General features: G+C 39.0%; 5 protein-coding genes and 1 long non-coding RNA gene across 20 annotated transcripts in view; 3 read left to right on the forward strand and 3 right to left on the reverse strand.

Annotated features, from left to right (window-relative positions):
- STAU2 (staufen double-stranded RNA binding protein 2) overlaps nt 1-27,403 on the reverse strand; it is a 172,185-nt gene extending 144,782 nt beyond the window's left edge. For 2 of the 4 annotated variants that reach the window (XM_054634961.2, XM_054634948.2), the window contains exons 1-4: nt 27,299-27,403; nt 7,689-7,896; nt 6,496-6,626; nt 1,718-1,877 (exon numbers count right to left, since the gene is read on the reverse strand). In XM_054634961.2, coding sequence (XP_054490936.1) covers nt 1,718-1,877; nt 6,496-6,626; nt 7,689-7,887 — 490 coding nt within the window. In that variant the 5' untranslated portion in view covers nt 7,888-7,896; nt 27,299-27,403. Of the gene's footprint in view, nt 1-1,717; nt 1,878-6,495; nt 6,627-7,688; nt 7,897-8,982; nt 9,124-27,298 lie in introns of those variants that run through there. The other 2 variants (XM_077186495.1, XM_077186502.1) reach the window with 2 other exon arrangements.
- A 234-nt stretch (nt 27,404-27,637) lies between these two features.
- On the forward strand, nt 27,638-29,813 carry LOC143695289 (uncharacterized). The gene is made up of 3 exons (XR_013184399.1): nt 27,638-27,945; nt 28,164-28,299; nt 28,444-29,813. It is a non-coding gene; the product is annotated as an uncharacterized LOC143695289 (long non-coding RNA).
- A 7,416-nt stretch (nt 29,814-37,229) lies between these two features.
- On the reverse strand, nt 37,230-73,036 carry UBE2W (ubiquitin conjugating enzyme E2 W). 8 transcript variants are annotated; one of them, XR_013184395.1, is made up of 8 exons: nt 72,941-73,036; nt 54,607-54,698; nt 51,515-51,617; nt 48,907-49,062; nt 48,747-48,809; nt 47,857-47,955; nt 47,695-47,770; nt 37,230-43,461 (listed from the first exon to the last, which is right to left on the reverse strand). XR_013184395.1 is itself a non-coding variant. In XM_054649241.2 (6 exons), exons 1-6 carry the CDS (start codon nt 72,953-72,955, stop codon nt 40,560-40,562), a joined length of 456 nt encoding a protein of 151 aa, XP_054505216.1. In that variant the 5' UTR covers nt 72,956-73,036; the 3' UTR covers nt 37,230-40,559. The 8 variants fall into 8 exon arrangements, 4 of the variants coding, with proteins under 4 accessions (XP_054505216.1, XP_054505207.1, XP_054505233.1 ...); XR_013184393.1 differs by having other exon boundaries at nt 47,857-48,809; XR_008535557.2 differs by lacking the exons at nt 47,857-47,955; nt 48,747-48,809 and having other exon boundaries at nt 47,695-47,789.
- Nucleotides 73,037-84,628: 11,592 nt separating this feature from the next.
- Nucleotides 84,629-96,782, reverse strand: ELOC (elongin C). 4 transcript variants are annotated; one of them, XM_054630244.2, is made up of 4 exons: nt 96,636-96,782; nt 89,249-89,306; nt 87,619-87,762; nt 84,629-85,061 (listed from the first exon to the last, which is right to left on the reverse strand). In XM_054630244.2, exons 1-4 carry the CDS (start codon nt 96,768-96,770, stop codon nt 84,871-84,873), a joined length of 528 nt encoding a protein of 175 aa, XP_054486219.2. In that variant the 5' UTR covers nt 96,771-96,782; the 3' UTR covers nt 84,629-84,870. The 4 variants fall into 4 exon arrangements, with proteins under 4 accessions (XP_054486219.2, XP_054486245.1, XP_054486228.1 ...); XM_054630270.2 differs by lacking the exon at nt 96,636-96,782 and adding an exon at nt 96,288-96,457; XM_054630253.2 differs by lacking the exon at nt 96,636-96,782 and adding an exon at nt 96,187-96,262.
- A 530-nt stretch (nt 96,783-97,312) lies between these two features.
- TMEM70 (transmembrane protein 70) lies at nt 97,313-100,689 on the forward strand. Its single transcript, XM_077186574.1, has 3 exons — nt 97,313-97,744; nt 98,798-98,909; nt 100,015-100,689. The coding sequence occupies exons 1-3, from the start codon at nt 97,490-97,492 to the stop codon at nt 100,470-100,472; spliced, it is 825 nt and encodes a 274-aa protein (XP_077042689.1). The 5' UTR covers nt 97,313-97,489; the 3' UTR covers nt 100,473-100,689.
- A 3,564-nt stretch (nt 100,690-104,253) lies between these two features.
- LY96 (lymphocyte antigen 96) lies at nt 104,254-114,782 on the forward strand. Of its 2 annotated transcripts, XM_077186591.1 has the most exons (6): nt 104,254-108,966; nt 110,068-110,197; nt 111,178-111,267; nt 112,163-112,291; nt 113,164-113,216; nt 114,182-114,782. In XM_077186591.1, exons 2-6 carry the CDS (start codon nt 110,104-110,106, stop codon nt 114,269-114,271), a joined length of 456 nt encoding a protein of 151 aa, XP_077042706.1. In that variant the 5' UTR covers nt 104,254-108,966; nt 110,068-110,103; the 3' UTR covers nt 114,272-114,782. The 2 variants fall into 2 exon arrangements, with proteins under 2 accessions (XP_077042706.1, XP_077042704.1); XM_077186589.1 differs by having other exon boundaries at nt 104,254-110,197.
- The last annotated feature ends 29,397 nt before the right edge of the window (nt 114,783-144,179 follow it).

Below are 144,179 nucleotides of genomic sequence, written 5' to 3' on the forward strand. Positions count from 1 at the left end.
TACAGCTCCTGGAGATCAGTGCAACTACAGCCATCTGCTGGTGACAGAATGCAAAAATAGAAGGCAGCCAGTACTTGCACGCTTGCATGGTTTCAAAAATGCCAAATAAGCTACATCCAACTTCTTTCTTTCTTTTTTCTTAGTTATAACATTCAGCTACTGTAATCCCCACTTACACTGTTGTCGGAGAATCCTAAATGAGCTAAATATGCATTCCAATAAAAAGGATTTAATATATTCTGAAAATATTTTCATGAGAGATTCAAATAAATTTACCCTTTAAAAAATTACAATTAATTTTCCAGTCTGACATTGAAGCTTTATATGCCAAATGATAAAATTGTTTATGCAACACTTAGTCAAAAATTTATACCAATAATTCTTATAATTTCCAGAGCAAGACATTCCTATGAATTAAATATTTTTATAAAAACACAAAATGTCATTTTGATGAGAAGATACCTGTGCATATACAATGGAAAAAAATTATAGTGTTAAATGATAAAATTTTTAATTAATTCTCTTAAAGCCTATTCCTCTTGTTATCAGATTTTCCCTCTAAGAATATGCTCAAAGCCAAAAAAAATCTAGAAACTCAGTAATGCTCTGCAATGTCAAGAACCAAACTCAGGATCCCTTTTCACAGAGGTCTGAGCCTCTTGCTTTCTAAGCAGCTAAAGTGACAGTGACTGTGAAGGAAGCAGAGCAAAGCCAGTGTCCTGGGTCTGGAGAGGAAACATACTGATCTCCAAAGGAGAGAGAGAACACTAGCATACCACTCTCAAACAATCCCTGATGCTCAGGATAATACTCACAAGTTCTAAAGGAAATTTACTCCTGCTTTTCTCTTTCCAACATAGAGAAAATAAACTACAAAATTACTTAATTTTAAGAAAGTGGCTAAAGAATACATTTTTTAAAGAGGGAGAGGGGCAGACAGAAATTAAAGGGGGGAAAGGGAATACAGAAAAGAGGCGAAGGGAATGGATTGTTTAAAAATAAAAGTGAGAAAATATTCTCACCACTTGATTTCCTTTACATTAGTCTGAAATGAAGTTATGATTTTTTTTCTTTATTGATCAAGACAGAACAGATCACTGAGCATGTGCATGAGAGGTACCTCAGGTTTTGCATGCAGTGAAGGCAACTTGTGGGTAACAGCTCAAAATGAAGGCTGCAAGACACCAGTATACATTCTTTCTATTATTGAATCAAGTTTCTAAAGCCACCTGAAAGCTTTTTGAAAGCACAGGTTGCTCTGAAGGAAATCTCAGCATGCAGGAAATTACCTGTCAAAGTTCTCATGTCAAATCCCAGCCTTTTGTTTATGCCAGAGATGCAATTTCACAGGATTGGACTGGATAAAATTTCCAGCTTCACTGGAAAGTTAGCTAAAATAATGCTTTGGGAAATGTGTTTTAGTTAATTCAGTCTGGTTTTCTCCTTTTCTCCAGTCTGCTTACTGTTGATCACATACCATCACTTAGCACACATCTAAGCATTACCTAAGAATATATTCCTTTACAGTTCAACCATTTTAGATATGTGCATTAAAAATTCTTCCATGAGAGCTTACTAGAGGTTCTGCATTATCCAATCATACTATAGCTATGTTGATTTTCATCCTATAAATTTAAGTATCTTGTTAAAATTACTTATCTAGTGCTATAATATGCTGAGACTTCAACAAGATCTAACACAGAGGAAAATGTCATACCTGGATTATTGTTTACATTGTTTTTGGGTGGTCTAGGCGTTGGCTTGGGAAGGGTGGTTTCATTCAATGCTTTGCTAGCAGCAGCATGTTGGGCCTTTTTAATACTGCTTCCTTCAGCTTCCCATGTCTGTTCTCCAAGAGTCAGCTGCACTGTGAACATCTTCAAAGACAAAGAACAGGTAAACACTGGCAAGATTATCACTGTGGATTAGAACAATATGTATAAAAGCTTCCAGGGCAGAAGAGAGACCGTGCTTTCTTTTCATTGTATTCAACTCCCAGATAACACATCTGATTCTTCCAGAGATCAGTGAGACCTTATCAGTGAGCAACATTTGGCCTTTCAAATCACAAAGTAAAATAGTGTAATGGTAATGTCATTATCAAAGAACAGAATAGTACTTAAACCAAGTAAGAATAACTTCAAACTGATCCTCTGCTCTTAGAAGACTATGTACAGGTCAGCTATGAACACATTTCTTCCTATATTTTAGTATGTTTAGTCACTTTACTTGTAGAAAACAAATACTAAACATGCTACTGAGAAAAAAAAATCAATTCTGTAATGATTATGAATGAACATAAATGACTACACACTTCACAAGGCAGCAGAGAATTTGGCCCAGATAGTTTTACAGAGTGAATTAATTTCTCACATATCCAGATTTCTAAAAATAATGCCTTTTGTTAGGGCAGAATCACAACTCAAGCATGTTCAAAAAGAGAAAGTAAGAAGCAAAAGAATTACTATCTTTTCTAATGAAACTGCAATTCTTAATGTAAAATCTATAGTGAGGACAGGAACTGCAAACATCCAGAGTTCAGAAATGGACTAACTGATAAAAACCATATATTTCAAATTCTGTGATAGAGGGCTATTTCAAGTATCCATGCTGTGCAAATTGTGCTGATAAAACTCAATGCATGTTTAAGATATTAGATAGACTCTATCTTCTGTACGATACATAAATGTTCTGTTTAAATTTGAGCAGCTGAGAACAAGGGGAGAAAAGCTGGGAACTCGATATATTTGCCATATAATCCCTAGATAAAAAACAGGACTTAATAGTCAGACACACACAGTAAACTAAGATTCACCTACCTCAGAAAACAGACTAACTTAGTTGAGTCAAAGAAAAAATTATCTACATATCAGTATGAGAAGTATATAAAGTAAAATTTTAATTTTGACAGCTCTCTAATTGTTTCACTTATTTAAACTTGCTAGATTCAGGACCAGGTTTTTAGAGATTAATATGGTGGTCAGCCTTTAAATCTGCCTTTACATATACATTTTTTTAGCAAGTACTTGCAAACAAGCACTTGAACACAAGAATGTATGTGACTCCCAGCTCAGCCCTCTGCACATGCACACATTGCATTCAAACTGAATGCTATAAATACATACTGATGTCTTAATTACAGCCTTGAGTTTTAGCCTACTGTAATTTTCAGAAGCACAATGCGAGTCCCTGTATCAGAGCTCCTTTGCCATGTTGGTTTTGCCACAGCAGTCACAACAATTTCCTCATGGAAGAAAAGAGAGAAATAGTCTCTTCATTTTACACTCTGTCAAACCCTACCCCCATCTGAAAGCTAAGATGGGTATTAGAGCTAAATACCCATAATTATATAAATTACCTACGAACATACATCCTTATTACTAAAAAAGTTGAAATTTGATTTCTGGATCTGAAGTTTATATATTTTATATTTTGCAAGAAAGTATCAGTACAATATTTTTATAGGAGGAGGAGAATCCTGAATTTAAATGAAAATATGATTAATAATGGCTACTTATCTACCTATAACTCTTAGTGCTTAGAGCAATAAATAGGAATTCCAGATGATAAAGGGCTTGCTCAGGAAATTTCTGCCAGTCAGAGCACCTTCTCACTTAACACATCTGCCAAAAAACTCCTGGAAAAAACCCACACATAGAAGTAGGCTTATTCCTTTATTAAAGGAATTAACCTGCCTAAATCCAAACTCTGGAGCAGACAATGGAACATTCAAGTCCTGGAATACCAGAGCTAACAGTTCTGCTATTGACTGAGGGACATTTTTCACCTGAGGAAATTTCTAATCCTTACACTGAACATAATTTACCTGATGTCCAGAGAGCAGAAATGCAAAGGCCACCACGCTTGTGCTTGTTTCCACTCTGCTGTGCTTGTAAGGTCAGTCTCTCTAAGCTCTGACAACTCTTTACTCCTCACTTCTTCTGTGTACAACCTTCTCTCCTCCTTCCCAGTTTTTGAAGTGCTACATCCCTTACCCCTTTCCCTCTTTTCTGTACCACCATCCACTTTCTTTTGCCACTGTTCCTTTTAAATTTGTGTCCTGAAATGACACTGACATGGAAGGACAGAAGACACGATCAATCTGACTATGTACTCCAAAATGTCATTTATGCTAACAAAGACTTTCGGATTTTTCTTATGATGAAGAATCCACCTGGAGGGCAGACTCCTAGAAACCCTAAGTGCACTGTTAGGAAGAGCCACTTCTCTCCCAACTGCACTGTTTCTAGTTTTCTATTTCACCCCAATTGTCTAAACTTATTTTCCAGAGACAACTAGAAAAAAGGGTATAAAAATTTACTAGCATTTGTGGTCACAACACAGACAGCTATCTTGGAGAGCATGTCTGAAAATTGTGAAAAACACCAGTGGTCAGGAACAGAGTATGTGTAGGAGCAAAGCAATATGAGAAGCTCCTTGAATGGCAAAGAGCAACAGCAGCACTACATCCTTCAGGTCATGCTCCCAGGACAGATTTAGGTCTGTTTCATGTATTCTGTCAAGTATATCATCATATTACTAGCAAGACATGATACTAAATTGCTAAGAGAGTCATAATAAATTCTATCTCTTTCTTCGCTTTTCATAGGTCAAAACCTGCATAATCTTATTAATATCACCCTCGTTCTTCATTCATTTCCCTTTTTTTATCTCACTACACAGATCAAAATTAGAGTTAATATCCTTCTGAGTCTATAGAGCACATAACTGGTTTTTTTACCACTATGAGCACAACTAAAGGAATGAGGAAAATTGAAAAACTGAAAAATTAAGGCAGTCATTGAAAATCTGAATTTCAGAAGTGCAGGTAATGCAGACTTAAGTAATTTCACTGATATCAGTTCCTTTAAAAGTAATAACAAATATATCATAGAATCAATATAGTTGATTAGACCTCTAAGATTAGCAAGTCCAAACTTGGACCAAGCACCAGCACACCACACAAACCATAGTACTAAGTGCCCTGTCCAGTCATTTCTTGAAAACTTCCAGGGATGGCTATTCCATCACCTCCCTGGGCAGTCCAGTTCAATGCTTAACCACCCTCTCAGTCAAAAAAATTTTTCATCATGTCCAAACTGAACCTCCCCTGGCACATTTTGAGGTTATGTTCCCTTATCCTTTTGCCAATTGCTTGGGAGAAGGGCGCCCCCTTCCATATGTGAACAATTTCTTATCCTACTAAAATTTTAAGCATAATATGAATGTCATATAACTCAAATCTCCTTACTGCTGAGAAATGTAAACAGCCAAAACCACACCACAGTCAAAGTGATTATTTTTTTAAAAAATGGGAAAAAAAGGTAACACAAGAAATACAATAGTGGGAAGTTACAGAAAGCCCAACAAATTTAATATGCAACCTAAAACCAACCAGTCAGTGTACTCTGTGGTGCCAAATACCTCCAGAAAGAGGAAGAGCTCTTCAATTTCCATTTGCAACGAAGGATGCTAAAAGCAGCCCCACACCTGCTGACATAATTTCCACCACTGTAACACGTTCAGCATCACCAGCCAGAGCTGAAGGTCAGCGATCTGCATCAGTTCTGCACTAGCTGGCAACACAGTGTGCAACACAGGAACAAGGGGCAAGGGCAGAGACAGCCCGTGAGGAGCTGAAACTGTTACTAACCTACACCCTGGCCCTGCTGCCTCATGTGATTTAGCCACTGCAGAAATACCACACACAAAGCAGCTACTAATTATGCCAGTGTCTCACTCAGAGGATTTTCTAGGATTTTTTACTCTCCCAGTTTGCTCCTAAGTAGGGAGGAAATACAAAATTATATCAAAAAATTACCATGAGGATATTCCTCTGTATTCCCCATCATCTGAATGCATCCTAATTTTTACTTATTAAGTTGGACATCCACCCAACAAGCAGCCAGAGTTAGCTGTCAAATCACTAGAAACTTCTATGCTATAATCACATTAGGAGTTTTAGTATAACCCTACATTGTCAAGTTGCACAGTAATAAAGTTTGTGCCCTAAAATGCAAGACTCAAAGACAGACTATCAACTTAATGGACAAAAAATTGCATCAATAAGCACTTTAAAAAATGTCACAAATTTGTCATCACCTGCATTACCATGAAACAAGTGCAGAGGTAGTTATCAGAGGCATGCTGACTGCGGAGAAAGATTCATGCAGCCTAAAAAGCAAATGCCCCAGAAAGATTAAGGAAGGGTGGTGACACCCTGAAAAGACCTTCATGAGGTCTATATAAAGACCAGCAAATGTAAATTCAAAGATGAGAGAAAAAGTAAAGTACAAAATGATCTACAGGGCTTCTGTAACAGAAATACAGGCATACTTTCTGAAAGTGTGGTCTAAAAGAGAAGCAAAATAAAGAAGAGGAAGAAAGCCCTTACACTAGAAATGTAGCTGGGTTTGACAAGCACATTTGTCCAAACCATGATATTATCTGTTCAGCATGTAAGGTATGGCTCATCACCTGGAACTGTGACCTTACCTTGGCATGAGCAGGCCCTCTTTCATTCAGAAGCTTATACTGGGGTTGAATTCTATTGAAACGGGCTAACTCATTTACCAGACACATTGGAGTTTTCTCTTTGGGGTTTGCCATGTTATCTTGGAGAGGAGCTGTAAATAAAGAGTCTGTAAAGTTTTTGTGGAGAAATGTACTCTTCACAACTTCACAAAGCTTTGCAAAAGCAGCATGCTTAAAAAAGGAAATACTTTGGCTAAAACACAACTTTTGCATATATGCTAAATACAAAGTTTAAATACCATTTAAATATTAATCACATGAAACTATGTAGTTCCCAATAACAATTCTGATTACATGCAATTAAAAAAGCCCCAAAACTATTTCTTTCCAAAATGTCTATATGAAAGATGACAGTGCAGGAGAGCATATGCATATTCTGTATTTTCTGTGTCACCAAAGTTTACTGTCAGGAGTATACTGGTTCCAGGGGTTGACTACTCTTTCAGAATGGTTTTTCCACTCTTTGAAGCAGAAGTGGGTAGCATAAGAGTTATGAGACAAATACAGTAGATGAAACCCTGAGGTCCCCATTTATTTCTGCCAGCTTCTTCCCAGAGTTTTAGACTTTTCTCACAATACCAAAGTCACTCTCAGAACACTTACATACAACACCACCCCCTTTAAGGATTTGGTTCTGCTTTCTTTAGATTGTTTCACTTTCTGTGGGGTTTTTGCAATTTATTTGTATTTATCCCTAACACACACACGTTGTCATTTCTTGCTTAAATTGTTAGGACAACACTTCTGCATTTTACACCCAGTTCAGCATAGAAACTACAGCGTTTATTAGGCCACAAAGGAAACACCAAATACTGCCAAGCATTCAGAATACATTCTGTTCTAGGGAATAGAAATAAACTTGGAGACCTTCCTGCTCCACTAAAACTTCTCTATAAAAGATACACCGAGAATTTGACAAAATAGACATGTTCTTTCCTGAGCTTTTACATCACTGATCAAAACTTCACTCCAAATCTGAGCTCAATAAAGAAACTAAAGTTTGTAAACAGCTTATTTTAAGCCAAAACATTTTTCTACGTGTGTTTTCTCCTTTATTTTAATCCTCTTTAAGACCTAATTATTATTTTTTAAATTAACAAGTCATCAGAAAGATTAATTTGAACACCAAAGATAATATATCTGGACCAACTTACCTGGTGAGTTGATCAAAGACGTGGGATCAACAAGGCTGGCAGTAGGACTGCTACAGCTGGCAGCTGATTCTGAAATGGATCCATTCATTGAGGATGGCAGACTCAGTGTATTTGTAGCTGTAACTGGCAGGGGTAGCACCACAGGGGCCATGGTGGGTCCAGACAGGTTTGCTGTAGTCTGCATTTTAACTTGTGCCATTGCCTGTCACTGCAATAAATACATTTATGATCAGCAGAGCACTCTGCAGTTTGAATGTCCAATGACTACAGTGCTATTAGCAACACTCCTTTTTTGCTCCTGGATCTGGGTCACAAAACTGTCCACAAAAGTCATGCCTCTGTAAACACTACTTCCAAATGGATGCACAGAGAAACAGAGCTCAGAGCCAAAGAACATCCCTGGAGAAGAACCCGCACACTTTGGCTCCAGGTTCTGCTTTTCAACGTTGGGGTCACCCTGCCTGAAATATAGCAGGAAGAATTACTATTCCAGAATCAAATTCTACACAATTATTCTGCAGATGAGATAAGAAATTGCCAGTATCTTTAAGAGAGGATGACTTTGCAACCAAATGCCATAGCAAACTTGTAAACTTTCGCCATTGTTTCTCCAGTAAATTACACCTTAAGTATCCAATAAGGCACAAGAGAAAATCCCTAATTTTTTTGGCCAGATACCAAACTAGAAAAGAGGGGAAAAAAAAAAAGGAAGGAAAAAATACAAACAAACAAGCCCCACCAATGATGTAAGATGCAAGTTCTTAAAAAAAAAATCACTGTTTATTCAGTCAGGTGGAGTACTTCAAAATCCTTGTATAAATTACTGGCAGAGGTACCAGGATTTCCTAAACTAGCCTTCAACCCAGGGGCTAAAGCATTTACTGGGAATATGCCAGGTACTAATTATCTCTTTTCATCTACCCAAATTAGTTTCTTTATTGCAAATACCTGTTCTCAGGCTAGGTCTACATGCATAAACAAACCAAGGTCAGGGCACCACTCCATATTACTCACTGAGACTATGTTTCTTGGCAAAATTTGGGCTACTGGCTGAAAACTCCTGCTGTTGCAAAAACTATGCAAGAGCAGTTTAGGTGCCTGCAGGCATCCCAGGTAATCCACTCAATTAAGAGAGAAACCAATCATTGTCAACCATCTGGGAAAAACATTTGGGCTTCTCCTGTCCCATAAGGAGCAGGATGATATATTTTACTCAGCAGCATGGACACAGACTGTATTATTTGGGTTTCATACACGTGAGCTGATCTGTACAGAGCAGATAGAGACACAAAACCTGTGAGAGCCAACAAGTGGCCTGGGCAACTGGGACTTGTCCCAGCAGCAGCTCTGGTCCTGCTGGCCAAGGCAGAGCAGGGGTTCAGCTCTCCTCCATCACTAAGCTCTTTGCTTCTTCTGCTGGGGTAATTCTCTCTCCCTATCAAAAAAAAAAAAAACAAAAAACAAGCAAACCCATTCAACACCTGAGAGACTTTCTAATGGAGGGCTTATTGAAATGAATAACCTATATAAAAAATACTGACTACCATCAGTATTTTTGCCCGTCTCCCCCCCAGTCCATTAAAAATATCCAAGTATCTTTACTCAGAGGGACAGTATTGTTGGATTAAGATCCCAAATCACTCATTACACCTTGGAGTACAAGTACTTTAACACAGTTGCACTAGTATAATGAAAATAATAAATCCTATTACTGTGACTCTGTCCTTTGGAGAAGAGGTTCAGACTGGAATGCCATTTTGATTACTGAGGAAAGACAGATAACTGATTTAAGTCTCTGGAAAGGTAAAAGTAGAAAAAAATTTAAAATTGAGATGCAATCACCTGCCCTTTTCATACCTTTCTCTGGTAAGATACTAGTAGTGACAGATTTAAAAAATATATATAGAGTTAGATGAGATATGTTCAAATACCTCATGTGTTCAAAAAAAATATACTAAATTCATTCTGTAAAAATCCTATCACTTCATAGCAAATGCCATACAATACAGCAGTATTGTTAGAAAGGCCTAACCTAAAGACTGAGAAGGTGTAGAACTATAGAAGTCTTTGGTAGAGAACATGTCTGCTTCTGATTTTAAATACATTAGTATAAAGAGGAATTAATTGAAAAAGATTCTTAATTGTAAACATTAAAGTCAATGATGGCAGAATCGGGCCATATGTCTTAAACATATTTAAAATGAAAGCAACAAACCATGAAATATCATCACAATAATTGAAGTTTAAAAAACTCACAGTACTTTCAGCATTTTATCCTACAAACATGAGTATGAGAAAGGCATCACTCATATGGTACTACATGAAATACTACTGAACACCTGGTCTGGAGCCCTGCCAATTGTGAATTACCACTTCAGCTTCCAGTATTTCAAAAGTTTATTCTTCATGAAAGCAGAACTTACTAATAAACAAAATATTATGTCCTACAATACTGATGTTCTAAAGGGAGAAATTGTGGGAGGGATCCCTTCCTATTAAGGATAAAACAAGAAAAATCAGTTTAAGAATAGTATTGAGGAACTGCAAAAATGAACATGATAAGGTTTAGGGAAAAAAAAGACACTAAAAGTAAAGTACATAGAAAATTCAATTCTGAAATCAGAATTTATCATAACATATTGAGTGCTGGGTTGCTTTTTTTAAAAGCTGCAGAACTCCTACAAGAAACTGTAACTATTTTGCAAATTAACCTGTAAAAGCAAAGATGTCAAGGCAGTAATATAATCGTGGAGACTAATTCTTAAGCAGATGAGATATGGAGATAATAAATTTGTAATCAGTTCTAAAAATACACTAGTAGAGAGAGATAACAGAAAGAATACAGTTCATATAGTGATGGCATGTCATTCTCACACCACCAGGCAGCCAATCTTCAATGTCATGACAAAAGATGTCAAAAACTCTACGTTCCACCTTTTCTTTACATTTTTAACATATATACACCAGTGCTGTACTGCTTTATAAACAGTGAAGCAAAAAACATTTTGGGGCCTTCCAGCCACAAGCACACACATAATAAAATACACAGCTACCTAAAATATAGGACTTAGGGGAGAGAGATTTCACTAAGCTGGTCAGAGATGAAATGCAGTTATATAATCAAAATATTTTTACATCTTCTATGCAGATATTTTTGAAAAATCTGACATATACAAAAGCAATGGTTCACTTAGGATTAAGATTACAAGAACTAAGATTACAATTAGAAAAGTCCCCACACCCCATTTCAGGTGGCTACCCAACTCATATCTAGAAAATTCCTACACCCAAGTGTCTCCAAAGATGTTTCCCTTGAAGTTCAGCAATGGTTACAGACACTTGCACCTCTCAGAGAAAGCTGGACTGCACAGCTCTGCCTCCCAGCTTTGTGCCTTTACTCAGTTGCCACGTCAAGACACAGCAGAAATGATGTTCCCCAATGTTTGACTCACACACATCTATGCAGTCAAAGTCTGCATGTCACAGCGCTGCCGTTTTTGTAAGGCTGCACTGCAGGGCCTATGGATGGCATACTGCAATGGTTTCCCCTCATTGTCTCACCCACACAGATGCAGTAGAAATGCAATAGCAAACACATAAAGGGATGCAAATATATTAGAATTGCATTTTACTTCACTTCCCCTTTTGAGCACTTACTACATAGGCAACTACACAGGTTTCATAAAACACTTGGTACTGACTTTCATATTAAACTATGTACAAGCTGTAGTAGTTCCTGACAAACTAAAAATGACCAAATAGTTCCTGACAAACTAAAAATGACCAAATCAAAACAAACTCACACCAAAACAACACTCCTCACATTTTAAAGTGAAAATATTGTCATAAAATACTCCATTCACTTTTTAATATATCAGGAAACACAATGTTGTGAGTTGACCATGTCTGTACACTAGGTGACCACAAAGCCTGCTCTGTGGCTCACCACCTCAGCTGGACAGGGGAGGGAAAATATAATGAAAGACTTGTGGGTCTAGACAAGTGCATGAAAAGATCACTCACCAATTACTGCCACATGCAGAACAAACTCAACTTGGGGAGACTGACAATAAATTCATTTAATCAAATCAGAGTAGGAAAAGAAGAAATAAAAACCAGATCTTAAGAACACCTTCCTCCCATTCATTCTTTCTTCCCAGGCTTAACTTCACTCCTGAATTCTCCATGGCCCAGAAGGATGGTGAATGGGGGTTACAGTCAGTTCATCACATGTTATCTCTGCTACTCCATCCTCCTAAGGCAAGATTCCTCATATTCTTCCCCTGCTCCAGCGTGGGGTCCCTCCCACAGGTGACAGTCCTCCACAGATTTCTTCAATGTGAGTCCTTCACACAAGCTGCAGATCTTGGTGAACTGTTCCAGTGTGGATCCCTTCCACAGGGTGGCATCCTTCAGGAACAGAATGCTCCAGCAGGAGCCTCCCACAGGGTCACAAGTCATGCCAGTAAATCTGCTCCAGCATGAACTCCTCTCCCTCTCCATGGGGCCACACATCCTGTGGCTCTCCCCTACAGGCTGCGGGTGGATCTCTGCTCCACCAAGGACCTCCATGGGCTGCAGGGACACAGGGCTGCCGTGTTTCACCATGGGAAGCACCGCAGGCTGCAGAAGAGTCTCTGCTCCGGCGCCTGGAGCACCTCCTCCTCTTCCTTCTGTACTGAACTTGGTGTCTGCAGAGCTGTTTCTATCACATATTCTTACTCCTCTCCTCTCCTCTCCTCTCCTCTCCTCTCCTCTCTTCTCCTCTCCTCTCCTCTCCTCTCCTCTCCTCACTTTTCCTGTTTCTAAATCTGTTATCCCAGAGACACTACCAACAGCACTGACGGGCTCAGCCTTGGCTGGCAGCAGATCCATCTCAGAGCCAGCTGGCACAGGCTCCATCGGACACACGTGAATCTTCTGGCAACTTCTTATGGAAGCCACCCCTGTAGCCCCTGTTACCAAAACATGGCCATGCAAACCCATTGCAAATATTAAGTTACATTTACAGATGCAGAATAGTTTTAAAAATTGTGACTATACTTGTATCATGCTAAAAGCACCAAAAATAATTAGTTAACACTTCTTCTGATTATTATTACTTTTTGTATTTTTCTGGAATCACTTTATAACCTTAGATCTTGTGACAAAAATATGAACTGAATGCTCTGGTGAAATGATTCTTGGACTATGTCACAGTAATTGAATAAATTAAGACAGATAAAGTAGATAAAACACCACAAAAGGCAGAAAGCAGGGACAATGAGTTTTCAAACCAAACAGACTTGTACAATGTGGGAAAATTGAAAAAGCAGTATTAAAAAGAGAAGTTGTATGCACAATCAACAGACAGAGAAACTAATGGCCTGAACAGTCAAAATAAGGCTGGACTTCATCTGGGCAGAAAGTGAAAATGCACATATGCAGAGTCACCCCACTTTCACAGTGCTCTGTCATACAAGCCAGAGTACTAAATTTAATCTGTGCACAAGTATGTAATGGTGGCACATACTACATATGTTTAAGGACTTTACAAATGGAACAACTGAGGGCCAGCCACTGCTGAGCAAGAAAAATTACTTGACATATCTTGTATTTTATATAACCAAGAGTTCTGCTTACACTTTCTGATCAGTGTCCATTTTTCACAACAGTATTACATTAATGATCCCACATCCTTTTCTACAGAACTCTACCCAGCAAGTTCTAGGCTGTGCTCTCTTTGTGAAGCTGTTTCCTAGCTAATGAGACTTTGTTCTTGTCTTCCTTGAATTTTCTTATTAAAAAACCCAACAAAACAGAAAAAAAAAAAGAAAAAGACAATCATTTATTTTTTTCAAGATCACATTCAATTTTAATACTAATTCAAAAATGTTTGCAAGTCTTCTCTAAGCCTGTTTTATAGCATCTCCAATTTAATAACTGCACTGTTTCATCCACATCATTAATGAAAACATTGAAAGGTACAGGAACATCAATCCAACAGACTGGGGGCAGTGTCTAAGCAAGCAGCAAGCATCTCGAGAGTTTTTTTCAGACCAACCCCATTTTGGTTAGAAGCTTGTTAATGTGATTCTTCTGTGAAAGTCCCAACTCACAGAACTCTAATAGTTAACAGCTTCCTAACTAAGAAGGGTTTGGTTTTACCCTTAGCTTTAAAATTCCATTAAATGCTCAGTTCTTCTTCTATTCTTCTGATATTAATTCATCCGTTCAGTTACACAAAAGCATACAAAACTGCTTAAGGGTGAAATACATTTCTGGTGTGCCATTTCTCACATTTATGGCTAATATTTGTACATTTCTGGACATTATTACAAAAAGTACTAAAGAAGTTCTAAGCCTTATGCAATTTTTTTCACTGTGTTATATCTAGCTACTTATTTGGGGTTGACAAAAACCACACAGCTCTGGATTACCTTCAGAGCAGCCTAATTAGAACTTCTGTCTTCTAATATCAAGTAATTAGATGGCCACACAGTAGCAGTTTAGCAAGAGTATGACTTAAAGCAACAATCAGCAGATGATTATCCAGACTTATTTGAAAAATTAATTTTATTTATCCATTTTAAATAGCAAAAAATAAAACACTAGGCATGAAATTGAACAGGGTTTCTCTGTTTTAAAAAATATATTTTTTTTTCTGTATTACTGCTGGTCCCCCCTGTTTGTTCTTCCCATTTGCTCCTCCATCAATTTCGTAGCTTTTTGCCTTATGAGGAGTGGTTTGTCAACAGCTAAACTGATCTAATGACTTGCTGCCATAGCAAGGGACAATCCCATGTCCTCTCTTCCCTGCAGCAAAAAGCCAACACTTTCTGTCCATCTCAGTGGACCAGTTTTCGTGGCAGGTAAGGACAAAGACCAGAGGAGCATCTGGTCTGTACAAGGAGGGACACAAACTCCTGACCTGGAGTGGGTGCAAGGAATTAGCCCTTTCAACTCCTGCTAATCAGCTTAGCTTTGCTGTCAAGCCATACACTGAAGTTCATCTCCTTCACACTGCTCCTCACAAAGCCCATGATCTTATCCCTGATGATTACATCTTCAGAAACCCGTGGCCTGGTTTCTTTTCCTTTACTGTGCCTTACACTAGAGAACCTCAGTTTCAGTGAATTTATGAACACAGCTACCAGCTAATTAACAGCTAAGTAATACATGGCAGCAAGTGAAGTGATGCCTTAAAAGCATTTTACTTTGCATAAGTATAAGATGGGTGGGGGAGAAATCACTAACTCTTTTATTTTCATTGTTTTGGTAAGATATTTTACAAGCAAAGGAAGTGACACAGACTATTAGGGACTAATACCCAAAATTTAAGGAGCTGCAAGGCTTACAAAAATGTTCCCTGTATTGCTCAGTGTTGAACCCAGTCTCTGAAGACTAAATAACACAGTTTCTCACAGTTTGTTTTCTCTGCTCTTGGACTGGAGCAGAAAAGAGTTGTAGATAAAGCCCCAGGAAGGCAAGGAAGGGCCAAGCAGGTGCAGTGAACAGCAGGTCACAAGATCCACACTTACAGATATTATCACCCACAGAGGACTATCCTTTGCCAACTCTCATGTACAATCAATAGGAACCTTCCTGAGGAAAGAAAGGAAGGTATTTTTAAAAGAAAAAATCAAGTAGGAAACAGACTAAAAATCTGCAGTCATATTTTTCAACCACTTCTTCAAACAGCAGTCAGTTCAACCTCCCTTTTGAATTACTACACAGAACAGCCACATTAAAACAACATAAAAGGACTTAAAAATCAGAAAACTGAGGTAGAAACCGCTTCATCTTGCACATTTTTTTCATCATGAAACCATATCTGTTCCCAAGCTTCCAATATGATGTTGATCCAATTTGGTACAGCAAGTCTCCAAATCAATGACCACATTACCATTATCACAGAATCACATTATGTGGGAGTACATATTATTTATATCTGTCACTGAGTCAATCCTTCTTTAACAACTCACTTTAAAAATGTTTCATGTAAATTTGAAAAGTAAAAAAACAAACCAGACAAACAAGGCAGCTAATTATGGAATCACAGACTAAACCTAAAGATTTTCTCAATCAACAAAATGGCCAAACATGGGGACTTTTACTGCCATTTAATTATGGTGTGTTAGCAACAGGGCAAGAACCAAAGTCTTACCCTGCAATCAAGATTGGATTTATACAACTTGAAATACATAGAATGTCCCAGAGTAAATATAATAAACAAACATTTAGGATGTAGTAAATTACTTAAACCACTACAGCAAAAGTCGAGTAACTAATAGGAAAAATCAGTGAACTAAAAAGCCATTTACATGCACAGTACCTGTCACACCAGCACAATCACCCACACTGTATGGCACAGCTGTACAGTGAGATATGAGGACTCAGATAAGGATTAAAGGCATCTATAATTCAGGTTTACAAATATAAGCAAGGTCTAAATTGTCACTGAGTAAAATGAAATACAGCATGGGATTACCATATTTACCAGAGGGTACTGGGCTTGCATGGCCAAGCTTTGGCAGCAGGGGGTTACAGGAGTGGCTCCTGTGACAACCTGCCAGAAGCTTCCTCTATCCAGCAGAGCCAATCCCTGGCAGCCTCAAAGATGGACATGCTGCTGGTCAAGGATGGGCCAATTAGAAATGGTGGTGATGCCTCCAACATATTTCAGAAGAATAAAAAAAAACCTTGCACAGTTGTAATGGTAGGCAGAGAAGAGCAAGGTGGGAATGTGTGACAGGAACAAGTGTGCAGACAGCAAGGGCAGTGCAGAATGAGGAGCAGGAGGAGCTCCAGGCACCAGAGCTGGGATTCCTCTGCAGCCCATGATGGCCATGGTGAAGCAGCTGTGCCCCTGCAGCCCATGGAGATCCAGGGGGATGCAGGGATTTGCCTGCAGCCTGAGGAGGAGCCCCACCCTGGAGCAGAAGGTGCCTGAGAGGAGGCTGTGACCCTATGGGAGACCTGTGGAGGGACGGGCCCTGTTCCTATACTGGAGCAGCCTGGCCTCGAAGGACTGCACCCCATGGAACAGTCACCCATGCTGCAGCAGCTTGGGCATGGACTGCTGCCCATGGGATGGAGTCATGGTGGAGAAGCTTATGGAGAACTATGTCCTGTGGGAGGGACCCCACGGTGCAGCAGGGGAAGGACTCCTCTCCCTGAGCAGCAGGAGACAAAGCAGGTGATGAACTGACTGTAATGCCCATTCCCTGTCTCCCTGTGCTGCTGGAGGAGAGTGTAGAGCTGGGAAGGAGGGAGGGCTAGGAAGAAGGTATTTTTAAGGTTTTATTTCACCTCTCATTATCCTGCTCTGATCTTGTTAGTACCGAATTCAATTAATATCTCTAATTTGAGCCTGTTTTGCCCATGATGGTATTTGATGAGTGATCTCTCCTGGTCCTTATCTCAACTCATAAACCTTTCATTATATTTCCTCTCCCCTGTCCAGCTGTGGAGGAGAGTGAGAGAGTGGCTTTGATGGCTGCCTGATATCCAGCCAGGGTGAACCCACTACAGTCTTTTAAAGACCCAATACACAATGCCAGCTGAGACATCCTGAGACACCACATTTGGAGACCTGTCTATTCCATCAGCTGCTGCTTCAGGAAGCAGACATTCTCTCTGAAGACTCCTGCCACATCTGACACTGCATGTGGCAGGCAGTTCAGAGAAACCCTGACATGAAGAGGCAATGAAATGGCAATAATGTGTGTGTTTAAAGGAATGTATTACACCAGTCAGTACAGCCAGCAGACCCAGGGAGTTATTCAAGGTGATCAACAAGTAGGCTTCTAATTTAGGATTAGCTAACCACACAGCTGAGTGGCAGCTGAGAAGCAGACAGGGTAACTTAGTGTCTCAATCTGCACAAGAATGCAAAATACAGGCACCTGAATCCTACCCAAAGTCTACTGCCAAACTTGTCTTCAACAAGTGATCATGGATGTTACTAAAACTAACAAACACAATTACAGACATAAATAAGCTCCTTTGAAGAGACAAGTATTTTGTAAAGAATGATGGAAAATGCAGGGGTTAGGGCACTGACTGCAATTGTGCACATTTGCATGAGCAAGAGTATAAAACCTTGTAACAAGAAACTTAACAGAAAGTGGAGCATACTGACAGGCAGGAATGCAACTCTTCCCTTGCTTCCTTGGCAACAGCAAGGCTGACATGAAAAAGCTGGGAACAGAGCAACTCAGGCCACAGTGCATCTTACTGTGTACAGCAAAACTAATGACCCTAGACTGTACATGTGGCTAATTTTCTTTTCTAACAGAGAAATCAGTCAGTTCCTGTGTCTACTAGTCTTGCCACTCAAAGACTCAAGGAAAGACTTCATAGACAGACATCCTAACAGAGATCCTAAGTAGAGAAACTATTAATATTAATCTGAAAAAATTATGGGAAAAAGGATTGCTATTTTGTATTAAAATGGTAAGGGACATCAATCAGATCATCAACTTGAAGATTTCAATGCCAGAAGAAAACTAAAAGATAAAGAAAGCCAATCTGTTGCATCAGAAACTGTTTGGCATCTCAAAACATTTCAACCTGTTTATAACCCAAAGCCCAAGGGGGAAAAATCAGTCTGGTTTATAGAAATGTTTGCTGCGTTAAGATAATCTCATCAGAAAGTCTCTCTCAATTTATTGTTCCTGTCCAGAAAACAGAGAAGATGGTATAAAAGCCATGGAAATTTCCAACAGCCAGTACAAGCTAACCCAGTTCTCACAGTGCCACAAATTTTAAGCTCAGAAAAGACTCTGAACCATCCAGACAGAATATTGGTTCAGACACAGCCATCAGTTTGACCCAGCCAAGATACCCTGAATCACTACAGGGAAGAAAATGTGAAACTCCTTCATGAAACAGCAAGGTGATCATCAGAGCATTCTTTGTGGGCAGCCTTCCTCATCCAAAACTCATTGTGGTTTGAGGTAGATCCCAAAACCTAGTTTACAGGTGGCTATAATGCCTTACAGATCAGAGGCAGGACACACACCCTACCCAACACCAGAGGTAATATCCTCTTTGTATTTGCTTACTGCACCTGAGAGCAAGCACTAACCCAAAGCACAAGAGCTGGCTGTCCACTATTGTAACTCTTCAGCTCTCTCCTTTATCATGACTATAAACCACTTATGACTTCTTGAAAACTGGAAACTTGTATCTCCCCCAGACACTCTGTGGTACACAATCGTATCTGTAACAGTTTTTAAAAGATGAAGTGGTCATCATACCATCTTACTCCAGATACAGGTAACTTGCATTCACCTTATGTTGATCAAAAATGAGTTAGTCAGCTTTCCTGAAGAAAAATAGCTGAATAGAAGGGAATAGAATAGAACTAAACCGCTAGTTTAACAATCAATCATCAGCTTAAAAGTGGAGAAGAGGATTAAGTAAATGAAAAAACATGACTCAAACTTGAGTCTCTAAGTCTACCGACTTGTTTGTATCAAAGCTCTAATTGGTTCCTTATTTGTGATGTTGGAGTCTATTCTGAGGTGCTTCCAAGAATCTAGTTTCTGATTTAATTAGCATTTTGAAATTTCTCTCCTATATATTTCTAAAAGCTGCACTTTTTTCCCAATTTGTGCTAACAAGTAGTGGTTACATTCCTAAAATCTCCAGTAAGCTTTGACTGATTTTAAATTACAACATATTCTTACTTTTAGTAAAACATCCCTCCAACTGTTACTTTGTTCTGAAGCAGGAAAAAATTACTTCTTGACTTCAATCCCTAAGTAGAAATTGCATTTTATTAATGGAATTCAGAAAATCTCCGTTTTCCTTCACTGCCTGTGACAGACTACTTCTTATATAATTCGAAGTAGCAAATTTGGTGAAGTAGCAGAACCATGCCTTTTTCTTTGAAATGAAGTTACAGCTCCTGACACCAACCCTCCTCATACTGTAGTCAGCTGTCTATAATTAACAGCTACAAGTTCCTCAGAGAAGGTGGTTTCAGTGGACTAAGCAACAGGTGTTGCACTCTATTGTTAGAAGCAGATAAAATTCTGCTTTGTGTGCCTCTTTTTTTTGTTCTCCATGAGTGTATTTAAGCAAAACCACTGTATTTGACAGCTAAAGTGATGAATGCCCACACTGAAGTCTCATCCAGTTTCCAAGAAGTTGCAGCTCCCAGAAACAGCTGGGGTCAAATTGCCACCTTCTGTTCCTGAAACATTCCTGGAGTTCCCCCTTCTCTCAACTCTTCCATAGACAGTTTTTTAATTGCTTGGCTATAAGATAATGTGGACATAGAGTTCATACAGAGACTGGCTCCCCTGCTCACTAGGGGACAGGACTGGGACTCTGCTCCCAGGCACAGAGTACCTGTGAGATCAGGGGTCCTGCACTGATTTGACAGAGCTTCCTTCCAATTTCAAGTGCAGCTCTCCTCAGTCAGTGAATTAAGGTAAAATAATTCCTGAGTATTGGATTGGGCCTACCAAGTCTCCAACTGAAGATAAGCACAAAATCTAAGTTTTCAACCGGAGAAAATTAAGTTTAAAGATGCTGTGTTTGGGGACACAATCAATGCTAAACATTAGCTGAACACCAAAAACCTGCCACAAATTCAGCTGCAGCACAGAGGCAACACTCAACTGGCAGGATAGCAAAATGTTATTTCTGGAGTTGAAATCAGCAAGGATGGTACTAAAGTAACAACAAACAACAGAAAGGAAGAATGCTGGTAAAAAGATATTTTTTTCAAATTGAGCAAACTGTGAGGGCACAGAACCAGCACAACAAAACCAGGCTTTTTCCTCCAACTTATGTACTAGAGTTTAGGAACACTAAGTAGGATACACCATCAAATAGCAAATAAGAGACCTTCATCTATAGAGCTGATGATTCAGAATAACTCGTTTCCTCAGACCAAAGGAAGTTATAAATGTAACTACTACAGGGAAAAAATGTAAACAAACTGAATTAAAATTTGGAATTGTCTCAAGTATTTTTACCCAGATAAAGTCAGAAATAAAACAAAGGATAACGCTGGCTTAAAGTGCAAGCTGACGCACTGGTAACACGAAATGATTCAAAATAATAAGAAAGAGGACTTGGAATTGAGCAAAAGCAAAAAAAAAAAAGATTGCATTTATTAGGAATGGGAATGCTGTAACTTCACAGACTCGCGACCACCTAGAGGATGGATGGGTGGGTCATGCTCTGAGCTGCCCTTCAAAGGAATGTCCTTTCTTACCACTTACTGTACTTTGAGGACTCCAGGGTCATTAGACTCAGCAGGGTAAAGTTAGCTTTTGTGACTCTGGAACCACCCTAAACTAGCTTGAACAGACTTGAAAAGAACAAACTTGCTTTTGAACTTGCAGGGAGCTAGCACTTCCTGTTCACTACTAAGACTCCTACTCTTTCCCCTCCAAATAAAAATCAAATATAAAAAGAATACTTCAAAAGGGAAACAGGACCCTATTTTCTAGGATGTCCAAAAGAACATGTGTTATGAGGCTACAAACACATGCCTAATACAGTCTAACCCCCTGCAAAAATGGATGTTCCTAGTTAATGAAGGGTTGTGCTCCTAGTCCAAGGGTCAACCAAAGTCTGTCGAGGTTGCAATGACACACAGCAGAAGCTTAGGTAAAGGTGCTGACCCCAGAGGTGTGGAGCAGATCTGCAATCCAGCACAACAGCAAAGACATCACATTCAAAAACAGAGCAGGCCCTGGGAATAGAACTGCCTCAGCTAACCCTGCAGTGCTCTGTCCTGTCCTGTCCCATCCTGGGGATATATCAGGTATATTTATCTGATAGTACCTATGTCTCCCATGCTCCTGTCAGCTATGACATACCTGAGCAGAGGTAAACAGTACCAGTATTTGCAACGACAGCAAATAAAACCACTTCTTTTTGGTGTTAATGTCAAAATTCCTAGTGAGTACAGGGTTGGCTTAAAAACCTTGAAAAGATTCCAGTTACTACTGTGTCCAAGAAAAGAAACAATTTCAAATCCAGGATGGGCAAGTTGATGTTTACATTTCTTTTAAAATACTTTTAATAACTATTAAAAAATAATAACTATTCTATTAAAATACATTTAATAACTTTAGTTTCACCAGCTACAGTAGCTGCTTGCCCTCATGCCTACTGTAACCTGTGAATGTTACAAAGTATCAAGAGGCTCAAACGGCAGTAAGATTTGAGTAGAACCAGAGAAGGAGATAAAAGTTTTCCAGGTACCTTAACGGTACCCTGGGAAGAGAAAAGGCCTCCAAAGCCACCTCCTCTGGTGAACTACCACTGACAGAAATTTGTGGAATGGTCTGTTTCAGAAGAACCTTGTAATGTAACAGCTGAAGAATTTAATTAAATATTAAATTATTCTCATGGGACTTGGCAAATACTTAGGGTTGCCTGGAAGTCCAGATCCAGAACATCCTCATGAATGGCAACTTCACCAAGTCCATGGAAAATTGATCCAGTCCTGGCATCTTCAGCCAGTTTTCACTTGCTGAAGGCTCTAAGTAATAAAAACTGGCCAGTTGAAAAAGGGTGAAGAAAAGATGATGTGGGATACTCTCCCTTCTGAAGATTTCAAGCCCCATACCTAACCCAGTGGATTCAGCTAAGAGAGAATATTGAGAGATGGCTCTGAAAAAACAGGGAGCTTTAACTGAATCCTGATCCAGGACAAGCTTCTCATTCCTTTTCACAAAGATGAGACAGCTCTAGCTGCCATGCACAAGCTGGACACACATTTAATACAAGACTAGCAAGTGTCTTGCACTGAATTCTCAGAGGGTCAGAAGGGTTTTCAGGAAAATCCCTCTGGAGTCATTCATTACAATTCCCAGGCCCTACACAGGTACAAAAGGAATGTCTCTTGGGTATATACTCTTGAGCAAAATGCCTTCTTGAATGGACATTGCCTTCACAGATGAAACACTACTCAAAGTAGGCAGGTTTAAGTACTATTATACACAAGCCTGAAACAAAAAGCAGAGAAAATATTTTCCACAGTCTGGAAAGAAAAAAGCAACATCGTATTCAAGACTGAAGAAGGACCAGCAGAAGGGTAAAAAAGGAAAACAAACATACAAACTAACAGTTAACAGGAAATTTTAGATTGCTTCTTGATCTTACCTTGTCTAACAAAGCCAAAGCTACTACAGAGTGTTAATTCATTACTATTTTGTTTGTATCAGAACAACTGGGTATGCTTCTAAGTGACCAAACATTGCCCTCTACCAGGCCTACATTTCCACCTTGGGAACAACATTATCTTGATTTCATCCTTCAAAATGTATCAATTGCATGGATGTGTTGTCTGGGTGACATGGAAAAAGTTCTCTACCACTTGCAGACAGTTACTTATCCAGACAATTCCAGTTACTGATATCAATCTGCACATTTAGTATACTGATATTTCCTTATATTAGTTTAACATTGCTTTTTTAAACTGGGGTCATTGTAGGAGAAACTGGGAACCACAAATACCTAACAGGTGCAAAAAATAAGCAGTAGCAATAAAAATTAGCTTACTCATGTCTTTTCTTGATCCAACAGGTGACTGTTTTCATTGCAAGAAACTTTTCAAGAAAATCTTGTCTCCTACACTCAAAAACATTTCCTTTAGCCTGGAGGCAAAACAGCCTCCTCAAAGCTGACAAGCAGTGAAACTGCAAGTGGAACCTTTGTGATCCTTTGGAAGTTTTCAGAAGATGAGACTGTAAACATACCCTTCAAATGAGCACGTGCTACTATGGTAAAAATCTTAGTAAGCTAACTTCTCCCAGAATCTAAGGATAGGAGGTTAACCCATACTTGATATAATAATTGGCTGCTGGTTATAACCAGGTTTGGGACACCAAGAAGGATCTGAGCTCAAAGCTTGTGTCCTAACCAGTCTAAAAAGTGTCCCCTCCCATCATTTTAAATGTGACTAAATCAGAAGATTATGGGGATACAGAAGCATAGTGGAGTCACAATATTAGTAATTAAAAATGAAAAAAGTGCTATTTACTAGGAAAAATTTGAATTTCATAATTTGATTTTATTTGGTTAAATAGAAACAAATTTGTAACATTCTAGTGATGTACTGTATAGATGTATAGTTGACTAAAGCAAATGCAAAGATGGAGTATGACACAGTATGATATATTTCATTAATCGGAAACACTCCAAAAACTACCAGTTTAACAAAAAAGACCCACAAAAGAAAACCAAAACCACAAAACACTTGCTCTTGAGATGAAGTATGAACAATCTTTAGCAGTTACATAGATGTGACTTTAGTGTTACACTACCTCAGATGGCTTTTCAAAATTCATTTTAACATTAGGAGCTGTGACAAGCAATTTTTTCATTCTAAATATTTTTCCAGAACAATGCCTGAGAAGACATCTCTCAAATTCTTGCTGAACTCTTGATCCTTTAATGGAAACTCACTTTGGATAATGGCAATTGTGACTTAGTGCTGACAATGAGCAGACCCCTAAAATACAGGGCCCTTGACTTTATATATATATATATATATATATATATATATGTATGTATGTATATATAAAAATTATGTATGTGTGTTAACTACACTACACACAGATTCCATTTCCTCTCTTCCCAGAGTTTGTCATGCACTCCCACCAATTCCATTCCCCCTCATTTACTATCCTTTCCCTCCTGAGCAAAACTGCCAGCCCAGTTCGCTGATCTGCCTCCACAGGACCCCTGCCTTGTGCTCTTTATGCCCCTCAACCAGATGGAACCCCATGTCTTTTTTTCTCTTCTTCTTTTCAGAGGAGAGAGAATTCAAGAACTATTGTGAAAAATACAGGCTATGTGTGATCGAAAGATTAGAAATACAAAACAATAAGTTCTGGCAAAAGACAGGCCTCTTTTCCTATAGATTTTGTTGCTGGTGATAGGAAATAAATGTAAGCAGTGGAAGGAAAAGTGAACTTCTGTTAATGAGCAATCAGAGCTTATGTTGTTTCAGTTATCCTGAAAAATGCAGTGTTAGGTCCTTCCCCAGCATATCAGTGATACATGCATGAGGAAACAGATACTTTGCAACCCATCAGAAAAAACCTGTGCCCATATCTATCAAATATATGCCAAAAAAAGGGCACTTAAACCCACACACTTCCTTTATAAGACCAGCTCTCCAGTGGAATTATACCATCAGAATATGTATTTTGGGGTGAAGGGGTGGACATAATTGATGGGAGTTTTTCAGTGTTTTCAAAGACTTACAAATCAATAGCCACGTATTTTGGGCAGGTCAAAACAAACTGTCTAGACAGAGCATGACAGGTGCACCTTTCCTAATGGCTAGGGACCCAGTCTTGCAATAGGAGGATCTGCTTCACTATGGCTTGTTGGCTAACCTTCCCAAGGTCATTTGTCATGACACTTTACAAATAAAACACATAGTATTCGATTCACTTCCCACATTCACACCAGTGTAAACCAGAGTTAGAATGACGTTTACAAAGCTATGGAGGAAAATCAAACCTTTGCCCCCAAAGAAGGGGCTGATGGTGTTAAATGCTTATTTAAACTTAGTCCAGTCATTAAAACACCTCTGACCAGGTTTTTCTGCAAGTAAAATTACAAAGTTTCTTTACAATTTATTATCTTAAATCAGAATTTAAGATTAGTCAAATTTATTATTATTTTGATGTAATTCTTGGGGAACAAGGTAGGTTGAGCTGGCAAAAAGATACATAAAGACTTTGGCCTCCAAGCTGAGCAGCCTGAGCAGAACCCAAGCTGAGTAACATGGCTGAAAAGTTGTCTGCAAAGAAAAGAAAATCTGAACTGTCCTTTCTACTCAAAAACTACAAACGAGCAGGCAGCCTCAATCCTGTTCCTAGCTGGCAGCAATAGGAATCCTCGCAAAGACTGGCAGGAGTAGAAATCTCTCTCTCTGAGGTTTTTTATGGTCAAAGCTAAGGTTCAGCAGCTGGAAATCAGTACTGGAAATCTTACACTGCTACTGACTTTCTAGAAAAAAAAGAGATTTCATTCAGAAATCTGACAGTCTGGCACCGTTTATATAAGAGCAATGTCACAACAAAGCCTATACAGAACCTCCTTATAGTTGGAAAATGGCTTAAATGCATTAGTATTACTTCACTGGTGTAGACTGCTAACCTGGAATTACCACATAATGCAGGAAGACCTTACTTCTGTGCAGCTTGATACCACTGGTCAGCACAGGTGAGATACACCAATGTATGCTCTCAGACAGAAGCACAGCTCAACCAGCCCGAGCTATGGCAGAGCAAACAGCCTTCCTTGTGCCTTGCAACACTGCAGTTACTCATACACATCCCTCAGTACTGTTCAAGCCAGTATTGCATGCAAGGAGAGGGGCTACATCAGCAGCAGCACTTATCTACTCTTTTGTCCAGCATAAACTTTTTTTTAGTACCATGGTAGTTGCACAGGGAGCATTCCAAACATGGCTTGAGAAGCTTACGTCTTGGTATTCACAGAAACAGCTTGCTGGCCGTAAGGCAACACCAGCCAGATACACTGCAGGGCAATTTTTCTTGGGTATCACTGACTTGTCAGGAGGGACCCTGAGCACTACAAGGCAAACAGTTTGGCTGCAGGATTCATCCTCACAGATAAGCCCAAGCAGCCCACACTTCTCCAGGAGGGCATGGCTGTGACTCCCAGGCCTGGCTGTAATCAAGACGAACTTTTTTCCCACCAGACACCTGAACACTGGGAACATGCCACCCAGCCCATGAGAAGCCTGGACCAGGCAACTTCACAGCAGTGTGTCTCTGGGTCCCACCTCAACGACGGCCCCCAAACCCTCGTGCTGGGCGAGGGCCGGTAAACGGCTCTGCCCATCGCTGGAAGAGATGCCGACATCCATTTTGGGAGTGGGAGAGCCCAGCACCGATGGCAAAGTTTGGGGCCCTGTCCGAAGTTTGGGGGCAGCGCAGGACGTGCACAGAGAGGGCTGACTAGCACACACGTACAAACACACGGCGGCTGAGCTGCGAGGTCCGCGCCGCTGACCGGGCGAGCAGCGCCGGGCGCCCCTCGCCCCGCTGGCGGCGGAGCGGCCACCGTGCGCCCCCGAGGCCGCGCACCGCGACAGGCCCGGGCGGGACACAGGACGAGGAGCAAGTTCGGTCGCACAGAACTCCTTCCCGGGGATTGGGGCAGGGCAGGCCCGGAATGGTCTCCACCGAGCTCGGCCACGCCGCACGGCCCGGCCGCGGCCCGGCCTTGGCGCAGCGACCGCCGCCGGCAGCCGGATCCGTGTGCGGGGAGCTGCGGAGGGGATCCAGAGGGGGCTTCCCCGGCCCCCGAGGGTGGCAGCGCTGCCCACCTGTGCCCCCGCCCGCCTCCTGCGCCCCTCGTCGGGCGGGCGGCTGGCGGCGGACGGGGGCCCCGGGGTGGATGGCGGGGTCGGCGCCGCCGCCCCCCGCCGGAGCGGAGCCGAGCGGGCCGGCAGCGCCGTGGCGCAGGAGCGCCCGCACGGCCCCGGGGAGGCGGGGGGCGCCGGGGGAGCCCTCGCCCGGGAGCCGCCGCGGCGGCGGGAGGAGCGGGAAGCCAGGACGGAGACTAGGACATCGCGGCTGAAGCCGCCCCCTTCCCTCCCTCCCGGTTACCTGCTTCCCGGGGACACTTTGGAGACGCCTCCAACATCGGCAAACACTAAAGAGAACTGACCCCGCCGCCGCGGCGGCCGCCGCCGGCCCCAACCACTGCGCCCCCCCCCCGCCCTCCCGCCGGCGCCGCCGCCCCGCCCCGCGGCCCCCGCGCCGGGCGTCGCCCCTCGCAGCTCCCCTCGGCCCCCCCTCGCCGCCGCCCCCGCCGCGCCCGCCGCCCCCGGGGCGCTCCCTGAGCGCTCCCGGCGCCGCGCTCCCCCCGCGCCCGCCGCGCGAATGGCCCCGTCCGCGGCCCGGCCCCGGCCCGGCGGCGCGCAGCGCCCCCAGCGGCGGCGCGGGGCCCTGCGCCCTGCGCCCGCCCCCAGCCCCGGCGAGCCCCGGCGGGCCCCGGCGGCCCGCGCTCACCTGCCCTCGCCGGACCGGACCGGGGCCGGGGCCGGGCTTCCACACGGCGAGGCCTCGGCACCGCGGAGGAGGAAGCCCCAAGCCGGGGAGCGCGGAGAGCAGCGGCGCGGGGGATGTGCCGGTCCGTGAGTGGGGCTGAGATCGGCCTGGCGACTGTGCTCTGCCCACTCTCAGCTGCTCCCGAGAGCCGCTGTCTGCACCGCTCCTTGCGCGCCTGGAGAGAGCGGGCTGCGGGACTTCAGGCAAGGAAAAAGGCTGGCAGAAATACAGGGAGAAGGGGGCAGCCGCCGCAGCACACCACAGAAGAGGCTTTATTTTATTTCCCCCATCTGCTGTTACTCATCTCACTCTAGCTTGGACCACTAACTCTCCAACGTATTTCCCCTCTCACCTTTCTCCTCCCTCAGAGAAAGGTAAAAACTCATAAAGAAGGTTTCTGTTAATATTTTCTTCTGTCTAGAATTAGGGCAGATCACTGATGCAGTTGCTGGGAGCTGCCTGGAGGGAGACCGCCGAACGAGGGCCAGGGAGTGCAGCTGTGGAGGTTCAGCCATGGAGGTTCCACGGTGCATCACTGAAACCTCCTCCTTCCCCAGGTGGGCATAAACCCTCCCCTCCTTACACAGGGCTCAGCCACATAAAACCCTGGGATAAATTGCTGTTTCTGTGCCTTTCCAACCAAAACCAACTGTCTTTGGTTTTGCCACCATAAAATGATTTATCTTGCTGCCATGTTTCAGGTTTGCACATCCCTTACAGAAGGCAGAACTGGACAGAAAAATGTAAAAAAAAAAAGGCAGAAATAAAAAAAAAAGCTTATGCAAATTGAGATTAAATTCTAAAGTGTTTCTTACTTTAAATTAGAAATTAATAAACAAATAAAAGGGGACAAATCAAAGAAATCAATTTCTGACCAATCAATTTCTATAGCATTAAAAAGATAACATTCAAATCTTTATCACAAAGTCATCAGAAGTTTATTGTTCATTAGTAAAAGATTTCTGAGTTTAATCCACCATCTAATTTATTTTGTAAAAATCCGTTTTCTTGATTGGCTCAAGTAAAACAAACCAAGCATTTTTAAATCTGTGCAAAAGCCAGGTAGAAGCATCAGCACGTGTACCAATCATGTTCCTACCTGATTTGCAAGACTGCAGTAAAAAAATTTATCAGGCTCAGAAACAAAACTAGATTTTTGAGGGGCAAAGATCTATACCTTTTTGCCACACAACTAAGTTTTAATGAATCTTTTCATATGAGAGTTATAACATTAGTCATAGCAAATGTAATTTAAAAAAACAACAGATAAGTCAGGAACAGAATGAGTCTAGAGTTCATATTGCCTGAAGTATCTGCTATTATATGATAATTTTTATTTTTAATTATTACTTGATACCAAGAGGTGGATCAGTTCTGAGCAAAAACAAAAGATGTAGCCTGACAAAATTCCCAAGCATAGTGGAGGAACACTCTAAAAGCACACACCAGGTGAATTTTGGTAGTAAGCCTGCATATTGTAGATAATTTACACACCAAATACACATCGTGACACCTAGTGGCAGAGCTGCATTGTGAGTATCTAAGTGATAGCAGAATTTTATTCATACTAGCAGAACACTAATATGACATTTACAACTTGTTGAAACTCATGTTGGGAACTCAGCATTTGCTATGAGAGTTTTATACATACCCTTGTATTCAGCAGTGGTAGCTCGTTAATCCTCCCCTTCTCATTCCTCCATTGTTTTGTTTTCTGATTCCTTACCCCTTAATTTAAGAACTGAGGACAGAAATACACCGTATAATACAATTTCTTTTGTAGTCTTCTGATATAATGTAGCAATGGATAATAATGCAAGTACTTTTCATTAGGCTACTAGGAATTTTTGCATGAGTAAAGTTCATCCAGATGCTGAATTGTGATGGTGCTGTCCATAGAAGTTGCTGGGGGCTTTTTTCATTTGTTTGTTCTTGTTTTTTTTCTTCATAATTTTATGTCATGTCATTTTTACTTTACTTACTGTGAGTAGTTTGAAGAACAACCCTACAGTATAGCACATACTTAGCATCGGCACACCCAGAGAAAAACACATCTAATGAATATCAGCATCAGATTTATTTATTATGAGGGAGGTTTTGTGAACTTTCTGCAGTAGACAGGTGTAATTCCAACAAGCCTGTAAAATCTCCTGCTATTATTTCAATAGCTAACATTTTTATAGAATTGCTATTACTAAACAGCTAAAACTTTAAAAACATATCTTGAGATATATGTATCAACTCAGAAGTATCTTGATATACATCTGGTGGTGCAAACAGAATGTAGCTGGAAGAAAACTGAATAGAGAAGATTTTATCCCAAAACTTACCATGTATATGTACATATTTTATAAAAAAAAAAGTTACTATATTTTATAATAATTTTAAGTCCATGGGTGTATTTTGCTTTTTTAATGTCTCCTATATGATTGCAGCTTTACTTTTATGAACAACTACACTGCATTACTAGTCACTTCTTTAAGATTTACAGCACCCTTACTTTTGAGGGTCTTTTTCCTGCTACTGCTGAGGTACAGGATAAAGACTAGTCAGTATCTCCAGTAAAAGCAGCTTAACACATCATAAAAACTTCTCAGGTTTTGAAAACAAGATGTATAGTTTGCATGTACTCTTTCACACTGCTCCATTATTAAATAACAAGAGTGTCATAACTTGCATAACAATCTGTTTCAGTATGCAAATTGTTAATAGAAGTGATTAATTCAGTATGCAGTTTGAAAATAACAAAAAGCCACATTAATGCCTAAATGCCTGCATAAATACCTAAGTGAAGGAAAGGATAGAGTTATTCTATTTGGTCTGTATACATGAGTGCAGGACACTTGAAGATACTTGGTCTTTTCATTTTGAATCTCAGATTCAGAAAAAAATAAATCAGCACTTTCACACTGACTTGCAAAAAATCATAATATTCTAATTTTTACTAATATATTTTATTATTAGAATTATAGTTTCAACAGAAACCATCAAGAAATGTGTTTCCACCCCTCAATACACTTTGGTGTAACAAACCAAACCAAACGAAAAATAAATCCCCAAAGAAAATACCCAACTGTGTATTTAAGAAGGAGATTTGCAGAAGTGATTGGAAAGGCATTCTGAAGGTCTGCTCCACCACCCTCCCTGCCTCCTCGAAGTAGGACCAACTTTAAAGCTGGATCTGACCTTCAAGTTAGCAGGTTGCTTGGTTTCGTTTAGAAAACTTCCAAGACTGGATATTTTACAGCCTCTTCCAGAATTCTGTTTCAGAGTATTAGAAAGTTTCTTTGTAGCTGTACTATTTGTTTATTTATTTCAGAACTTGGATGATATTTGATAATAAAGTTGAAACCCTAATGAAGCTAATAGAGTGCTCATAAAATACCAATAAGAAGTGAATAAGGCATTATTTACATTAGTCAATCATTCAACTGAATAAAAGCCTCTAATAGCTTAGTACCAGAAGAATGAGTCACTTAATTTAATAATATTTTTTCAATCATTAAAAGCAAAATGCAGGCAAAACTAAAGAAAACTGACCCCGCTGTTTTGGATTATATTTGATTAAAACCCAGTATTAATGAACCTACATCTCGTCAGACCACTGCTCTCCCCAATTACACGTGCAGAACTGTGACTATAAAAGTAGAGCTTTAACTACAATGCATGACAAATTACTAAACCAATTTATCACTAGGTAGTACATGGAATGAGAGGCATGAACAAACCAAGACAAAACAAACTATAAGTAAATACTCTGAAGAGTTTTCTTGGGTAATGGAAACCATTTACTCTTCGTGCTCCAACGAGGACTCACAAGCAATGAATTTTAACAACTCACATTAACACACTGTCTGACAATTCATGTCTAAAATGTGAGTTCCCTAAAACAGATGAATCACACAATCACTTCAAGAATCTAAATTAAGTGAACTAGAACTTGCACGTATCAGCATATATTGAATTCCATCACTGTTGGTACAAGGACATTGAGAAACCTCTAAGTCCTTATCCCTTTAACAAGTATCATTTTTTTAGAACACAAAGTGAACCCAACCAAAAAGATGTGCTGATTTTGCAATTATCAGCCTTCATCTAGGTATCCTATCATTAAGGTGTCAATACTTTTTCATTATTAATTGACCCACTGCCCCAAATTTAGATTGTTTTGCAGGTAGCATTGTATTTCCCAGCCATCACTTGCTGCCATCGCTTTCATATGTCCATGCTGGGAATAGTAAAGCCATGTGTAAATAAATGCTTTACCCTTCTAATAATGCTAGTGAAACTTTAAAATTATACTAGTAAATTACTTTAAGTATTAGAAGTTTTACTGTACATTCAGAAAACTTCATTAATTATCATAGTTCCTGTATCCAAAACTGCATAAAAGCCCCAAGTCCCTAGTTTTAATCTGTACATTTAAGTTGTGACAGATATTTCCACAAATATTTTTGACACAAAGTACTGTAAAAGCTTTCTTTTGTAAGGTACAGACATCTCACCGTACAACTACAGAAAATATGATGTTGCATATTTATGCCTATTTAGTTAATATGTGTAATTACTGCATAAACTTTATGTATGTGCACAGATGCTTCATACAAGTTCATGACCCATTGGAACATTGGAAGCTTCTCAAATATCCTATGTGATTTCCAGATTTAAAAAACCCAAACAAACAAAACAAAAAAAACCCCAAACCAACAAGATTTGGATTACTTCTTTAAAGCACAGAGCATATAATAGTAGAAGAAAACCAGGAAAATTCAGGTCAGCCAGGGCTTCACATCTCATGACTACAGCAATGGTAACTACAGCAAAGGTAACTACAGTTTGCTAAATCAGCAAGAATAATAACAGAACTAGCAACCTGAAGATCAATTACAAAGCACACAGGCATTTAGAAATGGCCCATTTCTGCATTAGTAGGCATTGCTACCTGATGAGACTACACTGGCTTTGCTCAGGAGAGAAATATGTGAAAGCCAAAGTGTAATTACAGGTCAAGGAAGAAATAGATTCTATAAGATGAAATTCCTGTTTACAAGCCTGGGGTTTCTGGGGGTTTTGCTTTGCTGATAGCATTGTGACTACATAAAAGGCCTTCAGACAAGTCCAAACACAATGCTATTTCCTCATAATATTGTATGAGAGGATCACACACATCTTGAAATGCTTTGGATTCTCATTAATGCCTCTCAGTGCAGGCAAAGATTACAGCAACACTTCAAACATAACCAAAGTGACACCAGTAATGTGACCAGTTTGCACATCTGTGTCCATACTAGTCACATTTATCCGTAGTCATGCTCATGAGAGAATGTACCTTATCATACCTATTGGCACCCTTACAAGCAGCAGATTAGATCCCAGAGAGAGCAGGGATTAGGTCTTTTACATCTTGAAGCTAAGGCCAGTTCTGGACGTGAAAATTGAGTGTTTTGTTTTTCTTTTATCAAATGTGTATATAAATCAGTAATACACTGGATTCCATAGTGAACTTAAAGTGTAGCAAAGAATCAGATAAAACTGTTGTAAAATTTTCAGATCAGTCTGTAAAGATGTAGTGCCCTGTAATTTGTTTATGCTTTGTCTTAATATGGCTTTGAAGAATCCACACACTGTCAGACATGGGGATGTTTCCCTAACTTCTATGAAGGCATGTGAGCACTGTTAGTGTTTAAACTTTCAGAGAAATTCAGAGATCTACAGATCTGCCATAGACCTTGCCTTTTTAAACATTTTTATTTATTGTTCCAGGTAATAGATTGGTCCTATTCTCTCATTAAATGAACACTGAACTTCTCAAATTATGTGGGGGTTTACTCTTGCTTAGATTGTCAAATCCAGCTACATTCAACTATCACAAAACTAGTGCTTTTGGTAAATTATTGAATGGCTGGGAAAGGTCTGGCTCAATGATGTTATACAGCAATATTTTAGCAAAAATATCCAGTTAGTGCATTTGTGTCGATTATCAAAATATCCTAGAGCTCCTGTAACTCCCCAACTATGCCCCTGTTGTCCTGGCGTAGTTAGGACATAATGGTAACTGACGATTTGGTGACAGTGCAGGATAAGGTGGGAGAGTTTTATCATAAATGGGAGAATGTTGCACTGACTGTTCATTAAAAAAAAATTACAAAGTTAGAACTGCTGCAAATCTTACTGTCTACTGTGTTGCACCTTCATATAGCAATAAAATTTAGTCCAGCTATTTTTGTCAGTTTATAGACATGACAATGTTTGTGCTTCATTACAGCCAGTAATTTAGAATTGTCATCAGACTCAAAAAATTTCACTAAGAGGTGGGGTCCTCATTTTGGCAGGACTGTAAAACAATGTAAAGCCAAACAACTTTAACCAACTTCATCTAATACTGATATGATTTGTCTCACTCAAAGACGTTGTTTTACTATTTTTTCATTGCTGTCCTTTGAGAAAGTCAACAGTGCTATGTTGCTATAACATGCATAATATACAGCAAACTTCTTGCACAGTAAACCTCTTGGAAATGGGTGAAACTGAGGACTTCAATTACACTCCACCTGTTTTGAGGCTGTCTTTTGTTATGGTCCCTAGAAGTAGCAGGAGTCTTGTTGCTCTAAGAGCTGTCACTTAAATTGAGCAAACTGAGAATGAAGCTTGTGTGTGCTGGCAAGAGATAGTACTAACAGCAGATTAGAAGCATTGGTAATCCTCTAAAAATAAACATCATTTGAGTGACAATGCTGCCAGTTGCCCTTGCTTTTAGTGTTTCCATTCATGAGATTCTATACTTAGAAGCATATGTGGGCAATGCTTTATTACCATTCCTATTACCACAATAAACCCTTTATGTCATGTACTGAGTCATGTTTGCAGTACTGGTAACTTCTGAACCTTTCTTTTTCTGGGGCTGAGAGATGGGGAACCCATTTTTCTGTATGAATGCTGGCTACAGACAACTTCTCTTTTCTGCTCTTGCTGTTTGGTTTCATGTAAGTCTAAGGCAGTTCTTGTTCCAAGAGAATAATAATTTAAGAGATTACTGGTTTAATACAGGTTTAATTTACTGTATAAATCCTTAAGTAATTTTTTTTACTTCTCCAAAATGGTAGAAATACAGCTTCTTTTCAACTTGTTGCAGAATTGTTCCACTGTCCTGCAATAAAAGGTTATTTTAGCAGTGTACCTTAATAGGGATGGATGGGAAGCAAACAAACTATTCAGAATGGGAAGCATCTTTCTACTGGTTGAATTCTTTGGACTAGTTGTGTCCTTTGATCTCTGTATCTGTATCAGGTAAATCTAATGTCAGTACAAGAATGTGTTTAGAAAAAAGACAAAGTCAACCAAAACAATAAAAACTTAGATTAAAAAATTGAAATTTGAAAGGAACATTTGTAAGAATTTTAAAGTTCCAGACAAAAAATAGCAAGTTCTCACTTCCTTTTATTCACATTATTTTTAATGCAGTATCTTTGATTTTAAAAAGCCCACAAAGAATGAAAATGTAAATGTTGATGGAATCTTGCTCTCTTAAATGAAAAGCTGCAATTAATAAAGTGTTTGATACTATATAAAGCAATGTAAAACATATAAAGATTGATATACACTAAAATAAACTCAAATAAATGCAAGGCCTAAGCAAGATTAGTACCCACCTTTGTATGTACCTACACATAAAACTACTGTTGAGACCAAATACAAGAAATTAACTCTATGACAGAGAGAAACAGTATCCTGGTGCAGACTATGCAGGAAGATTCCTTTCCAGAGGCCAAATTCTGCCATTATACTTTGCAAATATAAGAAAGAAAGAATTAAGCAAATGCTTTACCATGTGACAAACTCTCAATAATGACAGGATCCATTTCTCAAAATCGAGCACTGGTACATTAATAACTGCCTTGAAATACACAAAAAACCATCTCACCACAAAACAGTATGGAATCAGCTTATGCAGAGATCACCACAAATTTTCTAATCAGATCTTTGGTTTACTACGAAGAAAATCCTGAGACATTAAACTTGGTGTGCAGAGATGCTCCAGACTGAGCTGGCTGGCACAAGACAATTGTTGTTGTACTTACCCAGGTACATCCAATACTGAATAAAAAGTTCAGATGGATTTACATGTTAGAAATCATTCAAAAAGACCTAAGCCTTACTATATTACATGCTACAGTACTAATGTAAGGAAACTTGCTTTCTGGATATTTATACCAATATCCAAGTGGTAAGCCTTAATAATGTTGACTTCCAAAAAGTGTTGCACAGAAATGAGTTTAAAAACTCTTAACATTACAAGGTAGCTGATGGGAAACACAAGAAGTAGATGATGTATTTAATTGAGTGTAACAACAACCCAGAACTTTCGGGGAAATAATTACAGGCTTTTCTGTACAGCATTCCCCAACAGTACCTAAGATACCAGGAAGACATAAGTAGTGCCTAGGTATTATTTAGTCTATTCTTACAGACTAAAGAAACTAAACTAACAGAAGAAATTTTCAGAATTACAAAACACATAACAAACTACTGTATTCAATCTATTTTCCACCTGCAAGACTTCAAAATCTCTTGTCAGGCACAGTATGACACCTACTTTGCTGTTTATTAAGGTTTCTGGTAAAACTATTGCAATGGAAAAAAGAAACCTATTACCTCAGTTCATAGAGAGAGCTACCCATTTTCTTTTCCTTAATATAGCACATCTCAACAAACTGCTAGATTGTCATAGAGGACCTTGATCCTTCAGCTGCATCGTGACCATAGTTGCATTGCATTTGCCCTTTTGCAGCTTTGGAGAACTTCGTATCATAAGAATTATAGATTGGTGCAATTACTCTTAAAAGCAAGCAAACAAACAAAAAAAAACAACAACAAACAAAACAAAACACAAAAAACACCACCAAAAAATAAACCCAAACCCAAAATCTCAAAAACACAGAAACCCAAAACACCATGCCACCAGCCACTGATTTTTTAGAGAATCTTCAGGATGATAACAAACTTAAAACTTCAAGGACTGATTGCTCTCCATCCTGCCCTACTTAGTGAGCATAGCCCATCTCCATATGGTATCCTCGTTGTTGGTCAACAGTTTGAAGGAGAATTTGAAAAATCATTCCCAATACAGGACTGTCTGGGTTATTATTATTTAAGGAACACTAAGTCACGTTTTACTCCAGCATAACACTTAAAATAGTTGCTACTGCCTGGGGCAGATGACAACACACAGATGCCTAAGAGATTAAAAGAGTTATAGTCCAAAGTGTGATACAGAAGACATCAGTGCAAGATGACGTCCCCAAAGTCTCCCCTAACCTCAAGCCCCACAAATGTAAAACCTTATGCAAGTCAAGACTTTAGGCTTGATATACTGTAAATCATCTGGAAATTTGACAAGTTATCTTTGTCACTTGTTTACTTAAGTTATGTATACATTCTATACTGTATCTTCCAAAGTTCTGATCTTCAATAAATTGTCTACACAACATAAGCAAAATTTACTTTATTCTGTGCATGTGAAACATAGCTAACAATGTTTAGTGCAGACATATGGACAGTTTAGAGAATGAGAGACTCAAGAGCTATTCACACTTCTTCACCAGAGTAGCAGCTGTCACACATTGTTCACTGACCCAGCACAAATAAATACAGATAAAAACCACAGGTTTCATCCATTCCTTGAACAAGACCTTCAGAGAAAGGGATGAAGTGGCAACCAGTGTGGTTTTGTCTTGAAAACCTTCTACCAGAGTGGAAGAGTCCCATTCTTGAAGTATACAATAGACAAATGAGACCTCTGAGACTTGGGACACAAGTGTTTTCTGTGTTAGATGAGTGTAAATACACCTAGCTTTTTATCTAAGCTCAAGAATATTTTATTTGTAACATTATTGCCTTTTTTTCTGGAGAATAACTGGCATTTTCTAAACAGTTTCACCACATCCATAACTATACTTGTTATGGATACAACTATATTTGATACTGTATACAACTGTATTTGATTAAGGTTTGACAACAGTGATCTGATAAAAAGTTAACTAAAAATATCCTCACAGAACAATAACTACAGACTTGCTACATTTAGAAAAAAAACCCAAAAAAACCCAAAACAAACAAACAAAACAACAACAAACCACCCACCAAAACACAAAAAGCCACCCTGTTCCTGAGCACTAAAACTCAAGGCATCTAAATGGAGATGTAACAGATGGTTTGAACATTTTGGAACAACTTCAGATTTTTTTACTGGAAAACAGAATTAAAAAATATAGGAGAGTCCTCTCCCTTAGACTGTTATAGGCAGTTCAGAGCTCCAGCTCTCAGGCTTCTCATACCACATTACTCAGCTTCTGCATAACACAAGGTTGCCAATATTTTACATAATATTTTATTATGCAGAAAATTCTAAAGATACACATCCTGTTTTAGCCCCCACCTTCCAAACCCCAGCTACACAAAGCTTTCGGTTATTTGCACTAGCTCTGAAACTACTGCTTATGCAGCAAGCTGATCTAATTTGCTAATTGAGAAGATAGATTTTCACTTTTTCAAGTCTGTTTCCTACTGGTTTAGCATGTTAAATCATCTCAGTGCAGACTCGAGAATAAAGTTAGATGCAAGGTAGGAATGTAAACCATTAGACTGGAAAGGAAGGAGTACAAATTCCTCTTTCTCTGGTAATAGCAGAAACCATGCTTGATTTTATCTTTAAGGATTAAATGCCCTGGAGAACTGCATTACCAGCATCCAGATAATATTGTAGTCCTGGGAAGAAAAAGGGCCCAGAATGTTCATCTGAACAGACTTAACCCTGACCTACTTGGCACAAAGCACTTCAAAGGGCTTGAAGAAAACAGGTTCCCCAATTGCTGAAGTCAGGACAAAAGTTTTAAGGTCTTACCATGGAGATTTTAAATAACAAAAAACAGGCCAGCATGAGGGAAGAACTGTGGTCAGTGTTACAGGAATTCAGATTGTAATATCTTTCTTTGAGGCCAACATTAGGGTTTTCAACTCTTCACTGGACTCCTATTCAGAAGAGTCTCTTGTAAGCCGCTCCTTCACCAGCAGAGGTCAAGAGAAAAATGTCACTTCAAAAGACAAAGTTACACTGCATACAGCATGTATGCAAAGTAGAGGGAATTAAATACAATCTAACCTACTACCACTGACTCACATATTAAAGCTCCTATGAAGTATTATATTAGAGACAATGGGCACAGGCTTTTTAATCCAATCTCTAGACTTATATACACTGCACGGTCAATTGATTTTGCATTTAATTTTTGGTTTTTAAATACAAACTAATTATCTGAATGAAACCTATATGGTTTTGCCTACATACTTCAGGACAGAAATTACTTTCAAACTTCAATGTTACTGAAATACTTTGTTTTGTAATTTGTTTTAAAAATCACTTTAAGTAGCTGCAGAGAGAATTTGCTACATTGAATTAGATGATCAAAATTTCTTTAACACTATTTTTAAAAGTACATAAAATTTGCAAGAAAAAGAAATGAAGAGTGAATAGATTTTCCTGCACTGCTATATCAGTAAAATGAAATAAAAACAGAGACTAAGTATGTTCAAATTTGTATTTCTGGATTACATTTTCTAGTAAAAGGTGGCTCATGATATTTCTACTCTTCCAAGTTTATAAAGGTACTTTAAAGCCAGGAGGTTTGGAAATTTATTATTAGTCTTAGAAACAACAGCCAACAAGTACCTGGCACACGAACCAAATCCAAAGTCTCTCTTCCCATGCTGCTGTGTGACTGCAGCTGAAGATGGAATATCACTAAGACAACTTAATTCCCCTTATTCAGTTCAACACCCAACTATTCAGGTACCACTGTGTAAATCCAAACTGGACTGGGTGATATGGATTAAAAGTAATTGGTTTTAAAAGAAAATTCATTCAAACCTGTTCTTTAGAATGATCAGGATTTGTGGGCATACAAACACAACATAATGCTCAATTGCTCTACCAGAGGAGGCAAAAACTGTATTGACCTCCTCCAAACCTTCAAACTCTATAGCTGCATTTTTGCAGATCTTTTCATTTAATTAGGGTTTAATTAGGGGTGTTTTCCTCTCTTTTGGTTTTCCTCTCTCTTTTTAAAACATCATTAATTACCTGGAAATGGTATGGTCTCCTTAAATCATACCTTTAAATACAGTTCACACCTTAGGTTTTTGTCAGACTTTAAAAAAAAGGTATTAAATAAAAAAATCAAACATTTAGAATAATATTGATAGAAAACATATGAATTTTAGAAACTTAATTTTTCATAAAAATACATGTTTTAGGTATGCAGTGCCTTGCCTTTTACAAAGCAGAAGACATCATCTTTTGAAAAAAAAAGTACAAAACTGAAAGCAGTTATTGGTATGAGGCAGAGATTTGATTAAACAGTTCTGATAGATGCTGACAAAATAATAGAAACTCTCTTCCTACCACTGCAGGCAAACAATAATCCTGCATCTGAAACTTCCCATCAAATATTTTAAGTGCTTGTCAAATGGCAAAAGAAAACAAACAAACAAACAAAAAAAAATAACAATTTGTTCATCTGAGAGAAATGAAAGCATTTCAAATGAAAGCATCTAAGTGATTTTTTTTTAAATTAACTATTTCTTCCAGCTGAACAACAGATACCCTTTGGAGGATGAGGAAACACCTTGCTGTTATACAAATTCCTCCTCTGAGATGCATCACAACATTTCAGAATCACTGGCAGCTTTGTCTTAAGAGTGGCTGACTGTTAGGAACTGTGCTCCTGCACTGCACCATGAAAAGGTCCACACGTATTTCCATTCAAGGGTAGTAATCTATTTCAAAACAAGAATTTATTGTGTTATAGTATAAAGACACTAAACACAAAACAAAGTGTTTAACAACATGAATATCGACACAAAATAAAAGCAAGATAGTTTCAAGCCAATTCTGTAACTATTCCATGTGAGAAATTCCAAGTGAAAGAAAGTTACATACACAGGGTCACCCTTGGGAAAGGATGGCACCACCTCCATCTAATTCAAGCCCTTTTTCAGGACATCATAGCATTGTCAGAATAGTTGCATTATCTTGAGTGCTTGAGTGGTATATAAGCTTTGTCTTGGCCCTCTCTATATAGGTAAACTTACCCACAGATCTACAAGAGAACCAATGAGGCATTTCTACTGTAAACTATAAGACCTGAGGTACATTCTCTTCTAATCTACCTTGCATTTTCTTGATCTAAATAAAGATATATTATAGGGGGTGGGGGTTTATTAAAGAGCAGCATAAATTTGGTTATTTAACTTCACTATAGTCCATGTGACAGCACAGGTCAATAAAATGCATAATGCTTTGTACTACAACACCCATCTTCAACAAAATACATATGGTATGTCATGAAGCTTCTCTGAAACCATGTATTGTTGTTTCCCAAGCCACTATATGAAAAGGGAACTGAATTTGAGATGTACTTAAGCCATTTCTTCAGACATTACCTGGTCACATTAAGGTCCCTTTCTGTGGAGTATTTTGATAGGATCTACTATATGAACCAGTCATACATTAATTTCTCAACTGTTTCAATTCATACAGAGCAGTGAACAAGACTATACAGATTAAGTATCAGATTACTGCTCGTTCATATGAACCATTTCCAAAACTAACCAGTATGATGATCTCACAACAATAAAATTTTGCTAAACAAAAAGTTTAGAGCATAAGTATTTCTTTTGTTTAAAACTACCTTTTTTGGCTCTTAAGAGAAAATTAATTCAATGTTTCCAAGGCTCATTGTGAAAATATATACACACATCAAATTTATATCCAAAGCTAGATTTTTACCATTGAGTTTTAAAGGCCAAGAGATATTTTCAGTACAGTAGGAAAAAAAAAAGCAGTTCCTGAAGTATATTGTAGCCTCACTTCACTGCCAGTATCTACAGTTCTGATGCTGTACAAAATACTTCTCTGAAGCAAATCCAGCTAAACTCTATCCACCCTGAGTTAAGCATCTATACTTTTTTTAAAGTGTTTTAAACAATAATTAACAGAGAAGTATGTACAAGGCTATAAAACATCAGTTATCATACAGCAGATTTAAAAAAAAAAAAATCAGTCTTTTCAGCCAATTTTCTGGTTTTTATTGTAGTTAGTCATTGTGGATTTGGTTTAGGGATTTTTTTTTGCTTTTGTTTGTTTTTACATCAAGCTATTACTTGATTTAGACATTCATGCATTAATTGCTTGAATTTCTTTTTGAGTGCAACAATAAGGCAACAGTAAAAAAAATTATAGAAATTTTGCATATGTGTAAAGGTATTTAGTTTATAAAAGTGCTCCCTAAAAAGACAACCTAATTGCAGTATCAAAATATTACAGAGTGCTGAGAACAACTGTCATTTCAGTAAATGTTGCTCCAGAGAAAAATGTCTGATTTTAGGCTTTTCCCCCTTTTTTGGTGAAGAAAAGCCTGGAAAAAATTGGCATGGCTACGTGGGACAAACAAGTTAAGAAAATATACTTTAGTCTAAACTTAAATAAGAAGGTCCACACTTTTTTGTGAAAACTTTAAGCCTCTGTCAAAAATGTATTTTTTTTTCTTTTTATAATACAGGATTAAAAGACAAGATGATGCTTACAAGATAAAGAAATAATTTACATGAAAATATCTTCTGACAAAGCTTTTCAATCAAAATATTGTTTTGTAACATTCAAACATGACATACAACACAAAAGAAACAGTGAATGCAAACAAAAAATGTTATATGGATTGCTTTCGAACACATAAATAAATGAAATATTGGTGTAGGCAGTAGGGCTCATGCTGATGGCTAGCAGGAAATAACAGTGTGCAATCTATTTGGAAAAAGCTCTAAAGTACAAATTACAAGCCCAATTACGGACTGCAGCAAGTTCAGTTATATCACTGCCATCCTCTATCTCCAAAATAAATTCTTGTTTAAATCACTCATACCCTAAATTACTCATACCTTTGCTTCAGAGATATGAATAACTATATACAAAAAGTAGTTTTATTTCACCATAGGGATAACATTGTACCTCTCTGCCAATGTCACTTGAAAAACCGCCCATGTCAAAACAATTTGACAGCAGATAAACAATTTAATAAATACGTAATGATCTTATTACAGTCCTTCAGGTAGGCATGTTAACTCATGCTGCTAGTTTTGTGGTCACAGTGCATAGAATCCAAATATAAAAGAATGGGCTGGATTTCAGGTAATTGTCAATCCCTTGCTTATATTCCAAATATATCCAAAACTTTCATAAACTCAGTCATGTGTCAATCTTTTTTGTGGCAGGAGCAAAACCTTTCCCTGGTACAATGTCCATTGCCGGCAATGGATGCACCAAAACCGCCAAGGAGCTCAGTGTTATTGCACAATATATGAAGACCTGGAATTCTTCCAAAAGCTTAAAATAAAAATAATGGAATTATTCTGACATTTCTGGACACCTGCATTAATACTGTATGACTAATAAAAGCATGTCAGTTGCATGGACTGAACCAGCGATCAACATGCGCCCAGAATGCACACTAGTAAAAATGCAGTCAAAGGAAGTAGTCTTCATTGCCTATAGGTCACTTCCAGTCAAAGGTTAAAGTTCAAAGACTGAATGATCAAAGTGCTCATTTTCTCAGTAGGACTATCTTCTGCTACGAGGATCACAAAATGGTGGCATCAACATGTGTCATCTTTAAAATAAAAGAAGAGCATTTATGGAAAACATATAAACATTCTAATTCCAAATTAGCAAGGTGCTATAGGCAGAAACAATTCCTAGCACAGACAGTAACATGCAGAGGAAATACCCTGATTGAATAATTCTGTGATTTTGTTCAATAACAACTCTGGGAGAAAAGAGAGTATCAAAAATTAAACTTCCAAAATATACATACACCCCCAAAGACATCAGTATTACCAAATACTCCATAAAAATGACAGTCATTTCCATGCTTGATATTTAGAAAACCACTTGCCAGGAAAATGAAAAATCAAATGCTTAACATTTTGCACCCTTGAAGTACAGCAGATGCACAACAGTTATCTAATTAAGACATCCTTTTAGAAGGAATATATAGGGATAAGACTCAGAAGAGTGAGCTGCTTTGATGCATTCTCAATCCTTTATATGTGTTTATGTGTGTGTGTGTATATATATATGTATGTATGTATGTATATTAGTTTATTTATCAAGACTCAAAACAATAGCTGACAGATTTATGCAAAAAGAATAGGTTACTATTATATGCCTAAAATCTTAAACCTGGAAGTAAATTACATACACTAAATTTTAGATACTGTGATTAGACAGAACATACTACAGAAATGCACATTCTATACCTATCTTTTCTGCATTATGCTCCCTACTAATGCTCTCCCCTTTAAACATTTTCCTTCACACATCAACCTGCAGTATATTTGCACCTGCTAGCAGTAAATATTGAGTTGTTAACAGAAAGCAAGGTTACTGTCTGCTTATTTTTAAAGCACTTACTTGTAACCTCCCACACCTAAAAAATGTAGCCTCATAAACATTCTACATTCTCATGGGAAAATATTATATCAAAGCTATTACTTATAAAAAAACTCTTTAATTTTTCAGTAGGCTACTGCGCATGTAAAAAAATGGACAAGGATGCAAAAGAGAGAGAGAGAAGGGACATTTAAATGTTATACTAAAATTTTAGACCAAATATCAGAGAAAACACTTTCTACTTAAGAAAAAAACAAAACCAAACCAACCTCAAAACCCAAAAGTAGCAAGGAAGTGCTGGTTGAAAACAAACACCATTACCTTTCCCTTCTTCCACACCACACCCTTCCCCCAGGAAAAAAAAAATCTACCTCCTGAGAACAACAAAGGAAGTCAACAGCTTAATGAAACAGATTTCAGTCTGGATGCCCAAGTAAATTGTATCTGGAAGATCCTCCTCTGTCTTTAAGACAACATGAGCAACCCTCAGATGGAAATTCAGCAGGAAAGTCAATGTACAGTTGAAACAGACATTGGGTAGGGTAGACAATCTAGAAATATTTTCAGTTATCAAAGATCAGGAGCTTTAAAACAGGGCTTGTGAGGACATCATTTTGTAGCAAATAAAGCTCCATAACTCTGCTTGAGGAATAAGTTGCTGTGTTGGGGGGGGGGGGGGGCATGTGATATGACAGATTAAAAACTCTGTATTAAGATGAATGCAGACACATATTTACATGTCAGAATATGTCTCTAAGTGCCACTTTATCACTCTGTGCTCATCTGGGTTTTCTTTACATCAGCTCCCAGCCAGGGACTATTTTTACTCCCAGATAAATAAATTCCAGGCACATACTGGAAAAAAAATTTCCTTCAAATGAATGTATTAATACCTATGACAGACTTCTTCCTAACTCTTCAAAACACAGAGCTACTATGTCATATAAAGCTAAACCAGTCCAATGGGCAGCAGACAGCAGAAGTGACAGAACCACTCTGCATCTCCCTGCACAGGTTGTTGTATTAGCACTGGCATTTAATTTCTCACAACAGTTAACCCTGGACAGCTGGTTTTCTTTCCTGGGTGGGATTGTTTTTTCTTCCCTCACTTATCCAGCCAAATGTGGTTCAACCACAAGATTAAATATATGACACTTCAGCTGAAGCATGAGCAGAAAATAAACATCTTTTCACACTTCCCATTTTACTGTAACAAACAGTATTTCTTTACACCTGTTTAGAAAACACTGACAATTTAAAGATCATGCCTTGACAGTCTTGTTCTATGTCCACATAGGAGAAACAAAATTAAATGAGAAAAGAAGCAAATGACACACACAAAAATGGAAGGGAAAACACTCTAATAATTTATGAATTTTTTCTCTTGTGGACATCAGGAATATTTTGTTTTTTCATGTAAGAATTCAAGGTGGTGGCGAGCCCAATGAATTTTTAATCAAGACAGTATGAGTTATTTAAATGAACTGACTTTCTTTTTCTTGCTCAGGTTGGTTTTTAGGTTGCTCTGAATTTGAGGAGGGGCAAGGTTTTCTGACTTCCAGAAAAAACACTGCATAGTTACTTCATAGTAACTAAAATACCCATTCAATTAACTGTAAGCTGTGGTTTTGAGCCATAACAATACAGCAACCTTCAGAATCAGTAACTCAGATTTCTTTTCATACTAAGTTTCTCTTTTGCTTGTTTAACACAAATCGAATATCATTATTAAAAAATAAAAGTAATATCTGCAGACTGTTCTGCTTTTAAAGATTTCTACTCTAAATCAAAATGAGACTAGTACAAATTAAAAGCAAACAGAACATTTTAATCACAAGATAAAGCAAATAAGTGGAACTTTACCTGTTTGTCTTTAAAAATAATTAGCAAGTAAAAACAGCAAGTTAACAAAAACTCTCCCAAAACTGCCATTTAAGAGAAACAAAAACAAGAAATGGAGAAGTACCAAACACATTATGAAAGCATGAAAACAGAGAGAGAAAAGAACGTGACTGCTGAATAATCTGGTGAGGATGAAAAATCTATCCTTGTGTACAAAATGATTATTATTCTTGGAGTCAACTGTAAAAACAACCAGATGATGGTCCCAAGTTTCTTAGATATACCTTAATCTCATGGCATACAGCAATTCTCTTAGTGTACCTGAAACCACCTTGTTTTGGGGTTACAATTACTGTATTATGAGAAACAAAGTTTCATTCTGTTACATTACCATATGTCAAAATCCCATGGGTCTCAGCAAATATTATGAAACTATCAAGTTTTTCTTGTTAGGCCATCCATGGGCTTTTAGGAATCTTAAGAATTTTCAGGGTGAAGACTCTGGAATTTGCCTGTCCAGTTAAGAACTCTCACTGCCTCAAAATACTTGCTCTAGTTTTCACATCAGGGACAGAACCTATGCTGGAGTAAGGAGGCCATGAAAAACAGAGGATGTCTTATGGTGGAACCTTCACCCGCCTCTGCAGTGATGGAATCAACTGTTCTGCACTACACTAGCATGGAGCGTTACCTTCTCTGACATATCCCTTCCCAAAGTACTCGTGCTTCGAAGGACTACCATTTGTACAGAATTTTCCTAGGGAAAGCAAGGAAAGCATTGCTAACAAGAGGAGAGAAACAAAGAATGGCCCATCTCTATCCCCTTCTTCTCTCTTTCCTCACCAACGGAGTGGATAAGACAAGCACATACAGCCAACTGCAGCTCTGGGTGGAGGATGACAAATGCTGAGGCAGAAGAAAGAAACCACAAAGTATAAAGCAAGACACAGAACACATGGAAACAAAAGAAAAAAGCACAAAAGCAAAAGCAAAGCAAACCCCAAACCAAAACCAAACAAAGAAAAAAAAAACCCAACACAACACTAGCACTGCAGATGCTAGAAGTTTTAATACGCTTTTTTTCTTCTTGATCGTGTCCATGGAGAATCTTATTACTATATTATTGAATATTAGTTTTTAGGAGCCTTTAAAGTCAGTCAACTGTCCCATACTGGAAATTCTGATTGAGGAAATCTATCAAAACACATAGCTGTTTACAAATACATAGGTATCTTTTCAACAACATAAAAGTTTTTAAAGTGTTAATAACAATAACAAAAAATGTTTAGAGCAAAACCTAGTTTCACCATGGACTTTCCCCTATCCCAAACTTTGTACTTGTCATGGATTGATAAACTTTACAAGAACTTTCACTAAAAGTCAATCCTACAATTTAAAACATGTCTAAATTTCCACCAGGAATTATTCAAATGTGATATAGAAAAAAAAAAATCAAAGCAGAGTATCTCAAAAACAGGATTTAAATAATGTTTACAGTTGAAAAAACATAGTTTAATGCTTTGAACACATTTATCCTACTTTGCTACAATTTAATTGTCTTCAGCCTAAAAAAGAAGTTAAAATTTTCTGGTCCTAGTTAGATACTTACCATGATACCACCATTTCGTTTTCTTTGGATTCTTGTTACATGTTCTTACATAAAATGAGTTATCTGGAGGTCGCCTCTGCAACAGAAGAAAAGACCTACAAATAATCAAACAATCCTCATATTGTAATACATGCACTATTTAATAAGATTATGGAAGATTACCATGTGAATGCAGTGAAAATGAGGTAAGAGGCAGGACTAGACCATTTTGGTGAAGAAAAATCTCTCAAAAATCCAGGTAACAAATTCTTACTTGAGATACTCCGAGAAAATAAAACAGTAAAAAATATCATACAGTTTGATGATAAATAGGGGAGGAAAAAAAAGAAAAAATGAAAAAACCAACAAACAAACAAAAGAAACTAATTCACAAGAAACGGCTGTTGTTCAAAAAACCCCCCAAAATTAAATTCCTTTGCAGCTTGGAATCTTATTCTGATGCATTACATCCAATTCCCATTCTAAGGCTCAGCTTAGAGTGGGTGAAAAAATTAATTTCAGTATCTGTAGCTGATCATTATTACATATTCTTCGGCTTTCTTCATAAGTGCCATCATTTACAAAAGACATAGGATAGAATACAATGCAAAGCCATTTTGGGGTGTTTTTTTGACTACATATATGACTAAGACTGATTGGAATGCAAAATAAAAAGGCATGCTTGGATAGCACATATGGACAAGCTCTGACCACATCTAACTTCCACAGACAGCCCTCTGCGAAAGAAACGGTCAAAAGTGAAAGGGCAATCGCTTTACTAAAAGGTCTCTAAGGTATTAGTGCCAAAAAAGCAGCTTAGCACCATTTACTTCCCTGAAATGACAATTATCAAGTTCACTGAAATAGTACAGATGCAAAGTTAGAAACATCTGCATTAAAGACGTTTCACCAGTCATTCCATACTCCTTTTAGAGGAAGATAATTTTACACAGAATTGTCCTAAAGCATGATTGAACTTCGCAGTTAGTACAACTGGAAGGGCTCCATCCACTGCTCTTTTCCAGTAATGATACATAAGCAGGTTACCATGAAAACAGTGGCAAAGTACTTACTGCACTGTTTATTTTGCAGTTCTAGTTTAGTCAGTAGTAGAAATGTAGATACAGTAGTTTTGCCTATTTCAGAATTTGAGAAATGAAAATTTTACTTTGTAAAGTACAAAATTACAAACTTTTACTTATTCTACTTCAACAGTGCTAAAAAAGCCCATACCTTTTCTTTGCAGCTGGAAAGCATGCTAATAATGCTAAGACAAACAGATTGCACTGAGAGGGCTGGAGACCAGTCTTCCGTTAGAATGGATAAACAGATATGACCATTGCTATAAACATGAGGATGAACAGGGATATTGTCTCCAGTAAACATGACCTAAAAAAAAAGAACAAAAATAACTAATTTATAGTCCCTGTTTTATATAAAACTGTATTGGTTTGGGGAAACAATATCACCTTATTTAAGAAGCAGGTCTGCCATTTTCACTTATACTAAGACACTTCACCACGTTGGGTCAATTCAATTTTGGAAACTATTAAGTGAAATGTAAAATAATCAATGGAAGTCTAAATAACTAGTGAAGATGGAGTTAAATAAATAGTTAAATATAGGGGATTTTCTATTAATATTTATACAGTATAAAAAATTGCAAAGGTAACAATGTAAAGACTGCAAAATCTTGCAGCCTCTGTCTTCCACATCCTAAGGAATACAGCTGCCTAGCCAAACCACTGGATTAAATGACTTCATAAGCCATAATGTTATACTCCAAGAAGCACAACAAGATTCATAAATGAGTATTTCTATAAACTTGGACATAACAGAAATAAAATTCTGGACAACTCATCCAGGTTCCAGCATGAAGAATAAAATTAAAATTCATCTAACTTATTAACTATAAATAAAGGACTTGTGAAACCAAAGTTTACCAAATAGGAAATATTTGTAAAACATTACTTCAAATAAAAAAAAAATTGTTTGACATGGAGAATATGGAAGAAAAGCATTTAGAACCTGAACTCCTCTCTATTAAAAGATACTACAGTCAAAAAAAAGGCTAGAAAAGCAATTTTGACAATTCCTGCTCTTACATCAAGTTTTTGTCAAAATATATCATTGGTTCAGGATGAACAGAAAGAGAGTAAAAGTAAAATCTTTATATCAGTATTATACTCCTGAACTCCTTTTCCAACTCCTTTTATGCAATAAAACCATAAATCTCTACCACTCATAACTATAATACCCAGCAGTTTTTTAAGCTATATAGGTATGCATAAAAATATATAAACATGTACACACACACCCACCTCCTCACTGATGACAAGCAACACCTTCATCATATAGGAAACTGAAATTAGAGAGCTTAATTCATCTGCAAAATGGCAGACAGGTTTCTAAGGCATAAGAGAAACTGGATGCAGAACAATCTTTCAGAGGTCTTCAAACTGGTATTTCTTAAGCATTGAAGGGCTTACCTTCATAATCCTGTAGTGTATTTCACTTGTAATTAATATCCTGTTTTTAAATGGCAACCTGAACTAGGCAGACTAGGTAAGTAAAAGAATGCACTCTATGACAGACAACATACATTTAAAGGCAGAAAACATCCAAGTGATTAAAGCAGTACAAGTGAAAACTGTCAATTCACAGTAACTAGATTTGCAGGAGAGGTAATTATGACAAAGAAATTGTAGTGCAGACCCTACTCCACAGCAATGTTTGAAAAATTGAAATTCTAGTCATTAAAAACAATCCAGTACTTAAATTTTTAATTGTTTTCTGTGATAAAACTCAGTGTAGATGTATGGATCCAATTTGCTGCTTAACAATAAATTGCACAGAGCAACACACAGAGGTTGGGTAATGAAGACAAACAACCTGGAACCAAATTAAACTGGTGATCTCTTGTGGATCACCTATAATTAGTATCTTGCAAACCTGATGAGGTGCAGAAGTACAAGTAGCCAGTTTATTCTGTAAAAGACTGAAAGTCAGCATTCTAGTGTTTATCATGGTAGCTAAAAATATGTTAGTTTTTATAGCTTAAGTGTCTCTCACAGCTCCATGTTTCAGTTTTAACACCAACAAGAGAAGTTGCAGAGATAATTTCTAGAACTCTGAGCTGAAACAGACAGTACAAGAACTAAGACACTCTTGCTTTTCTATTTCCTTTTTCAGAAAAGCAGGAGTGGTAACTGGCCACTACTCTTATCAGCCATATTTTGAAGTGTTTCCCTCAGGTAATGGAGGAATGGAGGTACACAGCACATTCTGCAGTCTCTAAGTTCTGCTGTTCCTTCAGCTCTCTAGGTTGTCTTGAAAGCAACACGGCATCACATACCTCAGTTATAACACTATTTGCAGATCTCTCAAGCACGTTATGTATCTACAAGAATCCCTATCAGAAGCACAGTATGTCTTCAGCAGCTGTATTAACAATGGCAGCACAGAAGATGCAAGAGTCTTAAAAATCAACCAGAAAAAAAATATGTTGAAAGTAAGAAGGGATGAAGCAGCAGTTTATTGTTTACTTGGCTCTTGCATCACAGTAAAGGGGATCTTCCTACTTTACCCTGTATTTCAAGACATAAATATCAAAATCAAAGAAGCCTCCAGGTTACACTAATTTCATCTGTTCAAGCAGACATCAGAGTCCTATATTTCACTGCAGAATCATGTGTAAAGAAAAGGCACCTGCACAATGTGTTTAATACAAATTAAAGTAAGCGAAGCTGTCATTAGGCTATGTGGATAATACAATACTCAGCACAAGTCACACAGCTGTAACCTGAAGGGAGCAGGAAGAGAGAGAGAAGGCAGCAGTTACCTGAGGCGAATCAAAAGGATACCGACTACTAAACTTAAATAAAAGCTGAAATTTCTCCCCTTCATAGAGTGTTCCTGGAGCACCTTCCATGTCTACAATCCACCTAAGGAATAGGGGAAAAAGCAGTTAACATTGTGGCCTGACAAATAATTACTTGTACTCCTGGAGCACTGGACTAATCAAATCAAATATCAATCACAGCCAGACCATCTAACTTCTCTTCTAACACTGCAACAATCACAAAGGTGAACAATACATCAAGCCTGTATTTAAAAGAAACAAGTTTGGTGTTTTGCATACAGGCACTGACACAGTGATGCAAATTGTAAATGTAATTATGACTTGAACTATACACAGACTTGTCAGTTCCCAAGAAATGGCTGCTAATGTGTGACAACAAAGCTGAAAAAAAATCCCTGCTTGAAAACTTAAAAGGTTTGGAAGGAAACAAACTAGTACACATTCTCTTTTGGGTTGGTTTACTTCCCTGTCAATGAAAATTCAATACAGTTTATTAAAATAAAATCTGTAACGAAGGGGAAAGGGCAAAGCTCATCTTGTACTTATATTTGTGAAAAACTCAGAAATTAAATGGTATCTTGCAGATAATGGAACCAAAAAAGGAAAAGTTAATAGTAAAAATTAAAAGGTCCCAGCAAATTAAAACAAAACCCAAAACCAGGGTAATTTGAATCTGTAATGAAGATAACAACTCAACATACCAGTATTCTTTTCCCTCTGCTTCTTCTCCTTCCACCATAATACCATTAAAGTAACTGACTGGAGTTAGTTGGAGTTGCTGGGGAAGATGCTGGTGATGTTGCATGTGGGGGTTTTATTGTTGTTGGGTTTCTATTGTGGTTTTTCTAGAACAGCTAAAACCAGATGCTTTGCACATTGTTTGACACATACAGCAACATTCTGCTATTTAACTTCCATGATTTTACAGCTCTGTTGACCACTTAATACCATCCTTTGCAACATCTATTTCCCATTTTTGGTTTTTTACCTTTGATTGAGTTTTACAGAGCCAAGCAACACAATAAGGTAAAGAGACTACAAAAATACTCAGATGTGGTTTACATCAACTCAAGGAAGGCAGCTGAGATTTTGCAGAACAGCAGTGTACTCAAAAAAGTCGACATCTCCAGCTGGCAGCTCTGATGATCCTCCTGTAAGACACTCTCCCTCTGTATTTAAGCCATGCCCATTTTTTCTTTTCCCCTCTGTCACTCTTGGGCTTTTTTTTGTTTGTTTTTTTTTTTTTTTTGCTGGTTTTATTACTGTTGTTGTGCTTTGGGTTTTGGCATTTTTTGAGAAAAACTGCTAGCTCTCACACTCTTCAAGAGGAATGCATCTTCAACAGTAGCACAGTGGCAATACAGTGAAGGCTGATGAAGTAGGTTTCATATTTTAACTTTGTGAAGATGCCTTTGATTTAATCTATCTGCACTCCAGATCACTTATCTCTTCTTATGCTTTCTGCTTTTACATTTATACACACAGTGCAGCAATACTCTTTAGATTTATTGGTTCCTGTGATCCAGAACTTCCACTTTCAAGTTTTTTAAATACTTTACTTTACTAAGTAGAAGATAACTTAGCCTGGACATTGTTCCTTTTATGGTCAAGGAATCAGGAGAACTCATATTTCCTGTGTGCTTTACAGTTTACCCGTCTCAAATTTCTAATCCTTGTATATTTAAAATAAAAGATTGCTCAATGTTTTAAGTGACCCAGTTATATCATGGGATCCAATTATTTTATTCAACATCTTTAAAACCCAAGCAAGTATTGCTACACAAATTTTTAACCCAACCAATTCAAACTGTAACTTGATTAATGAACTCAAAACTTGCTGATACCAAAAACCCTCAAAGAGAAAAAAATATCATTTTACTTTTGACAAGAAGCTTCTAAAACAGTGACAGTTTCAAAACCTAGCATGACAGTAAATAGGAAGATTTTATATGCAAGGTATTGAAAGGTATAAAAGCTGTACAGGGCAGAAATTATAATGAGGTACTACTCTGGAAACAGAGATATCCTTTGCAATCTGCTCTAAACATTGATTTAATACTCTTTTGTTGAAATAAGTGGATACCATTTACAATATTAGACTGACTCATTTTTGCAGAAAACTAAAAACTGCTATTTCAGTTTTAGTCATATTCATCTGAATTATCACAAAGGCCAGTGTAATTTAAAAAGCAGTGAGTGTTTAACTCATGCTATATGTATATAGCAGTACATATGAGTCTCAGAAAAGCCTCATGTAACATGGTCTGAATGCCACCTGCTAAAATACAGATGTGAAAACATCAAAATTCAGCTCTATGTTTAAGCTGCTCCATCAATTGATAGCACAGTCCAGAACTTACAGTCTGAGATCATGCTCTCATCGATGTTTACATAGGCTCAATTTTTAACATTTCTCTAAAATGAAACTAAGAAAGTTATGAGAAAAAAATGTTAACACAGCTTGAATCTTTTGAATTTCTGTCAATTAAAAAATAGATTAATACCAAGAGCAACCCCTGTCCATTTCAATGGACACAGAATATTTTACCATGTTTCTCTTCCCATTTCACAAATCACCAAGAAAGCCAAGGCAGGGAAAAAAGTGCAAACAATTGTACCTGGACAACTTTGCTTTTTAAGACATTTTCTCCACTTGCCTTGGAGAAAGAAGGTAATGAAAACTAACGGCTATGACGTATATTCTGTTCAAATGTCACAGAACTCTAAAACAGCTACTCCATTGTTTCAATAAATCTAGAAGAGTTTTGGAGGTTAGTAGCTATGAAAGAAAATTAAATTATTTTATTATAAAATACGCAGAAGCTTTTACTAATTGACAGTTTGTTAGACAGTAAAATGCCTAATAAAATTTAGTAAATTCACTACCATGTTCCTGAAAGTGTCCAACACGGTATGGCAATATGCTTACTAAGGAGAACAATGTTTCATTGCCTAGACTAAAAGCAAAATTCACAATGTTACTTGGAGTAAGTCGTGGAAGTGTGAAAAGAACTGCTCATTATTTAGTCTTTTCAGCAGGATAGCAGAAATAAAACAGTATATATACTTACTGTGTAATTGAATTTTGTACACTCTTTTCATCTAGAGTCATTCCTGGAGGTGGATCATTTTGAAATGCCAATAGTTCTTTTTGTAATCGTTTCTATAAAGAAATTGTATGGAATATTTGAAATACTAAATAAAGTTCAACAATAAACATGCACACGTAAGTACATTTCATCAATGTTTGAAAGGTAAAAGGAGTTTTACTTGACAATTTAAAAACAAAGTGAAATTGAAAGGTGAGAAAGAAAGATGACTTTGCTCCTAGAAATTCAACTGAAAAGACATAGGCAAAATAAGTTACAAGCTTTAAACTTACTTTTTGGGTAAAATACAGTGGCACTTACATTTGCAACACTGCAAAGGGAAGGGAAGAGCTGTTGTGTTACAAAATACATGGAGGTATAAATGAATTTGTTGTATAAAAAAATATCTGTAAGACTTCTACCCCTAGCAGCAAACACTTCATATTTACACAACATCATTAGATTTATAATTAAATCTACAAGACTTTAACAGCACAAGTCCCTCTTTTAAGTAACCTGAGACATTGCCATTTGGCATCTGTGCAAGCCTTTGCCTTGTTCTAAGTCATCCCAGAGGACAGAACAGAAAACTAAACCAAGACTATTTGGATTGCACAACACAAACTAAAAACTTCACACTAACTGCATCTAAGAACCTACAGAGTCATAGCACTTATTAAAGTGTTATGGCAGTAGCTCAGGTAATTCTTGCCTATTTTGACAGAGATAAATCAGTCACTGCAAGAAGGTGTTTCTGTAACAACTACCAGAACAGTTTCTTACAATCTACTGAGCAAGGGAAATGCAGCCTCTGTGCTGTCATTGGCACTGCTCACAGAGTCAATTTTCTCCATATAAAGTTACACAATATGTTTTGTCATTTGCAAGCCATCTAGATGATAAAATGTTCAAGGCTTTCTCATTTCTACTTGTCCTTTTTTCCTGCCAACAATTTTAAGGTTACCATCTACAAGTTCACTTCAACCTCACTGCAAGTCAAAATTATTTTATACTCCAAAGGAATAAAACTATATGGCTTGGGGATTTAGTACCTCATTTCCATTCAATATCCAAATTTTTTAAAACACAAGTTTATCACACACTTGTAGCTGCTTTCTAGTGCCTAGTAGAACTTTATTAAGTTCCCATGGTAAAATAAAGTGTTGATTTGTCAACACAGAAATGATTCAGTATCCCATCAAATATATTTGAAATCAGACTACAATAAATTCAACCACACAACTCACAAAGAAAAGGCCCTTATACATTCACAACTTACATTCTGAAAGTACTGAAATAACTTTCTGTCTCTATCAAGCAGCCCTAAAAACTTCCTTGGGATTCTATATTGAAAGTTCCTACCTGGCACTGAGATATAACATATACAAACTGAAAATCCAATGCTAACATTTTCATAAGCTGTCTACATTGCTCACACATTAAAAAAACAGGTTAGAATCCTAGTGTTGACCTTTTCCTTTCTCCTCAGATTAAGAAAACACTAACAGTGTTTCCAACACCACTATTATGAATTAAAATGCAAAGGAGCAAAGTTGCAAAACCATTTTATAAATCCTTAATTTGAATGGCAGAGATGTTTCGAAGTCAATTCTTTTTCTGGCACTTCCCCCAACCACCATCAAACAAGCCTCAAAGGCAATCAACCTGTGTACACTTTATCACCTAGAGAAATATTTTAAGAGTTCAGAGATGAGAATGTTTGACATTGGAAATTCAAACTCCCCTAAAGAGGGGATTTGGAAACATTGGTTACAAAATAGCAAAGAACATATGTATATAAGAACAGCAAATCATTCCGTAGATCCATTTACTTATACATGTAGACCAGCTATACAACTTTGTCTTATAAAAAGGAGCCTAAGACACATTTTAGACTTTAATTAAAATCAGAAACATTAAGCTATCAGTGTCTGACAGTAATTTGAAGAGACAAAATTTTGTCTGTTCTGTATCCTAAAAAAAATTTCAAATTACCAACACTTAAAATATTATCTAATTTCAAGTTTTCACCTTTGGCCCTTTCTCCAGCAACCACCTTTTCTGTCTAACACAGACTCAGTCATGCTTTTGTCCATATCACTAGCACAAAAATATCCTCTGTTTCATAGGTTTTTGGTTCTCACACACTATGTTTATAGTCCTTTCTAAACAAAAAAGCCAGTAGCAAAAAGAAAAAAAAAACATTAAAATATATACTTGAACAACAGAGTACCACAGAATTGCTCTGTTGCTCTGATCCTAAAAACATTTGCTGACACTGGCATGAGGGCCTGTCCATTCAGCATAAATAATACATACAGACAACATGCTACTTCTCATTGTTTGCAATTCAAAACAAAATTCACAAAACATATCCCAGAGAAATAGCAAGAAATACTATTTACTCTTTGGGTCAAATGTAACATATCAAACAAATCATATTTTTAAAGAGGTTACTATTTCCCAGTTAGCCAATTCAAATAAGTATCAACGTAAGCCAGAAAAAGAAAGTCAAAGAAGGTTTAACTCCTCCCATCCATAAAAAATCCTGGACAACTGGAAAAAACTGATGAGCAGAAGGCCACGGTACTCAACAACAGGACTGGGGTTTTTTTTTGCCTCAGTCTCCAATGGCAACCTCTCTTCCCACACCACTCAAGTGGATGGACAGCAAGAGGGAATGATGTCCCTCCCACTTTAAGTAAAGGTCAGGTTCATGGCTACTTGAGGAACCTGAATATAAACAAATCTCTGGGACCCAACAAGCTGCATTCCAGACTCCTGAGAGGAACTGGCAGACTCAGTTGCCAAGCCACTTTCCATATTTGAAAAGTCACGGCAGTCAGGTGAAGTCCCAGCTGACTGGAAAAAGGGTAAAAAGGAGGACACTGAGACCTGTCAGCCTCACCCTGTGCCTGGGAAGTTCATGGGACACATCCTCCAAGAAGCTGTACTATGACACATGCAGGACAGAGAGGGATTCAGGACAGCCACCACAGCTTCACTGAGGCCAAGTCCTGCCTGACCAACCTAGGGACCTTCTACAATGGAGTCACTCATCAGCGGACAAAGGAAGGGCTACAGATGCCATTTATCTGGACATCTGGCAGGACTTTGGCATGGTCCCCTACAAGATCTTTCTCTCTAGGTTGGAGAGAGATGGATTTGATGAGTGGACTGTTCTGTGGATAAGGAACTTGTCAAAGAGTCACATCCAGGGGCATTGCAATGAAATGATCTTTACAGTCCCTTCAAATCCAAACCATTCTATAATCAGTTCCATCTGACCTCTATTTGCAGCTCTCAGTGGAAATATCAATACAAGAAAAAAAATCTATACCATTCCCATATAAAGCTGAAAAGACCATGTTCAGTAGAAAATGAATGTGTTATCTATTAAGTTACAGAAACTCAATAACCCAGAAAAGCAAGACTAAGATTCTCAGTGTTACAATGAAAACAGTTTATAGCAAATAAATTTATCACATTGAAATAAGAGACTCCACAAAAAACCCTGACTATGGTTATCTATTGAGCATAGGAAACTCCAGTGCAATTCTGATAAATAGTAAATTCCTAGACACAGCTCCTCACTGGATAGGGAAGGAAGAGATTTAGAGGTGAAGAAACATAAAACTCCTCTGGAAATGTTCTTGATTCAGAGTAATATCCCAAACAAAAGCAAGTTTCAGCAAAAGGCATTATTTCCTTCTGCCTTACAGGAACCTCTCTAACCCTATGTCTGCCTAAATAACCTGTAACCTAAATAATCCATTATATTATACCTTGATGGATTTTATGTATCTTAGCACTGCTCCCTCCCAAATAAAGAGGCTCTCAACCTAGAATTATTCAAAACAGAAGAGCAACAACTGCTATTAGAAAGAGAACTTCTATGAAATATGGCAGAGAACTTCTTAATTTTTCTTATCTCCAGCTATACTGACAATCTGGATAATTTGCTTTGATATTGAAGACCAAAAGCGGTATCTTGTAATAAATTCCTGGATTTCTACAGTCCTCAATGACAGGAAGCCTGAAACTGTTAAACTGTTAAATTCAAGTGGAAAAAATGCTATTAAAGATTTCCTAAGTATTAATCTTGCCACTAGAGACAGAAGTTAGTTTATATATGAAGATAATTACTTCTATTGGACCGACAGACACATTTAAGATGTGATTAAGCCCATTATTTGTTGGGGTTTTGTTTCCCCAGCTGTAATAATAAAATATACTCTATATTTCAAAACACTCTACTATTCCACACCATAGAAGTTAATCTTTCCTAATCTGATGAACATATCTGGGTATCTTTAACAGGCCTTCACCAGACATCTTCAAAATTTGGAGTTTTTTTTAATCAAACATCAACTCAATTATTTCTGTACAGAATAACAAAGAGCTGCCTATAGACCCTTTCAGAACATAAGAGCACTCCATAGACACTGGAACAAAACTGCAGAGGGCACAAAGTGCCTACTAACCAGAATTCATTCAAACAGTAAAAAAAAAATTAAAAATTTAAGAGAGAGAATAAGTAATATTTAGAAAATAATCTTAAAATCAACTTCTGTGGTCAATGCATTCCAGTGTTTCACTACCCATGGTATAAAATGTTTCTTTTGTATCTTACCGAAATACCTCATGTTCCAGTTTGTATCTCTTGCCCTTTGGCTTCCCATAGTGACTCTGTTTTCCCTCGATATCTTCCTATTATATTGTTGCAGGCATCAGCAAGATCTCTCATTTGCCTTCTCTTCTTACAGCTGAAGAAACCCAGTCTCCTTGGAGGTCACACAGTTCTGTCCCAGCCACCCTGCCCATCATCTGCTGGATTCACCCCAGAACCCCAAAGTCTGTCCTGGACTGCAGCCCCTGAACACAGCACTCCAGATGTGCTCTCAAGCACCAGAGGGAGAAGAAGAATCACCTTCCTCGAGCTGCTGGCTCCATGCTTGCACAGACAGCCTAACCTGCAGCTAGGGATATTCAGAAAACTTGAAGATATTTTCCACAGATATTATGAAGGACTACTTTTTTCTTTCTCTCTTTCTTAAAATAATTTGTCTTTTGCTGTGTCTCATTAATACAGAAACTGAATTATCAGGAGACTAATCTAATTATAAAAAAACCTCTTAAATGAAGCCCTTAAAGACCAGATTCATACAGTTTAATTAGGAAACTGAGTTCCTCGTTACCACAGTAATTCAGAAAACATCTAAAGTTTGAATTTAAAACCTTGAAATTAATTTCTCTTCAGTGTTGAATAGTATTTGCTGGCCAAAAAGGTTACAAAGGACAATGATTTTCTTACAGCAACACAGTCTAAACACCCACTCTTAGCTTCAAGACTCAAATGTACTTTAAAAAAACATGACTCTGGTATATCAAGCCCATACACAATAGCTACAAAAGACACAGTGAGACTGCAAGATTCTGAAATCAAGCATTTGCAAAAAAAAACGTTTCAGCAGCGGGAAAGCCTTTCTTATATTTGACAGCCATGAGTGCAGAATTATTGTTTTTGTTTTCACAAACATTCTAGAAAATTAGCAGCAATATACATAGGAGGACAAAATATAACAGATTAACACTTGCAAGACAATTTTAACTCTCATTTGTAGAATCTTACAAAGTTAGGCTTTAAAGATACCTCTCCATCTTCCTAACATAAAAGGAAGTTGTGCTAAAAGCCTTCAACATTTTTTCACATCACTTTATCTCTTGCCTTTACAACTGGAAGAATTTTCTTTACAGTAAGAGATCTAGGTGGGTTGAATGAATTAGGGTCAAATAACTTCTCTTAGGCTTCATGGATGTGAAAATGTTCTTTTATTTACTTCAAGTCACATCTCACCTTTCCCAATCTCTACTCAAGCAAACACTTGAAAGCCAATGCAGACTGGCCTCAAAATACCCTTTGGCAGGTTCACTCTGTTCAACAGAACCAATCACCCCCCCCCCCAATCAGACACCCAGCCTAAACAACCAACTACAACTTTGATAACTTGTGGTCTTTATGGTTTTAGAAAAAACAGAGTCCACATGATCAACACCACATTTTTCTTATGTCCTTATTCAAATGTCACATCAACATACATGGAAAATTTTTGCACAGTCAAAATATAGCTACTGCTCCTCCTTCCAACAGTTACAGCCCAATAAAAGGAGAAAATCATGTTAATTCAATTGATTTTTTTTTCTTAAATACATTTGGCTAATAGTATTTGCTAATTGTTGACTGTTTGCTATAGGTATCAAAGACTATCTGGTCCAGTGATTTCCAGAAGTCAAACTTTCACATAGTAGTAGAAAAACAAAAGTAATATTAATCATCTGGAAACTCACTCAAAAGAATTGTCAAAAAAATCAAAGATTCAGTTGCTTAAACACTTTTTAAAAGCAAACCAACCCACATAGCTAAATTTTAATTACTGACATAATATCCAGTGTCTAAAAGACATTGAATCAGCCCTTTTTCTTTGGCATGCTTTGTCATCAATTCAAGTATTTGTCACCTATTCTTTGCTTTGCTTTCCTTTCCTATTGACAGGCTCATCCCTTTCCTCATCTTTCTAACGATTTATAAGAACATCTTTTAATGCTTTTCAAACATACCAATTCAAAACAATGAATTGTGAGTAGATTTCACCCTTATATGTTTATCCTTTTAACAGGAATTACTTCGTTTCACTTTTCTGTACAAAGCCTCCTCAATCTTCATGTCACTGAACAGGCCCTCATGGTGCCACATTGACTTTTACTATTACTCTTATTTTTTTCCATATTGAGAAAGCTTGATATCAGACATTAGTATTTTTGTTTAAAAACCTGTAGCCCTTCAACACTCCAGCTATATTAAGACATGCCTAACTAAAGTCAATACGGCAACTGCTTTCAGCTTCTTCCTTACCATGAATGAGGAATACTTTTTTAATCACACTCAAATTGCTTTCAGCCTCTCAACCAGCTCCTTCAAGTCAAAATAGAAGCTACTGCAGCTATTCATGCCTAAAACAACCCCCAAACAGATGTTTTCCATACATTAATATTCTCTTGGGAGCTGTACTGGCTTTACTGTCCTTTTCACATCACAAGACACTCTCTTCAATGTTTCTGCTAATCCATCAAAGGATTTCATACAGAAGCACCTTCCTGCTTGTCCACTTTCTATTAGGAGGGGCTGGAAGAAAGCAGGCTGCAGACTTATAGGGGAATACATTAAGGATGCACAAGCAATCTAACTTTGACATTTCCCTTATTTTTGATAGAGAATCTTATGTTTAAACATTCTTCTAATACAACTTTAAAGTAAGCCAGAACTAAAATGTATTAAATTGATAAAAACTTTCACAATCTAGAAGGAAACAGAACAGCTGAGTAAGAATATCAGAAACCCAAGACTGCTTAACAGCACAGTTCTTCTACTAAAGGAATAATCATATGCAAAATGCAAAGGAGTGACATAACCAGTAGTTTCTAGAAGTATTTTCAAGTGGAAGTCTTTGAAACCAAAATTACTTATTCCTTACTTATACCTATCTCTACAGGAAAGGATGAATCAGGGATGAAATCAAAGAACACAGCTTAACACTGATCCAAGCATCACTTCCAAAAGAAGTTTATTCAAGTGCTTGAGACATGACTGACATAGCAATGGTTTGTATCCTGTTGCTAATTCTGTCAAACAGGATTTGTGCAACTCCTTCAGTGATCCTCCACAGATTTTCTAAGGTATCAAACTTCTAAGACTTCTTACAGCATATGGAAAAAAGAACACAAAATCAGCTGGCGCCAGTGGAGTAAAATTCCTGACAGCTTCCCAGACAGCTCACATCTACCTCTATCATTTCTATCCTGATAGACAGCACACACTGTCTGCCATGGTTCAAGTTAAATGTATGTCTGAAGCCAACAGCTTCTAGCAAAAATACACACTGCTCTTTCTCCAAACTGGCACATGTCTTACTTGGTCACCTCTGGAACTGCCGAGGTAACATCTCAAATGCCACTGCTGAATTCCCACTTGAGTTGATTCTTGGTGAATCACGTAAAGAAGCAGGCAGGGCCTGCATGTAAAAAAGATGCAACACATGAAAAGAGAGAAGGGGGCAGCAATACAGGATAGGAAGAAATTCAGAGGTTTTCAATATTAGTATTTTAAAACCAGCCCTAGAAACAGGTAGTTTGTTCGCTGTGTACAACTGAGCTGAATATTATAGCACGTAAATACTTATTAACAGATACAAAATAATTTCACTGGTCTCTGTGTCCCTGTTAGTTATCTCAAGGGTCAATAACATATATTCCCAAAGCATACATGGAATCATCACCATCACAATGCCCAAAAACAGGGATTTTTTTTTTTTCTGATTCTACCATAAACAAGGGACACCCAAGGACAGACAGAACAACAGAGTTTAACCACAATCCCTCACAATGAAGTAGTGCAAAGGTTCTTTTTTTCATGGTGGGTAAATCTTCTTTACCCACCATGAAAACTTCCCTAGCTCTTGGAGGCATGTGAAAATTACCTTTCTCAACGGCTTTAAAAAGGAGTATCACAATGTCAGTTCTAAGCCCATTGCCAGAACTCTTACAACAGCTTTGCCCCTCCCTTGGAAAAGTGGAGCACAGAGAGTTAAACTTTAACAGAGCTAAGGGCAAACAAAAACATGTGTACAGTGAAGTTAGAGGGGTCACTACCAAGTACAACTTACGTACATAGAGTTGACAGCACCTAGGCCAACCAGTAAGTGTTGCCTCAGGTAATATTTTATTCTTCATAACTGGAGTGGGAAAAGTGTACATACAGAGGTATATTGGCTGTTGATTAGCAGTAAAATATTAACACATTAATCCAATCAAGTTTGAATGTATGCCCACAGTCCTGCATTATTATTTCCTATGAGTTGAAATTACAAACTTTGAAAAGATAAATAATACCAAAAAAATAAAATTGCAATTCTTGAATACTTCACTTTTTGGTGTTTCAAGAAATGCAACACAAAATGTGCAGTGTCTTAAATCAGCAATATCTTAAATGAGTAAACTAAATGATGAGCTATCTTTATCAAATACCTTACCTACAAACATCCTATTTCAGCCATCTTCTTTTTCATAGAGAAATAAAGCAAGAAGGAGCCCAAAGCAGATTCACAAAAGACATGACATATTAAGGGAAGTGGTAAGAATTTGGTAGAAAATAGCTAGGGGAAAAGCAAAACTATCAGTAGAGCAGAAACATACAAGCAGAGCAAAAAGTGGCAAATGGACAAGCAGATTCCTTTCACTTCTCCTAGAGAAAATGTTTCATTCCCACACCTTATTTCACCATTAAAACAAGATGTGATGGGCAATTTAACTGAAATGTGGTGGCCATTTCACCTGGACTGGCAGGAACTCAACTAGCTATGTCCAATAAGGTAGTATCATGATGTTATGAAGAAACAAAGATGGAATAGCAACTTCACAGACTAGGAAGCATGCAGGACCAAAACATCTGCACTTGAATTGTGTTACAAACCTTTTATTTCTATGCACTTAAATTCCCTTCTCTTTGTTGTAAGAAACTGTGAACGTAAGAAAGGAGTCATCTTCCAAGGCCAAGCCTTCCTGAACACTGTAAACTCAAATCTTAATCTGGCTCAAAGATCAAAGAGAAAGAAAATTAACTCATAAATAGTTAGAAGCTAAACAATAATCCCATAGGGGCTCCATTCTTCTATTTTGGTGTGTGTGTATGTATATATATATATATATATATATATATATATATATATATATATATATATATATACACACATAGGTAAAGCTGCTGCACCCTAGGGAGACCTAACACTATTTCTTCCATAACTACCAAAGCTCTCTTCCACATCCAAAAATTTAAATGGGCCCAAACTCTGTTAGCACCAAAACACTGACAGTAATATGATAACATCCTGGCAAAAATTTACATTTTGCTTATGAGCTACAGCCTGTCACCTCCTCCCACATTCAAGTTATGAAATGTTTCACAAAAAACATCCTTTCTGTTTTGGAGTTCTTACATGCAGGAGACAGTCAGTGTGCAGAGACAAACAGCAAGCTTGTCACAGAAGAGGAGCTGAAACCAGGCTGCAATGGCAGTGTTGTACAACACCGCCATGTTGATTCATAAGCAAAGCCTGACTGTTAGTACCAGCTACCAGCCTGAGAGCGTATGACCACTGGAACTCTATTTTCAGTATTTCAGTTTCTTGCATTCACATGTTTCTTACTGAAAAGTGCCTCAAATCCAGAATATGAAGTTCTAAACACCAGGTAGGTAATTATGCTTTTCAAACTAAACTCGTCTACAGAAGAAAAAATCCAACATATTTGAAACAGTTGAAGTATTCCAGAAACTCATTGCACATTACTCTCTAATTAAAATACCAAAAAGCCATCAAACAGAAGAGAAACAACATTAAGACTAACAATGGTGACATTTAAGAAAGTTACCTGCTACACTCCATCTTGCTACTTAAGAAATCTAGAGAATGACAGTTCCTACAAATAAAAACCCCTTTATTTCCCAGTCAACCAGGTCATTCAAGAAAGTCCTTGCAGATTATATCCCATAATTCAGGTGAGATCATTTGCTCCAGACTCTCAAACACACAAACCATCCAGATACTTGATTACCACAATCCTGCCAGAATTCTTCCTATCAAAGTTGTTCTACTAAGCTTTAGTCAAGGCACAGAGGAGGAAAGATTGATAATTGTCTGGATGTGGTCAATTAAAGCTTCAGCAAGATGCATAACAAAACAGCTCCACAAAATACTCTGTCCTTATTAAAAAGTAATACTGGGATTTTAGCTCAAAGAATTGTTTTTCAGTTTTATCTATTTTTGGCTGAATAGCAGGTTTTCAATCTATACTGAGAATGCAGAAGCAGATTAGTCTGCTCCTCATTTCTAACAAAACATGTTAACATCTGGCAACTGAGTTCTAATGTTATTTCCTCAGACCAATCCTGACTTCAAGATCTGAACCTCAAGCATTTTGCACATTTCTCTCATTTTAAAGGAACCAAATGGCAATGCATAAACCTTGTTTATTGAGGTTCCTATCATTCATCTTTTGTTCTTCTGAGCATTTAAAAATTTCAAAAATCCAGTTATGGATTGAGGGTGATGGGAGGAGGGATTGTTGATTTCTCAGTTTGATAACAGAATATTATCTTCATATGCTCCAAGATATTCTAAAATATTTGACTGAAAGGTCAAAGCAACAATCCTCTTTCAAAGAGAATAATACACATGACTAAACTCACTAAGAGACAAGATCAACCTGAAATCGTAACTACAGTATAATTAGAGATAAATCACAGTAACTATACACACACAAAGGAAACATTCTGTACTTCACAGTCTGAAAAGCTTTTTGCCAGGTAATCAAATTTTTTACAATGAACCTGTCATTTGAAAGAAAATTAAATGGAATCCACTATTACAGGATGAGATGAAACTGACAGCGAGTCATCTGCTTTGTAAATGGAGTCTTTAAATGTACCAACGCCCAGCACAAGCCTCACACAGTAATAAAAAGTCAACCGCAGATAATTTTATCTTTTAAAGAAAAGAGTCTGGCACTACTTGAATTGCTTCAGTTACAAAAATTAATTTAAGAAAATAGTGAAGGCTGGCACAATGAGGTCAACCATATGTTTACCAGGGAATTTCTCAACCTTATAAAAACATTCCAATAGTTGGTAACCAAGATAAAGTTTTCTATTCTGACAAAAAGCATTTTAGAAAGAAAAAGAGGTAAAATGTTGGAAGCAGCAAATAGCAACAAGATTTAAACACTCATTCAATCCATACCCCTAAATATGACAGGGGGAGAGTTTTTAACTTAAGAAGGGGCAAGGAAACTGAATGGATTTAGGTTTCTTATTACTGGCCACCAATTCCTAATGAAGAAGAAATAAATAAATCAATATGAACAAGTAGCATCAAATTCTATGAAGCATTTTATTACAGCAGACTTTCAGGGACAATATTTGCTATGCCCTTCTAAACTATTATCATCATTTACTGACACATATACAGATTTTCTTCTTGAAGCTGATTAAGCAGTGCTTTTAATTAAGTTGAATAAAAAAAGATTACAAACAACTTTGTATTCGTAATCACCCAAGGAGAAACAATTATTTTTTAGTACTGTGTATGAAAGGATGAATAGCTGGTATCCTCAATGAGATCATTAATTAGCAAAAATGAGGCATCTCACAATTCCTGACTTACCACCACTAACTTCTGTCCTTCCTTTACTAACACATTAATATTGCTTTTAGGAAAGTAAATTATAAGGTTCTCTCCCTTCTTTCCTTGCCATCCCTGACTGATACCTGTTTTTCATACCAGTAATTAAGGTCACCTGAGGAAAAACAAGCAAACAAAAATTAAACTGCAAAGGCTTGCACAGATTCCAGAACCTATTTTTGAACAAAGCAAAGTAAAAAACAAAACAAAACAAACAACCCAAACAACTGCAAAGGCTCGAACAGATTCCAGAATACCTTTTGAAAGCCTTCAACTATCAAAAGCAGGCAGAAGACATGTTACGTGACCTTCATTGATCACAAAAGGTTGCCTACTGGCTCTTTTTGTTTAAAGCATTTAACCTATTTATTTTCATTTGCTTTCAGTAAATGAAGTTGTAATAGGTTTCAGTGAATAGACAGTACTAGCTCTTCCTCCCTTCAAAAGACAAAACCTATATATCCAGCTGACAGTTCTGTCACAGTCCTTCACTACTTCAAAGCCATGTAAGACACACAAAATTTCTGCTCCAAGAACTTTCATCATCCTCTTCCCCTCTGCCCTAGTGGAAATTTTAGCCTGGAATCTGCTTGAACGCTCATCTCTCAGCTGTAAACCAAGGCTGTGTGAGAGACACGATCTAATGATGTGAAGGCATTTACGCTGGCTGCACAGAGCCGTAACTGGGTACATTCACTGGCAGATGTGCCTTGTCTCTTCCACAGGGGTACAGGGGTAATTTAACCTCAGTCTCTGGGCGCAGTCGCCAGTATGGCCTAGACCTGTACAATACATAGTGAAGATCCTTCAGTCTAAAACTCTTTGCTTTGTAGAACTGGAGCAAACAATTGGAGAAAGTACTTGATCACTGAGTTTCACACATTGTTTGAGCTAAGCTGCTTTAGCTTATTAATGACAAACCCACAGAGCCTTCCAAGGGAGCAGCTTAACAAGACAACATTCCCTGGCTCTTGCAAATGTATTGTGTTATATTTTTCTCTTCCCAGAACTTGAATAGCTAGGCCTAAACACAAGCATAAGATACTATAAAACTCAGAGCAAAAATAATTGTAATCAACCAGAATTACTCTTCTTTACAATAAACACCTGTCTACTTGATTCTCCTGACTGAAATCATAGACATATTCACTAGTGTTCAACATGACAGGTTGAAAGCACCCATTGTTTTTCACATTTTAGCTGTATAGTTGGTCTATTTGTAAGGAAGAGCTGCTGATAGTACTCAGGGGGCACTTGTTTCAATAAGCTTTTCCATTACTGCTTTCTTTCTCTGAAGTGAATTCTTCCAACCTAGCTCAAAAATTCTGCAGCTGCTGCACAACAAAGTATTTCCCAAAATTCTATTTACACAGGCAGATACAAAAACAAGCAAATGTGACTCCTTAGGGCCAAAAGCCATAACTTCTATTTTATTTATCTTTACTGAATGAAGACTATAAATTTTAAGCTTCAGTTGATATTCAAGACAAAATTTTATTAATAAACTCCCAAGATTAAATTAACTCATCTTGGTAAAATTACTAAGAATTTTGTATTTATCTTACTTCACTCTAGCATGGTTATACACCAAAGCTAATAGAGCACACATCAGTACAGACTGATTACCAAAAGTTATGTAAAGGACTGACAATCCTTTGTGGATAGACGAAATTATTTTTACTGTCTACTCATTCCAGTTTCAATTATGGTACTCACATTTCTCAGTTTAAATAATTACTGAAATCTTTATCTTCAACAACATTTCACCAACGGAACCACTAAATACTTTATTAACTACCAATAATTTTATTCTGTTTGTATCTCAGAATTGATTATATAGCTACAGTACCCACTAATTTTTTTTTCCTTTTTTGAAACAACACAAATAGAATCCCGTACTATGACATTTAACAGCACATAACCAATGTGCATAACCGTCCAAGTTCCAATTCACTGAAAGCTTTCCTCACTTAAGGTTGGGGCTTTGGCTTTTTTTGGAACACACCATAAAAATAGTTTTGTACTTTTTTCTGGACAAAGCTTTTAAATAAGAACAAATTATTGCCAAATCATTAAATAAAAACACTGCCAGTGTTGAGCAAAGATTGTGCAATAAGTAATTGTTCTGAGAACAGCTGGAAACACAGATCTTCCACTAACACTAGAAACACAGGTAAAGAATAGAAGGAAGTGTAACCAAGAGTGTATGTGGTTTTTCCTGGAGATTTCAGTAGCCCATAAATATTTTCCTCAACTCCCACCCCACCGACTGAAAATACTGGGGTGAAACTTGCAGGAAGTTTTCATGTTGTTACTACCTTGCATTCTGTGATACAAGTTCATTGGGATCTCAAACTGGCCATGAATTCTGCATTGCCATCTCACACAGTTATTTTATTAAACAGTTGCTTAGATACACCTTTAAAAAAAATCTATTGATGGATAAAGATTTTTCAAGTAGCACTTTATTTTGTTGTGTGCAAGCAATTTGATGGTAGCCCACCACAGCAGTTTTCGAGGCATGACAGAGAAGCACAGTGAAAGCCAACATCCTACACTCTTTACTGAAGTTGTTTGTGTCATTAATTACATTAGCTCTGCATTCAATTGGATGTAAATACCTACAAGTACAAATCTTATGTGCCTAACTTTGCAGAGTACATGAGAAGTTATTCTGGTGATAAAAAAACCCTAAAACCATCCCTCTAAATATTCTCACAGTTTCATAAATAAATCCAGGGTCTGTAGTATTTAAACTAAAAGGAAGTGAAAGGTAAATCATAGCAATTAATATGTCAGTATTATTAATAAAGTCAAATCTTTCAAGTTTATGATGCAAATAGTTCATATCTGGACACTGAGGGAAAGGCTTTAATAATTTAACACTTGGTACAGCAATGATGTATTTTCTGTACATTTTTAACTGATCTTCCTTACTGTATTTTTACCTGCTCTTCCATTCATAAGGCAAGTCCTGTGTTTCCAGCTGTTCTGAGAACAACTGTTTACTATTTCTCCAGTATTTGCCTTTAAAGGCTTCAGATTACTAAAGATGCTGTATCAAAATTTTCTAAAGCAAATCCATTCTCTCCCCTTGTTCTACATTACTTTTCAGAATATTTATGTGTTTTTATCCAGGAGAACATTGCACAAGCTTGGGCTTTTTCTGGGAAAATTCTTGAAAATAAGTGCTCTTTTCTTTAAAGGCTTGGCTGGGGTATGTTAGCTTTTTTTCAAGAAAAAATATGATTTGCAAAAAAGTTATGCAAACCAGGTTTAAACCAGTCCAGCAATGGCAAATTAGCAACAACAGTGTGGTTAGAAAACAGAACACAAGATCTCTATTTTTTCTGTGATAATAGAAGCATTGGCTTCTATTATCACAGAAAAAAAAAGGATTACAGAAAACTCCCATTAAAGACTGTCCACACAGACAAAAATCACTGTAATTTTAATGATACACACAAAGGCTCAAAGTCACAAGTTACTGTGCATCCACTGAACTGCAGTAACTGTTCAGGTCGATGTTCAGAGCCATTAACAAAAAGAAGCAATTTGTTACAAGTTTCAAAACTTCACTGTAGACTGACTAAGAACAGGCTAATCAGATAACTTTTGTAACTAAATCTGAGACTTTTCAGTGAATCTGTAAAAATAAAATGTAATTAACCTGGGGCATTATAGACTGTTGTATAAAATTACAGCAGTATAAGAAGTAACTAGAACTTACTCTGTGTACCAATGTATTATTTTTATCAATAAAATCCATAATATTGTCACAATGGTACAGTGTCAGACCACTGGTAGAGTCAGAGGTGGCAAAGAGTTACACAAACATTTCAAGTAAACACGGTGTGTGTAAAAACACTACACTTAATCAGAAAAAGGACATCTCTTTGTTGTGTCTGGCAACTTAGAAGATAGCAATAATTATAATAAATTATTCTAAACCAAAAAAAAAAAAAACCACTTAAAATTACAGATATCAGTTTCCTTTGTAAAAGACTTTTTCACACTTAACACTTAAATGTTAATTGATAGAATTCAGAGTTTTGAAATCTTGCTCACCTGGGAGCATGTCCGTGATAAACTTACTAGTTCACTTACTAAATTTTCATTTATGCTTCCTGTTTACAACTCCTTTCCAACATGCTAAACGACATTATTAAATTAGTAGTTTACTAAACATAGGAAAGAGTAATTAGAGCATCATGCAATTAGCCACATATAGACAAAAAACCTCCATAAATGTCCTTGAATCTCTTATCAACAGACAACAGAATATCAGGTAGGAAAACAAAAAGTGTCATCTTACAGCTGGTATTTCTAAAATGAAAGCAATTACAACATCAGGGTTAATATGGCTGTAATTTCAGGAAGCGAGTATTACCCTGTACACATCTGACATTTAGGCAACATTTGTCATTCATGTATCCTCAACAGTCTCATTTAATATATAACCATTTTTTCCCCTTTCCAGAAGGAGCAACAGGAATTAGGGTGAGGCACGCTGCAGAAGGTCATTTACTAGGCCAGAGACAGAGACACAGCACAGCTTTACCAAGTCCTTTTACAAAGTGCCTCTTTCCTCGTTCACAGCTGCCATTCCCCTACTTTTCACAGTTTTATAAAAGACACTTCTTAATAAACTATAGCCTCTATTTTGCAGTTAAGCTTGTAAAAGTCTGCCTATTAGAAGAAGAGCATTGCAAAAATGCATTTGCCAGATAGAGCTAATAAAACCAAGGCACATCGGACTACCTGCCTAAGCTACTGCTAGAAGAACATTCTGTACAGTATGTTCAATTTCTTGATCTCGTTTCATTTCAGTAACTCTGAAAGACACACTATGGAATGGGGGGGGAGGGGGAATTATGCTTCTAAACTTCAGGAGAATAATTTTTATCCCAGACAGTTCAATTTAACATTTTAACTCTTTTTGGCTATACTAAATGCAGGTTATTAGGAAAATTAAACAAATTTCACTCATTTTGTACACTCTTTCTGTTCTGTTCTATTACTAGTGACAAAAAATGTAAGCTATACTGTACCAAAATGAGAGAGATCTAGATGATCCAAATAAAACAAAATGGAAAACTAAAAATATCCAAGGAAAAATAGAGAAGGTGCTGGTCAAATAAGAAGAAACAGGGGCCACTGCCACAAAACCTAGAGATCTTTTCTCCTGCCCCAGTCGTAATAAAGCACCACCCACTCAGAGCAGCACACAGTGAAAGTGATCCATTCTACCAGAGCAATTTCTGCAGCCCCTATTTAAGAACCCCTTCAGAGTCGGTATGAATGAATAATTCAGCTGGAAATACCTGTCAGGCAGCAGGATGTTCCATCCTACTGTACCTACAGCAATACCATCCGACCGAGAAAGCCAGACGTAACCTGTCCACAGAGCTGACACCACAGCGCAACCTCATTTTACGGAGAGAAAGAAAACCCCACGGGGAGCACGCGGCTTGGAGCAGGACATGCCTGTCCCAGTCCCCCTTGTGCGGGGGAATTACAGCGCCGGAACCCGGAGCTGTTGGTCACGGTCCCCACGATGCCACGGGGAGGGTGCCGCTGCCCGCGCACGGTGTGGCACACATTGCCATGGCGCCCGGCGCAGCTGCGGCCCCCAGGTCCCGGGGGCAGGGATCCCTTCGCCCTTCTCTCGCCTGCCCAGGAAGCGGCGGCATCGCTGCCAGACGCCTCCCTGAGGCGCCTCTTCCCCCGCGCCCGCCCCGCCCGCCGCCGTCCGGGTCCCAGCCTCGCCCCTCACACCTCTGCGCGTCTCACCTCCATCCCGGCCCTTCCCTGCCGCCACCTGCCCTGCCCGGCCCCGCCACCCGGGACCTCAACGCCCTCGACTGCTGCCCGGGCGGTTCCTCCCTCAGAGCCGCTCTTCGCGCCGCGCCGCGCACGCACGCGCCCGGAGGAACGGCTGCTCCCGGCTGCTCCCGGCTCCCCCCGCCGCCGCCGTCGCCGCCCGGCCCCAGCGCTGCCCCCGGGCTCCGCCGCAGACGCCTCACCTGCATCGACGCCATGATGGATCCGCCTCCTCCCCCTCCCCTCTGCGCCGCCGCCGGGGCGGCCCCGCCCCGCGCGCTCCCCGGTCACGTGCCCGTGCCCGCCCGTTGAGCGACTGCGCGTGCGCGGGGCTTGGGCGAGGCGAGGGCAGTGCGGGCGGGCCCGAGGAACGCTGGCGGCGCGGGCGGGCGGTATTTGTGTGTGAGCTGCTGCCCCCGCGGCCAGGGAGGCTCCCCCGGCGCTGCCCGTACCCTGCTCGCCCTGCGGGCGGGGCGGGAGCGGCGCGGTGTCCGTTCCCGCCACCCGGGATGGGGTTGATCCCCTGCCGGCTTCAGTTTGTGAAGGTTTTTGGAGCTGTACCTGCAGAGTGTTTAAGTGACTCAGTTAATGCGGACTGCGCCCCTCCGGTTTGTGGATTTTTCCGGGCTCCCCTCACGCCTGGTGTGCCCTCGTGGGAGGGCCATACAATCATAGAACCACAGAATGTTAAGGAGTGGGAAGGGACTTTGAAGATCATCCAGATCCGACAGCTCCGCCATGGGCAAGGACACCTCCCACCAGACCAGGCGGCCCAGAGCCCCTTCCAACCTGGCTTCCAACACTGCCAGGGATGGGGCATCCACAAACCTCCTCCTCCAGTGCCTCACCACCCTCACTGTAAAGAATTTCTTCTTGATATCGAACCCAAATCCCTCTTCTTGCAGCGTGTCCCATTGCTCCATATGCTGTCACTAGATCCCGCCGCAGGTCGGCCCGGGCCGGGCGGGCCCAGGCCCGAAGGGGCGCGGGGAGCGCGGCTCTCCCGGTGAGCGGCTCTCCTGCTGTGCACCCTGTCCTTCTCTTTCTCTCACGCTGTCCCTGGGTGCTGCTCTGCCGCCGGTCATCTGATTTTCCTGCACTGGTGTCTGAGTCCAAATGAACATGGGTGTATTTTAAGTCGGAGCTGTGAAATACAAAGCTGTGTTTCGTGTCAGGTACAAACAGGCAACGTGTGTATTTGTGAATGCGAAATGTGTGGACCCAGAAAATGGGAGAGCTGTGAATTCTAATAATAACTGAGGAAAATAAAGCATGGAAAAAGGCCTTTGAACCTATCTTTTGTTTGCAATTAACCCTGGTTGATTTAGGAGCATTGGAATGAAGTTGTTAAGGATGATGCTTTTTGCTTGCATTTAATCCATAAAGAGCTCTGCAATAATAACCTTTTGAAGTATGATTTTTGAATCTTACTTGTATCCTTGAAACTATAGCTTTGGAATATATATAAAGGAAATATGCTTATCTCACGCCTTATGGAAGCAGAGAAAAACAGCTTGAGAAAGGAAGATGAACATCACCTCAAGGATTTATGGTTTCGACCAAAGGGAAGCTGGACATCACTGTTGTTAGATTTATAGTCTCTGCAATTAAAAGGTGGACCCACATCTGGGGAGCTGGACTCCACCAGATGGGATTTGTCTTTATTCTTTTGGAAACTGGACTGCCACCATCTGGGATACTCCTTTTGAGATACATCCTGAGAAACTAAGATCACTACAGTGTATAGAATTGTGATGTAATAATTTGGAATAAAAATTGCTGATGAGTAAAAAATTGGAAATAGAGACTGCTGAAAAAGCTGATGAGTACCCCTATAAATACCTGTAACCCTCAATTATCAGTGTGCAGTTGGAGGGAAAACTTCCCCACTGTACCCAGCACTGTATTGCTCATACTTTACCACATTAAATAATAAATTGATTGCTGCTTGAATATTGGCCTAGTCAAGCTTCTTATTCATAACAGAGCGTTTCTGGATTCTACATTTTCCTTTCCTGGACTGGAATAATCCCTGTCCTTTGCACCAGATGATTTTGCCATATCTGTGTAGGTGAAAATAAACAGGCAGCACTCAGTAGAGTGACTGTATGCAGTCAATAAATTAAACAACTTGCGGAAACACGCTTCATAAAGCTGGTAATTCTGCTGTTGTATTTCAGACTTAACGGATCCTCAAGACAAATCTACAAAATGTTTATCCAAAGACAACCTATAAAATTTATAATCCCAGTGGTTATGTAAAACTAAGGATTTAACAGAGAAACTGATTTTATAGGTCATTATAATCCCCATCTTCCTACAGCTTATGTTGCATATTCCAAAAACACCGAAGCTCCTTCCTCTGTCCCTTTACCCCTCTCCTTTCTGATGATGTTAAAAAATCATCGCATCACCTCTGCTCCAGTGGTAGCCCTGATTTTTTCTTCAGAGATGGCCTTATAAGCAAAAATTAAATTATTGAACAATTTTTTGCAGTTTGTATTACCTTTGAAATCTTCTTTAATTTTAGACATCTAGAAGGGTTCTGCACCCAAAATCCTGTCTACCTTGTTCAACCATATTATTGAGTGTGATGCAAGTACTACCTTTATGTACAAGTTTCACTTTCTGGTATGTTTTTAATATCCTTAACTTTGAAAACAGTTAACTGGAGGAAACACAAAACCTCAGCACAACATAGCATCAGTTTCCAACTTTTAGCCAGTATCAACACTGTCGTGGATGTTAAAGCAAGCACACAAACTTGGGGTTTGCTTAAAAGGCATAACTCTTTAAGCAGAAAAAGACAGCAGGAGTATCCTTGCCCTGTGAGATAGCTGCAGAAGTGAACACGGCCCTCGGCTTTGCTGGAATTTGCTGAAGACAGAATCAATATTTGTTGATTTTTGTGTAGGAAATGAAATTAGCCTGTGAAAAGTAAGGATGGGAAAAGTATCGTCTTGTAAGTTGCATCCTATACATTTGTCTTCTAGATTCAATTCTCATTCACAAACTCTGGGCTCCTGATGCCATGCAACCTGACATTGCTCAACTATGTTTTCCCTGGAAGTCAGTATTTATTACTATATGATTTTTGCAAGACCATTTAGGTTGCAGAGGATTTGTTGCATTAAGCAGATGCATAGAGCTGGTGAAGGTTTTTCTTTCCTGCAGTTCTTCAGAATGAACTTAGGCTGTTACAGCACTAAGTGGAACATTTCTGTTTTACTAGTTGTCGTTGTTTTGCATGAGCCAAACATATGTTTATCCTAAAATACATCTTTTAATGCCGTATGCCTCAAAGGCAGCAAGAACATCAAGTTTAAGCAATGGACATGTGTTCAGTTATAAACATGGACATATTGACATATTGTGTTGATGTAATCACAGCGAGATACAACTGATTTCAAACAATTATACTCAGTTTCTTAAGCCTCTTCCAGAAAACCCTGTTGAAGGTCAGAAGATATAAAACAGCATAAGCTTGTGAATGCCAGAACACTTCACAGACTGCAAGCTGGTTTTGCATGGAAAGATCAGCTTTATGGTCTTAGGCAAATTGTATTCAGTACAAATATGACTTCTACTCTGTAATAAAGGAAAATTATCTCTGGATGAAAAGTCACTTTTGCAAAAAAAAATCATAGCTTTTAACTCTCCTTATGCTCAAGAAGTCTTTTTTATCTATCACACAGAGCTTTTCAATATTAAAACAAGTTACCTACTATGTTTTTTACTGAAGTATTGTTTACTGAGATAACTTCATCCATGCTGCAAATCCTACTCCTGAGGATAGTAGGCATGAAAAGCAAGGGATAGTTTGCCTGCCCTGCATATAAATAGAGCATGAGTTAATTACTACCTACTCAATCTTAACTAGGTATGTAAGTAATTAAAGCATTACACTACAGCTGAAACTCGTGGCCAGAATCCCCCATCCCTCAATACACTTTGAGTTTATTCTTGCAGGACTACCAAAGGTGTCTTTTATGACTGTTGTCACATCTTGTTTTTTAAAGTGTCATGCAATACCTAATATATATGTGAAACAATTTTTTTTAGCTCCTTGTCCTCATGGGAATAGGGGAATCTGGAGAATTATCCCTGTGTTTTATTGGGTTTTTTTTCCTTTCCTCATTTCTTGGTAACCTGGCTTGCAGAGACGTTTTTGTACAGTGCATAACACTATAGGGATTATGGAATCAGTCCCATAAGCACAGTAAGAAAACAAACACTATTATCAGACTCCCAGAAAGAATATATGAATATCAGTATCTTCTTAAATTATCCAGTAATCCCACTAAGGAAAGGCCCTAATTCCCAGGAGGGTAAATTTCACTTGGAGTAAGTTATTGTAATTTGTTTTTCATTTCAGTTTTGACCTTTACCTATGCAAAACATAGAAGAAAATACTTCTGCAGTTAACCCTTCCTAATCTGTTGCAGGTATAGAGATGGATGACACAATAACTGGTTCCTTAAAATGACTGCTTTAGTATTTAGCTAATGCAGCCTGATCTTTCACCAGCCAACCTAAGTTCTGCCAGAGATTTCAAGGATCAGAGACCTGGGTCCCAAATATTCAAAGCTTATGAGGTAAGATGTAATTTAATCTGTTATTTTCATTATTTCAGAGGCTGTCTTACACTGATCTGATCAACTACATGATTATGACTCGCATATCTAAAACATATGGAGCAAATAATGAAATTGTACCTCCTACTAAAATTTTTTTTGTAAATATTCTTGAAGTTGATTCTAAAAATCCACTTTTCTTCAGAGTTTGCAAAACCTTATACTTACAGGAAAAATGCAACTAATGTTCAAACTGCATTTATTAGATAATTTTCTGATATACCAAGACAGTTTCACAAAGGTAAAATATAATTCTTGATTAGGGTCCCTATAATTTTACATTCTATTCCCATCTTGTCCATAATGTTTTCAAATGTCACCAAACATTTTTTCCTCTGTTCTCACCCTTTATTTTTTTGTATTATTTTTCTACACACTGAACTGTCACTACGTGCTTCTTTATGATTCCTGGTGAGAGCTCCATTTCTTTTGCCTGTGTCCACTGTACTTTTTAGCTTTTCATCTTGTCTTCTTGCACACAAGTCAACTGTACATTCATGTAACTCCCCTCATTACTGGAGTGGCATCACACCTGTAATCTGCAGTGCCAGGAGACTGCATCTCTGGAGCATGGAGGACTCCCTGCCCCTCAGAGGAATTGTGCCAGCTGCTTCTTCCGCTCCTACCTGCCAATTTAGGAAGGGCACTGAGTTTAAAAACTCTGTGGAATGAAGATCATCTTATAAACAAGCTTGGTGCACCTGCAGAAACCATCAACTAAAGATGCAGAATCAAAGAAATACAATATTATATCAAGAATATAAAAGTAATAAATTGCACACATAGCTAAAAATGAAAATAGCCTAATAAAACGAAATTAAAATTGCAAGATAACTTTGAGTTGTTGAGATTTTATTGTTGATTTATTCCTTAGTGATTATGTAGGTTATTCATCAATAGTATATTTAATTTTCATCTTAGTTCTTAATAGTAACAGGCAAAATGTCATTTCCATCCCAGGACTTTCAAAGGGATGAAAAGATGCTAAAGAAAAGAAAAGTCTCACCTTATTCCTAATCTGCTAAAAGGGTAGTTCCTGCAGGGGAGGGAAATCTTATTCTCAGATGACATATGCCTCCATTTCTTTTCTTGTTTGGGATTTGACCATTTAGAAGCTACTGAGTGATCTGGGGTTTTCATCTTATCCACAGGAAGACTAAACTACCAATGTAATTTCCATCAGATCAGAAAAGAATTTTCTGATATTTCTAATATATTATATGGAGATACAGTTATAATTACAGTTGTAATTACTGCAGTGCAAGAAGCAGGACATGGGGCTAGGGAAAGGGGTGGAATTGTCTGCTTTAGTAATATGCAGAATCACAGAATGGGTCAGGTTGGAAGGGACCACAGTGGGTCACCTGGTCCAACCTCCCTTCTGAAGCAGGGGCATCCCAGAGCACAATGCTCAGGGTTACATCCAGGAGGTTCTTGAATATCCTCCCCAGGGAGGGAGGCTCCACAACTTCTCCGGGCAGCCTGTTCCAATGCACAGTCACCTGCACAGTAAAAAACTTCTTCCCCATATTCAGGTGGAACTTTCTGTGCATCAGTTTCTGCACATTGCCTCTTGTCCTATTGTTTGGCACCATGTGCTGTAATTACCAATTTGTAGTAATTGTCAAGCCATGTTTTTAGGCAGCAGGAGTCCTCTAACTCTTTTAAATGTTGTAAAGATAAAAACTTATAAAGATAAAAGCTGTAAAAATTTAATGAGGACTGGGTAGGACCTATACTTAATTAAGTAGATGAATACATTTAAAAGTGTAATGTTGTGTAATTATTAAAAGTTCTTCCACATCAAAAGCATCCACAGCCTATGTGAGTAGGTTGATTACTGTGTCTGTCAAATCCAAGTGTTCAGGAACTTCTCAGTGATATTACCCCCAAGATTTGAACCTAATTATAATTTAGTAATTTTATTTTATCTCTAAAACCTGTGATCTGGAGGCTTCTCAGGTGACTCCAAGAGTTACATGAAAACCTAGTTCATGGTGTTATTAGGAATGCACACAAGTGAGTCTGACTTCATAACCAACAAAGATTTTGATAAAGAATTTTCAAAATGAAGTAGCTGTTTGGTTTTGCCAGCCTAGAAGCAAGATAAAACTACTGAAGAGGCATCTTGGGTAACCTCTACAGATACAGATGTGTGATAAACCACCACAGCTCCCAAGGGCTGAGAAGCAACTGTGTACATCAGACTGCACACTGTCCTTACTGGACCCTGCACACTACTTACAGAGCTTGAAGAATTTAATTTCACAGGCCTGTACACCAAGATGACACTGGTCCAGCCTGTCAGTTTATTTAATGTCCCTCGGGAAAGACAAGACTTCATATGGGATACAATTACCATGAACCAGAGCCATGATATAAAAACAGAATGGGTGAGCAGTTGACTATTTCAGCTGAGTATTTTCAGATGTTCTCTCCTTAAGTCACAGTTGTTTATTACAAGTCAAATATCTATGACAACTGTGAAAGCAGCTTAAATGTTAAATATTGATATATCATTTTCATGTTTCATTTGTAGCAAACTACAAATAATTCTGACTCAAATGGAGTGTCACTTCTGAAAAACATTATATGTCAGCTTAGTATGGTAATGCAAGAAGCTTTTCCCTGGATAGAAAGAGAAAATAAATCCTTTGTGCCAAATGCATTCAAATTCTAGATATTTTTTAAGCTTGTTGATACCAGCTAAAATTGACAACTTTTTAATCTGCATAACAGGCATCCCATTGTTTTGCTAGACAGAGTAATAAGAATTCAAAGCAACATAAGATAGTTTATGTATTATTTATAGTTTGTGTAGTGGTGATTTGGTAGATACATTTTTTTTTTGTGTAAATAGGATACCAGTAGTATTTTTTTCCATGGGAAGAAAAGCCTTAGCTATGAATTCTCACCTGAAAAGGCAGTTTTCAATATGAAACAATGGAATTAACAGTATTTGTTTTTTTACCTTCAAAGTAACTTCTGGTTGAAGAAAGAAATTAACTACAAATAAATACAGAATTGCATTAATCCATTCATGTATTCACAAAAAACTAATCCCACAAAACTATCCTGAAAACTAGCAACTTTAGCACTAAACTGTAAATTTTAATTTATTTAGAGGCTCTCATGTGGTTACTTTCACTGATCTAAAAGGCAGTACATATTTCAGGGGCAATTTTAATATAATTTTCCAATTCTCCCCTCAATATGTGAGAACAAAACATTACATGACTCACATCTTGAAAACTGTCTGATTACAAAAGTTCAAAAGGATAAAATGTTGAAGTACTCTATTTGTGAAAGAACAATCGTGATCTCGCAACTCTGATCTCCTCCCATTTAGCCTGAGAAGAAAACCCTGTATTCTGTAAACGTAAAACAATAACATGGTAATGACAGAGAGACAGATTTTTTTGTTGTTGTTTTGTTGTTTTTTTTTTTTAATCTCAGTGACCTTTCTCCCATAGAGGAGAAATTGCACAACCTACATTCCAGATGCAGCATATGCAAAGCTTTATTTCATTACACATAACACTTGTTAAAACTCGATAAAAACTCCCTCTTCTTTTCTCTGTGCTGCCTTAGTGATGACACTCAAGCTTCACAGGTGACTAATACTAACCACAGAATCTACTCTGTCCTCTTTCCTAGCTCATCCAAACACTGAGCCGCACCTACAGTTCACAGCATTGGTTATCTTCCCATAAAATTGCCATCTAATAAGCTACATTTAAAAAGAAATTCAGCTCCAATGAAGTTCATGATTTGTCAAAAGCCTTCAAAAGTTCAACTTGTCTCTATGGGAAAAAATCCCTAAAGCCTTTTTTTTCCTAAAGCTTTAGTCTGTCTTTAAAAACAAGCATCATAGTTTATTTTCCAAATCCACTCAATCTTTAATAAGTTTTGCCATTTTTCTCTTAGCCCTGCTCTTTTTGTCTTACTCAGGTATTGAAATTAAGTTTATACCACAGCTTCCACCCTTAGTTTTTAGGTAGGAACAGTGCTACTTCTCCTTGTGCTTTTGTTTACTCTGCAGTAACTGTTACTCCCTTAAATTACATTGCAATATTTGAGACCAGGCAAAATTAAACTAGGAATACAAAACATGGACTGAGAAGTTAACTTTCCTGCCTTATGACATTCCTTGTCCACTTCATCACATAAAAAAAAAAGATTTAGGCAAGTTTTGGGAGCACCCTTCCAATGGGCAAAGTAATAAGAAGAAAGGGGTAAAAAACCAAACAGTCACTACTGCAATTTAGGCCTGTGAAATAAAATAGATAGTAATAAAACACAGACAGAAGAAACTGATTTTCCAAACTTCCTACCATTAGTTGAGAAATGCCTTTTAGATACCATGTTCAACATCCGTTGAATATAATGGCACAGAGAATCCTGATGGTGACGCATCCTTTCTTTGAGTTCAAAACCAAAAAGGAATTTCGTATCTTGTGGGAGCAAGTTCTGATCATTCTAGATGCACAGATTATTTCATGTTGGAGACCATCAGAGACTTCTTCAGCAGCTTATACACCCTCAAATGATGACAAACCATAACTCAGCATGACTCTTCTCATTGTTTATAAACAATCTGGGAGTTATTATGACTAAATCAGCAGTTCAGCTTAAAATTTCAACCTCAAATACAGGGCTACCTTTCTAAGCAAAAGAAGTACCACAAATGTGGAAAACCAGGGCAGTTTAAGTTTTCAAAATATCCCCAGCAGGATATCCTTGAAGTATCCTTGAAAGGATCCTCTTCAAGCCTGTCTTCAATACCATGCCTTTTTAGTACTTGGTGCTGAGAATTCTGGATGCTTGTAATTCAGAGCAGCACAAAGATATCTTAACAGTTCAACTCTGTGAAACTCTTCAGAGCTATGAAAAAACCCATCACCTTTTATTTTTTACATGCAGCTTCACAACCTATTATCCAAATACTAATTACATTAGCACTTTGCTCACCATATAGTAGAGCCAGGAAAATGATGATTCTGCATATGAACACTTCCTCTAAGATGTCATAAATCAACAGAAACACAGGTTTAAAAATTTTCAACTTTGAAATTTATTTAGAACTCAGGGGTTAAGCGTGGTAAGTTTCCAATTGTCTGATAATAGCATACCCATTTAACTACCATGGAAATTGCACTAATTCTCCCTGCCCCCCTCCCCCTTAGAAATCTGGTTCATTTTAACAGACGGTGGTTTTGCAAATAGTGCACTCTAGGACACTACTGCAATTCCTGAGTGTTCAAAGCTACTGTATAATACATTAAGCTTAAAGAAAACCAACAAAATTATTATTCAGAGCTAAACCAGCTATTTTACCTTACTGCTAAAGTACAGAATCTTCAAATGCAAATGTATTTTAACAAAATCAAGGAAATTGTTCTAGAATGCTTAAAAAGGGGAAGAGAAAAAAAAAAAAGAAGAAAAAGCCCACTGTTTTAAAAAATGGCATCCTTTTTGCCTTAGTTTAAAACTAAATAATTTTTAGCCTCAAGTCATTAGCCTCAAGACTGTTAAAAATGGCTAGTGAACTTAAGACTCACTCAGACTGATATGTAGTTGTGACTAAAATATCCATGTTGGTATTCCTTGACCTTTTAGGGTATTCATAGCGGCTCTAACAAAAGCAGCATAACAGGGTATCTCTGGTTTATCATTCTAGTGCTCTTGAAAATGAGTTACTAACAGCACTGACCAGAGTGCTTACACATGGAATTTCAGACAATCACCCTACAATGCACTTCAGCTTTACCGTGCAAAGCCAATCTAGTCACAAACATCCCCACATTAAACACATTAAATTGTGCCAAAGTATGTGACGTGAATCAATGTCAGCTAATCTACCAACACACTGACAAATGTCAGCATTGTTTAAGCCCAGAATAAAATTTCATTTGTCAGAACTGACCTCCTCCACGAGCAGACTGCATAGTCTATCTAAACTATTAGTTTTCACCCAGGAAAATCTCTTCCAAGTTGTATTTATGTTGACAAACAGCTTTAGAGGAGAGTTTCAGCCCTCTAAATTAACTGTGAGTTAAAACAGAAAGAGGTTCCACCATCAGTTGATGGGATTTTTCCATGATAGACCACAATCACTTCTTGATCAAAACAAAGCTGAAGCAGTGGCAGCTGATGGAAATGCTAATTACATTGTTCTTGCATCATTTCTCATGATGCATTAGTTGTATTCTCATTTACAGATGATTTTAGCAGAAGGGTTCTTCAGGCTGCAGCTGAACAAAAAGCAAGTTTTTGTCTTAAGTTGTTTGTTTTCTTTATGGAAACTTGTTTTGAACAAAGAACTGATACTACAGGCAACTGCCAGCAGGATCTACCAAGAGATAACATATTCCACTCTAGTATTATGTCAGTGGCTTGCCAATCCTTTTCCCCTAAAACATTTTTAAAAACACTGGAAATACCTATGAAATTTATAAAACAGCTCCTAAAACATCTGCTTAATGTCCTTTCCTTCAAATATAAAAGACCTCCACATTTCAGAGTCTTTTGCTATGGGTACAAGGGAGAGGTTGAGGAAGAGGTAAAAGGTAGGACAACTTCTATCTTTTCAGTTGTTATGTTACAAAATTTAAATGACTACTAAATTACTCTACTACTCTAGAGATTAAATACAGACTTTACATGAACAATCAGAACAATGGAAATAAACCATAACTGAAGCCATATAAAATCCTTATCAGGTCAAGTGACAGTATATTAAGATAAAACATATATGTTATATAGAAGATAATATACACAGATTTTAAGAGTTATTTTGCCCCTTAAAAGTCACTGTCAGTAGGATCACAGTCTTACTGTACAGACAAGTAACTGGAATATTTGAAATTACTAATGGGGTAAATTGAGGTTATAGAAGCAAAATGTTATCAAGTACACCTTTGCACATGTCTAAACTATGACTTAAATTAAAAGCCTTAAGCATTCTCCTACATACTCCACTTTCAACCTAAATGGAATATCACTGACAGTATACAAAGAGGGCACTTCTAATCTAGTTAGTGTAACTATGCTACAGGACAGCTATCTTACAAAGGAGATTAAGTTCAGATGTTTAGAAACTTTAAAAATAAGAGAAAGCTAGAAACCCTTAAGAGCTACTCAAATGTAACTATAATTATCTTTTAGAGAGTATTAGACTAAACTCCAGTATTTGCTACAGCCATTGTATTAAAAGAAAGTTCTACCACACCTAAAGGATAAGGCATAGCCATCTACTAATTGGCATATTTGTTTATTTGTCTCAGTTTGTGAAAAGGTCCTTATTTGTGTAAGCAGCAAAACAAACTCCAACTGAATGATTGCTATATGCAAAAGAACTGAAGGCAATTGCCTCTGCAGTGAACTTTACAGTTCTCAACAGCACACACGCAACATGCTATCTGAAAAAAGTTACTAACTGAACTACATGTATTAAATACTGAAAAAAGTTTTACATTTTTTATTATAATTTATTTTATTTAACAATCTAAGAAGTTTGCAGCCATCAGAAGTTCCAGTGCAATTTCAGGTGCAATTGGGAATTCAGGAATCTCCGTAGAGCTGTTAGTATAGCGGACCTTGTAGGTGAAATACATGCATACTTTGGATAGGACATGGGATGGGATCTCTCTAAAATTGACCTCATTTGTTTCATTTTCTGCAAACTGACCTGTAGAAAGAAAAAAACAACACACAAGAACACCAGACCAGAAGTCAAAATCTCAATTCACTGCAAAATGAAACAACTTACCATATTAATACAATGCATTCTAAATAGATCTGCCTAAGTCTCACCTTCCCAGGTATTAGAGTCTCCATTGTAAAGCAGGATGTGCCACATTCAGAGCCCTCAAGAATATTAAGACACTCAGCATTATGAAATGTTTATTTAGGCTGCAGCCTATCAACATTATTCTGAACAACTACACCAGAAATTTAGATGTACTCCAATACATCTGATAGGTACTTAGCTGTGTGCTAGGCTCTAAGAGGCATCAATCCAAATTTCTGGCTGTCTTATGAAAGGGGAAAAAAAATAGGTTTCTAGATGTTTCATATCTGCACACATATATGTGTATATCAGTAGTCCCTTCTATGACCCAGAAGCTTTGAATTCCTCAGTTTCAGGTAGATTTGACAAGAGAGTTGAGACCTCAAAGACACATTAACTTGATAAACAGTGAAAACAGATAGACAGCAGGGACAGGGAAATTCTAGTTGCACTGGAGGGAAGTTTATATGCAGTGCAAGTTTATCCCTATTAGATACAAAAGAATATATTCAGAATTCAAATCTCAAAACACAAGTACATTTGAAATTTGCTTTCTATAGTGCCTATAACCATGAAACCTGGATGATACAAAAGTTAGGATCCTGTAGTTAATCCCACAGGATTTCTATTATTTTTGTCTCTCTTCCTCTCACATCCTTGGACTTTCATTAAACTGAAAGGCAATTAAAAAATACTAACATTAACTCCATGTTTATGGGAGACTAGCAATGTTTAGTTCTCACTATTTCTGTGGGCATCTCCTTCTAGCTACAAAGCAGAACTATTTACTAATGTCTACACAGATTTCTGTAGAAATATCTGCATGCATTGAAGCCAATATGGCTTGAATTTTAGTACAGGAACAATTGGAAGCAAAAGATGAAATGTTAGCATATTGGCCAAGCTACAGCACTGAAACAAAAGACTTACACATCGGTGAAACTATGACCTACTGAACTAGACAGCAACAGTACTTTTCCTTGTGACCCATTTGTCTTGTTAGTACTTATATAAAATATTCTGGACTGCTGAGTCCTATAGAGAGTCAGTTTCTAGCCCTCTAAGTAGGCAACTTCGTCTTTTATTCCTTCACACTGAATGAATTCAGAGCAAGTCTTGTAACTATTCTTCCTCTTAGATGTCTGGGAGGCTGACATGGACACAAACATTTATTACATATTTTCAAATGCAACGATTAATTGACACCAAGAATTTTAATTGCTCAGTTTGTCCAAGTATTACTAAGTAATTAAAAAATATATTAAACCAATAGATCTCTTCAGTCTCACCAGAATCTAAACGAGAACATAAGAAAGACCATATTCAGCTCCAAGCTCCATGTAGCCTACTGCCCCACCACCAAAGTGGCCAAAGGAAAACACACAGGATGAAAGTATAGAAGAGAGAAAGCACTTGTGTTAACTTCTCCCTCTTCTCTCCCCCACCCTTTTGGTCTTCAAAAATTAGTTCAGACACTTCTTAAACCAGATATAGTCTCATATATTCAGCACCACGTGAGGTCCTTCCCTCCTGTAAGTTTATCTACCCTCACCTCAAGCCAACTTTCATCATTAAGCTCAGGAACTCCTTGCCATAGGATGCTGTTAACATGGGGCCTTAACCCCAGTAGGCAGCAAAGCACCACACAGCCTCTTGCTCATTTACCCCTGCTGTGGGTGGACAAGGGAAGAGGAAAGGAACAGTAAAAGCAAGAAAACTTGTAGGCTGAGAGAAGAGAAAGGAAACAAAACAAGTGATGCAATGGTAATCACCACCTCCCATGGGCAGACTGATGACCAGACAGTTCTCAAGCAAAAGATTGCTCACTTCCCTTTTTTACACCTCTCCCTTTTTTACTCTGGAGCAGGACATATGGAATGTAATATCTCCTTCAGTAGTTTGTTCAGGTCATGTTGGTTGTGTTCCCTCCCAGCCTCTTGCACACCCTCCTGTCTGGTTATTGAGTGGGGAAAGAATGAGAAACAGAGGAGGCTTGAACAGTGTGTATCTTTCAGTAACAGCTAAAACAGGTGTGTTATTGGCTCTGTTTTAGACACAAATATAAAGCACAGAACCATGTGACCTGTTATGAAGAAAATTAACTCCACATAGAATACCAGAAGTTCTGCCATGGATGTGGAAATAAAGAACTACCAACTCTCATTCATTTTGAACTTGGCAGCTCCATGTTTCATATAATACCCTCAAGTTCTCCTAACATGGGAAACTAATAGCAATGTAGGACAGAGTAAGACCCCTAACCGTCCAGATAGCAGAGTCCAATTTTAAGTCTGGTACCACAATACCCCAACAGAAATGGGCTGTTCTGCGGGAAACTAGGCAGGATGTGGAAAAGTTAACATTTTTTCTAACTTTTACCTACTGCATGATAAAAATTCAAACTGTCCAAAAGTGAAAACAAAGAAGGTAAAGGTAGTAAGTCTTCTGTACCTACCTGGTCCACTCAACATAGCTTTTATTGTTCCTGATGTTAATGCATGCTCTCTTTTTACAATGAACTCATGGCCATCAGAGGATATTAACTTCACATACATAGCATCTGGGCCCTCACACCCACCGTATGTCTTCTCTTCTCCATCTGTAATGGAAAAAAAGACAATGGTTTCAGAACACAATATACTGATTCACATTACTAAAAATGCAAGTTGCAGTTTTTTTCTATGACTATGTTTGCAGACTGAAGAGCCCAATACAACCAGAAATGAGAAAGAAGCATTTTGCATATTTGAAGATTATTTTTCTGAAGTAACCAGCAATCTGTTTTAAAGTAATTTTGCAAAACTTGGAATTTTTTAATTAACATCTCTCCATCATCAAATTCTGACATGATTTTAAAAATCTACATAGGAATTAAATTTTCCTTTAGACATTCTCAAGTCAATTGAATGTGCTACTGCTTCCTTCCATTAAATCTACAGTCATGTTTATCATACTAATACTTGCTAAAAATTAACCAAACACATATCTGATACTGAAAAATACAGAAATACAGACAGCAAGGAAAAAATGCCTTCTGAAGCACTGGTAAGAACAAAAGCAGTCAATATTCCTGCACTGAAGAAATGACATGAAGTAAGACTCATTCTCCCTGACTGCCTAACCAGACCCAGAACCATGTAGCATCAGTGCATACCTGTGCTGTGGCCTTTGGCAGAAAGCATGGAAAGTGCCAAAGCACTAAACCTAGGGAGATTTGAAAAATTCTCCCCACAGCAGTTGGACTGTGCTTCCTGTTTCCCTTCTGTTTTGCTGAATACCTGCTCTCTACTTTGTTTCTTCTGAAGGCTTTATCCCCCTTCCCTTTTTGCGCCTTCTTTTATTGTATCCTGACAGTGTTACTTTTAAAAGCTGAATTACTGTTGCCTGTGTAGCAAATAAAACATTCCCCCAGTCAAGCTGCTTTGTGAACTTGAAGTTAAAATTGTATTATGTAAATTTTAATAAAGTTCTACCAGTGCCAAACATGCTATAATACAGTCAGAGAAAGTATAGACAAAACCAGAATCCATCCAATCCTGTTTCATTTACCAGTCATTTGTTGAGGCAGAAACAACAGTTTCAGAAATGTAGTCATATCACACACAATGTGATATGACTACATTAATTTATCAGAAATCAGTCTGTATTATGATCTCTGAGCCAGAATTCAACAGGCTGACTCTAGTTAACAAACAAAGAATTATTTAAAAATAAGTACACAGTGAAATTTTCTTGGCCACTATATAAACATTTAGTGCTATAAAAGCCTAGAGGCATTTCTATTTTAGTATGTACATTTTCAGGACTATGCATGTTAGGCAAGTGAAATTTTTTGTTAGAATAGATGCACTCTGAACAAATCTTCCAGTAAACAGTCACTTGAGAAAATTCTTGTACAAAACATCTATAGGAAGTTTGAGGCTCCTACAAAACATCTATAGGAAGTTGTTTAAAGCATCTATAGGAAGTTTGAGGCTACAAGAAGTGACAAGATCAACATTTAAAGCCTTATAATCCACCTCTCTACTGAGAAAATGCTCAAAATAATACAAAAACAAGAAACACTCTTGAAGTTGTGAACTTACCCATTCTCTTCTTATAAAAAATGTTTCTTTTCAACTGCAGATTTTGCAATAGGAGCGTCTGAAAAAACACAAGTGGCGATATTTTGAGTCAGCAGCACAATTTTTAAATTCCCCTTTACTTATTAGTCTTTATGTTAGCATAAACACTCTTCCAAAGAGAACATGATGACAGACAACATGCAGTGTTGATGAGCAGTATGTTTTGAAAACAGGAAACCTAAGAAGTTCACCCATGGGAAATGCAAACCCTGCACCTTAGCACCTCCAGTACTATGTGGAGGCCGACCTGCTGGAAAGCAGCTTTGCACAAATAGCCCTGAGGGTGCTGGTGGACAAGCTGGACATGAGCCAGCAGCGTGCCCTTGCAGCAAAGGTGGCCAACAGCACCCTGGACTTAATTTAAAAGCATTCCCAGAAGGCTGAGGCAGGTGATCCTGCCCCTCCACTTGGCACTGCTGGGACACATCTGGAGTGCTGGGTTCAGTAGGACAGACTGAAGTGAGTCCGGCAAAGGGTCACAGAGATGACTGAGGGATTGAAGCACTTGTCATACAAGGACAGGCTGAGAGAACTGGGGTTGTTTAGGCCAGAGGAGAGAAGGCTCAGGGATCAGTCTAATCAGTATGCACTAAATACCTGGGCCTTCAACCTGTCCTTCACAGAAGATTGACAGTTCCCAATATCACTACCAATATCACCTAGATAATCTACTTCAGACATATATTGTAGATATAGTTAACCAGGAGCTCCCATAGCTGGTATACTGATATCCAGCTTGCTGCATGTGTTTTTCTCTATGGAAAGGAAATTAAAGAGTTAAAGAAATGGAAGTACTTATTTGCAAAACAAATCTGGTATGTTCAGATACAACTTCTATTTCTTTACCCCAAGCTTCATCTCTTCTGTCTAAAAGAAAACTTTGGAAGAGAAATTCTACCCACCCACCTGCTGTCCTAAAATTCCTTTCATAACAACAGCCACTCTGCAAACATTAACCCAGTACAAATCAATGACACTGCTGTGTGTCCACAGATCTAGGAAAATAGCACAAGTGATTCCAGATGGTCGCCCAGCTGATATGCAGGGTTGAGGGCAGTAAAGAAATCAGAATAGAGACCATATCCCACATTTGCTCCCTCCTATGTTTCTGGTAAACACTTATTAAAAAAATGTAAGCAAGCTGAGGAAGCTGCACAATTTGGAAGAAGTACTACAGACACCTCTTTGCTATTGTTGAACACCGCACTTCTGCCCAGCACTTTGATGCTGGCTTATTCCATCTGTCTTTTTTCAAAATGTCACTTTGATGCTGGTTTATTCCATCTGTCTTTTTACAAATATGAAGTAGTGCAAATGTCTCCTCAGGTTTTCATAAGAAAGCACTTTGTTATGTCCACCTAATGAAACTACACACACATAACCAATAGTTTTTAGTTGTCTGAAGAGAAATGAGCAAAAATAATCCTCCACTTACACTGCTGCTTTCTTTGAAAGTTATCCTGACTTTACAGAACTATCTCTAAAAAATATTTTCTTTACCACTGATATAAGCAACATTTTAACCTGTACTCTTGCAGGGGAAAAGTTCCTGAATATAAGTCACACTTAAGAATATTATTTGAGAGTTAATTTGTGTATGCTATAATAGAAATTCCCTAACATGGTGTGTTAAATGCCTTCATCACTATCCCTAATTCTAGGAACTCATCTAAGGAAATTATATTTGGGTGCTGGGTCAGTTAGGGCCCAAAACTGATGGGATCTTGCACCCTATTTCAACAGTTTTTTGCAAATGGAAATCAGTCATCTTATTGGAGAGTATTTGTTGCTCAGGAACTGAAGAAATACCTCACATTACTACTTCTACTTTGCAAAAGACGATCACTTGTACTACCTCTTTTTCTAGCCACAAAACCATTTCCTACATTGCAAAGGAGTAGTGAAACCATCTATGATTTATAAATAATAATACTTGGAAAAAAAAAAAAAGAAAACATGGAAGTGAAACCACTCTTTGGAAGTGTCGGTGATGATAAAATATGCCTTGGTTTACAATACAAATAATTCCACTAAACACAGGAGTAAAGGCTAGTTAATGGGAATGCAGATATATTAGCACCTTGCAAGGTAAAAGCCCAAGTTGAGGAAACTAATACATTGAAAGATTGAAAATGGAGAACTGAAAAAGTTTACACAAAAAAAAGTAGATGTTGCAAAAATACACAAAGAGCATTTCAATAAATCAAATGTGCTATCATATGATTAGAGAGGAAAAAACGCAGTAATTAACAAAGAAGAAAAAAATTATCAGGCTCAGTGGTCTGAATTCAGTGGTACTAAACAGTAAAGCAGGATAAAAATGCAGTAAGCCTTCATAGTTTTAGGGCATGCTGAACTAATCTAGTTTTTAGAAAATTAATCAGTCATTTTCTTCAGGAAAAAGGAAACTCAAACAAGATGCAATCTTCATATATCATCTGGGTTTAAATAAATGTGATGAGAGGTAATCTTAAAATGAGAAGGAATCTTTCTACAAGACTACAAGAGTACAGTATGGTGTTGCAAACATAGGAAAGAACTACTAGTTCCTCCAAAGAAATATGTTGATTTTTTTAAAAACAATGCTGCCAGAAAAGAATAGGTAGATTTGGATGAGACAGAAGTGGAAAGCATTGCAACAAAAGTGGGACAAAATGTAACACAGACAAGTGACCAGTCCTGAAAAACAGTGTACTAGAAGCCACATGAAAATAAGTCATATGAAATCAAGACTCCTGCATGAAGGGACCAATACAGTCTACTTTGATGTAGTCAGGGCATGTTTTTTGGGACTATAGTCTTTCTGTGGTAAACTATAAACTGATGGAGGTCTGTGGGAGCAAAAGAAAAATAAAAGGGTGACACACAAAGAGGCAAATGCACATTGAGGATTCCTTTTCAATAAAGATAGGGAATATGAGCAATGTTGCACATGAGCAACAGCTTGTCTGGAATACCACACGTAATTCTGAATTCCTTTTTTCAAGAAAAAGAAGTTTGAATTAGAAGAACTACAGAGGGAACCTACTGATATGACTAAAAAGCCTGCTTATAAAACAAAGATTAATCCTCCTTATTCAGCTTAGCAAAACTGGGATGAAGATAAATATAAAAATTCATTAAAAGGATAAACATCGGTGGAAAAATGCCAACACAATATCTCAGTTTAAGTTCAACTAATGAAAATAAGCAAAAATAAGAGTACAATTTATAGCACTATTCCAGAATCCAAGTTTGCTTCTGGATACGGAGAACTCCAAACATTCAACTGCCAAAAGTAAAAGATGAAGAAAAGCCAACCTGCTTTTAAGAAAAAGACATAATATTGCCAATATATGATGCATCTGACATGTTAGCAAGGGACACACTGAGTTTCACTCAATTTCCATTCTGATGCAATGATGTGTCATTAAAAAAAAAAACCAAAAAAAACCACCATTAGCAGTATAGATTTATTCCTGATAAAACGGCCAACAGCAGAGAGCCCAGAAAAATCAGAGAGCCAATGCAACAAAGGAGGAGAAAAGAAAAACAAGAAACTCAGGAACTCTGAAAAACCTAAAAAAACCAGTAATGGTTCCTCTTCTGGATCAAGAAGTGCTCAGTCTGTCAGGATATTGTAGGAAGATCAGAACACTTTCAAAGGCAGAAAAAAGTGCACACAGAAAATAAACCAAAAGAATATAGAAATACCTCCCACAAATTCTCACTTCTGCATACAGGGAGCACAAAAAGAACATGGAAGGAAATTTTCTTTACCTTTTTTTAAATTGACAATGGCATGGCCTTAAGTTTTAAATAATAGGTCAAGGAAAGTCAAGCAACCTTGTATGTTGTCTTCCAAGAAATTATTTTCTCTCAGTGTATTTCCAGTCTACTGTTTATTACAAAACATATCACTATATTTTTCTTCTGTATAATGAAAGCAGCATAAATGACAAGACAATAGGAATAAAGAGACAGATTTCTGAACATGCTTGGTAACTACCTACATTTTAATTACTTTTCCACATTTTATAGTTGCCCTGTTTGACTTCAACAAGACTACACCAATGCAGCAGTCAGGATAAGAACAATACAAGTTTTGTAGTGTTGTTTGTGTACTTTTTATATATATTGACTTGACTTTTTCAGACTCCTGCAAAGAACCACTAATTTATGTTGAAGTACATTCACAATTCCAATTGCCCTTCAAGAAGCATATGTGGCATTACCACAATGTAGCTCAGCTCCCTGACTTAAATGTCAAAAAAACACATATATTAGATATTACTGCTCTCCTGCTTTGCCTCCTTAAAAAAAAAAAAAAGCAAAAACCTGCATTTATTAAGAGAAAGTTTACATAAAAGGGATATGCCACTTTTCAATCAGAAGGAGCATACAATACAACTAAACCCAGTGTATTTGGCACAGAAACTTTCCAACCAGTCTAAAAATGACTTCCTGCTGCAAAAAACATAGAATTGTCTGGATATTAGAGAACTGAAAATTGCCACAAGCTGCCAGAATATTTACACCTACAAGGTAAAATAGTGTGAAATATTACAAAGCTCTAAACCACAGCAATTAAGCCACACAAGGCAAGTGCTCTTGTTTCCCTACTTCAACATCTTCTTACACCTCTAAGAAGAAATCGGAAGTTTAGTCTGTTTAGTCTAATCTTCTTCCTGCTTCTCTTGACCATCAAATGCAAGAACAAAACTGAAAGTGGGATGTTCACAACCATCCCAGCTCACTCCCAAAGCTGCATGCTGATCTCCCAAGTTTGCCAGAATGTCCAGAATATCATTTCTTTGTATGCCTTGGATGCCATTGAGTGGAATAGACTTGAAGGACATAGGCTGAACACACTGGAACATAGCTGAGCACACTGGACCACTGCACAGCTTCCAGACCTTCATTGCTCTGTTCTCATTTGCACAAGAACACTGAATCTATGCAAACATTTCAAGCATTCAGATTCTTTGATCCCACAGGCAAATCCTTTAAAAACTCAGCTTCTGGTTTAAGGTAATTCAAATAGCTTCCAACTCATTAGCTGCATGACAGACACACGACTTTTGTACACTTCATCTGCTGACATTTGTATCCTACACCATCCATTTCTGGAAAACATGGCAAATTGGCCTTCACCAACTCCTGTGTTTTTTTAAAGCCAAATGTGACAATTTTTTGTGTCATTTATATATCAGTAAGAGTTTATCAATTACCAAAGGCTGCTGCATGTTACAACTGCAGCCTCCTACTGTTCAATCCTAAATTCTACCCTATCCTATATAATAACTTGTTTAAAAACACTGCTCTTCAGTTTAGCATTCACTGCTCAGCATACATCAAAAAATGATTCAGATAATAATAATTAAAGGATTGAAGCATATTTAGAAAAAACATGAGGAGAAACTGGGAGAGTAGGATTTCCAAATCAGCTGATTCACTACTCCAATACTCTCAGACTCTAAAATTCAAATTTCTTGGGACACACAGGAATGTGAGAGGAAGGCATACTGCACCTGAATGCTAGCTGAGATAAACAGGAGATGGGGTAGGACTGCATGTACAGAGTACAAAATATCTTAAGATTTCCTGTTTAAAGAAACTTTCCTTTTCAGTAATTCCCCAGAAAGCTTCAAGCAAAAAAACCCTCAAAAACATGGGCAGGGGAGTGTCACTATTTTCTTCCAAAGAAACTTCCAAGCTGTACTGTACAGCTCTTGCCACTGGGGGAAAAGAGGAAAAATTTTACAGGGCATGGATTTCTGCCCTCTTGATATAGGCATTCACCAAAAACTGCTGTTATGCAAACTACCCCACAATAGAGCTGACTAAATCCTGAGCCTTTCTAGGTGCTGAGAGACTTTATCAAAATACATTGAAGTTCCTTAAAATAATCTGACAAACCCCATACCTTCATGGCATAACTTGAAGATTTCTTGTAACATACATGAGAATTATAAAAACACAGTAAAACACCTGAGGCTGAGAATCCTTGAGTGTGACACTCATTTGTCTCTCTACAACAATATTAAAATAAATAACAATACTAAAATTCTTCACATTAAGACTATGTGAAACTATCTAAATCTATTCATTACCCATTCTGGTATAGGGAAAAAAAAAAAGAGAAAATCTCAAATGACTTTTCTCTGACACAACAAGGAAAAAATAAATGCTGTAGTGCTAAAAGTGTCTAAAAATTATCCCAACGCTCCAAGTGAAAACATTAGCAAAAACTTTACTGACGTAAACATTTTACTGATATAACTTAAGCTCATTAAAAGGCTGATCTCAAGGCATAAGGTGTGCGCCACCTGTGCAAAGATGAGGCCAATGTACTACAGGAAAACTAATAAACACTTATTGCTGTTCAAAGTAACTCTTCAGTTAATTGAACATGATCCCTCCCCAACAATTATTTTGGCCCTTATTATAGCAAAAGGAGAAAAGTGGGAGCATGTAGGGGATTACTCAGAAATAAGTGCACGAAGTGGTTCTTACCCTAAAGATCTCTGACGTGCCTGTTTATCTATGTTTTTCTGGTTTGCTTCCAAAAACCATCGAAGCCAAGTAAACAAACGGCCTGTGACTATCTAGGTCTCCTCAGAACGCAAAGCTTAACCGACCAAACGCATTTAGAAATATTTAATAAAAGTTAACTGGTGGAAGACCAAATTGGCAGTCAAAGCGAACTGCCAGCAGCACCAGCACCTTTTCAAACACAAATGTGAAGCCCTCAAGAACTTACCGACGCTCAGGTTACCTTGTATTAAAGCAGAACCTTCCTCTGAGGAACACATGGCATTCAAAAGCTCATTTCTGTCCCTACAAGTAGGGGTATCACCCTTTTCTTTGCTTACATTAGCCGACCATACAGCCGAATCACTTTAACCAGCACGTCTCACCTTGGCAAAACAAACCCTGGAGGCGCATCCTAAATTCTTTCGGCCTGAACTTTTCCCCTCTCCCTACGGCCTGGCGTAGAGAAAGGGCGAACGTCACTTACGGCAGGAATTTGGGAGCGATGCTCAAACCCAGCACTGCTCCAGAGCCCCTTTTCCGGCGGCGCCGGGATTCCAAAGAGAGCGTTCTGGGGTAGGAACGCGCCTTTCGCCACCGCCTCGGTGGGAGAACCCCGGCCTGGCACCGCGCCCTGCGCACCCCGACGGCCCCGGCGCCGCTCCGGCCCCTCCGCCCGGCCCCCACCCCCCCCTCCGCCGGGCGCGGGGCGAGGCCCGCTGCCCGCCGCGGGGCCGCCTGCCAGGGCTACCCGCTCCCCGCCCGACGGGGCGCCCCGCCCCCGCGGTGTTCCTGGCGGCCCCGGCGGGGTCTCACTCCCGCGGCCGCCCCTCACCCGTGGGCGCCGCTCCCTCCGCCCCGCTCGCAGGGCCGCGGTGTCGGCCCAGCTGCCTCCGAGCGCTTCCGCCCGGGTCACGGGCCGCTTCCGGTCCCCCGCGCCCAGCCCGTGCGGCGCCCGTGCTCCCGGCATGCTGTGCGCGCCGAGCGGTGCATGCTGGGGCGCGTAGTTCTCGGGGGCATCTGCAGGCCCGCCATGTCAGGGTTCGGGGGTGTCGGCCGACAGCAGCTGAAGATGAGCGAACGCGTGCCCGGCTGGCCAGGAAGGCCAGTGGCGTCTTGGCTTGTGTGCAGAATGGTGTGGCCAGCAGGAACAGGGCAGTGATGTACTCAACGCTGATGAGGCCGCACCTCGAGTTCTGTGTTCGGTTCTGGGCCTCTCAATTAATGCACAGCATCGAGGTGCTGGACGCTGTCCAGAGCAGGGTAACGAAGCTGGATGAAGGTTCTGGCGCACGAGCCTTATGAGGAGCACCTGAGGGAGCTGGGGCAATTTAGCCTGGAGAAGAGAAGACTCAGCGAAAACCTTATGGCTATCTACAACTCTCTGAAAGGAGAGGTTGGGGTCACATAGGTGGGGTCACAAAGTAATGGCCTCAAGCTGTGTCAGGGGAGGTTCAGGCTGGGTGGGCATCAGGAGGAATTTCTTCACAGAAATGTTAGATATTGGAATGGACTGCCCAGAGAGGTTGGTGGAGTCACCATCTCTGGGGGGTGTTTAAGGGATGATTTGATGTGGCGGTTAATGCCATGGTACAATTGACGTGGTGGTGTTGGCCACTGGTTGGACTTGATGCCCTTAGAGGTGTTTTCCGGCCCAGCTGATTCTGGCATTCTGCGGCTGAGCGGGACATGCTGACGGGGGCGCCGCGGAGCCTCCTACTGCCGGAACCAAAGCGCGGCGCGGCGGCGGCGCGCCGGGGGCTGTCGGAGTGGCACCGCCCGCCGTGTCCCCGGTGCGGCCGTGGCCCCGCCATGCTCCCGCTGCTACTGCTCCGGGCCGTCCCCGCCGCCGCCTGCCGCCGAGCCTCCGCCTCCGCATGGCTGCGGGGCGCCGCGCACCCCGCCTGCCGCCACCGGGCCGCCGTCGCTGCGAGGCCCCAGCAGGTTCTGTGTGGGGGCTGTGGGGACTTTGTGGGGACTGTGGGAGCGGAGGGAGCGTTCCCGCCCCCCGGGAAGGGACTGGGATTGGCAGTTTTGCCCTTAGAGGATTTTGAGGAGGAAAGCGAGGTGCTCTTCGGGGCGTACGCTCAGGTGAAACCCCACCTGCAGTGCTTTGTCCAGCTCTGGAGCCCCCATCGACGTGCGGGGACGAGTCAGGAGGAGGCCGCCAAAATGACTGGAGGCAGGTAGCACCTCTCCAGCGGTGAATGATTGGGGTAATTGAGTTTGTTCAGCCTGGGGAAGAGCCGGCTTTGGGATGACCTAATTGTGGCCTTGCAGTACCTGAAAGGAGCCTCCAAGAAAGTCCTGTAGGGAAAAGGGTCTTTTTACAAGAGCATGAAGTGCCAGGACAATGGGGAACGGATTAAAACTGAGAGTAAATTTAGCTAATCTAAAGGAAGCTATTTAGCTAATCTAAGATATTAGGGAAAAAAAATCCTTTTCTGTGAGGGTGATGCACTGGAGTAGGTTGCCTAGAGAAGCTGTGGATGCCCCAACCCTCAAGGTGCTTAAGGCCAGCCTGGATGGAGCTTGGAGCAAACTGGCGTAGTGGAAGGTGTCCCTACCCCCAACAGGGCTGTTGGAATGGATGATCTTTAAGGCCCAGTTCAACCCAGGCCATTCTATGATTTTATGATCAGAGATGTGATGAGCACAGATGCCATGAATGTCTCTCTGCAAAGCTGTGTGTAAATCGATTGCTGCCTCAATTATCAGTAATGGAGTTGCAAATATTTCGTGCTAATTTGGGATATTTACATGGTAAGTTACTAAAACAGTCAGGCAGCGTATTAATTGGAGTTTTTGGGCATGCTTTGGAGTGTAACCTAACTTTAATCCTTAGTTTGAAATGGTTAGGCTGAAATGCTGGGTTCAGGGCAAGGAGAAACTTTGTCTGAGTGCATACATGTACATATATGTGTGTATATGCATGGATAGGTAGATATAAGGTGTAATACTGATGTTCCTTAGCCCTGTACTGGTTTCATCTTTCAGGTTGCATCTTTTCAAGGAGTAGCTGTTCGAAGCCTCAGCACATCCTCCCCTCATGATCACCCTGAACATGGAAGATTAGTTTATAAAGGAAATTTGGCAAAGACAGTGTTGGGTATGTGACTCAAAGTGGTTTATATTGCCTTTTTTGTTGTAGTTTTTTAAAACTACAACTACTGTTGTAGTTTTAACAGTATTTAGTAACTTTAAAATGAAACACTAAAAGTGAGTGTTCTCCTTTCCAAGTTTGCCAGAATCTGGATCGTATGCACAAAAAAGGGCAGTGGTGGTGCTTGGTTTCTGCTTCTCTGCTTGGGTGTGCAGAGAGCTCTGTTCATCTCTGTAACCCCTTAGCCTTCTTTGGCTTCTTTTGAGGCCCTTGGGGTTGGCTTATCCAGCCCAGTAAGCAACAAAGATGAGCTATAACTGCTCTTTACATTCTGTGTGCTTGGAAGTGTTCCTGAAACACTTCCCAGGCAGGCAGGTATTATGATGAAGAGCTCCATCTCTAATGAGACTTTGCAAATCTTTCTTTGGCCAGTGAATGTTACAAAGACCTAGTGACAGGGAAAGCCATTGGATGTTTTCTGATACACATTTTTGAAATGTGCCCTAACATACTTACTTGTCACAGCATCTTGGGCTCCTGGTTTTCAGGGTGATTTAAGGACTGTGGGTGGTCCACAGCCCTGGCTACTGTCTTTCAAGCCACATGGAAAATGGGTGGGGAGTACTTGTTAATATTTAGTGACCCAGGGTTTATGCATAGCAACCAAGCTGGGTTCTTTGTAATACACACTGAATGTCAACATTAGTTGTTGGTGAGGGGAGAAATTCCCTGTCTGCCATCTCTTCAATGAGCACCATTACATGTGTCCATGAAGGGAGTCAAGTCTCATTAGAAATCAGTTCTTCTGCCTGTGAAGGCAGAAAACAACTTCATATGTGAGCATAACAGCTAATAGCTGGCTGCATCACAGAAATAGAGCCAGCTTTGATAAACCCAGCATGAAGGTGCAAACAAATCAGAACAGTGGCAATAAGGCAGATTGGGCTTTCAATGGTTTCTCCATAAGCTTAAAAAAATAGGGAAAGGGGTTTTCATTAACTTCATCAGTTCAAGTAATGGCACTGTTATGTGGTAGAAAAATACAGGTAATTGTAGAGAAAATGTTGCTCATAAGTGTTAACCTTTATTTTCTTTAATTTCTTTTATATAGGTGTGAAGTTTTTCTCTTACTCCACCAGCATATTCAACCTGTTCATGATGCCCTACATCATGCTCAAAAGTGGTATTGGAGTGGAAAGTTTGCTTGTCCAAGGTGCCTTTTATGGGTTGATTGGGATTTTTACGTTTGTAACTCCGGTTACTTTGCATCTCCTTACAAAAGGTTATGTGATCCGGCTCTATTATAAAGATGAAGTGGACACCTATACAGCCATTACCTACAATGCCATCTTGGCAGAAAAAGCAACTGTTTTCCATCAGAAAGATGTAAAGATTCCAGACATCTCCAAGATGTTTACAACATTTTACGCTAAAACGAAGTCAATGCTTGTTAATCCTACGCTTTTCCCAAATCCTCAGGATTATAACCATCTCATGGGCTATGACAAATCCTCAATTTTTAAATTTGAGGATTTAGAGGCGGTAAAGGAAGCTGATGAAAGGAAATAATTTGAAGATAATGTCAGTATCATTGTTCATAATGCAGTACTATATATGTGAAAGAATGTAAAAATCTATTGCACTTGCTTAAGTATCAGGTAGCTGGAGTTTTCCATATGCATTTTGGAGTGTATAAAGAGAGACACTTATTAAAAAAATATTGCAAACAATGTGAGGATTTCTTTAGAGTTAATGACATAAAATACAGTAAAAAAGGAGATGCCTAGCCCTGTCTTTTGCTTGGTTATTCTTGGTTTGATGGTTGGTTTTAGCTCTCCAGAGAACTGTAAAATGCCTGAGCTGTGTGGCAGTCCCACCATCTCTGTGTCAGAAGACACTCATTTCCTATCAAGTATGTAGTTAAGATGTTAAGCTTTAAATATTAATTGTACTTAATCTGAAAATATCAGGCTTTTTGTTGCTGCTGGTGATGGTATAAAGGGAGTGATCGAGGCTTTCCCTTCCCTTTGTGAGACCATGGGTAGCCAGGAGGAGTCTCTGGAAAGCAGACAGGTATTCTTGTGAATTCCTGCTACAACTCCCTCCCAGAGGAGAGAAGAACATGGGGAGAATGGCTGTGTATATATAGATCAGTAAGTTCTAGCCACTCAGGGGTACTCTCAGGCAAACTAAAGTCCCACTCCAAGCAACCCTGTCCCCACAGGTGGAGAGCAAGAAGCTTCTCTTCTTGGGCATGGGAAAGCACCGTGACATAAGATTGGCTCTGTGAGCATCCCCCTGACAAGAGGTGCTGTATAAAATTCTAGCAGCTAGTGGTTAAAATGCATTCTGTCAGCATTTATGTAAGGTGGGGAAGCAATTGTGCCTTTGAAGAACACATCTCTTGATTTTCAGGTGAAGAAAGCCACCTTTTACTTAACTTAAAAAGGGGAATCTGGTCTTAGACTGGTTCTTCTCCCTTGAGTGTGTAGAAGTTGGATTTAAATTTTTTAGCTGAAGGCACATAAACTGACAGATACTTGTTTTCAAAGAATGAAGGGCCTTAATATTTTGAGACATAAAAATTACTGAATTGAAAAAAGCCCAAAATTAGAATTCTTTTGTGTTAACAGTGCCCTTTGTAATAAGAAAATCTGATACTTGCTACTAGTCACCCTGATCCTGCAAATAAATTATAGCTAACTTTCAAGCTGTTTCCTAAGTTGTAGTTGAAAAACTGTATTTAAAAGTCTAAATGTCTTCCAATACTATTATTTCAATTTCCTTTTGTAGGATGACACCACACATGATAATTAACAAGGGTTTTGAATGTTGCTTTTCTGACTGTCCTCAATGTACTTGCTTAGTAATTAAAAAGCAAATTGTCCCATCCCAATATTTTTGAGGCAGTTTTTTTGGGTTGGCACAACTATAATTTTAAAAGGGTGATAATGTCTTCTTAAGCCAGTATCATTTCCTGGGTAGAAATAATATATAAATAAAATTTTCATAAAATTATACTGAACATGTAAGGTTCAAGTTATTTTGAACAAGCAATTCTGATCACCTGGTTGTACTATTTGTCCTCATTGAAATGATGTCTTACACTTAGTTAAAAGTAATCTTTGTCTGATGCATTCACTCACTTCTTTTGGTGCTTGCATTGAAAGATGAGGTTGGCTTGATCTTCCAATGACAAATATGGGGAGAACAGGAAATAGAGTTTGCTGGAGAAGGTAAAGGAAAGGCCCCAGAATTATATTGATGTACTCCATAAGCAATATCAAAATCCTCATCTTTTCCTTCTGACTGCAAAAAGTTTTCATTTCTAATGTTGAGATTTGGCCAATTCAGAATTAAGCAGCAAGAGTAAGATATCTCCATGCTAGTGACTAAATTTCTATCTATGGAAGATAAATATTATTCTGCTCATGTTCTGATAGTGAAAAGCTAGTGAAGCTAGTAGGTGACACACAGATGATTAAAAATAATATTAAAGAATCCAGAATTCTACCAGAAGATAGGTGATCATTCTGGCTGGATTGTAGTCTCAGAAAAAATACTTAATACTTCCAATGTGCAACTTGAAAATAATAGGGTAGTACTTTTATATTAGGAAAAAGAAGACCAGATTTACTGAAGATACTCAATATTCTACTTGCTTTTGCTTTGTTTGCTGCTACACTTAGATTGGAATTGTAGGACCATTTAGGTTGGAAAGGACCTCCAAGGTCATTAACTCCAACCATTAAGTCAGCACTGCCAAGTCCACCACTAAACCATGTCCTTAAGTACTACATTTATGTATCTTTTAGATACCTTCTGGCATTGGTGACTCAACCACTTCCCCAGGGAGCCATGCCAGTGCTTGACAGCCCTTTCAGTGAAGAAATCTTTCCTAATATCCTGGCTAAACATCCCCTGGTGCAACTTGAGGCTGTTTCCTCTTGTCCTATGGCTTGTTACTTGGGAGAAGAGACAGATCCCCACCTTGGTACAACCTGCTTTCAGGTTGTAGAGACTGATAAGATCACTCCTGAGCCTCCTTTTCTCCAGACTGAACAACTCCAGTTCCCCCAGCTGTTTTTTCCTCATAAGACTTGTGCTCCAGACCCTTCACCAGCTTCACTGCCCTTCTCTGGACACACTCAACACCTCAATGTCCTTTGTGTTGTGAGGGGCCCAAAAATGAACACAGAACATGAGTATACTTCCACATATGTGACTGGTTTATATTGTTGAGAGCAGTTATTCACATTAGAATCAAAATAAAGGAAGGGAATTGTAATCCAAGATGTATTTCTTCTCCGCTCTGGGTTCTGAGCAGTCTGTCTTAAGATATTTTTTAGTGCATTGTCTGCATTTCCAGGTGGGAAGCTCTGAAATGCTTTGTGTCTTTCTACGGTAGAAAATGTGCATAAATCAGAGCAGGCCCCTTTGCTACTAACAAATCATGCAAGGGAATCAACTGTGGTGTGAGTGTTTCAATAAACAAATTACTACCAGGTAATTCCCAAAGTCTGTTAGCTCCATGTCTGTTTAACAACCCTATTAATTATGTGAATGACTATTTTTTCTAGTGTATTTTTTTTCAGTTTCATACACTTGGTGAAAACCAAGTAGTAAGTGCAGAAGTGTTACTGCCTGCTAACATTTTCATCCCTGAAAGCTGTTGATATTTCTTTGGGTGTAAGTAACTTGTACATGATATGGAACGTCCCAGGGTGACGTTATGACGCTTGTATCCCCAGTCATCTGTTCTGTTTATGCTGGATATGATATTCTGTGCCTTCAATTAGCTCTGAAGAGCTAATGTTTTGTTTTGTTATCAGCCTGCTCCTCCACAGCTGGTGGGACACAGAGTCAGGGCAGTACATAGCGCTGCTTTTGCTTTTTGCTTTGCTCCTGCTTTGCTCTTGCTATTGCTTCTGCTCATTAGTTAGTTTAGCTAAGCAGTCTGATTTTTTTCCCTGGACTGGTTTTTCTTTCTCTTTCTTGGAACCACTCGAACCTGCTCCAGACTGGGACCTGGGAAACACCAAGAGTTTGCACCCTGTGGCCTGCAGCAGCTATCCCCAGCACCAGAGGGGCTGATAACAGAGCAACCACCCCCAAGACAGACTTTCTGAATTTGTCATCTTTTTCAGAGTAGTGAAAGAGTGTTGTCTGGTATTGCTCATTTTGTGTGCCGGCGGGTGCTGTGCCTGTTAAATAAACAGGTTCTTTCCACTTCTCTCTGAAGAATCCTTCCTGAACCAATTGGGGGAAGGGGCCATGTGGGTTTGCTTTCTGGAGGGGCCCCCTTTGGAGGTTTTCTCCCACATTTGTCCTAAACCAGGACATGGAAGAAACTATTTATGAGATCTAAATATGCTTGTACATGTGGAGGTTCTGAAGGAAATACTGATGTAAGAGCCCAGTTTTCTGAAATAAATGATTTACAAACTGTTTATTTGAAAGGCAATACCTACCGTGAAGGCTGACAGCTCCAGCAGCCTTTTCAGGACCAACCAATCAGTTGTGCATAGCAGCTGGACACATCTTACCTTGGGCCCAGTTTCACTCAAGCTGGTATGAAGAGCAGGAATGTATAAATGTGTATCAGCAATAGTGTGGCCAGCAGGACCAGGGCAGTGATTGCCCCCTTTTACTTGGCACTGGTGAGGCCACACCTCATGTACTGTGTCCAGTTTTGAGGCCCCTAATTCAGGGAGGACATTAAGGTGCTGGAGTGAGTCTAGAGAAGAGCAATGAAGATGGTGAAGGGTCTAGAGGGTAAGTCCTCACTGAGAGGAGCAGCTGAAAGAGCTGCAATTGTTTAGCCTGGAGAAAAGGAGGCTCAGGAGACCTTTTATTAGAGGAGGTTGTAGCCAGACAAGGGTCACTGATCTCCCAGGCAACCAGCAACAGGATGAGAGGAAATGTCCTCAAGCTGTGCCAGGGGAGGTTCAGGTTGGACATCAGGTGAAATTTCTTAATAGGAAGGGTGATTAGACTTTGGAAAAGGCTGCCATAGGTTTGACCTATGACCAAACAGCACTGTGCCAACTACAAGAGGGCATTGAGTGCTACATCCAGTCTTGCCTTGAACACCTCCATCTGTGAGGTTTGTTTTGGCATATTTTGGTCCTTTCCACTGCACCTCACTTCATCCCAGACAATTTTCTTGTAGTCACTAAATTTCACAATTTTCTTTCTTTTTTTTCTTCTATTCCATTTCCTTTTGGGAAGGGAAACAAAATCTTGCAAAACAGAAAAGAAAGACTTGCAAACACTCTGGAAAGGAGATAGGATCAAATGAAATGCAATCGAAGCAAAAACAAAAAATCAGAAAATTGGGACATTTTGTGACTACAAGCAAATTAACGGGATTAACGAGGCGCAGTGCAAAAGAGCAAAACATGCCAAAACTAACCTCACAGATGCTGCAAAAGCAGGGAAAAAATCAAGGAGGAAGACAGAACTTTGAGGAGAAGATATGAGAGACATGGCATGGATACTGAAAAAAAAAAAATTCACCAAAGTGAAAGCCATCAAAAGGCATGGGATGCCATGAAGTGCAGGGGCTTGGACCAAAGCTTACCAAAATTGATCCCCACTGAAATTGCAAGATTTCTTTTCCTTTTCGTGAAGGAGTTCTTCAAGGAAACACCCTCTATATGTTGGACTCTGTGATTTCACTGGTCTTTTCCAACCTAGCTAATTCTGTTACTCTTTATGCAATTACTGAAGACTCCTTTCTAGACTCATTCTTCCTATCCCTTTCCAGCCTTTAAAGCTTCCAAAAAAGGGCATGGATGACTGTTTTTTAATCTTTTCCCTTTGAATAATAGTCAGGATATATGCAAATTTTTCTTTTCAGACTTTTACTACATGCTATTTTCTTGCTGGTGACCCTCTCCCTTTCTCAAGTTTTTAGCCTTGTCCACATTATTATTCATTAGTCCCTATCTGTTCTTAATTATAAGGTACAAAGTTCCTTGTCATTTTTTAAAGTTATTTTTTGAATTAAATTATCCTACAACCCTCTTTTTTTTTTTTTGTGCAAATGTAAAAGTTTTTGATGAGGAAATTATCCCTTTTTGGTACTTCAAAGGGAAATGTTTAAAGCTGTGAGGTACTTCACGCTCTTAACCACACTATAGAATTAAAAGTTAACTAATTTGACTGGACCTTGCTTTATTACATACCAAAGTCATCATATTGGGAAAGATGAAGAAAATCTGTAAACTTTTTCATGGAACCATGAGGGGTTGATTTAGGTGATGGAAACTTCATGAAAGTCTCTTTGTGCTGTAAAAATTAAGAGCAGACGTGAATTATTACAACTGCTCAACATAACTTAATAGGGTGGAAACTTGCTAAACTGCTGTAATTTGGTTGCTCTGGAGTTCTGTGTCCATACCACAGATTTCTTCATGTCTCATACCATGGATTTCTTCATTCCCCAGTGTATAGCATAGCCTGCTGCAGACTGCATGAGAAATGGGACAAGTGTGCTTAGCTGTGAGTTGGATCCACTATAATAAGATTATCCCAGAGCTACACAGACCTCAGCAAGCAGCTATTTTAAGCAGGGAATAGCAGAGAACAAGAGCAAACAGCCACAAAATATGTCCAGCTGTCGCCCTTTCTAGAATTCCATGGTGGAAAGTGTTGCTGTGGTGTGCATACTGTGAGCCTCAGGTAGGACATCTCCCTTTCTTATCCCTTCATGCTCTTCTTTCTCTTCTTTTTGGAAATTTTAATAGTTTAATGAATACTTCAGGGTACAACTGTAAGTTTTAGTCCTAAACTTGGCTTGCAGAGAATAAACCATAAGGCTACTGGCAAGAGGCAGGGAGTTATTTCCAACATAATGGTTTGCACAGGAAAACCATACCACCTGGTATGTATTTGCTGCATTTTAATAGTCTCCAGTGGTTTAATGAGATATATTCAAATCAAACCACTAAGCCAAAGTTCATACAGCATTTAACAAAACATATTCAGCATAATGCACAGCACTTTTCCTATATCTCAAAAACTCTTTCATTCTTAACTCAAATGCTACCAATGCACCACTGGATATGTGCCAATGCACCACTGGATATGTGCCAATGCCCTGCTCTTGGTTTGGACTCTTATGACACTCTCAAGCATTTAATCAGTTGCTTGTAGAGGAAATAAATCCTCTACCTCTTTATTGTACCCCTGGGCATGACTTTCTTCTTCCACTATAAACATTGTCAAAGATAAGGTGAGGGGATTCAAGAAGAGTCCACAGTTTTCTATTCTTCATGCTGATAGTTGAGTTTATTTTTATTTTGTGAATGCAGTCTTGTGCCTTACATAGGGCCCCTTTACATTCTAGTGCCTTCAGCATCGAACCTAAACCCACAATCAGAAAGAATAAATGTCTGCTTCCAGGTGCAAAACTATCTACTTCAAAAACTCACAAATGGTCCTGCAAGGAAAATTATTACTGCCTCTTTCTTTATTTAATAAATGTTAATATCTTAAAAGAGTTTTCCATTAAAGTGAAATTTTGTTACATGCCAAAAGCTAGGATATAATCTTTAATTCTGTCTAACACTTTGAAATTGAGTACTTTCCCCTGTTATACTGGTGTACTGTTATTTATTTTTCTGTGATGGGATATTATGATCATGCATATTAAAAATCTTTCCAGAGGGCGATGTTAATGACTTACAAGTGCTTATCTGGTCAATGTACTCACCTGCAGCCAACAATCCAAATACAAAGTGATTATTTTGAAAAGCAATCAAAAATAAGTTAAGAACTTCTTGGATGCATTGCGAAAGAAGATAAAAATATCCTTAATTATTTTAAGGATTTTAACCACAAATCAGTGAGGAACCTTGGAATAAACTTCTTTTCTCAACATCTCAGATGTAGCAAAATTAAAAGTCATAGGTATGAAGTTCTAGATTCTTTAGACTTAAATTTGTGTACTGTTAATTGGACATGAGAGCTGGTTCCTACAGAATTTACTTGCAAATGATTTCAAAATAAATGAAATATTGCACTGACAAAACCTCAGTGAAGTAACATTATTGTGTAGCTCTTTCCACTTCTCCTTCCTTTTTGCCTTCCTTCTGGATTGGAATACATAAGAAAAAGATTATAGTAAAGAAAAAAGATTTTCTAAAATTAAAGTGTATAGAACTTCATAATTTTCTGCAGTGATCCTCATACTGACTTGAAAGGAACAGAACAGACTCTTCACACTATTAGTGCACTGATTTGGGACTTTGGTGGTCATCACAAGACATCACTTCTATGAACAGCTTTGATGTTGGCAGGAAGTGCCACAAGCATCTAAAACAGAATTTGCTGAAAGTATTTAAAAATAATTAAGGTTATTTTGATTTAATGACAGTTTGACCAAACACAGCAGTCAAGGTTGTAGGCTTTATAATCATGGTCATAAAGGATATTTTAGCTATGATACCAGTAGTACTTATTGTTCTTATTTTCCCATTTAGCCAGCCAGATACTTTTAAATTGAGCTTTCTTACACTGACTTTTTAAAGTATTTGAATAGTCTTGTGCAATAAAAATGCAATAAGGAAGGATCAGAGGTTTCTGCATGTGTCTGTCTGTCTGAGCCACCAGGGGGGACTCATTCCTCATCTATAACTTTTCTGCAGCAAGTATCTGAAAAAACCCATGCCTGAACCAGGTCTAGAAAGTCAATTCAGCAGAGAGTTTGTCTTCTTGCATATTAAGAGAGCTTTCTGTAAAATCTTGTCAATCTGCATTGCTCTTTCCACTCTGCCCATGAGTGCATCAGCCACCCAACGCATTGAGCAGCAATGCCAGACCAAGTCTGGCCACAGAGGGACCCGTGTTCAGCTGGGAAATCTTGTATATCACTGGGATACGGTCAATGCCACCCCCTGCCCACCTCAGACTGACCTGGGACTTGTGCTAAACCTGTTGGACTGACAGAAGACTCAGCAGAGAGCCTGGCTTGGCTTCTCAGAGGTTAAACTCCTTCACACCACTGGTCATGGCTTTGTGGCTGAAAGGAATATTTTTTTGGCTGTATGTGCAAAAGGTAGCTCTTCTTTCATAGCTGTTTCACAGCTCCTTTGTGACTGTCTCACTACTGCATTTCTTTTTTCCAACTATTACAGCCTTCCTGATTTATTTCAATTTAACTGTGTGTCTTACTATTTTTAAGCAAAATTTGTCCATCTTGAAACAGAACTGTGTTATTGCTATGATCACAAAGATGTTTTATAGCATCCTGTTAAACAACAGCAAAAATCTGTGTGTGATGTATGTACTCTGGAGATCTGTCAGGAAAGTTACATAATTTTGAATTCCCAATTAAAAGCCAATACTGAAAATTTAATAAAATTTTGAACTCTGTCAGGCCAGTGGGACTCTTCTTGTGGTCTATAGAAAGATTTGGAAATACTGAAGGGAGTTCTCTAGCTGCATTAAATTTTCAAATTTTTGTCTTATTTTGTAAATTATTTCATGTACTAGTTAATTATTTGGTACTTTCAGGCACCTTTAATTAAATTTTCCCTTTCCTTAATTAATTTAGGAATTACCCCCATCTCTGGGCACAATCAGTCATGGTTTTTGTGCACATCATAACATCAGATGGTTGCATTCAGCTCCATTTGAAATACATCATCTAATTGCATTCCTTCAGATGTCTGGTGTATTCTTAAAGCATGGTGAGCTTTGTAAGAGGCTCCCATGAAAACCAGTGAGAGATACTGGCTACCATAAAAATAAAAGAATGGACTTGGTTTTCATCAGTTGTGAATTTTTCTCTTCTCTAATATGTGCAGGAAAGTCTGTGTTTGAAATTATGCCTTTAAAAATCTTACCCCTGATGACTCAACTAAACTTGCTCATTATGTGCTTCTGGTAATCATAATGTCATTTCACTTCCCCATTTCACACGATTTTCTCTTTAATTTTCCACTCTTGGTTTCACTTGCATTGTCTGAGGAAAATGTAACAACAAAAGCAGGAATTCTTTTTCTTAACAAAATTTAGTGTGAAGATAACTGACAGTGCTGCAGTAGAATTAACAAAGATTGCAGAGAATTTGATAAATAGCAGAACTTACTTTCCCTGAAGACATGTGACTGATGATGACTGTGCTGAATTTTCTTCCTCTTTCTCCCAAATGAAGTTTTGTACCATCGGATACTGAGCAAAAAAAGTAACTATGTTTGGACTCCTTTTTTTCATTTTATTTACCCCTGGAGTCAGTGAATTAATTTGTACATCATCAGATCTTGAAATGTCGTATACTTTTTGTGGTAAGTAAAAAAATAGATAATCCTTTTGTTAAATTTCTGGAATAATTACTGTAGTCTGAGTGATTGTGGATTTTCTTTTGAATTCGTTTCTTTTCTTTCTATGTTTCTTTGAGAAATACAGAAAAAGAAAAAGAAGTATATTTCTGTTATTAATCACTCTAAGAATTTTACTTCATAGGCATAAATCTTACCACAAGGCTGGTTCCAGCAGCTAGGAGAGAGAGAATTTTATTCTCAAGTAAAGTAGGCATGTTTTTGTTCAGGAAATATTAGAAGATAATGGATTTAAACTAGTTTTGCAAGTGCTCTGTTGTATAAATTATACCTATTGAGTTAACCAGTATGTTACAATGAAAAGCTTGAAGTATGTGAAAAAAAGAGGGAATGTTGTATTCTGTCAGGCTGCAGTACCAATCAGGTTCTGAGACAGCATGATGTGTCCCTCCTTGCCCGGTCTGTGTCATGGGCTGATATTTTGTGTATTTTAAAAATGCAAGGTGGGTCAGTCACAGAGCAAATCTACTCAAAGGTTCATTTACATTACCTGGAAAATATGCTGATGCATTAAAAATATTTTTAGCTCTTGTCAGCATGATTAGCATAAGTAGGGATATTTTCAGTAGAAGACCATGCTGGTTTAGTGCTAATAAAAAGTTTTTATATCTTCAAAAGAGAACTAAAGGTACTTTTGTCTCTGTTTTTTGTGTGCAAAATATCACCAACCAAAAATTTACTTCTCTTTACTTAAAGAAATATGATACTGGTTTTGCCCTTTAAATGTAAAAATAATTAATAATATAATTTTAAGAACATTTAATATTTACCACATATATTCTATTGAGCAATTTTATAGCATATAACTCAAATACATTTAAAAATATATTTGTGGTTTTTGTGTGTATAACTGTATATTCTAATTATTTTTAAGGAGAAACCTATTCACACTATCAATGTGAAATGATTTTTTTTTTTTCCTGTAGATTCTACAGCTCATTCTTTCATGTTTAATCTGACACCTTGCAGCACAAAGAACAAACCTGTCTGGAAGGCTAATCTTACCTGGATTCCAAGTGAGTGTCTCTTAACTAGACAATTATATTCTGGAAATGCTGAAAATGAAATACAACTGAAAAATTGACACCTCATCCTAAATGCCATGTGACTTAGGAAATTGGTTTCTGGGGTTAAAAATGGAACAGATAAACTATAGCGATGGACAGAAATGATGATTTGTGAAATGTGTTTGAGTTTTACTTGGAGCAGTTACCAGAGCCCTGCACGCAGGACTGTCACTGTAAATGCAAATCTGTGACAGTTTAGGTGTATGTGCATTTTGGTCTTCTGGCCTGGACAAGATCCAAGTCTTTTAAAGGAGAGAGAGTATCATCAGGCCATCCCACTATGGCAGGGCTTCTATGAAGAATATGCATGTTCCAGAAGCTGGAAAGGGTACTGCATTTTGTGTGCAAACCTAACTGTGGTCTTTAAACCCAGCTTTAAGCCAGCATGCTCAGCTAATGAAATGTTTAGGACCTGGCTGTATCATAAACTTCCCCTTCTGCTTTAGGTTTACTTCCCTTGAAAGACATTTTTATGATGCACTCATGATAGTTCCTTTGCAACACCTGCTTAAAACTAAGGTCTCCATTTGAGCACCTGTTTAGGGTAGCTGTGAAGCTGAATGAACTCTGTTTCCTTTACTAAAGAAATTAAAACACATTTTGAAATTTTTCTCCCAAATATTTTTTAAGACTAATTTTTTGTTTTTGTTAAAAACAACAATAGGTTTTTTCCTTTTTTTTCTGGAAGTAGCAGTTTTCAAGATATATACCTTTTTAATTTTGGGGGAGTCTTACAAAAATACAGTATTTTGGCTAAATCTAGTTTTTATCTAAACAGCATGTCTCCATATATGCTTTTCCTCCCCACCAGTTACCATTTTCTTACTTGCAATGTTTTAATTAGGAAGTGACATCCACTTTTTGAAGATTGTCTTCAATGTCTGGTATGATGGTGCCAAAGCACTCCTCTGGAAAGAACTCCTCTGCAGCGGAGCTGACGATGAATACTCACTGTGCGGAACGCTGAAAGGAGGTTGGTGTGAAAATACATGGTGCAAGCAACCCATGCAAACAGAGTTTTATCTCCACAATCTAGACCTTGCTTGGCAGGCAGCAGACCTCAGAGCAGGCAATTCTCCAGTGCCAGAATTCCAGTGAAGTAGAAAATATCCAAATTCTTTATTTTAACATCCTTGTACTGCAGTTTCCATCTCCATAAATGAGGGTTACTAATATCCTTCATCTGATGAGGACACTTATTCTGAACATCTCTAAAATTACATGGAAAGCTTGCATTTGACTGGACTGAACAGGAAATTTGAGAGGCACTGTGGGCACTACTAATATCCAGAACAAAGTTTATTTAGATATGTGTCTGGATGGGTTTTTTAAGAGATTTTATACACCTAAGTAGGATGATTTTCTTTTTTTTTTTTTCCAATAGAGAAGAGTGAATCCTTTGGTGGGGGCTAACAAATATTAACACAATACATGCTCAGATTCAGAGAATCCAGGCAGGATGTCAGACTAAAGGCCAAAAAGATCTGTAAGGAGGTCAAAATACAGTCTATTTTCCTTTCTTTAAAAATCAGTATTAGCTCTCTTCAGTTACCATTCAAGTGAACTACTATTACAAGTTAAATTACTGGAGTTATCACAGTAGGATTTGTCTGGAGGAGATGTTGCAGGAGCACTGTGGTTAATTTCTGTTTTCTGATGTGGTTTCAACCAAAAGTCAGAGCTCTGAGAGAAGAAACAGATGAGGGCTTTATCAGTGAAAAAGTAAGTGACATTGGCAACTGCTGCTGAGAGATATTCCATATTGCTTTGAAATTATTTAGGCAGTCTGATTGATGGCTTTATGGTTAAGTAACTCTTTGTATTATAATTATCTCTGTTTTTCAGAAACACTTGACTCAGCATTTGACATTAAAGGCTCAAGATTTGAATTTCCAAAGGTACTTTTCAATGTTTTATATAATAGTAAAATCACATACTTACAGGTATATTTTGTTCTGAAGAGAGATGTTCACCCAAACTGTAGAAAACAGAAGAGGAAATGTCAGAAAACTTTCTTATAATAGAATTGATGACAATAAAATGATAGCATTTCTGAAATGCTAAATGTTCTAGGGTTATTATTCCTCTACCTTTCTTCCTTTATTTTATAAAAGAAAAGACCAAAGGAATCAATTAATGTCACCTTAATTATTCCATTTTGTTTGGTAAATTATTCTCTTTCCTTTTACCTGTTCAAGTAAATCCATTCATATTCCTTCTGCCCATTTCATTCTTTATTTTACATTCTCTTCACATGCTGCTCTTTTGCTCCATGAAACCATTTTCAAAGATTTGAAATGGGATAACAGTATCCAAAAAGTAAAAGCAATGCTCTACTGTTAAACCAGGGGCAGCACCACTCCTCAGGTTAAGCCATTCTCATCCAACAACTGCTTCATCAGTTGTCTGAGCTTTTCCAAGACCCTTATCAAGACTCTTAATTCCTAAAAATGTCACTAAGAAGCTCCTACTGGTCCAAAATCTCCACCATCCCCCTTAGCTCATGGGCCTCCACAATCTAACAGCTCTTGTAGCCCCAGAGCTTGTAACAGACAGGAACATCCTCTGCCATGAGCTGTCCTCCTCTCCATGAGGAACTCATGGTAGACCTGGCACCTCCTGGTGGGACTCTGCTAGACCAGGAAATGCTGTTCCTGAGTAGGCTGGCCATGAGAAGGAAGGTGAACACTTTTATTTTTATGCACTCATCTACCTGACTATACCTATGAGAACAGTCCCTGAAGGGAATGTGTCTTTTTCAGTTCTAACTAACAGAAATCACCAGAACCATTCCAAGAAGCCACTTAGACAAGAGCAGGCAGTATTGTGGACTAATTTTCTTTTTTTTTCTTCCTTGTTTTAGGGCAATTATAGTATTGTTGTGCAAGGATTCTCTGATGATTCTGAGAATAATATGCTCATATGCTTGAATTTCACCATGATAGTAAAATAAGATGCTTTCTGAGTGCAACAAACTTCTCAAATAATTCCAGAATATGGAGGTCACTTCTGTGAGCAACTGGAATCCAAGCTGTGAAGTAAATGCACACTGAACTTCCTGAGGCAGAATACATCCTGTGCTGTCTGGGAAGCTATAAGATATAGTCTTTCTCTTTTGTAGCATAGCCATAATCAGTTGCTCAGCCAATGTGGCCAAAATTTCTGGGAATCAGGCATCCTGATTAGTCCACGGAATTACCCTGACTGGGTGTCAGGCTGGTCCTGCATTTTGGTGCTGTGCCTTGAGTTACAATAAAGTTGAGTGCTTCAGACTGAGCTAAAGTAATCAAGAAGTTTTGAAGTTTTGAAGTGCCAGAATCAGAAGTTCATCAGTGTTCAATTTAAAATAACACAGCAATTGAATTTGGGAACCCTGTTGTGAGGTGGTGGGGGGTGCTTTTTTGGTTTGTTTGAGTTTTTTTCTTTTCTTGTAACAATAAAACTTGTTAGTACAATCAATTTAAGAGATGGTTGTTATTCTCCTGTTATTTTGTGATGTTTCTTCAGATGTTTCATATTGTTCTGCTCTGTTTACACCAAGCTGAAACAGAGGAGTAATAATTTGTTATGTGGTAGTAGCTGATGTAGATAAAATCCAAGGTGGAACACTTTTTTTCCAGTTACACTGATACAGCACAGCTGAATTTAGCCATCCAGAGCTGCAGCTGCAATCCCTTAGAATGTTTTCAGCTCTTGCTCAGAGTCCAAGGGGCAGAGGCTACACACACTGTGTCCTTCAGAAGTGGGAGGGTGGTGTCACACAGCAGGTTGATCTATTCCTCAGTTATTCCTCTAAGGTATTTCTAAAGTTTTCCTGTAGCTTTTACCCCTTGGGCAGCTGACACTAAGTACCCACCTGCCCTCTGTTGCTCCTCTGTGCCCCAGACCTTCAGTCAGACTTTGGTGGAGTATGAGATTTGGTCCTTAGGAAAAGGGCTGTCCTTTTCCAGACAGCAGGGCTGGTGAACTTAGTGAGCTCAGAGACTTTTCCCCAACTAACAGGACACTGTTGAAGCTGCACATTGTGCTGGCTACTAGTTCATGCTGTCTAGCAGATTGCTTCCAAATGCTTGGAAAAAATTAAAAGCCAGAACAAACCAACCTCTTTCAGACTGTTAAATACCAAGCATGAAAATTAGAAGTGAAGCTTTTAATCTCACTTTATACAGAAAGAAAGATGTTTTTCAAACTTGGTATCAGAAAACTCAAGGAAAAACCCAAGTTTGTAGATATTCTATTTAAAACTTGGTTTTAATCATAGGTAGTTTGGCTAAATAAAGAAAAATGATTAAGAGTCAATAAAACCAGAAGTAGAACTGCATAATGACTGAAGATTAGAAGCCATGATTACATATAATTGATGGTGGCAAAGCTTTCACTTGGTCCACAGACCATTCCAGGAGTAGTCCAAGGTGGAGTATTGCAGCATGTTCTGCTTATGTTTGAGCTGATTTACTACAGTTGTGATCAATTTATTCCTAACCTGAAATACCAATCAAAAAGTAGCCTGAGAGCAAGACAAGTGATACTTACCTTTCTTCTTCTGTTTTGCTTATTTCAAATAGTGTCTGTTTCAAATTACTGACCTAAGGAACAGTCTTACCTTATTATGTCCCTGTGTATGCATTTCATGGCATCCAGCAACCACAGGTCTCAAAATCATCTTCAGTGACAAGATTTCTTGAGGGTTTTTTTGGCCTGAATTATTTGGGGTGTTAGAAGAAATATTTTGTTTATTAAGCAGCAAGTAACACAAGAGAGATTAACACTTCTGGAGATCAAATGTGCACATTCATGTGCTCTATTTTACATAAGCATGTTTTAATGCATTATGGATATTACAGAAAATTTGCAGTACATGTAAAGGTATAAATAGAAATTCTGTCTGTGAATAGAGACATTTACAGATAAACATATGCACTCAGTGTCTTGCCTTGCAGACTTTTTCAATATAGATCTTCAGCTGAAGGGTTATAATTGTACATGCCAGCAGATAGGACAGCAAGGCAGAGGGCAGGAGCCACACTTTATAAAGCAAAGACTTTTCAAAGACCTCAAGTTTTCTCCTTCTGTGACTGGAAATGTCCACTTATTCCAGTTCTGGTGAGTTCCACACCACATTCTCCCCTGGACAAGAGGATACAGATTTTGTAAAGTGTCAGATCATGCAAACAGCTTACCCTGAAATTGCTGTGATACTGTAGGGTGAAGGGCTGAGCTGAAGGCAAAGCTTTGCTCTTTATGTCTGGTTCCTGGGACAGAGTTCTTAAAAAGTTTTCTTTCCTTCTGCTGCTGTCCAGAGCTGACAACAGTTATCACAGATTTCCTTTCCAAACTTCCCTGAGCCCATATTCAGGGCTCCACAGCAAAGAGCAGTTTCCTTAGGATGAAGTGAGCTACTTGGGCTCTATGAAGATTAATCTGAATGTTTCCCCTTTCTTCACTTTATTGGTCCAGTAAACTTCAATCCATTTTTTGCTTCTTCATTTTCTGCCTCTGTCTAGAGTTGGAATGGTGTGAAATAAAACGCCAACTAAGATTTTCTTTCTTAAAATATTCTATGAGAGCTACATGCCCTGAGATCCTTGTATTTTGCCAGGAGTTCCAGTGAAATGTGCAAAGCCTCCTCCTGTGCAAACAAAAGTAAATCAAGGAAGGTTTTGTGTTTGGCATATTTATGTGAAATTAATATCTAGAGCCTTCACAAATACCTCTTTTTCTCTCCCTCATTACTGTTGTTTTCAAGAGGCTGACAGGATTTTCTGCAGATGGGAAAAGAGCTTTTCTTCACCCCCTCACCCTCTGTTGCCAAATATGTAATTATGAGAAGAAGCAGTTCCTGCACAATGTGGTTTCCAAAAAGACTGCACATTTTGAGATGTGTTATTACAGTTTTATTTGATAAAAGCCATAAAGTATTCATAATTTCAAGTGAGTGAAAGCCTGCTGACCACAATAACATATACATTTGCTGGCTGAATTTGTAACATCATTTGAGATAGATGCACAAAGATAATTCCATGTAATTCAGGTATCAGCAGCATCTCTTGTGTCCAGGGAAGCAATTCCCTTGGTCACCACTTAGCTTGGATGACACAAAGCACAGAGACTCAGAACAAATAAATTACATGGTCCCTGCAGCAAGAAGGAGTTGGATTTAACGATGCAGGAGATGTGTCTTGATCTGTCTTACAGGCATCAAAGGAGAACCATAGCAGCATAAATCCCTTCTGCACAACATTTTTTCCTTGGTGGAAAGTGCTAGCAATTGCCTTGGAAGGGTCTGTGCAGCACATTTTGCTGAATGACTTCAGCTCCTTCGTTCTGCCCACGAATCCCTGCCAGCACAAGTGAGTTCAGGGCAGCAGATGGGGTAGTGACATTTCTAATGGGCAGAGACAGGAAGGAGGGAGGGAAGGGAGGGGGTTCCTGCCTGCAGGGCTTAGGGGAGAGAGAACAGGAGAAATGAAATTTGGAAAGTCTTCTTGCTGTCAATAGAAATTACTGGACTTTGGAAATCTTGGATAATAGGCACTGTGCACACGTATTTGTGTTGTGGATCCCAGGCACTCCTGTAGATCCCTTGGCTGCAGTAGATGGGTATGTCCATAACCTCTTTTCTTTAAGATACATTTTACTACTGGCAAAAAGAGAAATATATATATATAAAATACATGATTTAATATATATGCGCATATATATATATATATATATATATATGCATGTATTTGGCCAGGTATAACAACTTCCCAAAGATTCTATATGAGAAAAAACAAACAAAAAAAACCCCACAACATATTTTTTCCTTGAGCTTTAGCTTAAATGGCTGTCTTAGCTATGAGTATTGTGTTTTTAAATTCAAAGTTCTTGCTAAAATAATTTTTGCTGACAAACTAAAAGCAAAACTTTTAATAGTGAGACTGGCTGTTTGCTCACAGGAGGGAATAGTCACTGTACTAAGTATTTCTGTACTAAGATTTCTGCCTGCCCATTTCCCTGTGCTGCACAAAACCTTTGAGAACTGCAGAGTAGATTGTATTTTTTTCTTAACTTGTAACCTCTGCCAACTGCACAAATCCACTAAGTGTTTGGTTCTCTGAGAAGTTTGGCATCTCTGCTGAAGTACCTCCATGGTGATTATGAGGTTGGTTTAGTTCTTAAATACATTTTGTTCAGTCACATTCCATTTAGACTTTTCACTGTATTACCCACAATTTTTATATTTTTAGCGTACCAGTGAAGTTTTACAATTTCAGTAATATAAATTAAAAAAAAAAAACAACACCAAAAACTCAAAAGAAATGTCATACAATAAATAAACACAAAAGACAAAATAATAGCTTTAGTCCTCTGAAAGAAATAGAGTTGAAATATCAGTCCTTCACTTACAAGGTGCCTAAGGGAGGAAATAATAAAAAACATCATGCATATGAGAGTGAACAATTGTTCACTATGACTGTGAATTAATTTCACCCTGGTTTAGGATGACATGACTTTTCACGTCTGAATATCAGCTGAACAGACTGGTAGTTATCTTTTCTAATAATGTATCACACTGAAGTGGTGTGCTCCATGTCAGTGGATATTGCATGTAGTGGAATTTCCCCAGTATCTTTAAAGCATTAAAGATACTTTTATGACACAGATGTAATGTAGACAGAACAATGAACATCATTGATGAAAGTTTCACAGATGGCTGTCAGAAAACACACTTGTCAGCAGGAGTATTCCTTTCTGATTCCCCAAGCTACATTCCGGTTATTCTCACTGCTAATTGTACAGTTTCTCTAACCTGTGAAAGTTTTTGTGATTTTGATAGTCTAATTAAGGAGGAAAAGAGATCCTAAAAAAATAAGACCAAATAATTTTAAAAAAAGGAGGTTTCAATTCCTTTAAATCTGAGACACCTCAGCAAATAAGAAATATTTTTCTGTTTTTGTTTTTTGACAAATAGTTATTATTCAAGCAAAGATTATTGTGCCACAAAATCACTGTGGTTTTGCTGATAAGCCAGGACTTGAGCTGTGATGGTTGTACTCATGTTAGTACCTACTTGACAGCCTGACTTGTCCTTTTGGGCACAGATGTACACCCCACTTCTAAATGACTTTTTATGCCTCTTTCTGGAATTGATGGCAACATTAAAATTTTGCAAAGAGTACAACAGGAAGCAAGTTGTCAAGGGGAGCAGATCAAACCATGTATTTCAACTTTGTAAATTATAATTTTCTTTTAGTACTTCTGGTTTTATAAAAAGTAAATGCTCCAGAAAATAGAACAATTAGACAGAGGCTCCTTTAGGAGTATATGGATAGAGTAACCAAAATTTGGACTAAAATAAAATAGTTCATTTGGAAGGGACCTCAGTGATCACCTCATCCAACTATCTGACCACTTAAGTGTGGATCCAAAGCTAAAGCATATTTTAATGGCATTCTAGACTTGATGTGCCAACCTCTGATAAACTCTGCTAGAGGTGTTGAGTGTCTCCAAATCTCCTTGAAGCTGCAAGTTGGACATATTCAGCAATATATAATTTTATATATCCCAGCCTTAGTGCAGTCACAATGCAAACTATTTTAAGTGTAGACGAGAGGTCTGTGATAAAATAGAGTGGTATTTCCTTCCAGATTGGTATTGGTTCTACAGCAAATATTTCATACAAAAGTTACTTTGTTCAAGATGCCAAGCTGGGATGTCTGTGAGCAGAATGGGGAGGAACACAGAAGGGTCTTCTCCTGGCCTTGCTGGAGGGACAGCACTGTGCAGAGTCCACAGCCACTGTCACTGCTGTGATGGGAGTGGAATCGTGGCTCCTCGATGTCTTGCTGTTGCTTCTTTGACAGGTACCATCAATTGCTGTGATAGTCCTACTTCTTCACCCAAAACCCACAATGTTCTGTGAGGAAATACAGAATAAAATTATAAATATTATTTCAGTTTTGGAAACACAGCAGTAAATAAGGAAAAGAGTATATGTGGTATAAACAGTTACCTAAAATATACATTCAAATGCAAAGTGTTTGAAATATTGATCCACAAACACCACAATATCCATAAGTCAAGCACTGATATTAGGTTTATTTGAAGGAGGTGACTTGTTTCAAATATTCTGTCAATACAAGGATGACTAAGACACCATAATTCTGTGACAAGTGCTAATATTCTCCATAAGCTCGAGGTACTAATCAATTACAATTATAACAATCTGGTTTTTTAGCACTTGGATTGCAGTGGTGCCTCCTGTGAGTAGCTTGTAATCAGGACTGTTGCTTCCCTGCTGCATACCATATACATATTTATGAAATTAGTAAAATAGTATTTTAAGGGTTCTTTGAAATGTGAATCATAGCCAGATCCAGAGCACCTACTAAGGATCTAACACCAAGAGAGTGACCTGGAATCCCTTAATTCTGCAGTGAAGATTGTTTGGCCTCTCCAAAGAGCAACCCACAAATCCTGCACAATGGGGGACTGGTTCTGTGCCATGCAAGATAACTTTCTGCAGAGCATGGCAGACTGAAACAATTCTTGTTTTCCAATGCAATTTCCATTGTAATTTGTATTTTAAGGAATTAACAGTCCGAAAAGCACATAGCATGACGCAGCAGAGCATATGCCATAACCTAAGGCTTTCGCTGGACTACTAAGGTAGAAACAAAGCCAGATTCCTAACACTTCTTGGTCTTGACCATATGCCTTGTTTGGATGTTTAATTTGATGCCACATGTGTTTGCCATAAAATTCAGCTGTTTTTTGCAGTGGTTTAGCATGTTTCTGAGGCATATCATGATGATCACAGTTCTGGGAAATATAAGATGGTAGGCAAATTCAACTACCTCATTTTTCACCACAATAAAGAATGTGGCTGTGTTATCAAAAAGGTCCTAACACAAGAAGTACATTGGTGCAATCTTTAGGCCATATCACTGAGTCTTTCAGTGATATTCGCTACTTTTAAATCATATCTGAAGGCTGAGAACCTAAGAAAAAAGCAATATATTTTGAGGTAGATTACCCTTGTGTGCACTGTAGTCAGATGGAAATCTTTCTGTCTGGTGTCTCTTGCTGGGCCTGGGTGATTTTCCTTGATGCACATAAAAGCACACTACACAATATTACCTGCATGCTTTATATTAGTTTTGCTCTATTCTTTTCTGTTGTTGGGGGGGGGTGAGAAGATACAGGTAAGATAAATACCTAAATGATCAGCAAAGAAATGGAATACACTCTGTTTAGGATTTAAATTCTTAATAACACTTCCAAAGTTGCATCAAGCCCAGAATAAAAGGAGGAGACTGGCTGCAAGTTAGCTCCTCTATTTGTAAAATCAACAACTGCTCTCAGAATTACAGTACTGGAGAGCTTATCCTTGCTGACGACTGACAGGCTATTTTCTTGCTGAATAAAAAATGAGCAATCAAACATGGAAGGAAGCCCTCTGCATAGAATCCAATTCTACACATTCTTAAGGATGGCACAAACTTTTTTTAGCCAATGAAGCCATTTTTAGGAGGATTTTTGCAGCTTGGCCCTGATAAGGTGAGTGCCTACACACAATGTGTCCTTGTCGCCATGGTCCTGAATGACTCAAATGACTTGTAATGTGGCAGAAAGATTTTCACCTGTAGACTGTCAGTTTGAATCCGTCAAGCAACCAGAAGTTCCTGCTGCAAGAAATTTTATGCAAAAAACTCCAAGCAATGCTAGAAGAATATTAAGGCTGCATGTATAGTTGTATACTCAGGCAGGACTGTCATTCATTTTTAACATCCCCCTTTCGGCTACAGCATGATGATTCTGTCTTTAATAATTCAATCACATAGCACCCTTCAAGCAGTGTGGGACAGGCATTTCCCTCAAATCTGCAGAAATCTTTGCTTTGATGAACAGAAATCTTTATTCAGTTTCTGAGCTTCTGGGTAAGCTCATCCCAGTCTAAGTGAAAGAACACAAAAATACGCACATATTTGAATGACGCTGTACATCACAGTCACTGTCATGATGAAAATTTAGTTGTATTGAAAATGTCTTTCCTGAAAATCTATTGAATTAAAACACCAAAGCAGAAAGGAGAAATACTTGTTTTAACTATGTGAAAATGGGTCCCTTATATAATCAGAAATATTAGTGATTGCTAGTTGTAGGTTAAATAGCTTTTGCCTCCTGGGGTGTTTGCTTTCATCAAATGAAATACAAGAGAACTATATGCTCGTTTAGCCTTTCCACAGGAAAATCTGACTCTGTTCAGCTTTAAACTTAACAAGAATCTCTCCAAAAGACTGGTTCTGTTACCTTGATTTCTTGAAGAAACTATGCTTTTGAAGGTCTTCTGTTTCCTGCAGATCTCTCCACATATCAGCAAATTTTCCCACCTCCATTACTTTCCCTACTCCCTTACACCTGGAGCACAAAAATCTCCCCAAAACAGAGGGCTTTTGTCTATGCAAGTGGCTCAGGTTCACCCTCTCCAGGTACAGGTTCAGTTTTGAGGATAGTTTTGTTGAAGAGTTGATTGCTGGCTGAACCAACAGCTTTCTGTGCTCCCCATGAAAATAAAAAATAACTGAATGAAGATGGTTTCTCATGTGGTGGTCACTTGTACTGCTACTGATGCAGCCAGCAGAGTTTTTCTCTGTATGGTTGTATAGGGAATCTTCTGCAATGCCCTGAGTATTCTTTGAGGAAAATATGTGTTGTGAGTCCTGAAAAATCCTGCAATGCTTGGAATAGACAGAGCTGGCTAATGATCCCAATCGGCACTATCAGGTCAAGGCTTTTGGGAGCTGTTGGGTTGGAGGCGAACTCAAATTTAGTCATAGAGTACTGAAATTAAGAGAACTATTTTTTGCTTTAAATGAGGTGTTAATTATCCTAGCAATTGAAAGCAGACTAATTAACTTGGAGAGTGACTGACATCACTCAAGTAGAGCTGTAAGAAGTGCTGAGCCACTGAGGAAGCACATAGCAGAGTGCAGTCAAGGATCCCTGGTCCACTGAGGGGTCCCTGGTTTGTATGGTCATTTTGGCTGACATCTGGGAAGAGGACTGGGCTGCAGTGGTGTGTCCTGGCCAGAGACCTCCTGTGCTGGGGTCCCCCCGGCACACCTGGGCTGCTCCTGCAGCCACCAGCTCCAGCCTGGGCTCCAGCTCCCTCCTTGTCCCCATGTCCCTGTGCGCCCTGAGGGAGAAAGAAGAGCGATGGAGAAGCACCAGGATCCAGCAAGCACCTCTGTAATTCAGCATCAGCCTGGAAGGGAGGCTGGGAAATATTATTAACCAGAGTAGTGAACAGCTTCTGTTTCCTTGGAGCTATTGCTTTTGTCTCTAGCAGGGCTGCTTTGAATATTAAAGAAACTAATAGGGATCCAAATTAAAAACTGTGATTAATGTTGTGAACCAGCCTAGTGTGCTTACTCTGTGAGAAAGCAAGGGATAATAGAAAACAATCCAAAGTCTTGCCAAAGTGAACAAGTTCATTAAGTTGTATGGTGGCTGCTGCAACAAAGATAGATATTTTATAGTGCAAAGTAAATCCTATGTTGGCATTTAGCAGAAAGCTACTGTTCTGGTGAAAAGAGAAAACAAGTATTTTACGCATTTTCTTTTTTTTTCTTTTTAATTGTGTTGTGGGTTTTTTTTTGCTGGTAGTGTTGTTGAAGTCCAGAATACTCAGAATACTACTGTGACTATATCCTGCAATGATATGACGTGTTCATGAATATTATTTTTAGATGCAGCTTGGCCATTTTTTTTTTACAGGCATGGTATTAATTCAAAACCATTTCTTCTTGCTTCTGTTGTTATCTTCAGTTACCACCCCCATATCAGCCCCATGCTCTTCTGCATTCTTTCAGTTTTCTTTTCAAGACAAGTTCCAGCTATTGTATATAAATATCTTTTTAAAAATTTATTTGACTACTAAAGTAAATTTATTCTTCATGCAGCTTTTCTATATGATACATATGGCCACAAAATGACAGTAATTTTTTTTTTAATCAGCAGATGCTAAAAATGTTTATCCATTATGAAATACAGAAACAAAGATAATAGGGGATTAAACAAATAATGAATGTGTGTATGAGTATATCCATTTGTATATAAAAGCTTTAGCAGCAGACACAGCAAAGGGTTTGGAGCTTCTTCTAGCAGTGGCTCATGCAATCCAAGCTCCTGCTTAGCCTGAGTGTTCCCTTCACTCTCCCCATGTGGGTCAGGGCTGCAAGTACTGTTGCAGCATGAATATGTTGAGTTTATTGGGGTAGAAGCCATTTCTCTGCTAAAGACCCTCATTAGGTCTTTCCATGTCCTTTCTGTGCAGATACAGGTCTCCCCCATAAAGATAAATGGTCATCTGAATATTTTTTGAACATCATAAAAAGCAGACACTAAACCCTTCCATAAATTAACAAAAAAATAAAAAACACACAAACCAAATGACCAACAAAATTACCTGTGGAAAATATATGCAAGTTGTTTCTGCTTGCAAGCTCTTACCTCTTAACACCTTAAGAGGTGTTAAGCAGCCACAGCTTACAGAATTACAACATTTAGAGTGCTGAAAAATCCAGTGATAATATGAGACAGTTCATTTAAACCTACGTGCTCGATGTTCTCAGTATTGGCTCCTGTTTCTGGTTTTATCAGTCGTGGCCTGTCCAAAACTGAAGAAAGGAAACCTTTTGGTATTGTTTTGCAACTACTGGAAAAATTTCACATGGTGAAAGTTGATACAAACACATCAATTTTGTTCAGAGCCAGAAAGTCTTTGCAACAGTTATGGTGAGACCGTGTGACACAATACAGTTTGGACAGGGTTTTATAAGTATTGAAAATTAATCTAAATTTGTTTCTGCAGAAATTATTCCAACAGCAGTTCCATGGCATTGAGACCTTTCATTTCCTAGCTTTGAAAAGTGACACTCACCTGCTTTCTAATAAGCTAAGTAATTGCTAATGAGCACGTGTGAGACCTCAAGGATATTCCTTTTACATCTGTAGAGTGTCTGTTATGCTCCATGCAATGAGAAGGAACCATTCCCATATTTTCACTTAAATTCCAAGAATAGCTAGACTTTCATTCAAAGAATCTGAAAAAAGAAGATCCATGAAACTCAAACAGCAATTTTCTAAAGGTGATGACTTTCTGCTGCTACTGTCAGTCATGGCTGTGAGTGGTCCTTGAGATTAGCAGATAAAGGCACCCTGCACTGCTGGGGGAGCAGGGCTATCCAGTGTGAGCCTGCTTTAGGAGGTGGCAGGAAAACAGAAGTGTGATGCCCTTGCTGGAGCTGAAGTGTCCATTAATGCAGAATTATGCTGCTGAGTCTCCAATCATGTTGTCATGAAAGGGGTTTCACTGGAAATCTGGCTACATTGTAGAGAGAGATGCTGAGCCTGGAGATCCCAATTTCATTGCCCAGGGGGCTGAATTGGGGAGACACCAACCTCAAGGTTAGTTGGCAGACCAGAAAGCTGGGAGAGCATCCTGGACCAGGCACAGAAACTGAATTCTGCCCCTGAATAATTTGGTAAAAGGATGTGTGGTTGAGTCTCCTCATGACAGCAGAATGTAAGGTAACCAAACAGGACTGGCTGTTTATTTAAATGAGACTTCAGCAACTTGCAGTTCTCCCAGACTTCTGCATGTGTGTCTTCTCCAAAGGAAACCCTGAGCAGCTTTCTTTAACAGAGTTTTTACCTCTTCACGGGTCAGTGTAAATACTGAAGGCAATATTTAGTCTAACTTATGTCCCAAGAAATAAAGAATTCTATGTTTGTGGGTTGTATGTGTCTTCAAATTTGTAGACTGTTCAGCAAATAGGAAATCCACAGTCTAGAAAATGTAAAGCTGCTTTTACACTGTGTTCAGGATATATGGTACAGTGGTCTCAGTGACAAAAATTTAAGTGTTTAAGGATGGAGGTATTGATATCAGCAAAATAAAACAGAGAGATGGTTTATTAGATTTACCAGGTTAGCACTTCATTTACATAACATTGTCCTATCTATTTTATAGCAGACAGTGATGGCACTCCTGATTTTATATCTTACTGAAATGTTTTTCCTTTTTCTTGCTACTCCATGAAATGTGAATTTAAGTCTAACCTGAAGAATGAAGTTCTGCACAATAATATTCTGTCATCACTTATGGATAAAACCATTTGTTTAGTTTTATACACAGATGAGAGAAGATTTTTCACTTTAGTTTGGTATTTGATGACTAAAGAAAGCTTAAGTAAAAAGGAGAAGGAAGTGAAATTTACAGCCTGAGGGTAAACTCAAATCCAGATTTCCCTGCCCAGACATTACCTGCTAGAATAGTTTTTCAGCTCACTCAGGAGACACCAAGCTACCTCCTCTGCAGGAAATATCGTTGATATTCTAAGGACTTTATTTTTCATGGAGTAGTATAGAGAGTGGTCACCTGTAGAATTTGTAATAGAATAAAGGACTGTATTGTTCATATTCAAGCAGATCTTAGAGAAAGAAAGATTCTTTGGGCTACTGTCGTGGTTTGATGCTGGCGCAATGGCAGTGCCCCCATGAAAATACACTCTCCCTGGTGTCTACTGTGAGATGTGACCAGGAATAGAGCAAAGCAGGCTCTAGCTTAGGAATAAAATGAAAAAAAAAACTTTATTAACTTACAATATATAAAAGAAACACACAGAATTCAGGATGAAAACCTTCCAAACATTTTTCCTTCCCCCATCAAATTCCCAATACATCACAGTAAGACAAAACCTTGGATTCTCAATTCAGTTACCATCCCTCAGATCACCAACTCTCAGTCCATCACCACCCTTCAGATAATCAATTCTGAGTTCATCAAGAAGAGAGGAGTCCCTCTTGTGCCATAGGCTTCCCCAGGAAACACCGTTGAAACCTCGTGTGTTTCCATGTCACTCGTGGCACCGCCCAGAGATCATTTGCCATCGTGACATCTTCCTTCCATGTCCAGTGCTCTCACCACTGTGCATGGACCAGAGCTGCTTCTAGGGTTTTCCTTTTAAGGGTGCTTTGCCCAATTCCAAAAAGAGCACAGTCTCTCACTTTTGGGACACCTGTCCCTCGCAAATTTCACCCCCTGGGGCCAAGGGGTCTCAAGAACAGAGATCATCTCCTTCACTGAAGGTCGAGGGCACCACCACGCTCCTCACCCGTCGTCTCTGTTCACGCATTCTTTCACATAACAACACTGAACTCTCTTGGCTCCGCGCCATTGCCTCCCCCTAAATGCAGTCTCTGTGTCACAGGAAAAATGGTTCTGTCCATGGCTATACAAGAAAAGTCCAGCCAAAAGCCACTCCATCATATCCTGACACCTAGAATTCTTCTCAACTTCTCTCAAACATCTTTCACTTGCACAAACTTGCATCACACTTGCCCATTTCCTGCTATTCATCGCTATCTCTCTTCTCACTCAGCTCCAGAAGGATCAGCATTTGTAAGGTTTCCATCATCCAAGAAAAGGGTTAAAAATCTCAGGCTCTGCCTGTCCAGAACTCCCACGCTGTCCTGCCAGGCACCTTCTGCTGTAGCAACTCCCCTTCTCCTTCTCAGCTGGCTGTGCTATCAAATTTCAAGGTGGCACAAGCACAGACACCGTCTCTCTCTCTCTCTCTCACTCTCTCTCTCTCTCTCTCTCTCCTGGGAGAGGGGTAGCTGCCTGATGCCTCTTGGTGCTCTTCCACCCTTCCATCCTCAGGGCCTTTACCTCCCTTCTCTGTCGAAGGCCTTGGCTCACCTCCCCCAGCCTCATCGCTTCCCCTCCCCTGCTCAGCTGCAGCAGCTGGGCAGGGGAGAGGTCTGAACTCTTCACTCACCAGAACCCAAGAGAAAGTTTTCCTGGGAGTTCTCTGCTTTTAACCCCCTGTGTTCTCAGAGGTGTATCCATGTCCTCAGTGGCCACACCAGGTGCCAATATTCAAATCTGAGCACCTATTGACTTGACCCCAGCATCCCAAAAAAACTCATGTGCTCTCCAACCACAGCAGCTACTTAGAAAGTATACTCTGTTAAACCCATGGCAAATTCCCTGTGATTTGGGTCGAAATAGTGAACAATTTGGGTAATGCTTACCCTACACACACCACATCCAGGGTTGGTTCAATCCTGTGTCAGAATTAAATGAATTCCTTGCTATGCAACTGTGTGGGCTGACCCTGGCTGGACACCAGGTGCCCACCAAAGGCACTCTATCACTGCCCTGCTCAGCTAGAGAAAATATAATGAAATGCTCATAGGCTGAGAAAAGGACAGGAAGAGATCATGAATTACAATCATGGGCGAAACAGACAACTTAGGCTAAATTAATTTAATTTACTGGCAGTTAAATTGGAGTTGGGTAATGAGAGGTAAAAATTGAAGCCTGAAGCACCTCATGTCATTAAAGACCCACAGACAGCTTAACAGAGACCATAATGCAAACTTCCCACCAGTGCTGGTGTCAGACTGGCCTACAACATGGGCCCCCATTGGTCCCTTAGGGCCAGCACAGGACACAGTGTGCTCTCAAACTGATGAGCTGAAAACTATTCACCAAATATGAAATGGCTATTATTTGTCCAAAACAGGTGACCAGTGCTATCAAACATGATACTGGCTGCATTGTCAGAATTGCAACAGAAATAGAACAAACTTCTGAACATCATTGGTATGGTGCTTTTATGAGATATGCACCATCTGCAAATGGTGAATTGCATCTCATATTACATCCTATGATCGTTGTACTATTGTGCTGCATTTTATTAGTTTTGCTGGTAATATATTTTTATGTCTACGTTTATCACATATCTCTGTGTGTTGGAAAAATGAATCACCAGTTGTTACCTGATTTGAGCATATGTGAGGGCCCAAATCTTCCCCTGAGCAAGGTAAGAGGACTAACAGCTCCACCCCTCACCTAGGCTCTGTTTTTTCTCAGAGGTTTGTGGCAAGGAGCAAGGGTGACTGTCCATTCTACTCTGACTTTGGCCCAACATACAGCTGATGTCACACACAACATGTGGTGCGACATCACTGAGGCACAGAGAGAGCAACATGTAAGTTGGAGAGTTTATGACCTGGAGAATTTGTGAATTAATAAGTGACGAATTAGAGAATTCATGTTTTCTGAATAAAGAGCATTGAGCCCCATTTTTTTTTTTTTTAATATTTAATGAGGTCCTGATATAAAGTTTAACTTGTTGATTATGTCATCGTGTAAACTGAGATATCCAAACAGTGTATGACATTTTGGTATGTGGTAGAAGTAAAAAAACAGAAAAGGAAAACTGTCCTTTTCTTTTCTTCAACTTATGAATCTCTCTGATTACTAAGGATTATTCAGTTTAGATATGAGACCAATGCATCATAAGTTACCTGTAAATCAATGTAAACAGTTTAGTAAAATATTTCTTTTTAAAGGAAGGCATCTCTGTTCTGGCCTTTGAGGATAAGAAAAATCTTTGCCAAGGAACCTAAGCTAGGTAAGAGTTAAAGTTTCTCCCATTTCTTTGTCTGTCACTATTTCTGTAGGTGTTAGGAGATCTACTTTGAGACATGTCTTGATCCAGAAAGGCTGAGGTGAAGTAAGGTTGTTTGCATTTGTGCTTTGTGAGGGTTTACTTAAAACAAATTATTCAAGTTCAGATGTTTAAACATTTGCTCTTTTTCTGCTTTCAGCTTATGAAAATAATTTCTATCTATAAAAGAGATCTTAGTGTTCTCTGAGGACTTGTGCTGCTGTAAAATTTGTCAGTCTTTCCTCCTTTGCTTCCCTGCCTCTGTCCTTATCTAGGGAATTTTCCTCTGCAAAGTAGACTACAAAGCTTACAGCATGCCATGCATATCTTACATGCTGTCCTGGGAGTCAGCTGCAGAGTCACCATTTCTGTCTGTTGTCCAGTCAATGAAAATAGATTCTCAGTCCTACGATTACGAATCACAACATGAGTCCTGGCTGCCTTGCCTGACTTTGCCTGCTTTATATGAGCAAAAGGGAAGATGGAAGGGGCTGGGTTTTCAAAGGAAAAGGATACACCACTAGCTAGTTACTGAGCCAATATGTGAATTTTAAAGCCACTCAGCAACTTTCAGTGGAAAACCTCCTTTCCTTTCTTAAAAAGAAGCTCTACAATTATTTGGTGTTTGACAAGAAAGCAGACTGTCTGAAAGTGCTCTGGAGAAGCTGCTTCCCAGCAATCTCACAGGCAGTGCTTGCTCATTAGTAGGAGTCACTGGCGAGCAGCGACTCCGCCGCCGTCCCTGGAGCGCTGTCAGTCAGCACCTTTGATTGCTGGGGATTGCTCAAAGAAGAAACAAATGTTTCCCTTCACCTGATGCACCAGAGAAAAACAGCAATTACCCAAACATTGCATCTTGCTGTGACAGCCTCTTGCCTTCTGTGTGTGAGGCCGAGTGCCACTCCTGGAGAAGAGGAGTGATTCACTTCACTGTGCTGTGTACTTCAGAGTGCTGTGTCCAGTTCTGAGCCCTCGGTTTGGGAAGGACATTGAGACACTTCAGTGTGTCCAGAGGAGGCAAGGAGGCTGGTGAGGGGCCTGGAACACAAACACTGTGAGGAACAACTGAGGGAGCTGGGGGTGTTTAGCCTGGAGAAAAGGAGACTCAGGGTGACCTTACAGCTCTCTACAATTCCCTGAAAGGTGGCTGTAGCCAGGTGGGTGTTGGTCTCTTCCTCCAGGCAGCAACTGACAGAACCAGAGGGCACAGTCTCAAGCTGCACCAAGGGCTGGATATTAGGAAAAGGTTTTTTATGGAAAGAGTGATAAAATTCTGAAATGAATGGCCTGCCTGGGGAGGCGGTGGAGTCGCCATCCCTGGATGTGTTTACAAAAAGACTAGATATGGCACTCAATGCCATGGTTTAGTAGAGGTGTTAGGGCTGGGTTAGACTCAATGATCTTGAAGGTCTCTTCCAGCCTAGTCATCCTGTGAGTTCTGTGAATTCAGTGTGTTGGGATGTGCTCCATCCCTGACGTGCCTGGGTTTCTGTGACGAGTGCCCCAGCAATGGGTTAAAGTGTGGTGAGAGGGGGAACTCAGGGAGCCTAAATTGCAGAAGGGATTAGTAGCCCTGTTACACAAGACTGCAGGTTTAATTCAAAGGCATGTTGAGCCCACACCTCTTTTGTGTCTGACACCTTTATCTCGCTCATAATAACATCACAGTTGAGGGAAAGTGATTGTGGAATTCACCTGCATTTTCCTTGTACATTTTATTGCCTGTTCCTTTAGAAATTCAGTAATCATTTGGCAGAGAGTCTGGTAGCAAAACCAGACCAATAAACTGAAAGTTGGCCATTACATTTGGTTTGCTTGCACATGAGTAAACAGCACAAAAAAGAAGCAGCAATACACAGTCCAGTGAGAAAATGGCAATTTTAAGAGCAAACAAGTACATAAAGAAGTAAAAGCAAGGGAGGTGCAAAAGGAATTCTGCAGAGAGGTGGCAAAGAAATATTCTTGCAGTGTGGAGGTCTTAAAGGTCTGTCTGTTTGAGGCCTGACAGCCCTGCAGAAGCTGAGGCCCATTTTTTTGTTGACTCTGCCATGGGACGATCATCTCTGACAAAGCGAGCTGCTGGGCTCAGAATTCCTGTAGGATTTCTCATGAACACTTGTCAGGTTTCATTAGTCAATGTCCTTGCTGTACTATGGCATGAATCCACATGCAGGTCCATGGGAAGTGGCTAATGAAGGTTTTCAAGTTTCAAGTAGCAGCCTGACAATGGAAAACCAATATGTGGATACAAGACCTCTCAGCTGCTTGCAAAGAAGAAAAGGGAAGTACTCCTTGTGGTCTCAACAAGGAAGAACAAAAAGCATGGGGGAGATGTGTTCTGACATCTGGTTTGTGTTGCTGCAAGTCATCCCTGCACAGCCTTCCCTCTGGGCTGGGGTGACCTGAGGCTGTTCAGAACTGTGGCTGTGGTTTGTCACAGGTCTAAGTGACAATACTTTTGGGTTTTGGATTTTGTCCTGTTGCTTGTGTCATAAATTGTTTGCATAATAATCATCAGTGAGCAAGTGGGAAGTACAAAAGTGCAATTCATTATCCTCAGGAGAGAGAGAGTATAATTTTGAGGCATTCCCAAAGCTCAGGATGACCAGATTTCCATTGATATGCCCAGAGTTCCTGTAAGAGTAACTACACCTGGGCTGTTTTACACACAGAAATCCTGGACAAGTCATTGAGTATCACTTCCCATTTCATACCTATAGCACCCCAGACAAGTCTGACTGTGAGCAGTCCTGAGGCAGCAGGTCCCCTTCATCCCACAGGTGATGGACGTGCTGGGCATGTGCATGTGGTGTTTCTGGGGGTTGCACACCCTGGGCAGAATCAGACTTCAGGACACACAGGCTGATGTGATGGTCTTGGTAAGGAGAGATAGCATTTGGGTCTGAGCTTTAGTATCTTCTCCACAAAGCACTCACTGAGGCCAACTTGCTGATCAAAGTCTACACAGAAGCCCACAAACACGAATTAACTGTATCCTACTGAATATTCAGGCTTGATTTTACAGCAAGTAACTGAGGAGAACATTTAATGGACATTAAAATTCTTCTGATTCTGAATGAATGATTCACACAGGTTGAGATTTGCTGTGAATTTAGCTGCTTCTTCAGCTCATGAGCTTTTAACAAGTAACATGCAGCTTTCTCTATATTCTTTGTTTTTCACTTTTATCAAGTAAGGCCTTAAATGCAGACCAAACTAGGGGCATGACAAAGAATTTCTGTGCTGGAATCTGACCCTGCATTAATTTATATGTCATTTTCTTTCCTCAAGAGATGGAATTATAAATAGTCTGAGAGAAGCATTGACTACTGAGTGTGTGATTTCAAGTAGTCCATGTGTGCTGTGTTCTGGTACATGGTGTAGCTGACAGATGCTTTGAACTCTGGTAGTCAGAGAGACACTCAAATCTGCACTCATGGTTTTGTGCCTTCTCAAGAGGCAGGGAGAATGCTAGGGCAAGATGGCAGATGGTGAAATTTATGATGGTTCAGGAAATGTTAAATATGCTTTTTTGGGGCTAAGGACATCCTGCCAATTAATTATTCTTGAGTAAAATTCTAACATGAGGCCTTAACTGGCCACAGTTTCTGTCAAGTCCGTATAGTTTCAGCTGTGAAGTATTTCACAATGCTGTAGTCTGACAAATTACATTTCTCCTGTGCTACGACACTGCTGATACCATTTGGGAGTTTTGTTTCTCTACTTTGTGGAAAAAAATAAAAAACTTAAATTCTAAGGAGGACAAGTTTAATTTATTTTCTAAAAGCATTAAGGGGAGACATAGGTCACAGGCTTGGGCAAAGTACACTGGTTATCATGCCATAAAAGGTATTTCTCTGGGGGTTTGATATTCTTTCCCACCAAAACACCTAAAGCACTTCAAAAGCTTTATTTCTTTTAACTATCCTGGGTGTGGGGTTTTTTTGTTTGTTTGTTTGTTTGTGTGGTTTGGGTTTTTTTTCCAAATAGTAAAATTTGAATGGTGCTGCAGGGATATGACATATAACAGCCTGGGGCTAGAAAAAATACAAAAGTATTGATGCAGAACTGTGCAGAGTTGTTGTGTATGGCCAAAGGATATCTGCTTGTGGACTTTAGCAGGGCAGATAGTATTTGCATTTCTTCTCTATTGATTTTCCTTCCTGGCCTTGAGGGGCCCCAGAGAAAGTGAAAAGGCTTGGTGTTTCTCAACCCTCTTAATACAGACATACCTAAAATGATTTGTCTAAAATTTCCATGGCACTGCAGAGAACTGACCCTAAAGCACCCCACTTGCACCCTCAACATAGGCAAGAAGAGAGAAAGACATCACTGGTGACAGTGAACTCACTTTCAAGTCCTGCCTTGGTGCCCTGGAGTCAGATATGGGATACGTGCTCTGCCTGTGATAAGACAGCATCTAGTAGAAAGCTGAGATAGTTTTTTTTCTTCAGCTTTCCCAGGTAGGAATGTGGGCTTGGATCTTGCACTGGATCCCTTCTTCTCCATCCAGGCAGCTCCACAGCAGCTCTTGTCACGCCTCAGGGTAACAGAGCAACTTGTTTATCTGCTGCAATGAGCACTGCTGAGTCTTCAGAGGAGTGGAATTACATTCTGCATGGTGACTTGGGCTGCAGCCATGTTACTAAACATTGGCTAAAATTTCCCCTGCTTGTTGCCCTCACTTTATCCCCCATTAGTGGGAGCAATGTTAGGGGCAGTAACACAGAAAAATCTGCAGAAAATGTTGGCATTTTATCCACTCTCTTGTCTTGCTGTCTTCAGCTGGATGGCATGGTGCTGCAAATATTGTAAATATTAGCCTATGCTTGTGTTGTTCTCCCTGTTGGTTCTTCTGGCAAAGCTTTGGTTAATTTTTTTTTGTAGGGGTGGGTAAGACAACAAATCTTTCTGCTCCCATTCAGCAGCAGACAGTTCCCTTTATTCAAAATTTAACTTTAAAAAGAGATCAAACACAGTTTCAGGGTTCCTTAGGATTTTCAGTGCTTGGTTTTGGGAGCCAGTGAGGAAGACTGTCATGTTTCTGGTTTCATAGAAGCTGCAGCTTTTGCTGGCACAGCTCTGAGCAGGTTAGCTCAGCCTGGATGCACGTGGGGTGAGGAACAGCTGCAGAGCCAGAGAGGGGCTGCCAACCTGTGGACAAGGATGTGGTGGATTTTCAGTCTTTGTACACAATGCCAGTTTGAAATCTTTTGTTTAGCCAGTTTTAGGCACAGGAAGCTGGGTGCATGGTCTGTAGATGTAGTAACAACCTGTTACTGCACTTACAGACCATGCACCCACCCACCCTGTGGATCTGTGCCATTCCCATGGTCTTCAGAGGTTACACAGTCTGACCTCCTGCCATTCATGACCTGTGCAATTTGTGTCATCAGGGGAATTGTTTGGACAGAGGAAAAGCGCTTAATTAGGAGAATAGACTTCCTTCAGGACAAAAATGGCTATATATTGTCTCTTCTCAACACTGCAAAAGAGAGGATATAAATTAAATATTTAATGTGAAGTAAGAGATTTTATTGAGATAAACAAAAACAGGTGCATTTCTGTTGGTACATTGAAATCAGTTCCTTTCCTAGAATCTGCAAACCCACACTCCTCTAACTCACACATGCACAAAATCCACCCCCTTGCTTTCAGTGAGTCCTCACAAGACCTGGGAGCTGCAAGAATGGCTCCTGGAAGTGGTAAAGCTGGGTGAGGACAGTTCCTTTCAGTCACTAACCTGCTGTATAACAACTGCTCTGGGCTCTAACTAAACTTTGTCCATTGCACCGTGGCCCTGGATTTTTAAAGCAGGTGCTAAAAAAAAGGCACCAGGGTGGCATGTGGAACATGATCCCATATGCCATCCATTCCCTTGGAGATGGTAAGAGGGACTCAGGGGGAACTAAAGCATAAAAAGAGCTTCTTTGCAGTGGTCACAGTTAACATGACTGTATGATAAAAGTAGGGTGAAAAGAAGGAAGGAGGTATGCAAAGCTGATACTGATGGAAACCCTATTACTTAGGCAATGTTATTCAAGAACAATTTATCTGTGAGAAAATATGACACTTGTAATGTAGCCAAGTCCTTTGCAAGCTGTAGAGGCAGCTGCACAGTCTTGCCTGAGGCATTGAGCATGCCATCTGAGCAAGTTACAAGGAAATCTCTTTAAATAAAAAGGGGAAAAAAAAAAAAAGCAGTTCATTAATATTAGGCACTCTGTGTCCTGCCAGAATGCTCGCTTTTCATATCAAGGCTCTGATTCTTCAGAAGTACTTTTTTGTCCTCTTTTGGATTGCTGACCAATTCAGGGGAGAGAACGTGTAAGGAAGCCAAAATCATATTCACTCATGAAGTATCTTTGAAATAGAGCTTTCTGGATTGTCCTATATTTGAAAGACTCTTTCATGGGTACATGGTGTGTGATTCAGCCACAAGCAGAATGAGGTTCCTCTTGTGAAACTGCAGATTTCTGCAACGTCTTCATCTGAACTATCTCTCAGCCCACCCTGCAAAAATCAATGCAGAGAAACAAACAACTACACAACTGAAGTGCTTTGGATATCCATGTAGTCAAAGGTGATTTGTGCCTGAGGAGTGCCATCTTCTTTCTTTTGGCAGTAGAGATGCCTTTAGACATCTGCTGTAAAGTTAGGGAAAATGAATCCCAGCATGAAAGTATGCATCATTTTATAAAGGTTAGCTCAGGTAGTGTGGATGGCCACAAGGCATCCAAATCCTGCATTCTCAGCTTTTCTTTTTACATTGTCTGTGTCAGATTCTCAGTTTTCTGCTCAAATTCCTCCTTTTCCCCAAAGCACCATCATATTTTCTTAATTTTTTCTCTCATCCTACCTGCAGGTGCAGACAGCAGAATACCCTTTGAATAGCACCCAGCAGTACAGCAGCCTCCTAAACTGAGTGTGTGTCCAACAACCACAAGGTGAGTTCTGTAGTAAATCTCAGCATACTGGGTGTTGATAAATGGCATGCCAGAGCAGCTGGTTGGGATTTTTGGATTAATGTTTGTTATTAGAAAATGACAGTTCACAGAAGTAAAAAGGACTAGTGGGAGCATAGTGGTTCCAAAGAAATTTTCCCAGTGGAGCCTTTTGGTTTGTGATACTGAGAGATAGAGTGAGCTTGGTCAGCTACCAGGAATAGCCCTGGTTCATGTCCTGGGAGACCTCTAGTTAGATCTGGAGGCTGAATTTAGCTCTCCCATGCAAGAAGAATCCACTCTATTGAGAGTAGAAAAGGGAAACATCTTATGTAAAACGTCTTATGACACCTTGGGAGGTGTCAGCATAATTTGTATCTGAAATGAGTACAACTGTTCCATTTAAAAATATGAAAGAGAAAACTGTTCCTGTCCAGGAGAGGTCTCCTGAGGCCTCCTGAGGTTTGTTAGGAGGTTAACAAATTTAAATGCACTTCATGCAAGAGAGATAAGTAGTAGGGTTTCAACTTTGACTTATATAAACTAATTGCTTTAAAAAAAATCCAGATAGTTAATAAAAATTATAAGGTTGAGATAGGTTCAGTTATAAGTGAAACACAGTTTCCACTGTGATTTTTTTTTTTTTCTGCAGAACACCCATGTTGCTCCATTATTTCTCAGAAAATCTTACTGAATGTAAGAGAAATGACCCTGGAAAAGTAAAAGAGACACTCTGAAATTATTTCAAAGCTTTTTTGTTTTTCATGGTGGGAGTGTGTTCTGTATCTAACACACACAGTGCTTTGCAGTGAGATCCTGCCTAGCTGGAGATGCACACAAATGCTGGCAATGCTTTCTGCGGCAAGAGAGGATAGGGACAACAGTTTGTAATTCATAGAATCATAGAATGGTTTGGGTTGGAAGAGATCTTCAAGATCATCTGGTTCCAACACCCCTTCCATTGGCAGGGACACTTTACACTGGACCAGTTTGCTCAGAGCTCCATCCAGCCTGGCCTTGAGCACTTCCAGGGATGGAGCATCCACAACTTTTCTGGACAGCCTGTTTCAGTGCCCCACCACCTCATAAGGAAGACTTTCTTCCTAATCTAAACCTACTCTCTTTTATTTTGGATCCCTTCCCCCTTCTCCTGTCACTACATGCCCTTGTCCATAGCCCCTCTCTGGCTTTCTTGTAGGCCCCCGTTGGTAGTGGAAGGCTTCTGTAAGATTTCCCTGGAGTCCTCTCCAGGCTGATGAACATCAAATCTCCCAGTCTGTCTTCACAGAAGAAGTGCCTCAGCCCTCTGATCATTTTTGTGGCCTCCTCTAGACTTCCTCCAGCAGGCCCACATCCTTTTTTTCATTGAGGACCTCAGATGCAGCATTCCAGGTGGGATCTCATGAGGGCAGAGTAGAGAGACAGAATAACCTCTCTTCACCTGCTGGCCACTCTGCTTTTGGTTGGCTTTCTGGGCTGCCAGAACACATTGTTGGGTCATGTTGAGCTTCTCATAAACCAGCACTCCCAAATCATTCTTCTCAGGGCTGCTCTCAATCCATTCTCCACTCAGCTTGTACCTGTGCTTGATCCTCCCTACCCATGTGCAGGACCTCCTTGTACTTAAGCATTGTCTTGCCCCAAGCAATCCAGGTGGTGTGAATTGTCTTTGGAATAAATGAGGTGGAATACTATAGCAGTGCCAGATTTAAAGTTGTTTGGGAGTTTTTTGTAAACATACTAGTGACCTTATTTTGACTGGTAGGTAGCCAATAGCCACTTCAGTTAGCATTCAGTGCTATAATTAACTATAAAGAGTTTTGACAGGATCAATAATTCACCCATTGATCTTTTACATTCATTATTTTGCATCTAAAGGGTGCCTAAGCATTAATCAGAAAATTATTTACTGAGATGATGTCTTGTGAAATCACTGTCTGCCCCCTAAAAGGCAAGGGAAGGAAATGCTAAATGGATTTCAGGTGAGTCACTGATGACCCCTTGTCTGGGGCTGGCAGGACCCAGTGGCAGGGAAGTGCCTGCTACCCTTCCAGCACTGATTTCAGCCAGTTCCATGCTCTCTTTAGGCACCTGCTGATGTGTATAAATCTCCAGGGCTGGCCCACACAGTTCTCTGTTTCAAGGCTTTTGGCAAGATCACCCATCTTTCTGAGAGCTTTGTTTGTGGGACAGTGTGGGAGAGCTGGGGGTGCAGGGTGACAGCGCCTGCCGCCTCAAGTGCATAAATAGCCCAGATGAAGACAAAAGGCAGGTGGCAAATTAGGACAGAAACTTTGGTCTGTGGGACCAGCAGCCAGTTCCCTGTGTGTCCAAATGACACAGCTAATCATTGGGAATTTGTACCCTTGCCATCCTCACTCCTTGGCTAGCACCCACCCACAGTCTGCTGCAGTTTTGCAAGGCATTCACACTGTTTGTCCTGGTTCAGTATCTCACAGAGCCAGTGCCATTGGGTATAAAAATGTCTCAATATGCAGACAAGAGATACAGACAGAGAAGAGATACAGACAGAAAAGCAGCCATGGTTGCAGCAGGGGCTGTGACCTCCTGCCACTGGCAATATGCAGGCTGATCCCAGCCTGGAGGCAGCAGCTGACACTGGCAACCCCAAAGCCAGCCAGTCTGAGGCCACCTACCCCAATTTAAATTTGATCTACCTTGCTACATTCTTAATTAAGGAAAGCAGCTTCCGTGCTAGTACCTCTGTACCAGTTCACACTGTACAGTTATTTTCATCATCCAGGGAAAATGGTTGTGTACTCTGCACAAACCTTCAGCCACCAGGAAAACCTTTTTTTCCCCAGGCCCCCTCCCTTTCCAAATAAGATCAAATAAGTAGGAAGTAGTTATTAAGAAAAAAATGAATATGAAACTAGGAAATATGTTATGGAAAAGGACAAATAGCTGAATAGCAGCTAAATTCCAGCTGTAGCATGTCTGTCATTCTCCCAAAGACCTTTGGAAACATGCCTGCTTCATGCAAGCTGGATTTGTATTTCAGGGAATGCATGTGCACTACTACTGTGCTATAAATAAACATCTGCTGTACCAGGTCCACTGGCTCAGTACATCCAACTTCTCTGAACCCTCCCACCTGTGCTTTTTGCCTTTGGAGATAGCAGGGTTGAGGTCTTGAAATGTTTTTGCTGTTTAAATAATGCTGTAATCATGTGTCAATTAAGACAGGAAGAGCTTTCTGCAGGTTTTAAGACTGACTTATATCACTTTGGGTTGAGCCAGTAACTAATTTGAAACAGGATTGCACACATGCAAGTTGTTGGCTTAGATATCTCAGTTTCTGAGGGAATGAGAGAGGGAAGGGATTGCAGAAACAAGAGCTGACAATGCTGTGTCATGGCTCCTCTCTCTTCCTCCTCCTCTTTCTAGTTTCACACTGCAGATTAACTGAGTAAACATCTGATGTGTGGCATCCTGCCCCTATGCCCAGCAAAGCTGCTCTGATTATACTTTCCAAGCTTTTCGTAGGAGTCAAATGTCCACTCTGGGATTGATGGTGAAAATCTCTTTTTAGGGTAGGTCACAGCCAACCTTGGAAAAAACCACCTGTTTTTTTTGGCAAGGAGGAAGATGGTTTTATAACTGCAACACTTTTGTTGCCATTTTTAGAATTGAAATTTAAATGAAGGTTAAAGGGATTAGCACAACTAATCTTAATGGAGATTTGTTGTCATTTTAAAAATTGTAATTTTTTCTATTGTACAATTTGGGTTACTTTCCCTCATCTTGAATACTGCACAATACTGTAATATTGCAGTACACACGTCATATTTGAAAGCAGAAATATTCACTCAGGCAGGTGTTCTTGAATTTTTAGAGAAAAAAGTTCAGACCACAGTACAAACTGACTACCCTACAGTATGGAGACTGGATTTGATAATCACAGGAGCTTGGATCAGAAACTCAATTCTTGAGCCATACAAAACACGCTGCTCCAGATATCTTCTCTACAAAGCTGCAGCTTTGGGGAGAGAAAGATTCCAGTCTTCCAGGTTTGAGAAGAAAATAAAATGTAGCTGTTCTTCAGACAAACAGCCTTTCATAGTTTTTTGCTTATACTGAAAACTTGGCTGAAGGTGAGGACAGATTCAGAGATAAATGTGCTCTGTTGCCATTTGTACAGTCTGATTATATAGCATGGCAAAAAGAAGACTTGCATTAAATTTAAACTACATATATTTTGATCTGACATGCTTACATTTTTTAACTTCCTTGGCAACATTAGGCAGCAATTATTTCTGTAATTTTACAGTGACGGGGAAGTTCAGAATCATTAATTTAAACTTCTTCAAACTGTGAGACACTTTAATTTTGAATCTGAATCATATGTTTTGGACTCATTTCTGCTCTATGCAATTAATACCATGATGAATTCCCAAGGAGCACAATACCAGCATAAGAGGTTCTTGTATTACCATTTAAACAATCTCAGTCACAAAGGTCACCGAGAGGAAACTGTTCTGAGTGCCTTTCCCTGGCAGTCAGGTTTTTGATAATGTTGCTTGTTGAGACATCCTGAATCAGCTCCCCTGCAGCTGCATTTCCCAAGCAAAGAGCATAGGAGCTCTGACTACTTCCTTGTCTTTACATCTTCTATCTGTATTTAAAGGAAATAAAATGAGATATTTTGCTGAGGCAAAAGCTCTCATACAGTTCTTCTATCACACTTGAAGAAATTGTCTGAGTGCTTTTTGGGGGGACCAGAACATCTCCCCCCTTTCCAAAACAATCTACCAGCTCTGCTCTTGCAAAGGACAAGGAACAGAACTGTGTGTTAGCCTTCTTCTTTCCTTTTTGTCTTTTTAAGAGCAGAAATTCTGGATTATTACACCTAAAATTCTGAGTCTTGAGCTATTCCAAGAAGTCATTCATTCAAAGGTCCAGAGATATTTAATCTCTATGTTATGTGTTTGATCATTAATAAGATTACCTGCAATTTGATGACAATGCTTGTTCTCTTCAAAGGTGGTTTTGGGGATGTTAATACTTGGAGAGGCAGAAAATGCAAATTATTGAATTAACTTGTGATTACACTAAATTTTGGAAAACAGAGTGGCTTATTTCCTGGCTCTTGTTTTTATTGTGGAGCTGCAGCACAGCAGAAATAATTTGGGGGTTAACAGCTTGTGTTACTTTCTGTACATTAAGTCTTCCAGTTTTGAGAAGAAAATCAAATCTAGCTGTTCTCCAGACAAACTACCTCTCACAGATTTTTACTTTTATAATTGGCAGTTGTGTATAGGGTGAAATAGGCATAAAAATTAAAAGTTTATTTAGTCATATGCTTGTATTTTATGCAAAGGCAAAAAGGCATCCAAGCATCATAGATCTGTTAAATATCCAAGGGAAGTTACATTGTGTCAGTTTTTGAGGCAAAGTTTAGCTATTTAGTCTGTAAAGTCCTCCAGATAAGGGGTTTTCAAGATTTTCTTTCAATTTTTGTTTAAGTAGTTTGTTTCAAATTGTTCCCTCGAAGTATTTCCAACACAAGAGCTGCAACATAGGTTTGCTGCCTGACAACAGAACTGATTGAAATACGAATGGAGCTGTCACTGTTCAAGTTGAGTGAGACATAAAAAGGAAACAAATGACATGAATGATGAATACTAGCTTAGCTTTTAAAGCTTTTAAAGCAGTTCTGTTATTGTTAATGTAAGATGTTGTTATTGCAGGCAGTTTACAGCACCTTGTGTTCTCCATCTTCACATATTTATTTCTTATCTGTAAAAACCTCAAGCCTGCATTTATGTAGCTCCCTGAGCACAATTGCTCTTAAACTTACTTTTGGTTTCTGCTGTTGGGAGTAGTGATGGTGACAATAGAAACAGCTCCAGTGTTTTCCTTTATGATCTACCAGAGGATATTCAGCTCTTCAGGCAGTGCTTGCGCCTTGATGTGCTCTGGCAATCATCACACATGCATGAACCACAAATTGATAAAGCTTGGCACTTTAACTTCAGGAATAGCACACCAATCTAAATGACAGAAGGTGAAGGACTACAGAAGGGATCTGAGAGGTAGCTGTTATAGTCCTGGGAGCAGTTGAGGAGCAAAGAAAAAGCCTGGGTAACTACAGAGCTACTACTCTGACCTTAGTGTACATGAGGAGCTGTGTAATACTATAGCAGATACAGATTTTTAGGAATTATGGTTAAAAGCTTTCACTTCTGAGCTATGAAGTGTACACATTACTAGCAGTGACAAGGCTTAGGTTTTAAGGAATGCCAGCATTATTCACCAATACAACTTTGATCTAAAAAAAGGAATGCCATTTTTTAGTTTGTTTTCAGTTAACAAGGAGGACATAGAGAAACACTTTTTGCTGAACCAACAAGCCTTGATGTGAGCTGGGAAAAGCAACTCAGAGACTTCAGCATGGAGGAGACTTGGAATTTCATTGCAGGAACAGCAGACTTGAGAAAAAGCTTTGGGAGGACCTGTGCCATGTTAGCCCTTCTGAAGGGTAGGGAGAAAGGGCACAAGGAGCCCCACTGAGCTCCCTGGGGCAGGGCAGGAAGAAAGAAGTGACTTTTCTAATCACAACGTGCTTTAGATGGTAGTTAAAGCCATGAGGCAGGTTTGATAAATTTGTCCAGGCAGTTTTTCCACCAAGTCACTGGAAAACAGCTGAAGCCTTTACACTTGGTAAAAGGTTTCTTTGAAACAGGGTTGCAAAGGGGCTGCAGCCCCCCAGACCAGCAGAAACCCCACTCTTCTTCTTTCATAAATCTCTCTTGAATTACTCTGGGTATTCTACTCTGACTTCAGCATATGCAAGGATTTAAAAGACATTTTGAAGGAGGTTTTTTAAATAAAAAGCATAAAGCAAATGCTAAATGTTTGAAATTCAGTGTGAGAGGCATGGAAAAATTTAGCCAGCTATCTACCTTTGATAACCTTGGCTAAATAGGGCACTACCTAACCCCTATTGCCTGCCCTGACACCTTAGGTACAGGACCACAGGAGAAGTTTGAACTGGGGAAAAGGGTGAAGGAACAGGTACAGGGAGACAGCTGTGTGCTGGAAGGGTCCCTGTCAGACTGGGAAGAGGTCATGATTGTAGCTCTGGTGCCAGTCGTGTTTTATGTGTTCATTAATGACCTTGTCACAGAGAGTACTTGTCTGTTAATGGAATTTGCTGATGCCATGGTTTTAGGACAGAGAGGATTCCTACAAGAAAATAAAGGGATGACTATGATAAATCAATAATAGAAATAGGATTGGGTTTAACACTATGAAGTGCTAGCTCCCGTGTTTAAGGAAGAGTAACAGCACTTGCAATATGACAGGAGTTCATCTGTTGAAAATTACAGATTAAAAAATAGTCAGAAGGATCTGTAGTAATCATGGGGAAAAAAAGTCACTTAGG

The sequence above is a fragment of the Agelaius phoeniceus genome, chromosome 1, assembly GCF_051311805.1.
Source record: "Agelaius phoeniceus isolate bAgePho1 chromosome 1, bAgePho1.hap1, whole genome shotgun sequence".
In the NCBI taxonomy this organism is placed as follows: Eukaryota; Metazoa; Chordata; class Aves; order Passeriformes; family Icteridae; genus Agelaius; species Agelaius phoeniceus.

Coding starts and splice junctions, on each gene's coding strand:
- UBE2W (XM_054649241.2), bottom strand. Junction 49,063..51,514: donor ATCCTTTTGATTCGCCTCAG/GTAACTGCTGCC, acceptor CTTTTTTTTTAG/GTCATGTTTACTGGAGACAA. Junction 47,771..48,906: donor TTTCCAGCTGCAAAGAAAAG/GTATGGGCTTTT, acceptor CTTCTGTTGCAG/AGGCGACCTCCAGATAACTC.
- ELOC (XM_054630244.2), bottom strand. CDS start 96,770: ATGCCGGGAGCACGGGCGCCGCACGGGCTGGGCGCGGGGGACCGGAAG. Junction 89,307..96,635: donor GGAGGGAGCGGCGCCCACGG/GTGAGGGGCGGC, acceptor GTGTTTTTTCAG/ACGCTCCTATTGCAAAATCT. Junction 87,763..89,248: donor TTTTTATAAGAAGAGAATGG/GTAAGTTCACAA, acceptor TTTCCATTACAG/ATGGAGAAGAGAAGACATAC.
- TMEM70 (XM_077186574.1), top strand. CDS start 97,490: ATGCTGACGGGGGCGCCGCGGAGCCTCCTACTGCCGGAACCAAAGCGC. Junction 97,745..98,797: donor TCGCTGCGAGGCCCCAGCAG/GTTCTGTGTGGG, acceptor TTCATCTTTCAG/GTTGCATCTTTTCAAGGAGT. Junction 98,910..100,014: donor TTTGGCAAAGACAGTGTTGG/GTATGTGACTCA, acceptor TCTTTTATATAG/GTGTGAAGTTTTTCTCTTAC.
- LY96 (XM_077186589.1), top strand. CDS start 110,104: ATGTTTGGACTCCTTTTTTTCATTTTATTTACCCCTGGAGTCAGTGAA. Junction 110,198..111,177: donor AATGTCGTATACTTTTTGTG/GTAAGTAAAAAA, acceptor TTTTTCCTGTAG/ATTCTACAGCTCATTCTTTC. Junction 111,268..112,162: donor TAATCTTACCTGGATTCCAA/GTGAGTGTCTCT, acceptor TGTTTTAATTAG/GAAGTGACATCCACTTTTTG.